A 144,179-nucleotide genomic window follows, 5' to 3' on the forward strand; every position below is an offset into this window, starting at 1 on the left:
ACATGGAATACATAAATTATATATACATTGGTTCGGCCCAGAAAGGCAGAACATCTTGAAGTGGGGGCCTCACGGGTTATAGGTGGATTCAAAGATTTTCTGATTGGCATTTGGTTGAAGGAGTTAAGCTTTGTCTAAAGATTTGAAGTCAGTAGGAAGAAATAGTTAAGATAAGGACGGTTGTGGAAGCCAAGGTTCTTTTATGTAGATGAAGCCTCCAGGCCGCCGACTTCAGACAGAACAGATGATAAATGTCTCTTTTCAGACCTTAAAATGTGTCAGGCTCTTAGTTAATCTCTCCTATATCTGAGAAAGGCCTGGCTGTAATAATGAAGATTTTCTATGGATGCAAACTTCCCCTACAGAAGACACCTTTGCAGGGCCATTTAAAAATATGTCAAAGAAATATATTTTGAGGTAAAATGTTTTTATTTCCCTCATGGTCTGCTGTCATGGGATGCTATACCAGTCAGATTGCAATTTGGTATCGTATTGCCAGAGGCTGTTTTGTCAGTCTTGTGATCTCTAATTTAATGTTAATGCTGGTCAGCTATGTCTGAACTCCAAAAGAGAGGAGGTATAACAAGGTGTGTTTGACTTCCCTTCCTGTCATGGCCTGGAATTTAGTTTTTCAGGAGTTTCTGGGATCCCCTTGGCCAAGCCTAAAAGTCTGTTCAGTCGGTTGGGGGCTTAGAATTTTATTTTTGATTTACAACTTTAAGGAGATATGAGTGGTGTTCAAACTAGGTGTTTTGACTAGAGATATTGTACAAACTCCTACATGCTTGGATGAAGTGGCTTAAGAATCTAGTTAGGGGCCGGGTGCAGTGGCTCATGCCTGTAATTCCAGCACTTAGGGAGGCTGAGGCAGGTGGATCAATTGAGGCCAGGAGTTTGAGACCAACATGGCCAACATGGTGAAATCCTGTCTCTATTAAAAATGCAAAAATTAGCCAGGCGTGGTGGTATGCACCTGTAGCCCCAGCTACTTGGGAGGCTGAGGTGGGAGGATCTCATGAGCCCAGGAGGCGAAGGTTGCATTGAGGCAAGATCACAGCACTGCACTCCACTCTGGGCGACACAGTGAGACCCTGTCTTAAAAAAAAAAAAAAAAAAAAAAAAATCTAGTTAGGCCAGTAGCCCATACCTGTCAGAGGAACTTGAACCAGAGAGACTCCATTTTGAGTGAGGGTTAGGAAAATGAGGCTGAGACTGGCTAGGCCGCATTCTCAGAAAAAACAGGCATTCCTAGCCTCTAGACATTTACAGTTAAGGGAACAAATTAATAATGTTTACTAAAACAGACCCAGACTTGGGAATGTCCCGATATCCTGATGTCTGGAGAACAAAGACATTCCTAATTTTGCTTTAAAGATGATAGTAACGATTCTTGCAAAATATAGTAATTAAGAAAATTAATTCTTTAACACAAACCCTTGTGGCAGAACACATCTCCCCGTATATACAAGCATTGTACCTAGGATGGATGTGTTCCTCCTCTTACTTTCGGGAACCTCCTACTCTATGTATGGAGTAGCTGTCCTTTCACTTTACTTTCTTAACAAACTCCCTTTTGCTTTGCACTGTGGACTTGCCCTGAATTCTTTCTTGGGAGAGATCCAAGAATCCTCTCCTGGAGTCTGGATCGGAACCCTTTTCCTGTAACATACCCATTGGAGTGGCATGCTCCACCCAAGGCTAAAATTCAGTCCTGGTTCTGGTCACTAAGCTATCAGAGGGTTCTGTCCCTTGATTCCTTGTTGTCCATCATATCCGAATTGAGTGACCCCTTCTGCCAAAAGGTAGGGAATTGGAATTTCCCCAAGCATCTAAGTAATCATATGATTGCCTTGTTAATATGAAGTATTTGTATATGTGGCCAAACTCATTGTAACATACTAGTGGGTAGACAGCCTGAGAGGAGAGCTGTAGTGGATGTGAATACACATCCCAGTGTTAGTGATACAGCACTGATGAGTGGAGGAACACCAGGGCTCTTGTCTCACGCGAATTAGATGAAATGACACAGACACACGTGGAGTGGTTTTTAAGGAGTGAAGACTTTAATAAGCAAGAAAGAAGGGAGAAAACAGAGGGAAGAAGCTCCCCCGTATAGAGACAGAGGGAGGGGGACTCCAAAGCCGAGAGAGGAGACCCCAAGTGCGGTGGATACCAGCCAGTTATATGAGGAGGCTGAAGGAGGCAGTGTCTGATTTGCATAGGGCTCAAGGGATTGGTTTGACCAGGCATGTCATTCATGTAGCCCACAAAAACTGGCCCTCCCACCCTAGCCTTTTAATATGCAAATGAAGGGCACCATGATGTTCTACACACATGGGGATATGTGGGGGTGGCCACATTGCCAGGCACATGGGAGCAAGGGCAAGAGAACAACGGTGGGAATCACCATGTTTGGGGGGATCCAGTTTCTAATGGACTGCATTTGCATATCAAAGGTTGGCAGCCCAGCTGTAAGACCTGGGGCTTTCCTACTAGACGAGAAAGGTTTCTGGAGCTACTTAAAAAGAAACAACTTAGCTGCTTTAAAAGAAACAACTTTCGTGGCTGGGGGAGGGATAGCATTAGGAGAAATACCTAATGTAAATGATGAGTTGATGGGTGCAGTTAACCAACATGATACATGTATGCCTATGTAACAAACCTGCACGTTGTGCACATGTACCTTAGAACTTAAAGTATAATAATAAAAAAAGAAACAACTTTCCAAGGACCCCTTTTCCTATCTGCCTGAAATAATTTATTAATAACTCCTACCACATGAGGCTCGGAATATGATACCCCGAAATATGGCCCTTTGACATGCTGAACTAAAGCAGCAGCCTCAAGGTCTTTCTACCTCCCACCTCCACACTGACTCTACCCCAACCCTATTTCTCCTAAAGCACAGGATAAGGTTTTTCTCTGATAGTCCTTTATCTACCTTAAGACTGGACTCACCAGAGGGACTGCCCCCTCTTCCCTCTCTGAAATCTCATTTTCTATCTCAGAAAAGACTGAGGAATGAAACCACACCTGGAAAGACTTTTACACAAGATAATGTTTGTCACACGCGTCCGTGTGAAGAGATCACCAAACAGGCTTTGTGTGAGCAACAAGGTTGTTTCTTTCACCTGGGTGCAGGCGGGCTGAGTCCGAAAAAGGAGTCAGCGAAGGGAGATGGTGGGGGGGCAGTTTTATGGGATTTGGAAAATTACAGTCAAAGGTGTTGAGTCAAAGGGGTTGCTCTCTGGCAGGCAGGAGCAGGGGTCACAAGGTGCTCAGTGGGGGAGCTTCTGAGCCAGAAGGAATTTCACAAGGTAACATCATCAGTTAAGGCAGGAACCAGCCATTTTCACTTCTTTTGTGATTCTTCAGTTGCTTCAGGCCATCTGGATGTATATGTGCAGGTCACAGGGGATATGATGGCTTAGCTTGGTCTCAGAGGCCTGACAATGTTTGCCTCTTGGGCTCATTGAAATTCCAGAGAATCATTTACAAGTTACTGCCTCCAGGTCCATTCACTCCCACTGATAATCATTTACTACTCCTCAAAATTGCCACACCTCCATCTCCCTTTCTTCTATGAAGTAGTACGCATCTGGATCTCACTGGGTTACTGGGAAATTGTTCTCATGTGACTCCCCTGTGCTTAAGCAGGTTAAATAAGTTTCACATGCCTTCTTCTATGATCAGCTTGCTGTCAGTTTATTTTCAGTGAACCTTTTGAAGGCAGAGGGGAAGCTTTCCCTTGGCCCCTACATCTTGGTGCCCAGAAGAGACCCAGTTTATCCCGTTGTCCCCATAATTGTAATTGTTAATAGTGCCCTCTTTCACTCTCAAAATGTCTCTTTTGGGATGAAAACTTATGTGGTCATCCTCTCTATAACTCTCATCTACCTATACCTAGTAGAGACTACATGTATCGGCCCAAAATAACCTAGTAATTGTGAATGGCAAAATAGGCCAACCAACACCAAAAGCTTGTAAGAGTTCATAGTTCTGATCAAAAGCCAAGAAATAATAAAATTGATAGGCAGGCTGGGATTGTCAACCCCAGCCTTATCAAGTGTTTAACCTAACTGAACAAATGCGCTACTAGAAACTCAATTTTCATTTCAATATCCTTGAAGTAGAAAAGTAGTCTTTGAACAAATCACTGTATCTTAGAGGCATGTGTTTAAAATACTGGCCTACCTACCGAGAACTTTTAAAGATTGACATTTCCATGATGTGCCTGACAATTTAATCGACCTTATAAAGTGCTTCTCAGGCTTCCTGGGACAATGTTTCCCAAAGTGTACTATGCAGATCCGTTCTTCAGAACCGGGGCTTGTTAAAATCCCAAGATTTAAAAACCACAAATGAAAACAAAAGGAAATTAACAACAAAAACAAAGTTTCATCCCCAAACCAGACCAACAAAATTGGGTTGAGAAGGTAGAACCTCTGGTATTACATTTTTATTAACTCCCTAATGATTATGCTCCTCCTACATTTTGAGAACCATTGCCCCACTGGGTTCTAAAAGCTGGAAGATTCCATAAGATACCTTAGTTCTTGACCAGCTGCAACGTAGATGTCGGAACATTTCTCATGGTCTACGCCCAGAGGTATGCTGATGAATGTTTATCAAATTATTCTCCAGGGGAAAAAATCTTTTAAACTGCTAAAGTTTGTGTAGCACACACTTTACAAGTAACAATAAAATAGGCGATACTCTTTATTGTAAATTCCAAAAAGCCAATTGATTCTCAGAGAAGTTTTTTTTTTTTTTTTTGAGGCGGAGTCTCGCTCTTTCGCCCAGGCTGGAGTGCAGTGGCGCTATCTCGGCTCACTGCAAGCTCCGCCTCCCGGGTTCACGCCATTCTCCTGCCTCAGCCTCCCGAGTAGCTAGGACTACAGGTGCCCGCCACCGCGTCCGGCTAATTTTTTGCATTTTTAGTAGAGACGGGGTTTCACCGTGTTACCCAGGATGGTCTCGATCTCCTGACCTCGTGATCCACCCGCCTTGGCCTCCCAAAGTGCTGGGATTACAGGTGTGAGCCACCGCGCCCGGCCACTCAAGAGTAGTTTCTTTGATTTTTGCTGAGCTCTTGTATAGAAAACCAACCTATGTTGCAATTGATAAGCGAGAATAATTTTAGTATGAATGCTGGTTGATATTTCTGTTTACATTAACGAGGAAGAGGAAGTGAGAAAACACATGTTGGATCTTCACTAGTTCATCAGTGATACGGGCAACTTCTTTGTTGAACTGGGTAAAACTTTTCAGATACTGCAGGAATATTTTCCTAAACTATTTGTGCTACTCGTTACAGCTACAAATATGCAACACTTTTAATATGCATCACTAACATTTTCTCCATCACTTTCTTAGGTCTAGCGTAGACAACAAAAATAAATAAATAAAGCCCTGGTGTGTAGCATTTGCTGGTTTTCCTGAGGTAAACATTCTACTATCATTGATTTCAAGCTACCAGCAAGTCACTGAATGTAGGGTTGGCAAGAGATGAGCAGAAACACACCATTGTGTAGTATTTCCAGGATACAGATACAATAGACATAAATAATCCTGAGTAATATTCAGGAAGTAATTTTGAGTGCTTTATTACCTTTATTTTTAATATATTCAGTTGTAGGTTTATATAGTTTAATTTTTTTATTAGTGTCTGTTTAACAATCGGTTCAATTTAATATTCAGCTGAGTGGTTTAAATATGAGATACCACTGTGATTATGCCTCCTCATTCTTGTCTTTCCTCCTCAGACTTTTTTATAAGCCCATGGCCCTAAACTCTCAAGAAGGAAATGAGTGTCCTTAGAATGTGACCTTCCTCTCCAACTTGTCCCACACCTGCTAAGACACAGAGTGGAAGGAGCTGAAAAGCCAGAGACCCACTTAAGATCCAGAAGCATAAGCAGCAGTTGCAGAGAGGCACACAGACTAGCTACCCATCTCTCAAGAAGAGTTGTTCCAAGTACAGGTTTGGAATCTTCAGTCTGAAAACGGGGTCTTTTGATCTCTCCTCACTTTGGTGCAGTCTGCTCCGATTAGTGCCGAGATTGAGACTGGAACAAACCATGGTAGCTGTCAATGGCACAAGGACCCCATCTGCTCCAGACTTGACTGACCCTGGCTCTTGTACTCCCTGCCACCCACTCCTACACCCTGTCTTCCCTCCTTCTCCAATGACAAGAGATATTCATTGAAACACCCTTGCTCCCATTTCTCTATCTGCAGCAGGGCTGAATTGAAATTTCTTATGTCCAAATGCCCATTCTCTGAATAAAAAGATATTTTGAAACCAGACTTTCTAATCAACAGATACTAATACGCTATACAGTGAATAGCATGTCTTTATTCTATTTACAGTATATTTGTTATAAATATAATACATTTTTGAAAAGCTTATTTTTAATTAACTTGAGATTTATATTTTAAACAGATCAACTCAATTGTTAACGTTATATAATAAAGAATATGGTAATTTTAATGACAAAAATCGTATTGTGAAATAGCGCACTCTATACTGAGATGAATGAGGGGGAAAAAGTCAAAACTCCTTTCAAAACTATATTCAAAGCATCAGAAAAAATTTTTTTTCTTTTTACAAAGTTATGTATAAGTCATAGGGACCACCAAATACTGAAATATGAAGACTCTATGACCAAAGTTCAAAACTGATTTTAAGGAACTGTGTGAAGCAAGACAGGAAAATTTGTATTTAACACTCTATAGAACTTCACAGTAAAGCTGGAATTTAGAGACTAATGGCTTAACAGGAGTACTGCCAACAAGGCCTTTCCTTTCTCAGAATCATCTCCTAATATTCGTATACCATTGACAAGTTGTAACAGCAGACTTAGACTTTGTGTTTTCTTAAGATGGGGCTTAATAAGGTGCACAGATATGCTGATATCCTGTATTATGAGCATGTAAATTATTCTCAGGGTTTAAAGAAATACAGAAAAAGAATGTTAAGTATTCTCAGTCCAACGTGCTTTGCATCATCAACAAAATGACAAGTCAAAGTATTTTGCAGGGATCAGATATCAATCAACCTCCATAACAAGTTAGGTATATCAAATACTGCTGTAAAACCCATCCAGCAAAAACTGATTATTGTGGATTTCAGTACAAATTTCCAAGTTGTCACACATTATTGATGATGATCAGGGCAGGCATGGAATTCTGCTGACTTGTTTCAAACACTGTAACTTGGTCCGATAACTTGGCAAATACCCTAGGAGTTCCAAGGTTATAAACACCTGTATGAACAAAGCACGCTTTCAGCTGCAGACTGTGAATCTCCTGGCTTTTAAGTTGAAGTTTATACTGTGTTTGTCCAAGCCACGTGAATGATCCATGGATTTCCAGTGCTTCTGGACTAAGGGAGGAGGAAAATGTAAGTTGCAGGATTTTTTTCTTTTTAATTTTTTTCCCAAAGTCACATTAACATATCCCTTTCAGCTGGGTGCGGTGGCTCACGCCTGTAATCCCAGCACTTTGGGAGGCTGAGGCAGGTGGATCACCTGAGATCAGGAGTTCAAGACCAGCCTACCAACATAATGAAGCCCCGTCTCTACTAAAAATACAAAATTAGCCAGGTATGGTGGTGCACGCCTGTAATCCCAGCTACTCAGGAGGCTGAGGCAGGAGAGTCGCTTGAACCTGGGAGGCGGAGGTTGCAGTGAGCTGAGATTGCACCACTGCACTCCAGTCCATGAGAGAGCAAGACTCCATCTCAAGAAGAAAACAAACATCCCTTTCATCTAACAATTCTATTTCTAAAAATTATTTTATGAAGCCAACTGTTTATTAATAATAGCAACATCATTACTATAACAGCTAACATTTATTATTTAATAGTTACTATTTTCTAGGCACAATGCTAAGAGTGGATTATTTCATTTAATGCCCATAAGAGTTAGTATATGTTGGAACTTGATTTCAAACCTAAACTTTTAACTCCTTAGTTAGCCATATATAAGTGTCTGTACATGAATGCTTTTAATATTGAAACTGTTTATAATATTGAAAAATGGAAAACCCAGTACCCAATAAAGTATTAATAAATTTATGATACACAAAATCACATATATAGGTGTGTGTTTGGATTTCAGAGAACTGTCCCAGATCCTGTTTGGGGTGTTATACAAAAATATTAAGTATACGCTTTATAGTATTTTTCCAAAAATTCAAAAATTTCTGAATTCCCAAAAGCATTTGGCTCTAGGAGTATCTGATGTGGGACTGTGGATCTGGATTTTTTTTGTTGTTAAGTACTATTTTATGATCAAGAAAAAAAAATCTTTAATATTTAAAGCCTCTGTAACACATCTGTAAGCCTTCTATATTACCAAGCAAAAAACCAGGACAAGCTTGAGTAACTTTCTTATCCATGTTAGGTAATTATTTGCATAATTTCAAAATATTAAATTGCTCCCAAATCAAATAACCTTGCACTAAACAAATCTTTACCTTGTTGTTTTATGCCGAAGATCAACTATGACATCTACATCAGCCTTAGAACAATTGGAAAGTAAAAGAGTGACTGGTACTAAACAAAGGCTATGGAAGAAAAATAAACAAAAAAGTTATATATTTTTTTCTTCTTAAAAGCAATTTTCCTGAAAATAACACTTAAGACTATGTAACAGAGCATAAGCTCCTTAAAAACAATCAGATTCAAGAAGGAAAAAGCTCAAGTTCCAAAATCACTCAAGACAAATTATATTGTAAATAAAAAATATATTAATACAATGACAATATTAAATATCAGAATATATACATTCACAGAACTATTTTATTTTCATTTATTAATCTTCTAAAAACAACTAAAATGTTTCTAGATATTTCACAAAATGAAAAACAAAATCTCAACTTAGATCAATGAAGAAAAAGTAAACCATGAAAATGCCAACGACTAATACTGTTGTCTTTGTGCTTATTAAAAATTACTTAATTTTGAGAACTTGGCCTAGACTGACATTTGTTTTTCTATCAAATTTGCACAACATCATGTTTTGAAGAATATAAGAATGATTTCTATATAGTTATGAGGAAATCTCTTTCGAGTGGATACATTTTGCTCAGGTAGCCTAGTTTCTGATACCATAATTAATAAATTACTAAAGCATAGGAAAAAAGACAGGCAGTGATAGAAGAGGACATGTGAATAGAGTGGTACAGATTTCAAATCAAGAATGCAAGAAATGAATATAACATGTACAAATGAAGCAGGGTTATATACTATTATCTACCTTTTACTCTATAAACACAAAGATAGTAAAGAAGAAAAAATAGTAACCGTATAAGTTCATACACATTAACTTCTAAATTCTGCTCAGATAATATATTTTATACTTTCAGAAACTTTACATCTTCTTACTGAGAAATACTTTTTAAACAATACCGCAAACGTCACAGGTTTCCCTAAACAAAAACTAAGATGATTTAAAATACATACCAGGTTGTACTGGTGCTATGCCCTAACTTCCCCCACAAACTTCTCATGTGGCAAGAAGGGCAACAAAGACTACTGGGAAGGTGTCCAGTCAGTCTGAAGCATCTCATTAAATTAAGTTCCAATTGCATAATTTGTAGCCCAAAGTAAAAATTCAGGAACTTATGCTATTCTGTTCCCATTTGATCCTCAAATGTCAAATTCTTTGTACCTTATACAAATGCTTCTAGTAGAAGAAGAAATGTGAACATGTGGATATCTCCTGGTCCAAAGTGAAACTCATCATCTTCATTCCAGTGAAGAGCACCCCCATCTACCCCAGCAAACTGTAAGTATCATACTGATTCCTCCTAACAGTCACTAACCTCCACTCCCAATGTTCTTCACAAATTCCTGCCAATTCTCTCACCCACACATCTCTGGAACCTGGTTACTTCACTGTATCTCATTTTCCTTACAAGTTCAAGTCTCATGTCTCATTTTACTGCAAGAGCCTCTTAATTAGCACCACAATGCAATCTATTCTTTAACCATGTTTCTCACACTTGAGTATGCACCAGAAATACCTGGCAAGCTTGTTTTAAAAAACCTGCTGGGCCTACTCTCAGAGATTCTGATTCCATAGGTCTGGACTGTGGCCCAAACATTGCATTCCTAGGCTGGGCACGGTGGCTTGCGCTTGTAATCCCAGCATTTTGGGAGACCGAGGCAGGCGGATCACAAGGGCAGGAGATCAAGATCATCCTGGCTAACATGGTGAAACCCTGTCTTTACTAAAAATACAAAAAGTAGCCGGGCGTGGTGGCAGGTGCCTATAGTCCCAGTTACTCGGGAGGCTGAGGCAGAAGAATGGCACGAACCCAGGAGGTGGAGCTTGCAGTGAGCCGAGATCACACCACTGCACTCGAGCCTGGGTGACAGAGCAAGACTCCGTCTCAAAAAAAAAAAAAAAAAGAAATTACATTTCTAAGTTCCCAGATGATACTAATACTAATGCTCCTGGTCTGGGATCACATTTTGGTTGTTGTTGTTGTTGTTTTTTATTCTTTGAGATGGAGTTTTGCTCTTTTTGCCCAGGCTGGGGTGCAGTGGCACGATCTTGGCTCACTGCACCCTCAGCTTCCCAGGTTCAAGCTATTCTGCCTCAGCCTCCCAAGTAGCTGGGATTACAAGCGCTCGCCACCACACCTGGCTAATTTTTTTTTATTTTTTAGTAGAGATGGGGTTTCACCATGTTGACTAGGCTGGTCTTGAACTCCGGACCTCAGGTGATCCGCCCGCCTTGGCCTCCCAAAGTGCTGGGATTACAGGTGTGTGCCACCAGGTCCAGTCTTGGGACCACATTTTGAAAACTGCTTTACACATTAGTTTTTCTAAAATGCTAATCTAATGAACCACAAACAGGGCTGAGAAATCAAAGTTCTGACAACTATTCTCCCACCACTGCATCCAGTGAAAAAGCTGGGCTCTAGAGTCAGACTGCTACCTGTACCTCAGTTTTCTCAACTGTAAACTGCAAAGAATAATAATTGATTCTACCTCTTGGGTTTGTTGTGATTAGGTAAAACATGTTAAGTGCTGAGAATGGTGACTAGCACATGTTCAAAAGCTCCATAAACATTATTTAATATAACAATTTATGCTCATGGCAGCTAAACATAGTATGATTTTATCTTTGTTATCTCCTGTCACCTGTTCTTTCTTCTATTCTCATACCTCTACTGCTCTGTGTCCCACTACCATGACCAAACCTCCTACTGTCACATTTCCTCACATTTCTACTTGTTTTCTGAAACCCCCATTAAGAATGCTTCCTTATATCCTCCATCTCTTCTCTTTGTGTTTCTACATCTATCTTTAACTGTATTGTCCTCTCAACAATAGATGCTGTATTTCTTCCAACATCTTCCATACCTCGGGGTGGCTGATGTAGTTCTTAATGATTTCTTTCTACTACCTCTCCTGTAAAGATGCCTCCGCTCTTTCATCATAAACTACCTTAAGGTTTGTATTCTTTTTTCTGTTCCCATTCTAACAAACACAGTGACAGTAACTCAGTACAGCGAGAATTCTTTGGGGAAAGGGGAAGAAATGGATATTCTGAAATATTTGAGGTAAAGATGAAGCATGTGTAGTCTGAACATCTGCTTTACCTCCCATTTGTGAATTCATCTGCTGTATCGGTCAAGCAGAGGCATACACCTAGTAAGACACTATTCTCTCGCTACCCTCCTCTGTACTATCTATTGGCATAGTTTTAAAAGTGTCAGGGAAGTTTGTTTTCTTCCTTCAACTCCAAGTCTTGTCATCATTTTGGACAACTTCACTGTCTAGGTATATGACTTATTCAACACCTTCCCAAATCCTGGACCTATCATCTCCATAATCTTCAGTACTATTCAAAACTCAGCCACACAACTTCCATGACGAAACCATGAATTTTTTTCCCATCACATTAGACAACTATCCCTAACATAATACTCGGTCACCCCACTCTGACCACCATCTCCCAACTCTCTAGCTTTCTCAATTATACTCTCTCATCTGTTTTTGAGTTTTACACGGACACCCAGTCACTTGATCCTTCATTTCAATGGTTCTCAACCTTGGTTACTGTGGTAACTGTGAGTACTGCTTAGCAGTTATTCACTCTCACTGTGGGACTGTGAATCATCCTTGTTGATTATGGAAGTGAGGCTATTTGGTCAATGAAATATTAACATCTTTTGATGCAAGCAAAAGTCTTAAATGTGCTTTTGCAATGTGGCTCACTTGTTATACTCCGGAGACATGCCACCAGAACATACTCCAGGTAGCAGCTGCTCCTTTGGACTGGGCCCAAAATATATGTGGCACAGACGGGAACCCAAGTTTCTTCAGGTGCCAAATCCAAACAGCACACAGACCAAAGCACAGCTTCGGCCAAATTATCAACTGGCAGACCCATGAGTATGGAAATAAATGCTTTGTTATAAGCTACTGATTTCTGAAATGGTTTGTTATGAAGCATTATTGTGGCAACAATGACTAATAGAGATGGACATGGGTATGATCTGCAGACATTTTAAAACTAGAGATGCCGGTACCCAGAGAATCTGATTGAATCAGCCCAAGCACTGGAAATTTCAGAAATTCCCAAATGATTCTAACAGGCAGCCAAGGAGAAAACTGCCACATTTTATCCTTGAACCTGCCTTGTTTTCACATACTTCCATGCAGAGTTTTGATTTTGGAATGCTTCATTTAACCCACTCTTCTACTTTAGTTTGATCAAAACTTTCCTGTTTCACATAGATTCCATAGAGTTTTTTAACCCCTAAGTAGAATGATGTAGAGAACTCCTAAACATCCTAGCCTCTCAATGCAGCAAAGGTTTAACCACTAAGGTTAAAAAGAAGCACCAAGGTTATTCAGAAAGTACATGAAGCAGGACAGGTTTAATAAACAGAGCTGAAGTAGAAGATTGGGTTAAAATGAATCACAGAATCAAAATTGTTCATAGAAGTGTGTGAGGTTCAATAAGGATAAAACACAAACATTTTTATTTTCACTTATGGTTGCATATTAGGATCACCTGGAGAACTTAAGAAAATCCAGATGCCAACCCCTACTCTGGGCCAATCAAACTGGAACCTCTGGGGGTAGGACTGAATGAAGCATCTTTCAGTCTTTCTTTCTTTTTTTTTTTTTTTTTTTTTTTTTTTGAGACAGAGTCTCGCTCTGTCGCCCAGGCTGGAGTGCAGTGGCACGATCTCGGCTCACTGCAAGCTCCGCCTCCTGGGTTCATGCCATTCTCCTGCCTCAGCCTCCCAAGTAGCTGGGACTACAGGTGCCCGCCACCACACCCGGCTAATTTTTTTGTATTTTTAGTAGAGATGGGGTTTCACCGTGTTAGCCAGGATGGTCTTGATCTCCTGACCTCGTGATCCGCCCGCCTCGGCCTCCCAAAGTGCTGGGATTACAGGCGTGAGCCACCGCGCCCGGCCCATCCTTCAGTATTTCTTACATTTCCCCAGGTGAACCCTGCATACATCTGTATCAGAGAAAGGAACAAAGAATGAGTACTGGGCAACATTAAGACCATGACAAAGACTTAAGACCACAAGTATTTAAAAAATAACTTAGGATAAAATTTTTTAAAGATCCAACAAGAGTTAAGTGCTGGTGAAGGTATCAAGCAGAAGGAATTCGCATATGCTGCTATTGGAATATGCAAATTAGTAAAACCACTTTGGAGACGTTACTATGTAAAAAAAAAAAAAAGGCAAGCACATATGTACAAGGAAAGGTGTAGAATATTCGCAGCAGAATTCAAAATAGTTCAAATCAGAAACTATTCTATGGCTGAGCGTGGTGGCTCACGCCTGTGATCCCAGCACTTTGGGAGGCCGAGGCAATCTGCCTGAGCCCAGGAATTCGAGACCAGCCTGGCCAACATGGTGAAACCTCATCTCTACTAAAAATACCAAATTTGGCTGAGCTGGTGGTGCACAGTGCATGCCTGTAATCCCAGCTACTCAAAGGCTGAGGCACAACAATCACTTGAACCTGGGAGGCAGAGTTTGCAGTGAGCCAAGATCGTATCACTGCACTCCAGCCTGGATGACAGTGTGTGACTCTGTCTCAGAAAAATTTAAAAAAAGAAAAAGAAGAAGAAGAAAAAAAAATATTTTAAAAGTCCATTAACACTTAAGTAGGTAAACTAATTCTGGTATATCGAAACATACTCACATGCAATGAAAATCAATTCTACAGGTTCCTGCAATGGTTGACTCTTACTAACACAGTATTAAATGAAAGAAGCTAGACATACAAATATACTCTATAATTCTACTTATATAAAGATTATAGAGACAATCATTTAGGTGTTAGCTTTGTTAAAAAAAAAAAAAAATCACTTAAAAAAAAAAAAGAGACAGGGTCTTGCTGTTTTGCCCAGGCTAGAGTGCAATGGTGCAAACATAGCTGACTGTAGCCTCAAACTAATGGGCTCAAGCGATCCTCCTGCCTCAGCCTCCCAAGTAGCTGGAACTACAGGTGTGTACCACCATGCCCAGCTCTAAGTTACTTTTTAAAATATTTTTTCTCTTAAAGTCACTGTCAAGGTCTTAATTTTGCCCAGTACTCCTTCTATGCATCCTCAGCTAGCATCTTCTCAGTAGCTATCCTAAAATTTCACTTTTTTCAAATTCTCTACCCTTTACTCTTATCTCCTAGATTAATTAGCTAACCTTGCTCTTATAACTACCCCCTAAAATGGAGGCACTACATAACGTGTAAGAAGGTCCCTTCTTTAGCGCAAAGCAAATCCTGTCATTCTTCAGTGCATGTATCTTATCTTTCCATCTACTAAGGATTTTGTTAGTTTCCCTGTATCTCATCATTTTCTTCAAGACCACAAACATGCCTATATCTTACCTAGTAAGAACAGATACTCCCTGATCCCTTTTCATAGCCCAGTTTCTTGAAAGGATGGTCAACGCGGTATCTTTACTTTCTTACCTCCTATTTGCTTCTCAACCTATGATGTCATGCTATTCTACCCTCTATACAGTGGCATTCTTCTCAAAAATCATGATCTCCTTATTGTCAGATCCAATGACCTTTTGGCCCATTTACTATTTGACCTTTCTGTAGCATCTTAAACTATTAACCACTTCTCTTGAACTATTCTCACTCAACCTTTGAGATAGTTTCTTTTTATTGGTCTTTTCTTCCTAACTTTTTAATTAGTTCTTTTTCTTCAGTTTTCTTCATAGGCTTCTTTTTCCTTAGCTTCTTTCTCAGATGTTACTGTTCCACAGGTCACCATCCTCTTTCTGTTCTATTCCATCCTATCCCCATCCCCATCCAGGGTGTTTGCACCAAAATTCATACCTTCAATTATTACTTAGATTGTTTCTAATAGGCTTCTCTCCATCTTTTATTTGCAAAACTGGCAAACTTTTGAAGTGTTGCCTGATTCAGGACTTCTTATTTTTAGAATTTTAGAGGTTTATATATTCCAGCTATTTACCAAAATTACAAATATATCACATTTGCCATGAAGTTTACTTAATAAATCTTTAACTGATATTGTCTAAACTTGAACTGTTTAGTTCAAGTATTCTATAGACTCAAAAACATTCTAAATTTCCTCTTCAATATTTGGGTTAATGTCACTGCCAAAATAAAAGAAACAAATACATGTGCCAGTGTGTTGTAGAAAATTTTGGTAACAAAAATAAAGCTCAAACCTTTTTTGATGAAATGGATGATTAAATGATTCTGGGTAGTGAAGACTCGTTTTAATGAGACTAGAAAGCTGCTCTACTGATGGCCTTGAGGAAACTGTAATGTTTTCTGGCCTGAAAAATTTCAATAGTTCCATTTCTGGTGGCTCCTGAAAAAAGAAAGAAAAAACATATGACAATAAAAACACTACCTTGTTTAAAAAAAAAAAAAGCATAGTGTATATATACAAAAGTTAAAATCAGCAGAGATAACGTAATGCATGAACAGTACTTTTCTGCTGTTAAGCTAATACCTGCTATCATTTGCAGTATAATCTAAGATAAAAAAATCAGTAACTGGAATCATTTATTCATTCCTCACTTATGTGTTGGAGTTAGACTTGAATCTCAGTAGCTTTACATATTAGCTCTGTTATCTTGGATAAGTTACTTAATACTTTAATAATTAATTTCTTCATATGTAAAAAGAAGTTCATGACAATAATAACTTCAAAGGTTGTTGTGATTCTCATCTGATAATACTGCACAGGACTTAGGACTGCAGACATTCGATTGCATAGCACCTATTTTAATAGCTGAAAATCTAAAACTGTTTAATACTTCATTCTGAAAATATCCTGCTGCATTGTATAGATTATAGTGCTTCAACTACACTAGCTAAAGGTTAAAATGCATGTAAAAAGTATTAACATAGCTGTTTGTCAGGCACATTATGACTATTTCAATAAATAATCATTATCATCTAATGAAAATAGAGGTCAGGCAGGGTGGCTCACGTCTGTAATCCCAGCACTTTGGGAGGCTGAGGAGGGCAGATCACTTGAGGCCAAGAGTTGGAGGTTAGCCTGGCCAACATGGTGAAACGCCATCTACTAAAACTATACAAATTAGCCAGGCGTGGTGGTACACACCTGTAATCCTAGCTACTCAGGAGGCTGAGGCAGGAGAATCACTTGAACCCAGGAGGCGGAGGTTGTAGTGAGCCGAGATTGCACCACTGCACTCCAACCTGGGCAACAGAATGTGGCTCTGCCTCAAAATAAATAGAGAGAGGGAGGGAGGGAGGGAGGCAGGGAGTGGGGGAGGGTGAGAGAGAGAGAAAGATGAAAGTAGAGAAACATCCCATTTCTACTATTATTTTCTTTCTTGGTTATTTTTTTTTTCTCTATTTTCCCTCACCACCCAGGAGAATATTTGATTTATAACTTTCTGACAGCCGAGTTTGATTTTTATCTATACCAGCAATTGGCAAACCATAGCCCATGGGCTAAATCCAGCCTGCATCCTGTTTTTGTAAAGTTTTATTGAAACGCAGCCACATCCATTTGTTAACATACTGTCTATGGCTGCTTTTTGACTTCAATGACAGAAATGAGTATTATGACATAGTCAATCTGGTGAGCAAAACCTAAAATACTTCCTGGCCTTTTTCAGTGTAAGTTTGCTGACCCCTTATCTACACAGTTGCAAAAGCAAGAGCTAAATTTGCTGGAAATAAAATAAAGGCTGGCACTGGTTCCAGATTCATCCCATTAACAACTAACAAATTAACCATATTATATTCAAGTAACACCCTGGGGCTACTGGTAAAAAAAAAAAAAAAAAAAATTAAAAAAACACAAACAAAAAAAGATTATAGCCTAGTCAGTGGTAATAGACAAGCATATAATCATATGGCCAGAAATTTCATTTCCAGAAATCTATCCCACAAAATATGTAAAAAGCAAAATATTTGAAACTGGTATGATATACAAATGTATGAAAATTGACCAAAAATATCATATAGTCAAATAAAGTTTAACAGCATGTTAAAAATACATATATTCCAATGTTTATATTTGCATAAGCATGGAACATTTCTGGAATAGAAAAGGAACTTGATTATGGGTAACTTCAAAAAGTGGCCCTGAGGAGAGAAAAGAAAACCAGAATTTGCTTTCTCATTTGTATATTTGGTTTTTTTTGTTTTAAATTTTTTATCTTTCCAATTGACAGCTTGTGGATATTTTGCTTTTTTGCAATAAAAATTACTACTTTTATAATAAAAATTTTTAAAAATCAGATAAACCAGAGTATATGAAAGAGAACAGAAATGTGATTAAGGGGAAACCAGAGAAAGAAACTATCTGATACAATGTAATAGCCTTTACCTGTGGGATGTAGGTGGAAGTATTTGCATGTTTAAAAAGAGGAAAATTAATTCAGAAACGTTAAAAAAAACTGAAGATCTTTTTTAAGTGGCAGAGATTATATACAAATACAGTTCTATTTTGAACTACTGTGCTATACTGCTTTGGCAATTAAATTTTCCTTCTGCTAATCATATGACTTAAAATTATAATTTTATATGCCTGCTGTTGCCTAAACAGAGGATTCAGATTATGAGGACTTCTACCTATACCTCACAGGGTTGTAATTTTAAGTACTGATGTGAACCAACACTTGACAAATACCAAATACCTTATGAATGGTATCTATTATTGTTATTTACCTATGTGGATTACTTTATCCCCCAGTATCAGATAACTTTCTCTAGCTGAATGTTTTTAAAATTTATTTAAAAAAATAAACTATCTCAGACTTGTTTTCTTTAAGAGACAGGGTCTTGCTATGTTACCCAAGCTGGTCTTGAACTCCTGGCCTCAAGCAATCCTCCCACCTCAGTCTTCTATGCAGCTGGGACTAAAGGCATGTACCACCACACTCAGCTTCTTTCAGACTTTAAGGAAATTTAGATTGGTCAATTAGAGATTCAAATACAAGACTAGTATACCCTTGGTACACAAGCATCTTGGTGTATGTATGGGCTACTTGCCAGCTTTTCACAGGATTCAAAATATAACACTTATATTGGTGATTTTACCTTTGTCCAAGGTCTGTCATTTGGCCTTATAGACTGGTATTTAATCTCACTATTTTCTCAGAGTTAAGCAATGGTGAGATGTTAATCACTACAACACAGTTAATGTGGATGAATGCCAATGTATAGTGATAAATATAATTTGCTTCCAACTGACCAATGTGCACAGGGTTTCTGTTGGTAGTTTACTTAGGAAGCAAAGTTTCAGAACACTGATTGTGAGACATGAAATCAGACAAGGGATATTAGTGAGGTAACATAAATGTTGACTGGCATCAGGCTGATCACCTGTACAATGAAGATGTAACTACAGAGACACCAAATACTAATGTGGGTAAGCAGAACCTACTTATCCCATGACAATGGTTGGATGAATATTGGCAATGTCTTTTTTTATTCTATAATTTTATAACTGACTGACTCCCCTACTGATGGACAGTTTCTTTCTTTACTTATACAGGATGAGCAGCCCAAATCCAAAGATGCAAAATCTGAAACGCTCTGAAATCAGAAATGCTGCAAAATCCAAAAAATTTTGAGTGTTGACATGACACTCACAGGAAATGCTCTTCAGACCATTTTGGATTTCAGATTTTCAGACTAGGGATGCTCACCTAGCAGGTATATGATGCAAATATTCCAAAATCCAAAACACTTTGGGTACCAGCATTTCAGAGAAGGGATACTCAATCTCTTATTTTCTCTCAGGCTGAATTCAGTTTGTGTATGACTAGGAATGCTCTTTCAAATCTTGCATATTTCTGCTCTGATCCATTACATAGTTTTTTTTTTTATGTGAATGAATCACTTTATGAAAAGAAAAAGATCTAAAGGTGAATATATTTTCAAGGCAAAAAAAATTCATGTACAAAATAGTAAGATAAAAAGAAAGACTTTCCTTTTATAAATTCTTAAGGAAAAATGTTTCTAAAACACTTTAAACTTAAGGGTTGTATATTAATCTGCAATACAATCAATTTAGCAGGCTCTTATATTTAAAAATAATGAGAAATTATAATTCCTTTCTTTTTATAACAACCATTCAATGAAACCTGTAGTTTATGAAACAATATCACCTCTTCTGTCTTTTTTCTTTTTCGGTTAAAATTTTACCATTCATTAAGTGAGCTGAATGAATGTTTACGTGAACTTCATATGTAGTAAATGCATAACATAAGCACACATATAAGTTCTGGAAATAGAATATTTGCTAAAGGAAATAGATTTTGTTGTTACATTGGTAAAATAATTTTGTGCACAGCATTCCCTGTATTTATTCTTTATAAGGCAGAACAAAAATTAAAAGACATGCTGATTATAGAACTGCAATGTTGAAAGTTGCAATCTTAAAGCTTACTGTGTACTATCTATTTGTGTGCAAACTATTAGTATGACTGAGCCACTCATATCTGGTTAAAATATTTTTGGTTTCTTAATGCAGTGGAATGAATTTGGTAACTCAGCATTCTTTATTCATTTACTTAATAATTACCAAGTACTTATTATGTGGTAGCACTATCCCAAGAGGTTGTAGTAAAATAGTAAATAAAGCAAACAAATTCAACCTCAATAAATAAGTCTACCTAGGGGATAGACGGAACAATGTGAAAACTGATAAATTACAAATCCTCAATCAACAGATTTCTATTTTCTCTCAGACAATTTTAAAACTGAAAATTATTATGAAATATAGCTGTACTTATTTCACAGAGTCTCATTTGTAAAATGAGTGTAATTCTACCTGCCTTGCTTACAGAGTATGAGGACCAAAGGAGAATAAAAGCCACTTTGTAACCTGCAAGAAACACAAATTCAATATGCTCTCAATCAGTTTGGGTACATTTCCTTACTTTCTGGCACCATAATATCTTCTGGTTCATCTTGCATTTTCTCTGCCCCAGCCCTAAAATCAACCATTTTTCCAAGGAACCCTGGCTCCTTTTATTGGAGAACAGTCAGTAAGTTTTCAGGTGAAATTTCTGTTGCAAATAAAAAAACTACAAGTATACCAAACAATATGGATACATTTCACAAACACAGAAGTTGAATAAAAGAAGCCGAGGTATATATTGTATGACTATTTACATAAATTCAAAAGCAGTAGTTTTGCTTTTGACTTGTAAGTCAGAAAGAAGTGACTATAAGTTTGGTCTGGAAGAGAAAGATTTCTGATTGGAAAGGAACAAACATAGAACTTCTGGGGTGCTGGTTAGGTTCTAGTTCTTGATCTGGGTCCTGGTTTGGAGTGTTCCTCGGTTTGTGAAAATCAAATAAGCTATTTACTTTTCTGTACTTATGTTACACTTCAGTAAAAAGTTCAAAAATGTATTATTAATATATTCAAGTCACCAAAAAAATACAAGCTATTTATTTGAGACTTCTAAATTATACTGAATACATTTCTATATACCACCTGTCAGGAGGAAAGCACGTGAACAATGGCCTTAGAAGAATACCTGCAACCTTGCAGTGAGCCAAGATTGTGCCACTGCACTCAAGCCTGGTAACAGAGTGAGACTCTGTCTCAAAAAAAAAAAAAAAAAAAGAAAAGAAAAGAAAGAAAGAAACCAGACATTTATACCACCTCAAATTATCTCCGCACAAATTACTTACTATTATGAAAGGAAAAACAGTAACTTGACTGTGAAGAAACATGGCACCACCTTAAATGATCCAACACTGATGAGGCAAATTAACATCATGCACTTTCTTATGCAACACATCACTTAGTATAAACTTAATCTAATCATGAGGAGACATGAGAAAAACCCAAAGAGGTATTATTCTAGAAAATAGGCCGGGCACAGTGGCTCACACCTGTAATCCCAGCACTTTGGGAGGCCGAGGCGGGCAGATCACGAGGTCAGGAGATCGAGACCATCCTGCCTAACACGGTGAAACCCCGTCTCTACTAAAAATACAAAAAAAATTAGCCGGGCGAGGTGGTGGGTGGCCACTGCACTCCAGCCTGGGCGACAACGAGACTCCGTCTCAAAAAATAAATAAATAAATAAATAAATAAATAAAATAAAATAACTGGCCCAAGCTCTTCAAAAATGTCAATGTCATGATCAACAAATAAAGGCTAAGAAACTGTTTCAGATTAAAAGAGACTAAAGAGATATAACAACTGAATGCAAAGCATGATCCTCAACTGGATCCTGGATAGAAAAGAGCAAATAGTTACATGGATGGAATTAAAACCTTTGATAGCATTTGAATATGGATTGTAAAGAAGAGTACTGCATCAATGTTAAACTTCCTGAGTGTGATAATGTTGTAGTTTTTTTTTTTTTAATGTAAGAGATTTGTCTTTCTTCTTAGGAATACTCAATGAAGTATTATATTTAGGGACAGAGTGACAGGATGCCTGCAATTTACTTGGGAGTAATTAAGAACGATTAAGGGAAAAAAACTAATACATATGTAAATAACAACAAAGCAAATAATGCAAAATGTCAACCACTAATAACCTGAATGAAAGTTATAAGGGAGTCTTTTACACTATTCTTGAAAGTTTTCTGTAAGTTTGAAAATTATTTCATAATAAAAAGTTGTCAAAACTAATGGGAGGGGTTGCCTTCAGGTCCACGGTGAAATAAAAAAAATAATAATAATGGAGGTGGGGCCCTGAAAATTAAGATCTGTTATTTAAAAACAAAATACAGGGCCATTGTTTGAATTACTAGACTAAATGTGCTTATATTCTATTCATATTTACTATGAAAGTTTTTCAGTAAGATTAAGTATTATTTTAGGAAAAATAAGAAAGCATACTCAATGCTATCAGCAGCTGCTACACAACTCCAGAGGCCACCTTTTACATATTACAATATACCCTCGGAGCTCTGCAATGATATCCTGTTATAACAAATAAGAAAATATAGAGATATAGTTTCTCTACTCTTAAATCAATTCTTTTCATACCTATGAATTCTGGATTCAATATGGAATGTATGTGAGGAAACCCCAAAAACCATAACTGCATCTTAATACTCTGATAAAGGTGCTAATGAATTTTAAAATCAATTTATGTTCACTTTTAACTTTGATCATTCTTCTGTCACCAACACCCAACCCAAATACCAATATAAAAACCTGAACATGGCAGTGCGTGGTAGCTCACGCCTATAATCTCAGCACTTTGGGAGGCCAAGGCAGGAGGATCGCTTGAGCCCAGGAGTTCAAGACCAGCCTGGGCAACATGGTGAAACTCCATCTCTACAAAAAAACACAAAAATTAGCCAGGTGTGGTGGCACACACCTGTAGTCTCAGCTACTCAAGAGGCTGAGGCCAGAGGATCACCTGAGCCCAGGGAGGTCAAGGCTGCAGTGAGCCATGATTGTGCCATTGCAAACCAGCCTGGGTGGCAGAGTGAGATCCAGTCTCAAAACAACAACAACAACACAACAAAAACCAAAAAACAAAACCTGAACAAACCAGACCCCTTCAAAAACACAAAAGCCAACCGACCAAACAACAACAAAAAAACCCCACAAGTTCACCAGAAAGCTCCAAAGCAAACTATGTTATCACCTGTTTCTGAGGATATGAAAAGGCTTCTTTTCCTATAGTGCGAAGAATAACATGATGTTGACCTTCCAAAATAAGCTGTTTACTGTCTTCCACAACGTATGCCTAAAAAATGCAAAGTACAAAAACGTTACCGTGCTTGACAGTAACCTCTAAAGTAACCAACCCAATACTTGATAGAAAGTGGAAATATTATGGCCAATATCTACCAATTATTGACACTCCTGGCAATGTCACCATTTCTACTTTTAGTTATTCATTCAATCAATAAAGTATCTATCCAAAAAACAAATCTTTTCACCTCAATATAACACAGTTGGCCTGGATATTTGAGAGAGATACATCATGAAATCCTTTCCAACATTCTTTAGAATTCTTAAGAAACTACTTTAAAAGAACTGTGCTATAACACAAGCTGTTTTCTTTATTGAACTACCAATATACAGCTAAAAGGCTTATTCTTACAGCCTAGCTTCTGAAATGTCCTAGGGTTTATCACACAGCTGAGCAAAATCAGTGAGTACAATCATAAATCCTGTAAGTGGAAATGTTATGTTCATAAATATAAATATATATGCTTTAAAAAAGGCTTTTTTCTTCCAATATAGTGAGCTGACTTTATCTATATTAAAATACTTGTTCCAGTTTATAACTCTTCTCTCTCTTGAATTGCTTCTGTGTTGGGGAAAATATAATCTATAAATGGCTCTGATCTACTGTCATTATCACATTATGTGCAAACACAAAGGCTTAATTTTTTTGACAAGCCCGATATTTTTACTGTTAGGTTCAAAAAACATAAAATTACTCAGTCAAAATGCTATCAAAGTTTCTTCTTGTTTACTTTCAATTTCTATACTTATAATGGACTAGTGACAGTTTGCCATCCACAGAACAAACTTTGAGTAGTGCTGCAGTAAGGCATAGGATGGCTCAGGACCTGCTCAGCGTCTATATTTGCAAAACCCAGAAAGGCAGGAGAAGTTAAACACCTGATAGGGTAATGTTTAATCAAGAAGGAATAAGAGCTGACAGATAAGGGTCTGAGACTTGTCAGATGTCTTTTCTGATGATGTTATGGCATTGAGCGACAGTCACCCATAGCCATGGCTAATTCTATAATGCATCCTCCTGCTTGCGCAAAACCTTAGATTTTTAAAACTAACCTTTATTTTGGATTAAAGTTGTTTAGGAGTTGTATTATGTCCCTTTTTCAACTATTTTTTTTCACAAAAATGTTCAAGCTCTTGGTTTTCTCCTGAATCATATTTCATTCAAGAGTCCTATGCTTCCTGTGCATCTTACTCTACAACTTTAATGACTTTTCAAGTTTTCTTTAATCTAATGAATCATTTTTACATTATCCAGAACTCTAACTAAAACAAACAAAAATCTACCAGTCACTTTCTCCACTGAGTAAATTATAAACTTACCAGGGTACTAGCCACTACCAAACTTAATAACCCATTATTTAATGTATTCAAACTTCCATTTCCCAGCCAAGGAGCATCACAATCTTAGATAACTTTCTTCTTTATGTGATTAGTGATACCAGCAGTGGGCTTTAGGTTCAGGGCCATTTCTTAAAAGATAACACTTTTCCCCTCATCAAAGAATACCATGCACTTAACAATGAGTACAGAATACATTACACAAAACCTTGTCTCAGAAATATTATAGATTGCTACATGGCATAAACCTATTGAATGAAGACACAAATGCCAAAGATCGTTATACACTTACATAATATGATTCTAAAGTTCGGAAGAATTTGATTTCGCCAATAACGTATAACTGATCTTTTTAACATAAAATGCCTTCTATAATCAACAAAAGTATCAATTTACTTAGTAGATTTCATTTGAAACATGCAAAGTCAGCTTGGTTTCAAAAAAATGTTTATTTAAAAACATGGTTAAAAAAAAACACTTCATAAAAACTTCTGAGTCAATTTAAAATACATGTATTGATCACCTAGTATGAACATGTCTCTTGCATCAAACGACACAAAATCAAAACCTTGTCACAAAGTTCGGGTGATTATTCTTGGACAAGATCCTTAATTTTACTGCAGAATAATTTTTAAAAATAGGTAGTACATGCATATGATACAAAAGGGTGTAATGTAAGAATTAAGACTCCTTTGCAGTATAGTTCAGTTAACTTTAGGGAATACTAATGTCTAAATAATCTCATTCTGGTCTGCCATGTGTGAACTTTATTTGGATCTGATTTTTTTTTTAACAGGGTAAAATAGTATATTTAAATAATCTGGAAAAAACTGAACACAGACCATCAATTAGATAATTAAGAATTATTAATTTGGTTGGGAAAGATAATACTGTGCAGTTATATTAAACAAAAAAGTCTTCATCTGTTAAAAGTACATATAAAAGCATTTACAGATGAAATATGTCATTTTAAAAATACTACAGCAAAAAACTTAACAATAAAAGAGAAGAGAAGGTAAATGGATTATATGAAATATGAATAACAAAAAATTAATGGTTTTTGGAGCCAAGGTAGTGGATTTCCAGAGGTTCATGGTGCTATTTTTCCCTCTGTAGAATGTCTGGAAATGCCCCGAACAGTTTAATACCACCTGCTTTCAGAGCTTATCATGTCTACAATATTCTCAGTAACACACAGAAATAACAGTAACACAGAAGAATGTTATCTAATTTGAATGAATTCTTTTTTTAGGCCAAAAAAAAATATGTAACTGTTAAAGTTTCAATATTGAAACTAGAAAAGCATAAAAAATATAAATAGTAATATACGTTTGTGCTTCAGCTTAAGACTCGAGTATCTATAAGTGAGGCTTGCTGAAATAATTTAGTAGCACATACCTTCCATAATATGACAATATTCAAATCTACCTCACTGCATTTTTTAATCAATCTCACAGCATCCTCTGTTGACTGTTTTTCTGTATGCACAGGCAAGTGAGCTTGTGGTTTTTTCAATTCAGAAGATAAACTTCGATAAAAGAAGTCTGCACATGGGCTTGCTGAACTTATTATCTGTTAAAAGAAAATCACTTGTGTTCATAAATGCTTTTAATTATGTTGTCAAAATTTATTTTGTATAACTCAGTTTTAATTAAATATATCCTGCCAAAATTTGTATTTCTATAACTTATACATACCCAAAATACTTATTCAATAATTCTTGTCAATGTAGTTGAAAACAGGGAGGCCACTTGAACATTCAAAAGATTTGGTACAAATTACCCTAAATCTTTTTTTTTTTTTTTTGATACAGGGTCTTACTCTGTCATCCAGGCTGGAGTGCAGTGGTGCAATCTCAGCTCACTGCAACCTCTACCTCCTGGGCCCAAGCAATGTTCCCATCTCAGCCTTCCGAGTAGCTAGGTTACAGGTGCGTGCCACCACTCCCGTCTAATTTTTGTAGAGACGGGGTTTTGCCAGTTTTGCCATGTTACCCAGGGTGGTCTTGAACTACTGAGCTCAAGCATTCGCCTGCCTCAGCCTCCCAAAATGCTGGGATTGCAGCAGGTGTGAGACACTGCACCCAGCTGCAAGTTACCCTGAATCTTAAAGCCGTCACCCCAAAATAATTAAACTACGCTCCCATAACATTAGCTTTGACCTTCCAAGTATCTAGGGAGAATGAATGGGTATCACCAAGAAAATAAAAATAAAATGTTGAAAACCTGTATTTTAAAATGACAGAAATATTTCTCATTTAAATCCAAGGCAATATCCAATGAAGCAGAATGCAGATAGAATTATTAGCATTAACTTGGCTTTCATGCTTAAACAATGAAAGTATGAGGTAAGAATTTTAAATGGACTCAATTACAGGATTTCCCTTAACTAATGAATATTATGCCACATAATAACATCTTTATATATATGGTTTCCTGTATTACAGGCTATGTATATATCATGTAGATGTTAAACTTCAAGTTAATTATTAAATAAGTATTAAATATGAATAAATATATACATTTTCTCCTTATGAGCGAACTTCTTGTAAAACACTGTCCCCATAGTTTTCTCATTAATCTGTAGTGCTTGGCAAGTTCTATTTATTCAACCAGGTTCATCAAAATGAAAAATGTGTTTCTTTCTGCCTTCACCAGTGCTCTTACACTAAATTATTTAACAACAAACACAATAAAAATTACAATACAAGAGTCCTGCTGATGTTTCTGGGATTTTAAAAGTTTTTAAAGAAATTAAAAAAAAAATAACTAAAGTCCTGAAAACTAAATTCAACTATTCAGGAAGCACAGTATCTCTGAAAGTAATGCATATTTTGAAATTACTGAGCTTTTGAAACTTGGAGATATTTCTAAATAGCTGTTTCCTCAAATGGTAAAAAGATAATGATGAGTCAGATGAAAGCAAATGATAAAAGAAGTACAAAAATATAAGGATGTTTAGAATTATCAAGGAGACGAGCAGAAAGAAGAAATCATCCCACTAATAGCACACAATTATATGAATTTTTACACCCCAGATTCAGCATTTTTCAAAGCAGGTCACTACTTCAGATTATCTTCAGGGATAGCTTAAAATGCGTACTCCCAAAGTCCACCCAAGATATAATCAACCAGAGCTTTAGAGGTAGGGGAGGTAAAGCCTGTATTTTTACAAAATCTAGGTCCAATTATGGTCTGCAGGCTAACAATGTCAACCTCACCTAGGAGCTTGTAACAATTTAGAACCTCAGGTTCTACCCAAGTCCTGTGGAATCAGAATTTGCATATTAACAAGATTTCTGATAATTTACATGGACACATTTTGAAACTTTGAATACCACTATTCTAGGAGGCTCTTTTTTTTTTTTTTTTCTTTTAAGAGACAGGGTCTTGCCTTGGTCTCTGACACCCAGTCTGGTCTTGAACTCCTGGCCTCAAGCAATCCTCCTGCCTCAGCCTCCCAAAGTGCTGAAATTACAGGCATGAGCCACCACATCTGGCCCTCTACGTAACTCTTATACATAATTAGGATGGAATATCACTGCCCTAGAGAGTAATAGCTTTAAAATCACAGTGGAGTCTTATGTATCTACCTTATTATCTGGGTCTCAGAATATGATATGATATGATACGGTATGCCAAAATTCAGAGGGTTATCATCTATATATTCCATTGTGACCACTTTCCCTAATAGAAAAGCTCCCTCATATAATCTTGCTTTTTAAAAAAAAAAATCCCAAGAACTATACTTACTTCATATGATAGTCTCAAAAGAAAGTTAATTTTAAATAACTACTTAAAATGGTATAGTCCATAAGCATTTTTGGTTTGTTTTGGGGACTGAAGGCAGGTTGCAAAACTCAATAAAGTTCAGATGTTTATTATCCTCCAAAGAGTCTGAGGAGGCTGGGTGCAGTGACTCACACCTGTAATTCTAGCACTTTGGGAGGTCGAGGCAGGCAGATCACTTGACCTCAGGAGCTGGAGACAAGCCTGGGCAACACAGTGAGACCCTGGTCTCTATAAAAAATAAAAAAACTAGCCAGGTGTGATGGCTGACGCCTGTTGTCCCAGCTACTCAGGAGACTGAGGTGGGAGGATCACTTGATCCTGGGAAGTCGAGGCTGCAGTGAGCTGTGATCACGCCACTGTACTCCTGGGCGACAGAGCAAGACCTTGTCTCCCCCCCCCAAAAAAAGCGTTTGGGAATTACTGCGATAAGCCTTGCCAAAAATACGCAGATATGCTATAACTATGACTTAACATCAAACACTACTATGCTTACTTGCATACCTGTTCATTTCCAAAGATGATATCTGCAAAGGTATATTTTTCAGAGGACTGTGCGGCCGCTAAAAAACAGGGGAAAACAAACTAATCATATCATTGGCATAAAATATAAAATGACCATTTAGTAAAGTGTAAAAGTAAAGTGAATTTACCTTCTTTTTTCTCACATCTTATTGCCTTAAAGCAAAACTTTCCCTTCTCCCTACTGGCAAGTTTGGCATCTAGGAAGAAAAAGGGAAATTTCAAAGATGTTTCTCAGTTCATCACATGATAAAAACCAATTCATTATTTAGACTTCCTTGGTCAAAATAGAAAATAATTCGTAATTATAAATAATGTTTAATGAAGAACATCTTTGTTTTTATCTCAATGAAGTGACCTCTTAAAAAGGATAAATTTCAATTTTCTCAAAATACATATCCATGTGTGCACATGTATATATATATATGTATTCATATATGCGACATTTCAGATAAACAGTAAGTTTGAAAGATCAGAACACAGGGACTGGAAAGCCCATAATCCTGCCACTCTACCACTTCTTCATTTCCTTTCAGTATGTTTCATATGCATGATTTATACCAACATTACTATACGAACACACTCTGCTATATGTTTTCCCATAATTGCAGGCACTTTAAAAATGGTACTTTAAGTAATTTCTGGTACACACTCTTTTGTTTGAATGTTATATAAACATGACAATTCACAGAAAAGCCAGTCAGTACGTAGGTATGGCTATTCACAGATAAACTCACCAGTGGTAAAGGAAACAAAGAGAAAATTCCGTATTCTAGTCTATATATTTTTGTACCAGTTAAGTTTTGTTTTGTTTTGTTTTTTGTGACAGAGTCTTACTCTGTTGCCCAGGGTGGAGTGCAGTGGCATGATCTTAGCTCACTGCACCCTCTGCCTCCCGGGTTCAGGCAATTCTCCTGCCTCAGCCTCCCAAGTAGCTGGGATTACAGGCGCCTGCCACCACGCCCAGCTAATTTTTGTAGTTTTAGTAGAGACAGGGTTTTACCATGTTGGCCAGGCTGGTTTCAAACTGCTGACCTCAAGTGATCTGCCCACCTCAGCCTCCCAAAGTGCAGGAATTACAGGCGTGAGCCACCACACCCAGTCCTGGTTGAATTTTTGACAGTAATCATGTACCCAAGCGCTGATTTTACAATAAAAAACAAAAAGAAAATACAAGTATAAAAGATGTGGGAGGGAATTTAAAAAATGGGAAAGACTGGATCAAGATAGGTAATTTGACTTACAGTTAGGTAAACTAATGAAATCACAATTTAATGCTTAAAAAAGTTAATCCTAATAATCTTAAGACATTCTGGTACTATTCTGGAAAACCAAGTAATGAAGTTTCAAAATTTATTATGTAGCAGGAAAAACAAACAAACCTTTGTTTTCAGAAAGATTTACAGATTTCTGTAACTTCCAGTGTTTGCTACTACTTGATACTTGCACTATGTGGAATTCCTTAACGCCTGCTTCACTCTGTCAAAAAAAAAGATAGGAGTCATTCAGGATTTAGAAGCACTAAATCAGAATGTTCCGATGAGAATAAAATTCAGACACTGCTACCAAAGTCAATGTCAATTAACATAAGATGCAATTACAATATACATTTCCAAAAACTTATTTAAATCCCTTTCTAAACACTTTCAGAGACATCAACATTTTGTCCAAGAAGTATTTTTGACTATAATGCATACTCAGTGGTAAATTTTAAAATACTGAAAGCCACTGAGTTATTAAAGCCTATCACAATGAGCTATTGGTAGTATTTAAAAGATAAAAAATTGTCAATTTTTAATCAAAATTATGGCATTTTCTTTTTATTTCTCTACTCTGAGATATCTCATTCTTATTAGGCAAAAAAACAAGCAACAAAAACTCACATAACAGAATCCTAATATATGGTCAGTACACATGAAATTATTTAAGTAGCACGTATTTTTTTAATTCTCCTGAATAAAAGCTAATCTGAAATTATTAAAATATTCTCACTCTTACTATAAAAATATTGATTTTTGGGGGGAGATCACCAAAGTACAGCACATTAGCCCTAAATATCCTAGAAAGCAGACACCTTACAAATTTAGGAAGTTAAAAGTAAAGAACATTACAGAATTAAGTAACATTTCAAATAAGTACCTGAATTGAATCAATCTAATGCTAAGAGTCCTATTTCAAACATGAGAGATCACACTCTCGTCTTTGAGAATATTCATTTTTGGCCGAGCACGGTGGCTCACGCCTGTAATCCCAGCACTTGGGGAGGCCGAGGTGGGCGGATTACGAAGTCAGGAGATCCAGACCATCCTGGCTAACATGGTGAAACCCTGTCTCTACTAAAAATACAAAAAAATTAGCCGGGCGTGATGGGCGCCTGTGGTCCCAGCTACTAGGGAGGCTGAGGCAGGAGAATGGCATGAACCCGGGAGGTGGAGCTTGCAGTGAGCAGAGATCGCGCCACTGCACTCCAGTCTGGGCGACAGAGCAAGACTCCAACTCAAAAAAAAAAAAAAAAAAAAAAAAAGAATATTCATTTTTACAGCCTGGCCAACATGGTGAAACCCTGTCTCTACTAAAAATACAAAAAAATGAGCCAGGCATGGTGGCATGTGCCTGTAATCCCAGCTACTTGGGAGGCTGAGGCATGAGAATCACTTGAACCCAGGAGGTGGAGGTTACAGTGAGCAACCTGGGTGACAGAATGAGAACCTGTCTACAAAGAAAAAAGAAAAAAAAATGTTCATTTTTATATTAGAGTGCATAAACAGGAATGGCAATATTTCAGAAATTTACTATATAAAGGAAATGGCACTGTTAGAAATGTGCAAGTGAAGATTACCAAGTTAATATTGAATGTGATATATTAACAGAACCTCACAATTTAATAACACCAATGGATCTCAATGGTGAGACCTAGAAAGCATTTTATGAAATCTTTTAGAATGAATTAATGGAACTATATAGCATATCAGTGTGTACCATATTAATATCAGAAGATCTTTTTATTTGAAGACAGACTAAGGGATAAAATCACAAATCTAATGAAGAATTAAGATGATTTCGTACTATTCTACATGAACATTCCTAAAATCCCTAGCTTATGCTGTCTTGTAAAGGAAAACAAAAACCACTACTAAACACAAGGGAAACACTTCAAATATAATTAAAAACAAAATTCAGTTTTAAACCAACTTACAGTATTGGTATTTTCCACATCCACAAAGACTAGCATATTGCCTCCTCTGCCTTCTTCATTTTCAAGAGAATTACTTCTGCAGACAGTGGCCCGTACATTTAAAGACCGACTGGTACAAATAATTGCAGTGTGTCTTAATATTCTGTGCCTGAAGTTAAAAAAAAAAAAAAAGCACATTTAATCTCAGAGTCTCTATGTTATAATTATCTAATTCCAAATAAAGATTTTAAAAACTGATCACTCTCAGGACCATTTATACTCTAAAAATCCATAGAATACATTAAGTAAAATTACATAGTTAGCCTAACTTCAGTTCAATTCTTTCTATCCAATTTGGAAGGAAACTACTAGTCTCCCTGTCTAAGTTTTTGCCCTGCTTACCAAATTCATCTGTATAACACATAAAAATAATCTTCATATGGTAATGTTCTGATTGTGCTTCTTTCTCTCTTTTTTTTTTTGAGACAGAGTCTTGCTTTGTCACCCAGGTGGGAGTGCAGTGGGGTGATCTCAGCTCACCACTGCAACCTCTGCCTCCCAGATCAAGCGATTCTCCTGCCTCAGTCTCTGAGTAGCTGGGATTACAAGCATGTACCACTACACCCTATAATTTTTGTATTTTTAGTAGAGATGGGGTTTTGCCATATTCATCATCTTCATCATAAGGTGTCTGCTTTCTAGGATATTTAGGGTTAATGTGCTGTACTTTGGTGATCTCCCCCCAAAAATCAATCATCTTCACCATCTTCATCAGCCATATTGGTCAGGCTGGTCTTGAACTCCTGACCTTAAGTGATCTGCCCACCTCAGCCTCCCAAAGTGCTGGGATTATAGGTGTGAGCCACTGCGCCCAGCCTTGCTTCTAATAGTGGTTCTGAAGCTACTGAATGACTACCAAATAAAGTTCAAACTTTAACCTGGTATTCAAAACTCCTCACCATATATAAGCTTTACATTTCAAAGGTTTCTTCCTCTTTACTTCTTTTACAAAAATTTTACACTGTGGCTGAACTAACTACATTCAGTTTATGTTCTCTAATCTGTAAATCTTTACAAATAAAATATATACAGCCGCTCCCTAGAATAATACCCACTACTCTCTTGCATATCCCTCCCTTGATATTCGAATGCTAAAATCTTTTTCTTTTTTTTTTTTTTTGAGACAGAGCCTTGCTCTGTCACCCAAGCTGGAGGACAACGGTATAATCACGGCTCTCTGTAGCCTTGACTTCCTGGGCTCAAGCGAATCTCCTGCCTCAGCCTCCCAAGTTATTCCTAGTTAATTTTGTAAAAATGACAATGGAGGTATCAAAAGAAAATATTCTGTTGAACAAAATATAGGTCATAGATCCTGGATGAGCCAGTTAGCTTTGATTTCTTCAGTGATCATCTATTGTAACACCATTATAATCTTCTCTTCTGTAAATATGTACTGTTTTTCATACATTCTTGTGGGGCAAGGGGGAACACTAGGGAAAAGGTAAAACAAAACAATTTTCTTAAAAAAGGATGACTGAGACGACCAGGCAGGTTGTCTTCATACATAAATGACGCCCTATTTTAATACATGGTACCTGTTAATTTCATTATTATGTGATAGCTCTGTCTACAGTACTTAATCGTATCAAACAATTGAGAAGTTTACAGACAGAAGCAACTAAAAAAATGTGTGCCGTTAAATTTTATTTTTTCATTTTTGGGTACCTAGAACTTACAGTTCTATTTGAGACAATTTCAGATATAAATACCCTGCATAATCTGGAACGGAGTAATTTCTTAACATGCTAGTAAATATCAAAATGTTTATCTGAATATGTGCATATACATTGAACATAGATGTTAAATTTTATAAGTTTTATAATACTAACCGTATTTTTGGCTGCTTTTTGACACTTTCATAGTAAAACAAAAAGTTAATTTCATGGACACCTTCTTCATCAGGCCCACGTAACCACATTGGCAGCTGCACTGAGGCTCCGGGTAGAAGAACAGTGTCAGGAAGGGGAACAGGAATCACCTCTGGTTGACTTCCTGTGCCAATGCCAAAGTCTACAGAAGAAGCTGATGATATGAGTGCTGTACACACAGAGGTAGCATCTGTCACAACAGTCTTGTAAGCACTACAATTCTCAGAAGCTGAGGGACTTAGTGGTGTTAGAACAGCAGTATTACCACCGAAAGTAAAGAACTCTGGACGTTTAGAAACAACCTTCAATCCAGTAAGTGGACATTTGCTGACATTGACAAATTCTACATATGCTTTTCGGATTTCTCCACAGAGGAGCCCTGTAGGAAAATGTATAAAGAACACCTGCATTGGAGGGAAAAAATATTATTATTTGTCTGTTAAAAATTTTGAACCTCTAATGAATAACACTTTAAGACACTTTTTTTTTTTTTTTAACCAAAGGTTTACAAGTGTTTCATTAATTCTTTGGTATCTCCCTGAATATGTGGCAGTTAATGACTCCATTTTAGAAAATATGATGAGACAGAAGAATGTTACTCTGCCACTCAGTAGTGATTCTAGACTTATGAATTAAAGGTATACTATCAGTACACAAGAGGGCTAACATGTCAAAACTTTCACAACTTGGTAGATTATGGACCAGAAAAGTTGAAAGTAATTTAACACGGCTATATGAAGTAAATATCAGTTTTATAAACCTTATAACTGTCAACTAAAGAAGCAGCTCAACTACTTATGTCTATATCATCAAGATGAAAAGATATGTCAGATTTACTATGGGTTTTAAAGTGAAAGAATGGGCAGATCTATGATTTCATATCCATAATTTTAAAATCCAAAAAACTCCAACCTCAGGCTTTTAGTAACTCATGTGGGGGCAAAACCTGACCTAATAGAGGCTTTTTATATTCTTTCCCATTTAGTGTGATATTAATACAGTTCATGCAAGAAATATTAATGTGTTTGATTACTAGGTGCTGCCACAAAGCAATGGGGTTTACATAACTTCACACGCACACTTCTAAAAAAATTTTTTTAATTGATTTCCAACACACATGTGGCCTCAATATTTCAGATGAGGGATTGTGGACTTGTGCTTAAAGAGACAGAAATTCGGGCTAATGAAATCATACAGTAAGTTATCTGCATTTAAAAGATCTTTAAGTATACTGGCTGGGCACAGTGGCTGATGCCTGTAATCCCAACACTTTGGGAGGCCAGAGTTGGTGGATCCCAGAGTTGGTGGATCCCTTGAGCTCAGGAGTTCAAAACCAGCCTGGGCAACATGGTGAAACCTGTTTCTATCAAAACTACAAAAAATGAGCCGCACGCCTGTGGTTCCAGCTACTGGGGAGGCTGCAGTGGGAGGACTGCTTGAGCCCAGGAAGCAGAGGTTGCAGTGAGCCAAGATTGTGCCACTGCACTCCAGCCTGGGTGACAGAGTGAGACCCCATCTCAAAAAACAAACAAACAAACAAAAAAACAGATATTTAAATGTCACAACTAACATCTAAGCAAGCAGGAAGATAAAGGTAACAATATGAGTGAAATGTCCTAATAAAGTTATAGCTGGCAGTCACTTCATGAAATTCCAGTGAAAATATGTTTTTGAATCTAAATGTGAGTGGGACTTCATTATGGCCATATTCTTAAAAAGAAAAAAATCAGATGAAATTTGGGGACATTAGAAGCTTTAAAAATAAATGAGAAAACAAGGGATTAATGTAGAAATCCCGCACATAGATTTAATAGGATAAAAAAATAAGCTAGACATAGCATTATACTGAAGACACTGACTCTCTGTACTGATCAGTCAGTGTCAAGCTTATAGTCGAGCTAAAACTTGTGGAGGAATTATTAATTTTGTTATTATATCCAACACAGCTGCATTAATAAAAAGTGAAATAGAGTATTCAGTGTGTAAAAACACACTAAAATACATAGAGACACCTAGATACCATCAAGAAGGTTACAGCATTGGTAAAATGGTAACAGTGACAGAACACATAAAAGACCAGTGGTACCAACTATGTATAGGATCACATGTACCTTCAGAACACAGGTTTACTAAATATACTATTTTGACTCTTTAAGAAGAACAAGGCCAGGCACCGTGGCTCACGCCTGTAATCCCAGCACTTTGGGAGGTGGGCAGATCACGAGGTCAGGAGTTTGAGACCAGCCTGACCAACATGGTGAAGCCCCGTCTCCACTAAAAATACAAAAATTAGCCAGGCATGGTGGTGTGCACCTGTAATCCCAGCTACTCAGGAGGCTAAGGCAAGAGAATTGCTTGAACCTGGGAGGCAGAGGTTGCAGTGAGCCGAGATTGCGCCACTGCACTCCAGCCTGGGTGACAGAGCAAGACTCCGTCTCAAAAAAACAAAAAGAACAAGTATATTTAGCCTTTACTTCAAATGCTCAGTTGCTGAAAGTCCTTTTAAATAGTTGATATTTGTGATAGCTTCAAATATAAATGGAAAACAAGACCAAGAACTCACTATCTCACTTCTAATTTATCCTGAAGATATACATGTGTGAGTACAAAATGACATGCTTAGGATTATTCATTGTGGCTTTGCCTGTAACAGAAAATGACTAGACACAAATCAAATGGTCTAGTTGAATGACACATATATATAATAGTGCTTGTGTGTAAGAAATTAAAGGAGTTTGCTCTTTTCTCTGCTTCTCTACATGTTAAAATTATTCCTAACAAAAACAATTGTATTAAAAAAAAGATTTAGGGGGAAAGATTTCTAATCCACATAGCTCATTGTTTGAGTTCAGTATGCTATACACATAGTAGTATGCAAATGACTCTTATTTTTATCTTCTCTCAATGAGCTACAGTAACTTTCATTCTCACCCTTGTTTGATAAATATATATTGCTACAGATTATTTCATCATACAGTATAGATGGGTAACTACTTCTACTATTCCCTTAAACATCTCAAATTCCATAAAATATTTCTGAAATATTAGGCACAGGAATATTCTATGAATTTTTTCACCAGTTTTCATGTCTTCCACTGTCTGTCCAAATATAATAAATGGTCTATTAGCTGACTTCCATCATAATCATACCACCTTGTTGAACTAACCAACTTCCCTATTCTCTTACTAGAAAATACTGAGTGATGTTTATGGAACTGAACATCAGTGGCTTTAGGCTTTCTGTAATGCCCATCATATTCTCCTTTCAAGAGTCACTATCTATTCCCAAACTTGTTCACATAAATTAAGTATTGTGTAAACTGCTTTCATCCGTAGCTGAAAGTATAGCTTTTATCTGTAGATAAAAATCCAGACATACATAGTGTTTAGATTACTTGACAAACTGTCTAGATTCTCACTCTGAAGAAACCAAAACTGGAAACATAAAGTGCAACTTATGGATGTAGTTTAATGCATGAAACAAGATGAAACTCCTATCAGGAAACCCATACCAGCACTCATAGAAAAGGTCTCTGCTCTAAATCCACCCCCCCAGAAATGGTGAATAAATGTACATCAGTATGTTTTAAATTAAGGTAAAATGTTTAGGGTATGGATCTACTGATTTTTTTGTTTTTCACTTTACAAGCTTTGTTTCATCAACCAAACACCATTTTTGTTATGTAGAATAAGAGGCCCTCTGCTCTAAAATACCCTCTTCAAGAACTGCCTCTATAACAAAATTTTTCTAAAATTGTGATATGCAAGAAGCAAAGTTAAATACAGACCTAGCAATATCAAAAACCAGATGAATGTAAATATAAAGACTGTTAAGTTCAACAGAGTTAAAAATCCAAGAAGATATCTGGTTTAAGCTTCCTTCCTTTCTAAGTGAAAAAACTTTCACTTAGAAAATGAAGGCCAGATAATTAGGGATGAGGCTTAAACAATGTAAAAGTAAACCTCTATTCATAGGAATATGTTACTTGAGAAGCATTGCATTTAAAAACCATCTGTACATTTAACAATCTTAATAACTGAAGAATATTTAAATGATATGGCTTATTGAAAATCATAGGTGCTGGGCACGGTTGCTCATGCCTATAACCGCAGCACTTTGGGAAGCAGAGGTGGGTGGACTGCTTGAGCTTAGGAGTTTGAGACCAGCCTGGGCAACGTAGTGAAACCCGTCCCTACAAAAAAGCACAAAAAAATTAGCCAGGTGTGGTGGCATCCACCTGTAGTCCCAGCTATTCAGGAAGAACACTTGAGTCCAGGAAGCCAAGGCTGCAGTGATCAGAGATCATACCATGCACTTCAGCCTGGGTGACACAGCGATCCCGTCTCCAGAAAAAAAAAAGGGGGGGGGGGGGAGAGAAAAAAAATCAAAGCTAGCAGCTAGCACAATCATTAAAAACAGTATATTTTGGTGTCTTACACTGATTTATTTTGACCACATAGATCAGAATCTTCCCATCTGAAAGTAAGCTCTAACAAATTTTTAGAAACGTAATTCCAAACAAAATGTTCATTACTTCAAGACTTTTAAACAATAATGGTGAATAACCCTAAGATAACATTTGACTCCTGACTCATTTCAATTCATCATCAGCTTTTTAACTCCTAGGCTTTACCAATGCAATTCTAATCAAAATTATTATTGTGGGAACTTGCAAAGCCTGGACGAAAATGGCACAAGTATTAAGAAAAATGAAAAAAATTAAAGATTATAAAAGGGACTTGGCTTGCCAGATTAAAAAAAAAAAATGATGAAGCAACAGTATAGTACTGACACAGAAAGAAATAAGGAAATATTATCAAACAGAGTAGACTGCATCTAAAAGAGAACCTGGTATGGATACTTTCAGAATATTAATATAATAGAAAGATGGCATAATGAGTTGCCCACATTCTATTAATGGTACTGGAACTAAAAAACAAAGTTTGAGCCTTATCTCTTGACAACCAGAAACTGGCATTTGGGTCAGTCCATAAGTTTTTTTTATTGCCCTACAAAATTCTTTACATGCATCACAATTAAGCAAGGGTTAAATGCGGACAGAATACGGGTAGTTCAGCAATGCCCACCTCTCAGCACACACCACCCATCACCATTTTCATGAGTATGTTACCTATATCACCACTACATGTATAGGATTACTACCATAAAAATCATCCAGTAAGAAGAAAGGAAATAACATCCAATTAAAAGAGTTCCCAGCACTTTGGGAGGCCGAGGTGGGCGGATCAGGAGGTCAGGAGATTGAGACCATCCTGGCTAACACAGTGAAACCCCATCTCTACTAAAAATACAAAAAATTAGCCGGTGCATGCTGGCACCTGTAGTCCCAGCTACTCAGGAGAATGAGGCAGGAGAATTGCTTGAACCTGGGAGACGGAGGTTGCAGTGAGCCGAGATCCTGCCACTGCACTTCAGCCTGGGTGACAGAGCAAGACTAGGTCTCAAAAAAAAAAAAAAAAAAAAAAAAAAAAAAAAAAAAAGAGTATAAGCAGGCAATCATACGGACACATGGAGGGGAAAAAAATCATACAAACAAAAAACACTGATCAACCCTATCCGTTATCAGAGAAATGTAAATAAAAACATCATTTTTCAATCTGATTTGCAAACATTAAAAAACAAAAACTGATATTATCCAGAATGGCACAGATGTAAGGCAACAGGCACTCTCACTCTGAAGAAAAGTGCAATTTACTATAGTTTTGCTGAAGGTTATTTTGTAGTGTATTGCGAAATTTAAAATTTATGTATCTCTCCACCCAGTAATTCCATTTTTAAAGTTTAGTCAAATCTAGAACATGGACAAAATATATACATGATATTTACTGCAGAATTGTCTGTATTGGTGAAAAACTAGAAGTAAACCCATTAAGAGCATGAAAATATATTACAGGATATCCAAATAAAAGAATACCATATGTAACGGTTAAAAAGAAGACTGAGTTATGCTATTAAGGACAAAAAGCAAGTACAGGATAAAACGTGTAGTATGATTGCATCTATAATTATTAAAACTATATATAAGTGCACAATGCAAGGTCTGAAAAGATAAACAGCAATTTGGTATCACTGGCACTTTTGGAGGTAGGTTGCTATCCTTGTAAACCCCCTACTAGAATAACTTGAGGATGTGGGAGGAAGGGCCTTTTTCACCCTTACATTACATGACCCTACCACCTTTGCCCTGCTCCTCAGGTATAAGCCTGATCCAAAGTGGACCACATCTTTCTTCTAGAAACCTGAAATTTGAAGTGGCTCAAAGACTGAAAATTGCTGGACTAGGGTTATATCAAAAGCAATGCTTTCTAGAGGCTTAAAAACATTTGCTCTTAAATTCCCTGGAGCTTCTGCCACTTCTTGTTCTATAATACTTTATTATGTTATTATAATATGTTCTATAAAATATAAAAAATATATATTTATATATTATATAATATATATATGTTCTATAAAATATTATAATACTTTAGTATTACAGAACAAGATCCTTCAACTAAATAATACATTTCTCTTTCTCTGGCTATACTACCTAGCAACAGTTTCTATCTTTTCCAAATTTTAATTTGTATGGTATAAAAGTAGGATAGGATGGGATAAGAAGGTGAAGATAGGAAGAAGGTGAAATACTGCTTTTTATTCAGATGCTTCTACATTGCTTAAGTTTTTTTATAAGCATTCATTCACAAATTATTTTTTATAACTTATGAAAAAGAGTCACTCATTTTTAAAATCCAGAGTGGATTTTTTAGAAGTACTTTTCCCAATTTCCATTAATATTTTGAGGGTTATATTTTATAGCCTGGCTATGACTTAATGGCAATTTGCATGATTGCCTTACATTGTGAATTAAATATATTTAACACTAGCTTAATAATAATTTAAAAGTATAGTTCAATGTAATATCAAAAACCTCAGAGCCTAAAATTAATTTACTCAGAATATTTGCTCATATAGATAAATTAAGTCCATGAAATTTTAAAAAGTGAAATACCTCCAACAGTGGCATTTCTTCTGTGATTATGGGATCTAAACGTCGATCAGGGCCATATTTAACAGATGTTTTCTCTTCTTTTGTGTTGTTAAGTCGAGGACCTTGAATTTCTAAATCCTGCTTCCCTCGGACTGACATACTCAAGGAATATTTTCCTGAAATAAAAAACAATCAATGCCCTAAAATAATTTGGTATGTTATCTGACATCAATTTAACTTGAATATGTGAATATTGTAAGTTTCAGATTATTTCTAGAAAAATTCTAGACAATTTTGATTAACATGATTAATCAAAGAATTTAGTATATTTTCATTCCATGTTTAACACCAACTAAGGTATGCTACTTAATTTCTCACTTGGTTTTAGATATACTTTGCAAAAAAAGACTACACATTACTCAATAGGAAGCCCTCTGAAATCTGTATTTAACCATGTGCCTATTAACTAACAAAACCTGAGAGAATAACTATCTTAGGTCCAACAATTTAATTTAGGCCATGAGAATGGGTATCTATTCACAAAGAAAAGAAGTGGAAAACAATGAAAAGGTCAACTTTTTACTTTTACTCATATTCAAATATATACACTAATTTGAATTATTTCTGGAATATAAATAACTGAATCTTCTCAAGAGACTGCACAAAGAAAATTAAATACAGTAGAGTTTTCTCAAAATTAAACTTGTTTAATATTCATGTGAAATTTTTCCCAAAAGCTTCCATGTAGTGCATATATGTGTGAAAAAAGCTAGAGTATACAACTATCTTTCTTGCAGGACTACTTAAAGCCTTTAATGTGCTGAAGGTCACTGTAATAATCTCAAGCCAGATATAAAATGTATTGATTCCCACACTTCATGTGACCCAAATCCTTATTAGCATTTTACATAATAATGAGCTACACTAAATCATGAAAACTCTGCTTAGAAGATAGGATTTTAACAGTTAATTCAGTCTCTTCCCATTAATATTATACAATAACATATAAAGTATTTTTTAATGCATATATTTGGTGCCTTAAATAAAATAACTACCTATATTTTACTGACAACCATAAATTTGTATACTAGATTAAGATCCTAGTTACATACAAGTGGGAAAAGAAAGGAGATTCAAAAAGCTGTTAATATCCAGTTATCTTGCTTTAAAAATGCAATAAATTAGCATTTTTAAATTATAAATAAATTATAAATTATATAAATTATAAACAAACTTTGTCTGGTTCTTGTCAACCAAAAAATACAAATACAGTACTAAAATGCAGAATACCTTACTCAATTTTAGTGCAAATTTTTTTCTTTAGTAAAATGTTTTTAGTTTCTATGGATTCATTTCACTTATTTTTCTTAAATGGTGTACTGAATTATCCTAGATACCCAGGCAAGTATATTTAATTGAAAGTTAAAAGAACCAACAAATTTTCCAAGTGTTCCCACTTTCTCAATGTTAATAATCAGCTTTTGTAAATGCTAAATTCATGTTTGTCAAGGACTATTCAACTTAATTTGTTGTAAAATAAGACATATCTATTAAAATGAGCCAGAAGTAGGAAGTTTCATGGTAAACTCCCTCTCCTAGCATCTTTTCAACTTAAACTCAAATAACTACACACAGTAATTACATGGTAATGTTAAATCTTGAAGGGTTCCCTGAGTTTAAAAAACAAAGAAAACTATGTTAAATGCACATATCGTGTAGTTTTACTCTTCAAAAATGTGTAGAACATGCTGTATAGTGCACCAAGAATATCAGATTAACACTAAAGCCCTACTCTTTCAAGACAGAAGATAGAACTTAAGGTATTTAATATCCAGTGATGTGAAAACATAGGTCTTTAATTTGTTCCATGTTTTATAAAAAGGAAATATTCAAAAAAAAAGAACATATTAAGATGGTTTTTATATTGGCAGCAGACAATCAATGGTTAGAATTTATTTGGTTAGAATTTACTAAATTTGGATCAGTAACAGAAAAAAATACAGTCTAAAAATTAACAAAAGAAAATATATCAGAAGGGAATCAAGTTGTTTACTTTTGACGCTAGAGATGATGTTAGAAGTCAAAATAATCTAAATTTGTCATTCTTACATCTGGCTAAATGTCTTTACTTAACGATACATTAAACCTATTTAGAAAACACCTCATTTTTGTCCATTTTATTCTATGGAATGATTTAAGAAAGTTTTCTAATTGTTTACCAATGCTATAGCCTTTACCTGTGTGACATCCGGGAAGAGCACCAATGCCATCTACTGTCATAGAGCCCTGAATAGTGCCAAGATTATAAACAACTCCCAGAATATGCAGCTCCCCTATGTGATGGGGAAAGAGCTTTAGTCTTGCCTGTGGAGATATTTAAGTCAGTCTTATTATGTTTTCATAATATCTTAAATAGCACAATACCTAATTCTATAATGTTGCAAAAACATAAACTCATGACCTAAACTTTTAAAATGCCAATTAATTTATGAAAAGCATCTTCTTCAAAAGAAAACGTCTAAATTTAACAATTATAGGCCTAAACCTTCAATAATAACTTTTCATAAAAAGCATATCAAGAAGAAAGCAACAGGCTTCTCAGGAAACTAACAAATCAAAGACCACTGCAAACCACCAATTTCCTCCTGAGCAATTCCTATGCCCTAATCTTCCAAATTTTAGTTCTTAAGAAAACTAGAATATAAAATAAACTGAATAAAGATTATTTAAAAATTTGTTTTCACCTTACTTTCAGAAAGGCATAAAGCAGAGAAATGATAAAATAATTACCACTTTTGATTCTTCGCCATTAATTAAGAACTCTGAAATAACTTCAGCTCCAATCATTTCAGGTTCACTTGTAACCTAAAAAATAAATTTCATAAATTATACATTCCAATGAACAAAGTATCAGATTATTAACACTCCTATATATCAATACTTCAAAACAATAACACTAATTAAAGTCTGCATTTACTTGGTTTTTACCACATGCTGAGCTCTACACAAAGTGTTTTTATTTCCACAACTAGAGTAGACCCAGGCTGTAGTAGGCACTCAATATATATTTTTTTCATTTTGTTCAGTCCAATTCAACTGAGAAGGATAAGCAATCGATTCAAAGATGCCACTATCCACATGCCTGTAATCCAAGCTACTCAGGAGGCTGAGGCAGGAGAACCGCTTGAACCCGGGAGGTGGAGGTTGCAGTGAGTCAAGATGGCGCCACTGCACTCCAGCCTGGGTGACAGAGCGAGACTCTGTTTCAAAACAGGGGAGCATATCAAAGATGCCGCCACCAAGATAATAAAACCCTGAGAGAAAATACCTAGCTGCTCATAGTCAACAATGGCCAAATGGTCATTTAATTTAATCTTACAATAATAGCAAATTTCTTCTTTTGCTCTGACCAGCCTCTTTTTCAAAATTGGTCAATTACATAGAAAAGATAATGGTGGGCTAAGCATGATAAAGAAAGACAGGTAGACAATAACAGCAGTGGGAGAGAAGGGAAAAAGGCCTGTTTCCCCCAAAGCAATGACATTTCTCTGGTCATGTAGCAAAGCAGAGCTAATTGGCTCATACTGGAGATAAACCTGATCCTCATAAACGCTATTATACTTTCACCATGACATTATTTAGCACAAGAAACAAAAAACTCCCTACATTCCAGTTCAGCATCTTAGTCCATCACCATCTTAGTCCATTTTCTTCATTTCTTAGTCATGAAAAAATCCAAAGAGTTTGAAATTTATAGAAAAATATTATTTTAAGAAACACTTCATCATACAAATGAAAATATTCACTTAACTTTAAACCTCCTTTAAAATCTCCCATATTGAACAGACTAATATACTTAAAAAACTAATAAATCTTTTTAAAAAACGTTTCCAAATTTAACCGCTCATACTGAGTATTCCAGGCACCCAAAAGATTAGAAAAATTGCAGAAGTTGCTAAAATTCAAGTCAGAATACAGCCTGGGAAATCTCATTCAAATTATTAACAATGAATATAAATAATACAAAATATCTTCGACAAATTTAACCAGCAAGACTTATTTATTTATTTATTTATTTTTATTGTTTGTTTACTTGTTTTGTGGTTTTTTTTGAGACAAGATCTTGCTCTGTCTCCCAGGCTGGAGTACAATGGCATGACCTTGGCTCACTGCAGCCTCAGGTTCCAGGACTCAAGCAATCCTCCCACCTCAGCCTCCCAGGTAGCTGGGACTACAGATGTGTACCACCACATCTGGCTAATTTTTAAATTTTTGTAGAGATGGGGGTCTCACTATGTTGCCTAGGCTAGAGCAAGACTTAAAATAAGGCAATCTTGAAAAAATCAAAACATTTGAGCACCAAAATGCTGGGTTATTTCCCAGTTCCAAAATCCTTTTTTTTTTTTTTTTTTTGCCACATTATTAAAGCATTTAGCAAGGTAGTATAAAAAAAGCAAGTTATATAATAGATACTGGTGAATAAACTAATAAATGAGTAAGTAAATATATCTATTTGTCCAAGTTATTTCATTTACAGTCAGGTGGGTATTAATAAAGAAACTATTTGGCCACATCATTTCTGCTTCAAAATTAAGTATCTTAGATACATAAAGGACTTATTAGACACGGAAATGAAAAGAAAAAAATATAAATGAGGTTTTGAATAGGCAATTCACAAAAGAGGAAAAACAAAGAGTTTCAACTTCACCAGCAATCAATGAAATGGAAAATAAAACAGTTAAGATGGCATTTTAAAAATATCAAATCAACAAAGTTTTTAAGTAATACTGCTTACTGTCATAAAGATTAGACACCCAAACCCATATGCTGCTTAGTAAGAAGCTCATTGGTATGAACTTTTATGAAACCAGCAGGGCACTACAATACTTTTCCCTAAAATCTTCACTTCATGCCCTGGAATCTTCCCCACAAAAATAATCTAAAGGTAAAAAGCCACACACAAAAAAGTGCACCACAGTATTACCGTGATAGTCAACAAATGGAAACTTGCCAAAACACTATCAAAGATAGTAAAATAGCTTATGAATCACCCATATGATGGAATATTATGCAAAAATAAAATATTAAGACACTTTGATATCAGAATACGCCTATAAAACAACACAGAATGTAAAAAGCAACATACACAGTATGAAGGAATCCCAAATATGTGGGAAAAACATACAAATGAAAATAACTGGAAGGCCGGGCGCGGTGGCTCATGCCTGTAATCCCAGCACTTCGGGAGGCTGAGGCGGGAGGATCACGAGGTCAGGTCAGGAGTTCGAGATCAGCTTGGACAACATGGTGAAACCCCATCCCTACTAAAAATACAAAAATTAGCTGGGCGTGGTGGGGTAAGCCTGTAATCCCAGCTACTCAGGAGGCTGAGGCAGGAGAATCACTTGAACCTGGGGGGCAGAGGTTGCAGTGAGCCGAGATGGCGCCACTGCACTCCAGCCTGGGCAACAGCGTGAGACTCTGTCTCAAAAAAAAAAATAAAAACAAAATGACTGGAAAGATACACAGCAAAATGTTAAAGTGGTTATTTCTAAATATTATGGAGACAGATGGTTTCACTTCTATTCCTTATGTTTTTCTGTATTTTCAATTTTCAAAAATAAGTACATATCATAATTTTTATAACTAAGGAAAAATAAACCAAAAAGAAGTATAGCTAACTGAACAGAGTACACTGAAATGTTACTACAGCATTTGTTAGGCTGTAACTGAAACATAATTACAAATACCTTTTAATAACTTACTAGTTGTTTAACTTCTTCATTATCCTTTCCACTGAAATCTTTAGGATGAAACTTCCAAAGCAATGACAAATCAGTCAAGAAAAGGAGAACTTTCAAAGGGTTTCTAAAAGCCACTTCCACTGTAATTGGTTCTATTAAAAAAAAGGCCTAAATTAATAACTTTAATAAACATCACACCTCATTCTCAGCTTCGATCTTCTAAATGCATCTTGCTTTCATAGCTCTGCATTTCTGCCTAGACTGTCCTTTATTACCTTATAAATGTCCACGTATTCAGGATTCAGTTGTAATACTACATTACCTCCTTGAAAAGATTTCCCCAATTTCTCTGTACTAAAGGATGCCATTCCCTCTTGTATATTCCAACATCACATTGCAAATAGCTGTAGAAGAGTCCCCCTTGTCTGGTTTTATAAATGCAGCTCAGTAAATTATGAGTTCCTAATTTATTTTTGCATCCCCAGCACCAATTATGTGTGCCAAACAATAAATTATCTTCATCATGCTGTAAGTAAAACAAATAAAAAACAGAAATAAAAATTCAAGTATATCACCTTCTACAACTGCAAGTGGAAATCTTGAATTATCTGAGTAACTGTTCAAACAGTATTGTGTGGGATGAAAATTGGATGGAATTACTCCTTTGTTAACCACAGAAACAACTTGTTCCTCAAGTTCTCGCCACTGCTGAGAGGATTCAGAATCATATTCTTGATCAAGACTTACATGAGTAGCTGCTTGTTTTTCACCTAAAAAAAATTTGTTAACAACACGTTTATGAAGACTTGCCCTCAAATAAAACATATTTTAAATAGACATAAGGTACAGAAATAAAAATATATATATATACATTCACTCTTGCCTATTTCTAATTCTGAGTGAAAAATATCCTCTCATTAATCCTAGCTTATCTGGATTTTGCTTATAATACTGATGTTCTTTTCCTCCTGACTCTGAAAGAATGTATTTTCCCTAGTGTCCACAAGCAATTTTTATATAAAACATTTCAAATATACAGAAAAGGCATGGAGACTAATATAACAAATATTTGTATACTAAAATTTAACAAATGTCAACTTTCACCTATGATCCCAAATATTTTTAATAAAAAAAAATCACAGATAGAGTCGATGTCCTCTCTGCACCACCCCCAATCTTATTACTCTCCTTCGCCCCCACTGGCATCACTTCTTCCCAGAGGTATTCCAAAGTTAAAGTGTATCATTTTCATCCATGATTTTACCACATAAGTATATCTAAAAAATGCACAAAATTAGTTTTTATGTTTGAAACTTATACTGTAATTGACTCTTCACTCAGCATCAAGTTGTGGGAAATGTAGAATTAGCATGAATTCTCATGTACTGCAGCATGAATCCATTATGTGAATATACAAAACCATATCAATTAATCCTCTATTAGGAATTCTATTTCTTTCACTCTTTTGCTATTACAAACAATGCTACTATCAATATGACAATTAAAAAAAATACTAAATCGTATCTCAAGGAGAAACATTGATTAAATTCAAATATAAGAATGTTTAGAATGACAAAGTTTAACAGCCATCGAGAGCTTTAAAATATATGCATTTATATAAAATATATTTGTATAGATTTAGGGGGTACAAGTGATGTTTTGTTATACAGACATATTTTCTTGGTGGCAAAGTCTGGGCTTTTCGTGTAGCCATCACCCAAATAGTATACATTGTACCCATAAGTAATTTCTCATCCTTCATTCCCTACCCTCCCAAGTCTCAATGTCTATGTGTACACATTATTTAGCTCCAACCCCAGTTATCGATGGGAGCATGTAGTATTTGACTTTCTGTTTCTGAGTTATTTAATGTAAGATAATGAAGAGCTTAATATATTTATACTTTTGTTCCATTATTGCCATTCTAGGGCTCAATCCTAAATAAATCATCCTGCATTTAAAAAAAAGTCTTACAAGAACAGCAGAACATTGGTAACTGTTCTTTACTTCTATGTACATTTGAAAATTTCCATAAGACATTTAAAAAACAAATTTTATCTACAAAGATGTCCATCACAATACGATTTTTTTTTTTTGAGACAGTCTTGCTGGAGTGCAGTGGCGAGATCTCGGCTACTGCAACCTCCGCCTCCTGGGTTCAAGCGATTCTCCTGATTCAGCCTCCCGAGTAGCTGGGACTACAGGCACGTGCCACCACGCCCAGCTAGTTTTTTGTATTTTTAGTAGAGACAGGGTTTCACCATGTTGGCCAGGATGGTCTCAATCTCTTGACCTCATGATCTGCCCGTCGCGGCCTCCCAAAGTGCTGGGATTACAGGTGTGAGCCACCACACCCGGCCACAATATAATTTTATATAAGCAAAAGATGGAAACAGTCTATATATATCAAGTGGATGTTAAAATAAAGTACTTTATAAGCACTGAATAGAATATTTTACTAACATTAAAAGTTTATGAAGATTATATAATAACAAAAGCATTCTTTAAGTGAGAAAAGCTGTTGTAATTACAACTGTTTTGTTTTCATTTCATTGTTTTTAGTTTTTAAAGCTGGAAAGAGAAACACCAAAATAGTAGTTATCTTCAGGTGGCAGGACAAAAGAAGTAATAGAGAGCTATTCATTTTCCTTTTTTTTGAGACAAAGTTTCACTCTGTCGCCCAGGCTGGAGTGCAGTGTCGTGATCTCAGCTCACTGCAACCTCCGCCTCCCGGGTTCACGCCATTCTCCTACCTCAGCCTCTTGAGTTGCTGGGACTACAAGCATGTGCCACCACGCCCAGCTAATTTTTTGTATTTTTAGTAGAGACGGGTTTCACCATGTTAGCCAGGATGGTCTCGATCTCCTGACCTCGTGATCTGCCGGCCTCAGCCTCCCAAAGTGCTGGGATTACAGGCATGAGCCAACCGTACCCGGCTGAGCTATTAATTTTCAAATATTCAACTATACATCGTTTTTTAAATGGAGAAAGGAAAAGAAGTTTTTTTTAAATTGTCATTAGGTAATTAGGCTAAATAAAACTTTACTAACCATCCGCTGGTCGTCTGTCATGGCCAAAAAAAACCCGTGTTGCTGAACTGTTAATATACGGTAAAGGAAGCTGTGGCAAAGGACCATCTGGTGACAGCTGACTTACATTCTGAGAGAAATATAAAAGGGGAAAAAAGTAGTTTTTGTGAAAATGGTATTTTTATTTGTTTCCTCGTTTCTTAATACACAAGGCATTAAAAATGTTAAGCAAGAATATTAAGATATGTAATTACTAGTTTTATTTCTCATATCAGTCATAAAATTTTACAACTCAGAAGCACTTCAGATATTTATTCTGCCTCAAAAGAATCTTACTGAGGTTACTCAGCTAATTACCTGGATGTTACATATGCAAAACTTATTTTAGTAAGCATTTTACTTCTTATGACTCATTATAGCATCCTATCTGCCAAAATTCTAACCCATATAATTTCAAATTAATAAAGTCTAGACCCTAAAGGTAGTTATTTTCTGCACGATATAATATGCACTATTCATAGGCCTTGGGAAAAAATTTACAACTTCCCATTTTTTCCATAAAACAATGCTTTATATGTTTATCTGCTTGCCTCAGTGAAACAGTCCTTCTTCCTGTTAATTTTTCTCCATTGCACCATAATAGCCTGTCTACTTTCCACAGATCCATACCCCCTCATCTTTCACAAGGAAAAGAACATAGAACGTCCATCTCCAAAGGATGGTAAAGAGAACCCACTTAAAACCAACTGTAAAATCAGTTGTGAGTCTATAAAAGCATGATGAATAAAGAATCCAGAAAACCTGTGGAATCTTTTTTTTTTTTAAGATTCTAAGAACAGCCACAAATCAAGTGTTCGTTGTAATATTAAAATTCTCTTTTCAAGAACTGTGGAAGGGGCGATGTAACCAAGATCCATAGCCAAAAAGCCTAGCCTGCCACAGCTTTTTTATGACTGATAACTACATATATTCTAATAAAACTATCCTAAGATATGGTAATAAATAAATACTTTCACACTAAAATACAGTTTTAATATCTACTCCTGAATGAAAATAAGCAGTCACCTTGTAAACATAAAGATATTCTCTGAGGAAAGCCCCCTGTTGAGCAGCAGATTGTTTACTTTCATTAATTAGAATATGCCTAAAAGCAGACACAGCATTATCCAGCTGTCTAAGAGTATAGGACTGGCGCCCAATAGTGAAATTAATGTGATCCTCTGCAAGAGACCAGCCTTTTCCTTTGTAAACTTGCATGGCTTGACAATAACAGCGTAAAGCATGCTTTTTCTGTAAGAAAATAAACAAAATAATGTATTATACTCCAAATTTGTTTGAACTAGAAAAAACAAATACAAACACACACATAGAAACAATTAAGTAACTGGTTCTTCCTCTAAGGGGGACTGGGATAATGAAGAAAATAAAACTAACATTTATGATAATCCCTTCACAATTATATACGGAATGATATAGATAAAGTTACCTGAGCCATTGTGTGTGTGCGTTAGAGAGGAGTAGGGTACCTAAAGGAGGAAAAGGGAGGCCAGACTGCTTTGACATTTACCCACTACTTCTCTGAGCCACAATTTCAAAACGTCAACTTCAGAGGAAAGAGCTTACTTCTCAACTTGACTTTATCTACCTTAAATTCTTTCTGGAAAAAGGCAAGGGATATGTAAACAAACTTCAACATCTAAAATGGTCAGATTTCACTAATATTATGATGAAAAAAATGTTCTCATACTTTAACTAGAAGCATGCTATGTCTACAAAGAGTTTCTCCATATTAAGTAAAACAATAAACACATTTATCAAAGTTTTTTCTTGCCTACGATCAGAGACTTACATTGAATGTATGTGGCCACATATGCCAGATTACACATATGCCACAGTTTTCCACAGTACAAATAATATATAATAATATATATAATAGTATATATAATAATATATAAATAAACTTTTTTTTTCTATATTAAAAATTCACATACTGGACCAACCATGCTGATCCCAGCCTGCCTGCCTGCCTGCCTGCCTGCCTGCCTGCCAGAACTCACTGGCCAGTGTTGTGACCATTGAAAGGTTATGCCTCACACGGTTCAAATAAAGCAGTGGGCTAGGACAGCAGCACAGTAAACACTGCCTGGGCAAGACATGACGGGGTTCTCTGCCAGCATCAGGTGCTACCACAGCCTCCTTTTCAAGGTGCTGTTGGCAAGTGTCAGGGCATACTTCCTGGTATTCAGTGCATTTACTGCAGGACTTAAGAAGAGCAAGAGATTAATAATATACCAGAATGATATACAAGATATGTGTTCAAAATGCAAAATTGCAAGGAATGCCAAAATCTTACGAGTATTGCAATAAGAATGCAATATTTGTGGCAATAAACATCATCAATGTAAAAAATCAAAAGAGGTACACAGAAAGACAGATCCTGCATGTTCTCACTCATATGTGGGAGCTAAAACAGTGGATTTCATGAAAATAGAGAGTGGACTGGTGGTTACCAAAGGCCAGGGAGAGTGGGTGATGGAGAATGAAGTTGATTAATGGGTACAAATACATGGTTTGATAGAAGAAATAAGACCTAGCGTTAGACAGATCAGCAGGGTGACTATAGTTTACAACCATCTACTCTACATTTCAAAATAGAGAATTTGAATGGTTCTAAGGTGATGGATATCCCAAGTTCACTGATTTGATCTTTATAAATTATATGAATGTATGAAATTATCACGTATTATACCCCAAACTATGTATGTTTATTATGTATCAATTTTTTTAAAAGGAGAGTATTTTCTTCAAGATCGCTTACAGCCGGGAGGGGTGGCTCATGCCTGTAATCCCAGCACTTTGGAAGGCTGAGGCGGGCAGATCATGAGGTCAGGAGATCGAGACCATCCTGGCTATCATGGTGAAACACTGTCTCTACTAAAAATACAAAAAATTAGCCGGGCATGGTGGCGGGCGCCTGAAGTCCCAGCTACTCAGGAGGCTGAGGCAAGAGAATGGCATAAACCTAGGAGGTGGAGCTTACAGTAAGCCAAGATTGTGCCACTGCACTCCAGCCTGGGCTACAGTGTGAGACTCCATCTCAAAAAAAAAAAAAAAAAAAAAAAAAAAAAAAAAAAAGATCACTTACTAGGAACCTCAGATGCCAGTTCTCCTCAGAAAGATCAAAGTAACTAATTATCCAAACAGAAAACTGAGAAAAGACAGCCAGGATATGATGAAGAACCCATGGAAAGAAACTAGAGTGCAGGAAAGAAAAACAACAAGAGTTTGGCAGGGATCGAGTGCTGAGGAACACAAAACCCCATGGAAAGGGTAAGTGGGAGTACTTCTCTGCTGCCCTCACCCCTCTGACCATCTGTTCACCATCCAACTGATGGGGAGTCCCTCTGCCCTCATGATCCAGGACAACACTAACAGTGGCAGTTTGAGAATGTCCCAGGGACAAGGATGTGGGTGGCCAACTCACACAGGCATGCCCGCCCTCCTTTCAGGCCTGAACTGAGACAGGAGATACCACTGCCCTGCCCAGGAAATCTCTGCTCTTGAGTCACCACCGCACCACCAGATCCCTAACATATTCACAACTGCTGTGACATTAGCAAGTTTAGGAGACCAGTGGGTCCCCAGAGAAGGTGTGAGACCCATGGAGATGTAACCCTTAATTTAGGCTGCCCCTAGGGGAAGGGGGGACAGCAGCCTGCCAAAGCCCCACCTTGAGACAAAGGTAATGCAAGCAAGCAACAATCGCTGAAGTGGGCAGCCCCAGCGGCTGGAAATGAACATGAAGAGGGGATCATTTCCCGCCCACCCCATCCACTGTTGTGAACACAGGAGAGGTTCTCCCTGCTGGGAGCTGGCAGATGTGTTCTTGGGGAAAGCACTTTTCATGCTTTTTATGGTGGCTCCATCGCAGCTAAAAGTGAGCCTGGCCGGGCGCGGTGGCTCACACCTGTAATCCCAGCACTTTGGGAGGCCGAGGCAGGCAGATCACAAGGTCAGGAGATCGAGACCATCCTGGCTAACACGGTGAAACCCCGTCTCTACTAAAAATACAAAACATTACCCAGGTGAGGTGTCGGGTGCCTGTAGTCCCACCTACTTGGGAGGCTGAGGCAAGAGAATGGCATGAACCCCGGGGGGCGGAGCCTGCAGTGAGCCAAGATCGCGCCACTGCACTCCAGCCTGGGCGACAGCGAGACTCCATCTCAAAAAAAAAAAAAAAAAAAGTGAGCCCATGGCCAGGCACGGTGGCTCACGCCTATAATCCCAGGCACTTTGGGAGGCTGAGGCGGGTGGATCACCTGAGGTTGAGAGTTTGAAACCAGCCTGACCAACATGGTGAAACCCCGTCTCTACTAAAAATACAAAATTAGCCAGGCGTGGTGGCGCATGCCTGTAATCCCAGCTACTCGGGAGGCTGAGGCAGGAGAATCGCTTGAATCCAGGAGGCAGAGGTTGCAGTGAGCCGAGATCGCACCATTGCACTCCAGCCTGGGTAACAAGTGCAAAACTCTGTCTCAAAAAAAAGTGACCCCATGCCAACTGGGCTTGCAGGAAGGGCAAGGCCCAATTCCCCCTCCCTACAGAGAAGCATCCGGGCAACAGAAGGTGGACAAGCTGCAAAGCTGTTTACTCTGTACTAGAGGGAGAAGTTCCGCCCTGAGCCCATTTTGGTGGCAGCTGCCCGTTTTGGTGGAAGTGTACTCTGGCCAGAGCCTAATGGACAAAGTCTACATGAACTGATGGTTGTGAGCCCTCTGACAGGGGCGTGATAAGGAAGCTTCTGTCTGCTCAGGATGAGCAACTGGTGCACCCCATCCCAAAAAGGATCAAATAATCTATAAAGTAAATATTATCAGACTAACAACAGACTTCTCAGAAGAAACCTTACCAACAAGAAGAGATTTGGGGCCTGTTTTTACCCTTTTTAATGACAAATAAAAACAAAAACAAAAAAACTGCTAGCCAAGAATTTTACAGCCTGCCAAACTAAGCTTCATAATTGAAGGAAAAAATAGTATTTCCCAGACAAGAAAATGCTAAAGAAATTTGTCACCACCCGACCAGCTCTACAAGAAATGCTCAAAGGAGTTCTAAACACGGAAACAAAAGGATGATACCTGCTACCATAAAGATACACGTAAGTACAAAGTTCAAAGATCCTATAAGGCAGTTATACAATTGGGACTACAAAGCAACTAACAACATTATGACAAGTACAAAACCTCACTTATCAATATTAACTTTGAACAAAAATAGCTTAATTGTTCCACTCAAAAGACAAGATCCAAGCATATGCTATCTACAAGAGACCTATCTTCTGTGTAACGAGATCCACAGGCTCAAAGTCAAGGGGTGGAGAAAGATCAATCACGCAAATGGAAAACAAAAAAGAGCAGGGGTTGTTATTCTTGTTATCAAATAAAATGGACTTTAAACCAACAACATAAAAAAAAAGACAAAGAAGGGAATTATATAATGATAAAGAGTTCAATTCAACAAGAAGATTTAACTAGCCGAAACCTATACACACTCAATACCAGAGCATCCAAATTTATAAAACAAATACTACTAGACTGAACAAAAGACAAGCAGCCATACAGTAATACTGGGGGACTTCAACACCCCACTGACAACACTAGACAGATCATCGAGGAAGAAAACTAACAAAGAAACTCTAGAATTAAATTGGACTTTTGACCGAATGGACCTAATAGACGTCTACAGAAGATTCCAACTGACAACTACAGGATATACATTTTTCTTATCTGTGCATGGAACATTCTCTGAAGTTGACCATATACTGGGTCACAAAGCAAGTCTCAAAAAATTTTAAAAAGTCAAAATCATATCAAGGATCTCTCAGACCACAGTGGAATAAAATTAGAAATCAATACCAGGAGGAACGCTCAAAACCATACGAGTACATGGAAACTAAGTAACTTGGTATTGAATGACTTTAGGGTAAACAATGAAATTAAGGCAGAAATTTAAAAAAATTTTGAAACAAATGAACATAGAGACACAACGTATCAATACCTCTTGGATACAGCAAAAGCAATGTTAAGAGGAAAGTTTACAGCACTAAATGCTTATATCAAAAAGACAGATCTCAAATTAATAATGTCACACCTAGAGGAAACAGAAACAAGAACAAACCAAGCCCAAGCTGGCAAAAGAAAAGAAATAAAGATCAGAGCAGATCTTTATTCTTTAAATGAAATTGAGACCAAAGAAATCATACAAAGAATCAACAAAATAAAGTTATTTGAAAACACAAACAAAACTGATGAGACTACTAGGCAAGATTAAGCAAGAAAAAGAAGAGATGATTTTAATAAGCACAATCAGATATGACAAAGGTGACATCACAACTGATACCACAGAAATACAAAAGGTCCTCAGAGAATACTATGAACCCCTATGCACACAAACTAGAAAACCTAGAGGAAATGGGTTAATTCCCAGAATCATACAATCTCCCAGGACTGAACAAGGAAGAAACTCAAATCTTGAATAGGTCATTAAGTAGTTACAAAATTCCATCAGTAATTAAAAAAAAAAAAATCAACAACCAAATGAAGCCCAAGATAGCTGGATTCAAAGCCAAACTCTACCATATACACAAAGAAGAGCTGGTACCAATTTTACTGAAACTATTGAAAAAAAATATATATATATATATATTTATATATTTATATTTACATAAATATATATATAAATATATATATATATATATATATTTTTTAAGGAAGAAAGATTCCTCCTTAACTAATATCATCCTGATATCAAAATCTGGCAAGGACATACACACAAAAAGAAAACAAGTAAATACCCATGATGAACACAGATGCAAAAACCATCAATAAAATACTAGCAAACCAAATCCAGCTGGACATCAAAAAGTCAAATTAATCACAATCCAGTGGGTTTTATTCCAGAAATACAAGGATGGTTCAATATTTGCAAATCAATAAATGTTACTCACCACACAAAGAGAATTAAAAACCATATGATCATCACAATAGATACAGAAAAAGCATTCAATAAAGTCCAAAATCCCTTCATGATAAAAGCTCTTAACAAACTAAGCACTGTAAGAAACATACCTAAAAATAATAAGACCCATATATGACAAACTCACAGCCAAAATCATATTGAATGGGGAAAAGTTGAAAGCATTCCCCCTAAGAAGTGGAACAAGACAAGGATGTACACTCTGCACTCACACCACTTCTATTCAACATAGTACTAGAAGTCCTAGCCACAGCAATCAGGCAAGAGAAAGAAGAAAAAGTATCCAAATAGGAAAAGAGGAAGTGAAATGATCTTTGTTCAATGATGACAAGATCCTATACCTAGAAAACCTAAAGATTCCTCCTAAAGACAGTAGTCATTAGGATAAATGACTTCAGCAGTTTCATGATACAAATTTAATGAACAAAAATCAGTTGTGTTTCTATACAGTAATAAAACTCAAGATGAGAACCAAGTAAGAACTCAATCCCATTTACAACTGCCACACACACACAAAATAAAATACCTGGAATACATTTAACCAAGGAGGTAAAAGAGAACTACAAAACACTGATAAAAGAAAGTACAGACACAAACAAAAGAACAAAAAAAACCCACGCTCACAGATAAGGAAAAATCAATATAGTTAAAATAACTATATTGCCCAAAGCAATCTACAGATTCAACAATCTATCAAATAAATAATGTCATTTTCCACAGAATTAGAAAAAACTATTCTAAAATTCATATGGAACCAAAAAAGAGCCTGAGTAGCCAACAAAGTCCTAAGCAAAAACAAAGCCCGAGGCATCACATTCCCCAACTTCAAACTACACTACAAGGCTATAGTAACCAAAACAGCATGGTACTGGTACAAAAAATAGACATATGAACAATGGAATAGAATACAGAACTCAGAAATAAAGCAGCATACCTGCAACCAACAGATCTTTAACAAAGTCTACAAAACTAAGCAATGGGGAAAAGAACTCCCTATTCAATAAATGGTGCTGGGATAACTGGGCTAACCATATACAGAAGAATGAAACTAGACCCCTACCTATCACCATATGCAAAAAATTAACTGGAGATGGATTAAAGACTTAAAGATAAGACCTCAAAGTATAAAAAAATCGTAGAAGAAAACCCAGGAAATACCCTTCTGGACATCACCCTTGGCAAAAAATTTATGAGCAAGTCCTCAAAAGCAATGGCAACAAAAACAAAAATTGACAACTGGTACCTAATTAAACCAAAAAGCTTCTGCACAGCAAAAGAAACTATTAGCAGAATAAATAACGTCCAAAATCTGAGAAAATACTTGCAAACTACACATCCGACAAAGGACTAATAACCAGAATCTAAAAGTAACTTAAATCAAGAAAAAAAATCAAATAATCCCATTAAAAAATGGGCAAAGGACGTAAGGTACTTCTCAAAAGATACACAGGTGGCCATGAAAAATATGAAAAAATACTGAACATCACTAATCATTAGAGAAATGTAAATCGAAACAATGAGATACCATCTCATACCAGTTTAGAATGGCTATTTTAAAAGGCTATGGAGAAAACAGAACAGTTATACACTGTTGGTGGGAATGTAAGTTAGTTCAGCCAGTGTGGAAAGGAATTTGGAGGTTTCTCCAACAGATAAAAGAGAACTACCATTCAACCCAGTAATCCCATTACTAGGTATGTACCCAAAGAAAAGTAAATTGTTCTACCAAAAAGACACCTGTATTCTTATGTTCATCACAGCACTATTCACAGTAGTAAAAACATGGAATCAACCTATGGTGCTCATCAATGGTGGACTGTATAAAGAAAATGTGGTACATACACACCATGGAATATGACAAGGCCATAAAAAAGAATGGTATCATATCCTCTGCAGCAACATGGATGGAGCTAGAGGCCATTATCATAAGTGAAATAAATCAGAAATAGAGAATCAAATAGGCATGCTCTCACTTATAAGTGGGAGCTAAACAATGGGCATGCACGGACATAAAGAGGAAATAATAGACACTGGGCACACCAAAAGGGGAGAAAGAGGAAGGGAAGGAAGTGAGGGTTGAAAAACAACCTACTGGATAATATATTCACTATTTGGGTGATGGGTTAGTTCTCTGAAGCCAAATCACAGCATTACACAATATACTCATGCAGCAAACACAGACATGGACCTCCTGAATTTGTAATTATTTTTATTTTTATTTTTTTCGAGACAGAGTCTCGCTCTGTCGCCCAGGTTGGAGTAAAGTGGCACGATCTCGGCCTACTGCAACCTCTGCCTCCTGGGTTCAAGCAATTCTCCTGCCTCAGCCTCCCAAGTAGCTGGGATTACAGACACATGCTATCATGCTGGCTAATTTTTGTATTTTTAATAGAGATGGGATTCCACTATGTTGGCCAGGCTGGTCTCAAACTCCTGAACTCGTGGTCCACCCACCTCAGCCACCCAAAGTGCTGGGATTACACGCATGAGCCACCATGCCTGGCCTCTGTAATTACTGTTTTAAAAGAGGTACAGCCAGGCGCAGTGGCTCACACCTGTAATCCCAGTACTTTGGGAGGCTGAGGTGGGTGGATCAAGAGTTCAGGAGTTCGAGACCAGCCTGGCCAACATGGTGAAACCCCATCTCTATTAAAAATACAAAAATTAGCAAGGCGTGGTAGCGTGCGCCTGTAATCTCAGCTAATTGGGAGGCTGAGGCAGGAGAATCGCTTGAACCCAGGAGGCAGAGGTTGCAGTGAGCCGAGATCGTGCCATTGCACTCCAGCCTCGGTGACAGAGAAAGACTTCGTCTCAGAAAAAAAAAAAAAAAAAGAGAGAGGTACAGACCACCTCTCAGTGCCAGCAGCAGTATGTCTGACAGAAAAGATGACCAAAAAAGAAGGGATGGGAAATTGATGCTGACCAAACACACTATAAAAGTACACCCTGTAGAAAACCAAAAAAGCAGCAAAAACACCAAAGCAGTTATCCAATGTCAGCCACCACAAAAAGAAGATAGACAGTAGAGTGGGTAGCACCCACTGTAACAGCTAGAAGACTTCCCACATCTCTACGTCAAAATAAATTTCCAAAGAAAAAGGTCCAAGTTCCAGTCAATCACAATTCATGGGGATAGCTTTCCTCCAGATCTGGTTCTGAACTCACCAGGTACTAACCATTTGGCCATCACTGCCCAACTAATGAAAGAAGTGAACACTGAAGAAGATGCTACATCAAAAGGATCAAATGTTTTCAAAAAAGAAAAGAGGACTGCAAAGTTGAAGGCTGATTTTTAATAACAGGTATCTCAAATAGAGACAAATTAACGAGACAGAAGAAACCCAAAAGTGGTAACAGTTCTAAAAATCTAAAAGTTTTTAGAGCTGCAGTTTAAAAACCAAGAGGAAGTCCTGAAACAAGCAAGCATCTGCTTTGTTCAAAGGCAAGAAGTATATGAACTCAGTAATAATAATGACTGTGAAAAACCAGTTGGGAGGTCGAGCGTGGTGACTTACACCTGTAATCCTAGCACTTTGGGAGGCTGAGGCAGGTGGATCGCCTGAGGTCAGGAGTTCAAGACCAGCCTGTCCAACATGGTGAAACCCCATCTCTATTAAAAATACAAAAATTAGCTGGGCTTGGTGGCAGACACCTGTAATCCCAGCTACTCGAGAGGCTGAGGCAGGAGAATCGCTTGAACCTGGGAGGCAGAGGTTGCAATGAGCCGAGATGGAGCCACTTCACTGTAGCCTGGGCAAAAGAGCGAAACTGCCAAAAAAACAAAAACAAAACCAGATGGGAGTTTCCAGAGCATTAGCATATGGAGTCATGGATAGAGTTAGAGGCTTTGTTATTATCTTGTAACTAGAAGCTATTTTATGAAATTTAATTTTGATGTGGTCATCCCTCTTTATACCACTGCACTGGCCTGAATGGAAATACCAGCGTGTGCTAAAACTGCATGTGAGCATATAGTGAATGTGTGTGTGAGTATTTATGTGTGTGTATATATTTATGATGTATGCACATTTTTACACAACTGGTTTGTTCTGTAATGATACAGTTTGGTATTCTTTTCTTCTGGCTATTGCTGCACCCTATCACAAGCATAAGCAGCTATTTGAAATTACTTATCACTGCCACTCTCTGAACTCAGACAACCTCCATCCTAAAAAATGGGATTTGGTACCAAGAAAAGGCTTTTTTTTCACTAAACTTTTGTTTCAAAATATACTAGTTTCCACTGTCCTCCACACGTGCCTTACAGTATTGTCAGAATTGTCTTTGAGGGGGTTTTTTAAAGAAATATTTTCTTGGCTGGGTGTTGTAGCTCATGGCTGCAATCCCAGCACTTTGGGGGGCCAAGGTGGGATGATCTCTTGAAGGCAGGAGTTTGGGACCAGCCTGGGCAACACAGTGAGGCTCCATTTCTTAAAAAAATTAAGTTTTTTTTTTTTTTTTTGAGATGGAGCCTCACTGTGTAGCCCAGGCTGGAGTGCAGTGGCGCGATCTCGGCTCACTGCAAGCTCCGCCTCCCAGGTTCACGCCATTCTCCTGCCTCAGCCTCCCGAGTAGCTGGGACTATAGGCACCCGCCACCACGCCCGACTAATTTTTTTTTTGGATTTTTAGTAGAGACGGGGTTTCACCGTGTTAGCCACGATGGTCTCGATCTCCTGACCTCGTGATCCGCCTGCCTCGGCCTCCCAAAGTGCTGGGATTATAGGCTTGAGCCACCGTACCCAGCCAAAATTAAGTTTTTTTAAAAAAGAAATACTTCATTGATTAAGCGATAAATAAAAATAGTCTGCCACTGGACGGCATGAAATGAGAACACAGGATGTCTTCTGTATATTCCTACAAACATACCGAATTTGAATCTCATCATGAAAATAGCAGAAACATGTAACTTGGGACAATCTACAAAAATAATTGGACTGTAACCTTCACGAGTGTTTAAGTCATGAAGTCAAACGATCCTTTGACTAAAAAAGGACAAAACATCCTATACCCTTTGATAAAGGACATGCATGAGATGACTGTCAAAATCTGAATGGGGTCTGAGGATTACACAGTAGCTCTGTATCAATGCCAATTTTTTTTACTTTGATGGTTATGCTATGGTTATGTAAGGGAAAGTTCTTGTTTCTAGAAAATAAGAAATATGGGCCGGGCACGGTGGCTCACTCCTGTAATCCCAGCACTTTGGGAAGCCGAGGTGGGCAGATCATCTGAGGTCAGGAGTTCGAGACCAACCTGACCAACATGGAGAAACCCTGTCTCTACTAAAAATACAAAAAAAAATTAGCCAGGCGTGGTGCATGCCCGTAATCCCAGCTACTCGGGAGGCTGAGGCGGAAGAATTGCTTGAACCTGGGAGGCGGAGGTTGCAGTGAGCCGAGATCGCGCCATTGCACTCCAGCCTGGGCAACAAGAGCAAAACTCCATCTCAAAAAAATGAAAAATAAGAAAATAAGAAATATGTCCTAAGGTATTTGAGGATAATACGGCAAGAGATAAACCACTTAACACTCAAATGGCAAAAAGAAAAATTTCTGAACGGTGCTTGCAACTTTTCTATAAACTTGAGATTGTTTCCAAATTATTATTATTATTATTTTGAGATGGAGTTTTGCTCTTGTTGCCCAGGCTGGAGTGCAATGGTGCAATCTTGAGTCACTGCAACCTCCACCTCCCGGGTTCAAGTAATTCTCCTGCCTCAGTCTCCCGAGTAGCTGGGATTACAGGCATGCGCCACCATGCCTGGCTAATTTTTTTTGTATTTTTAGTAGAGATGGGGTTTCTCCATGTTGGTCAGACTGGTCTCGAACTCCTGACCTCAGGTGATCAGCCCACCTTGGCCTCTCAAAGTGCTGGGATTACAGGTGTGAGCCAATACGCCCAGCCTGTTTCCAAATTAATTTTTAAGTGATGTTTCTTGAGGAAAAAAAAAAAAAAAAAAAAAGCAACCCTATCTTTAGCATTTAGTAAAGGAACACAGTATTAAAAACTGATAGATATAGAAAAAGAGTTGAATGTGTCTTGTGTGTTCAAGTGGATTTTCGAATGTGTTCAAGTGGATTTTTAAAGATTTTTTTGGAAAAGAAATTTAAATGAGGTAAAAAGGTTTGAGTCAGCTTTTTATAGTAAGAACAGAAAGGTTGTCTAATCACATACACTCTTCCCCAGCGTTTTTTGTTTTTTTACTGACTACTTTCATGCCACTTCTTTTTAAAATGCACTTTACTTTCTGATATTCTTAATGAAAAATAATTGAACTATAAACAACTTCCGGGGGTGCCGAGCGCAATGGCTCATGCCTGTAATCTCAGTACTTTGGGAGGCTGAGGCGAGCGGATCACGAGGTCAGGAGTTTGAGACCAGCTTGGCCAACATGGTGAAACCATGTCTCTACTAAAAATACAAAAAGTAGCCAGGAGTGGTGGCACGTACCCGTAGTCCCAGCTACTCAGGAGGCCGAGGCAGGAGAATCACTTGAACCCGGGAGGTGGAGGTTGCAGTGAGCTGAGACTGCACCACTGCACTCCAGCCTGGGTGACACACACACACACACACACACACACACACACACTTCTGAGGCAAGATAAGCAATTCAGCATGAATTCTCAAATAGAGGACTAAGAGAAACGGCATTACTCTATAACTTCTTCTCTCATTCTCACTCATCCCTACCAATACAACCCTGTTTTAAATTCAAATGTCATGAAAAGTTGGTGCTTGTCATCAAAAAGCTTATCCACCACAATCAAGCTGGCGTCATCCCTAGGATGCAAGGCTGGTTCAACATACGCAAATCAATAAAGGTAGTGTATCACATAAACAGAACTAAAGAGAAAAACCACATGATTATCTCAATAGATGCAGAAAACATTTTTGATAAAATTCAACATCTCTTCATGTTAAAAACTCTCAATAAACTGGGTATCAAAGGAACATACCTCAAAATAGTAAGAGCTGGCCGGGCATGGTGACTCACGCCTGTAATCCCAGCACTTGGGAGGCCAAGGCGGACGGATCACCTGAGGTCAGGAGTTCAAGACCAGCCTGGCCAACGTGGTGAAACCCCATCTCTACTAAAAATACAAAAAATTACCCGGCTGTGATGGCAGGTGCCTGTAACCCCAGCTACTTGGAAGGCTGAGGCAGGACAATTGCTTGAACCCAGGAGGCAGAGGTTGCAGTGAGCCGAGATCACGCCATTGCACTCCAGCCTGGGCAACAGGAGCGAAACTCCATCTCAAAAAAAAAAAAAAAAAATAGTAAGAGCCATTTACGACAAACCCACAGCCAATATCATACTGCATGGGCAAAAGGTGGAAGTATTCCCCCTGAAAACCAGCACAAGACAAGGATGCCCTCTCTCATCACTGCTATACCAGCACAAGACAAGGATGCCCTCTCTCACCACTGCTATTCAACATAGTATTAGACGTTCTCGCCAGGGCAATCAAGCAAGAGAAAGAAATAAAGGGTATTCAAATACGAAGAGAGGAAGTCAAATTGTCTTTGTCTGCAAATGACATGATCCTATGTCCAGAAAACCCCACTGTCTCAGCCCAAAACCTTCTTAAGCTGATAAGCAACTTCAGCAAAATCTCAGGATACAAAATCAATGTGCAAAAATCACAAGCATTCCTACACACCAACAACAGACAAGCAGAGAGCCAACCAAAAAGTAGGCAAAGAACATGAACAGACGCTTCTCAAAAGACGACATTTATGTAGCCAAAAAACATATGAAAAAAAAGAAAGCTCAACATCACTGATCATTAGAGAAACGCAAATCAAAACCACAATGAGATACCATTTCATGGCAGTCAGAATGGTGATTATTAAAAAGTCAAAGCTGGGCATGGTGGCTCATGCCTGTAATCCCAGCACTCTGGGAGGCTGAGGAAGGTGGACCACCTGAGGTTGGGAATTCAAGACTAGCCTGACCAACATGGAGAAGCCTCATCTCTACTAAAAATACAGTATTAGCCGGGCATGGTGATGCATGCCTGTAATCCCAGCTACTCGGGAGGCTGAGGCAGGAGAATTCTGTTTTATGGCACACATATGTTCACTGCAGCACTATTCACAATAGCAGAGACATGGAATCAACCCAAATGCCCATCAATGATAGAATGAATAAAGAAAATGTGGTACATACATACACACAATGGAATACTATGCAGCCATAAAAAGGAAAGAGATCATGTCCTTTGCAGGGACATGGAGGAAGCTGGAAGCCATTATCCTCAGCAAACTAACACAGGAAGAGAAAACTGAACACCACATGTTCTCACTTGTAAGTGGGAGCTAAACAATGAGAACACATGGACACAGTCCAACACACACTGGGGCCTGTTGAGGGGTAGGGTGGGGAGAGGGAAAGCATCAGGAAAAAGAGTTAATGAATGCTGGGCTTAATACCTAGGTGATGTGTTGATGGGTGCAGCAAACCACCATGGCACATTACCTATGTAACAAACCTGCACATCCTGCACACGTACACTGGACCTTAAAAATTTTTTTTAAATAATAAAAAATTGGTGCTTCTCAGAAACAACTAGGCCTCAAGTCAGAATTATATGTGTTCTATGAACCCTAACTTCCAAGGAAGAGACTTCTTGATGAACTTCAATTAGATATATATTGTATTGGCTTATCTAGTAGATCTTAATTTATAGTCATATTCTCAGATTTCCACAAACTGTACTGTTTTGTGAAAGAGCTGTCTTGGGTTCAGAGTGTACAGAGTGGTCATGAAATAGCAAACCCAGCTACCCTGAATCATTAACTTCACAGGGTTATATACTACAGTAAGAGGTGATTACGAAGCCAGATAGCAAATGTATCTCAACCTACCACAAAGGTAGCATTTTTAACTTGTTAGGTATTTCCTAGAAGCAATATGCTCTATAATCTGGGAAGGCAGATACAAGCAGCTGTTTCTAGTTCCAATGACATTACCATTCTCACAAATGAAACCATTCACAAAAGTGGACAAAGATGTAGAAAAATGACGACTTATTTTCAATAGGAGACAACAGACCATTCCTAATGGGACATATATTTTCTTTCAAGCAAAGGAAACCTCCTGCTTAATACATTTTGTCATTTTTTGAACAGAAACCTTTTAACCAGAGATACACAGTGGCGTAACATGTTTCAGATGCACTTGCATTTACTATTGAAGAAAAGCCATGAAAAGTAGTAATAGTTATTTAAGTTTTTCCCATGTTAGAGCCTGAGAAATTCTAATTCATGGAGTGTATCAATTATTATAAAGACGTTTAATTTTATATTAAGATTTGAAAGGTTTTTTAATGAACATTAAGCAAGTCCACATATTTTCTAACTTTGCACAGGTTCCAAAAATAGAGGAAGGAACCCAATTTTGAAATGTTGGTTTTTAAAAATTACAATATTTTTACATGAAATTGAGAGTAATTTCTGAACATCTTTACTTCTTTGTACCTTTGAAATAATGTACATTGTGTAAAACACTGGGATGCTTTGGTTAGCACAGACTTAGAAAAATTAAGGATGTTCATAGTTACATTTCATACTTAGTAAATTCATATTAACTAAATTTTTAAAAGATCCTCATATGCCCCTAATAGATCAAAAGCTCCTTAAGACGTAAGACCATGTTGACTTTATGGGTGAATGTTCAGCTCCTAGTATAGTCTCTGAAATATAGAGATGGTTGTTTAATCCAAGTTTCCATTTATATTTGTAGTAAATCATCATCTCCCTACTGCCACTCTCAGCCTCCAAGAAAGCTAGCTCTCTCCGACTAATGGTTCTAGGACAACTGGGGCCGGATAAATCTCTCTAAATCAGTAAAGATCCCAGCAACTCAGCTGCTTCAAGAGACAACAAACAGAAGATGTCTATACATTAAGTATTTAGTCAATAGCATTATAAAGCACTCTGAAACAGAAAGAGCAGGATTTTTTTAAAAAGTACTTTGAAAGAGAACAGAAGATCACAGCTGAAATAGGGAGAATGCATTCCTGCTTGAATGCATACAATCTATCTGGCCTTTCACAAATGTGATTTAGTTTAACCTAACCAAAATTTGGATAAAATTACAAATTTTATAAATAAAAAAACCCCGAGGCTCAGAGAAGTAGCTTGACCAAAGTTGTGAGTAGAAGATCAAAATTTATAGCCAGATTTGTCTAAATCCAAAACTCACGCCCTTACCAATATATTACCTCAGAACAAAATTTAGTTTTTAAGATCCTTTTTAAATAATAAAAATGGACAAATGACACACATTTATAAAATAAATAGCAACTTTTCATTGTAAAGCAAATGCACTCACCTGCCCTGCTTTACTAAATCGATGGCCTGCCAATATCATATGAAATGCATATTTTCTAACCATGGGACTTTTCATGTTTATAAAGCAATGTGCTGCCTGTTCCAAAAGAAGTGCACTTCGAAGATCAGAATCCTAGTGAATGTTTAAAAGAGAAAAAGGTTAGTTTTACCAAGTTAAAAGTAAATAGATAACTAGTGAAAAAAACATTTAATTTCTTAATATATAGCATATCCAATGTTTAACTTAAGAGTATATGAGGGCAAAGATCAAAGGGCAAACCAATCTTGATTTTTCCAATAAACACAAAATTCTTTTAAGCTTTGAAAACATCTTCTACCATGAAATACTTAGCTTTTCATAAAAGCCACATGTCTGGTTATGATATGTGCCATGTACCAAATCTGTGAATAATTGCAATCCTTTCTCAAATGGCAAAAAAGTATGTAAACTACAAATTTAATACAGGTATACCAATAAAAAATAAACCAGAAAACATTTACACCAATCGAATTTCCTCTGAAAATTGACTTGTTGGCATATTTTCATCCACCCAAGAAAACATGTACATAGATTATGAAATATTCTAATCTACTACTTCATTCTCTGTAAAATTTTACTGTATTTAAAGGAATCCTCAACTTTTGCTATAATTCTAGAGGGCCAAATCGACTGCATTTCATTAAAAAGTTCAGAATGCTTCTGCTTCAAAGATTTTCTTTTCACCTGTTATTATTACATTAATAAAGAATACAACTCAAGTAAGTTTCCACTTCAACTGAATCTTACAGTACAGCATCTACAAAACCACATACTACACTACGTCACTGCCCTTAAGACAAATCTTTTGACTGAAAGAGTCATCACTTTACACATAACTGAGAAAGTACTGAAGGTTGTTGATTAAATATCAACAACATTTTCACCAAAACTTTCTCCAGGTTTTTAGCTGTTCTCAAGCTGAACTTACCATGCCCTTCCATGTGTTCTGCTGCCATTATTTTCCCCAGGGAAAGTTGAAAACAGAAAACATTGACTTTAAATGCGATAATCTCAACAAATTATAGTTACATCAAAAGTGTTCACAGACCATTGATTAGCATAAACTGTCTCTGCGTCAATCATAGAATTATACTAGAGCTGAAACAGACTCGAGGAAATCATCTAGAAAGCATTCAGTAAATGGCAGCTATTATCTATTTCATCCTCCTCCTGACAAAAACTAAATGATTAGATGATTGCTCTAGTAATTAAGATCCAAAAGCTAGTAAGTAAAAAAGTCAGAAATATGTAATTAATGAGTGGTTCTTAAAAGCGGGTTTGTGTCAGAAATACTTAGGGGAGCTTGGGAGCCTGTTTTATTTTTTAGAAAAATGTTTTCTTTTTAGAAATTATTAATACAAACTAATTTTTTTAAAAAGAATACATGTTTGAAGAAAAAAGTGAACATCTTTCCTAGCCCATGCTTCATGTCATTTGCCAGAGTAACTATTCTTTACAGCTTAATAGTGTTGTGTCATGTCACCCCTCCTATATATGTATGTGCATGTGTTTACATGCCTAACACATACGGATTTTAAAAAATGCACATATATTTTGATACATAAGTGGTATTTATATGGAGTACCTTGCTTTTTTCACTTATGTAATGGACATCTTTCTAAGACATCTACATCTGTCTCATTTATTTTAAAGCTACACTGTATTCCATTATATAAATGTAGCCTAAATTACCAATTGATTGTTTCATATTTTGTTACTACATAAAATGATTTGATAACTATCTTTATAGAAACATTTGAATAATTATTCAAATATTTTTAATAGAGAAATTTCTGGAAGTAGAACTGTGGAGTTAATGAAAGCTGTGCATATACTACTTCAGATTCTAATCAATATAGCCAAACTGCTACAAAAAAAGTAGCACCAATACATACTCTCATCAACAAAGAATAAGAGTATATGTGTTCCACTCTACTCAGCCAAAAATCTTTAAAATTTTTAGCTAATAAAATAAAAATGACACCCGGGAGCTCACACCTGTAATTCCAGAACTTTGGGAGGAGAAGGTGGGGGATCGTTTTGAGCCAAAGCGTTCAAGACCAGCCTGGGCAACAAAAAGAGACCCCTGTCTCTACAAAAATTAGCTGGGCATGATGATGAGTGTCTGTGGTCCTAGCTACTTGGGAGGCTGAGGCAGGAGAATCACCTGAGCCTGGGAGGCTGCGGCTGCAGTGAGCCATGAATGCACCACTGCACTCCAGCCTTGGTGAACGAATGACGCCTTGTCTCAAAAAAGGGAAAAAAAAAAAAAACAACATCTTGTTCCTTAACATACATTTCATAGTAGGACTGTTAATCTTTTCATATGTTTAGGGGATTTTGTAATTTTCCTATGAATTGCCTGTTTATGCTCTTTTGTGAATGGTTTGTTGCGATTTTCTGCTTTGTAAGAGCCCTTGTATGCTCTTAATATTGGTCCTTTGTGATATATTTTGCAAATAGTATTTTCCAGTTTTGACATGAAAGAGTTTATTCTTTTGCAGGGAAGCACACTCTCTTTGCCTTTATAGTGTCAAGATATTACATCAAACTAAGAAAGGATGTTATCATTCCAGGACTTTAAAAAGTGCTCTCCTAGTATTTGCTTCTAGGTGTGTGTGTGTGTGTGTGTGCGCGCGCGTGTGCCTGTGTGTGTGTTACTCTGGTTTCATTTTTTATTATAGCTTAATCAAGCCATAATATATTAAAACACAATGAATAAGCTAAGATTCCAACCCAAACAGCTGGTTAGATATCACAATACCATTTTGTGAGTAAGTTAGCTTTCTCCACTGATTTTAAATGATACCTTAATCATATGCAGTATTTAAATTCTCATTCCAGCCCATTAATATGTCTATTCTTATCACTGTATAGAGTTTTACTTTCTGTAGCCTTATATTTTAATAGCCATATATTTTAATATCTAAAATAGGTAATTCTCCCTAATTATTGTTTCTACTTCAGAATTTCACTTAGGCCTCAACAGAGTTGTTTTTTAAGTGCTGTAATTTCTTAAGTCTATTCTTAGCACACTGCACATATGCATGCATACATACACACACACGAAAAAATAAAATAAAATAATATACACACACACACTTTTTTACTGCCTATGAAGCTTCACTAAACTGCAAAACCTGGATGGGCAGCAATCCTGGACATTCTCATAAGCTAAGAATATCCCCTGAGAATATTTAATGGTTTGCAAATGATTCTAACGCACAATCCAGTTAAAAACCAAAATGAGAAACCCTTAGCATTCCCAAATTTAACACTCAAGAACTGACCAACTGAAGGCAGATGTGGAAGTCCATGGCCTTCCATGGTATTAATTTGGCTGAAACAAAATTTTGACTCTTGCATGTGGAGAATCAGTTTCTAGACTGACTGAGAATCAGTTTCTAGAGCTGAATACCATGTTTTCATATCTTAGTCCAGCTTTATTCTTCATTGGACCCTGACTCTTACTGTGACACCCAAAGTGGTAAAAACATTGTTTTGAGAGGAGGAAAATTGCCCTGAAAAGAATGACAACTGGTATCAGTGTTGATGGAAGAGAAATAAAAGGTTTTTTACAAAGTGATGGTTTTATCCAGAAAGCAAAGGCTTTAAATGAACTGAAAGATAAAATTTTAATACAGTGGTGTATTTCATACTATCGAATAACAAGTTTTGTTTATGTTCTATAAGAAACTAAGAAAAAAAAATCTGTTGATAGCACTTCAACAAGAACTCTGGCCTATGAAAATTCTCCACAACCAAGAGATAATTTTAACAAAAGATAAAAAGATAACAATAACTTAAAATATGAGAGTATGTACAGGAAAAAAAAAAATCACCTGAGGTAGAGGCCTCAATTAACACTTCAATAAAAACACAGTTGATAAAGCCACCAGTTGCAGCTAATTAACTGAATGAAACATCAAACAAAAGATGGCTCTAAGCTTTTAAGATTTCATCTCTGCATACTTGTGAAGTTAACAGGAAAGGTGCTATCAGCTGATAAATTTCCCATAAGACCAGTTACTCCTAAGCTGAAGAAACTTACAAAAAACTGGTATTAGCATCCCTAGAAACTGATTTTTCATATTTAAAATAGTAACAGAAAAAATGGGTTATAAGACCAGAATAAGTGTTCCACACAGAAACAGACACAAGTAGGTATGTCTTAAGCACCAAATTCATATACATCCTATGCGGTGATAAAGGTAGCATGTTTCACCATTAAACTGGGTTTGCTCTGCCATTCTGAGAATCCCAGGGCATAAAACAAAAAATATGATTCACTTGACCAAAAATTTGCAGTACACAAAGTCAAAGCACAGCTCCTCCTTTTGCCTAGGCCTCATTAACTATCTTTTGCTATGACGGTATTAGCAAAAATCTAGGGAACACAGCTCAGGAATGTCAAGAGTATGTAACTCAATTCTCCAGCTTCAAAACCAGTGTACATCTCTTGATATTATACAGCCTTTCTAGTTAACAAAATACATACAGTAAATGTAAATTGTTGGTAAAGATTTAACATAATTTATAAACATGCCTAATAATCATTAGTTTCAAGTTATCTCAAAGAAATTTATGAAAGGTATAGCAGAAAAGGCCATTAAGAATCACAATTTCTGGGTACGTGCACCACCACCTGCCCCCTCTCCCCACCACATGGCAGCAAATAACAATGATACATTTTCTAGACTTTCATGATAAAACAAATCATCCAGATTTGAGAAAGAAAAGTGGAAACAAAGAGTTGGAAGGAAGAGAAAAATGACAAAAAATAACACGGTTATAATGCAGACAGGAGAACTTGCTCTGAAGAAATTTTATTCACACATGTGGATAGAATGGCATATTGAAATCATTTAAGCAAGGAAGAAAAAAAGGAATTTCATTGAAGCTCCTGAACCATAAATTCTTTTTACATTCACTGATAATCCTTAGGTTGAAGAACACAGCAACACATTCAAATCCAAGTTAAGATTATTTATTATAATAGAGAATATCAAAATACTCAAAAGCCTATATTCAGCTCTACAAATAGTTTGTCTGTTATCTGTTCATATTTATTAGTCAGTGTCCATGCAATAACAATTATTAAACATTTTAAATATCACTTCTGAACCTAACTAGTTAGACCTTACAGAAACTTTTGTAGAAGAATTAATGGTTCAGTTACAACAAACACTTGTAGAGCATCTAATCCATGTGCCAAGGCCAGTGTTAGGCAACAAGAATAAAAACAGAAGGCAACACGGTTCCCTGCCCTCAAGAAGCTAACAGCTTAAGAAGCTTAAACATAATTTCCAATATAATATAATATGACAAGTCAGGTTTTACAGCATTGTATGAGAGAGCAGAACAGAGACACTTAGGACAAACAGGTGTATTAGGAAAGACTATCTGAAGTACACAACTGATATCATGACTAGTAAATTAGGCAAAGCAAAAGGAAAAAGGCCGCAGTCCCAAAGAGAAAATATTAAGAATGAGAACTAGAACAGTAGAAGTTTAAGAAAAACCAACAACAAAAGAAAGAGAGAGAAGTAAACTATTTGGAGATACAAAAAGAAAATATATTTTTAAAGGTTAAAATTTTTTTAATTAAATAAATAATGTTTAAGAGCTTGAAAACAAAAATTACTCCCATCCCCACCCCCACCTCCATTCTGCACTGGATTACAGACAGGATATGAGAATACAGGAATATCTCAAGCCATTTCTGCCTTGAGCAAATAGAGGGCTAGTTAGTGATAACATAATTTAAGATCATGATATATTAGGTAAAAAATTTTATGGGTTTATTTATATGTTAATTTAAGATGCCTTGGAAACACGCAAGTAGATAAATCTTTGTTGTTGTTGTTGAGACAAATGAGTCTCGCTCTGTCGCCCAGGCTGGAGTGCAGTGGTGCGATCTCAGCTCACTGCAACCTCCACCTTGTGTTCAAGCAATTCTCCTGCCTCAGCCTCCTGAGTAGCTGAGATTACACGTGTGTACCACCATGCCTGGCTAATTTTTGTATTTTTAGTAGAGACAGGATTACACTATGTTGGCCAGGCTGGTCTCAAACTCCTGACCTCAGGTGATCTGCCCACCTCGGCCTCCCAGAGTGCTAGGATTACAGGCATGAGCCAACATGCCTGGCCACAAGTAGATAAATCTTAAAGACAGTTGGCCATACAAATCTAAAGCTCAAGGAAAGGTCAGGGTTGAAGACAGATTTGAAAGTGAAAAGCATGGCTGTGAACAAGATCATCCCCAAAACGTAAAGAGTTAAAAAGTGCATTGGTCCAAGGATCAAAATCCTAGGATAATTTAACATTTAAGGAGCAAACAAAGGAGGTATTTGATTTTGTTCCTTCGTTCTTCAGTATTCATCTAAAAAATGTGTTATTAACAGTACTTATAAAGGAATTACTACCATTCTTTACAAGCCTGCAGTCAATGTAACTCAATAATATTTGTTGTAAAATCTTCAACAACTATAAATGAATTACTTTTTTCTCTTTTAAAATATTCACAATATAGGTTTTTTAAATGTTTAAGATGATTTTCTTAAAAAGTTCATGCTAGTTGAAAGTAAAACTAAAAATTCCTCAGTGATTAATCTTTTAAAATTAGCTTTATCTCCCTAGCAAGCAGACTCAGATAACAAAATATGAATAATAAAAAATAAAATATCATTTTATATTAGGAACAATGCACATGCATATTGTTTTCAATATTCTTATTCAAAGGACAAAACGTAATAAGTCACAGAGTATGCTCAATACATGTCTGTAGTTAATAATGAAATGTAGGCTTAAAATATGTAAATAAATTTAATTTATAAAAAATTACATTTAAAATTAACTCAACAAAAAACTAAAATAGCCATGTTGTAAATTCCCAAAGACAGATTTCCCTGGCTAATTTTATGTTTTGTAAAGCCTTTCAAGAAAAAAGATACATCTTTTTAAAAAAAAAGAACAATGCTAATTAAAGCAAATACTACACAGTTTCAGTACCTCACTGGTCAACCGTATTAGGAGAGCTGCAGCCTCTGAATATTTGCTTTGGCTTTTTAAAAGTTCAGCACTAAGCAACACACATCTTTCAGCCAACACCATATTCCTATAGAAAAAAGGACAAGAAGATAAAATCAGCACAATAATACCTTAGCACATCAAAGTAAATGTGTTCAGCAAAAGATTCCAATTACAGTTTTAGAGGATAGTTGCAGGGAGATGGTTCCAGGACCCTCCAGGATACTAAAATCCAAGGTCTGTCAAGTTCCTTATATAAAATTGCATAGCATTTGCCTATTAACCCATACACATCCTCTTATATAATTTAAATAATCTCTATATTACTTATAATACCTACTACAATGTAAATACTATGTACATCATTGTTATACTTTATTTGTTATTTGTATTTTAAATTTTTGTATTGTTATTATTGTTGGTTTTTTCCCAAATACTTTTAATCTGCAATTAGTTGAATCTGCAGATGCAGAACCTGCAGATACATAGGGCTGACTGTAAAAAGAAGAAAAGAAGTCTATGTCCTTGTTTTGCACCTACCAAAAAGGTTTTCTAAAAAAATCTTCAAAGACTTCTTATAACTCATCAAAACTTTTCATTATCATGTAATTTGGCAGTAAGAATACAATGCAAAGTCATATCTCCTGCATGCAAAAAAGATAGAACTGGTTCCAGAACCTATTCAACAAAGTCTGCTTTGAACAGAAAAATATAAACATGTCACACATTATTTCTTTCTCCTTCCCTATGCAAATTCTGACTGTGTTTCATTTTGCTGGCTACTTTGAGAAATATTTAGGTATTTTCCCCCTGGTAGTACCATTAGGATATTTCTGCTGGAGATGGCTTACAGCCAGTGTTGTCTGATTGATTCCTGATCCAATTTTAGTTTTTTTTGTAAAAACACAATCAGTTGATTTTGTGGACTACTACATCAGTAATCTAGAATTAGATTATCCATTTTAGAAAAGAATAAAAACAAATGAAAACATTCTTACTATGAAATTACAAGATGGAATCCTATTGCTGGCAAACAGCAGCAAAAGTTTTTCTTTTTACTTTCTAATCCTTATAGAATCAAAAATATCACTTGGCTTTAAAATTATTAATATAACTGAAGCTTGCTAACTTGAACTTACTTTGGAAACCCATTCTAAACGATGAATAGTATTTATTTTTGAAACACAATTTACTCCTTTCAAAAATTCAAAAATTACTATACTGACTTGTCATAAACTTTCTACAAATCACACCTTTTCTTGGAGGTTAGATATTTATGAATACCTAAGACTGTTTTGATGAACACAAAAGACTAACTCCTATATACTAGCAACTACTTATATAATAGGTTCAGTTCTTAAAGATTTGTCTTCAGTAAATTTTATAAACTCCCTTAAATCTTAACACTTATTTTACTTATTTATGTTTGATTCCTAAACCATTTATCCCATATGGTCAATTACTTCAGTTTCCTCATCTGTAAAATGAGGATAACAATAGCATGCACGATTTCAGAGGTTTGTTATTAAGACTAAATGAGCATATAGATTTCTTCGGCACGGTGGCGAATGCTGAACACTCAAAAAATGTTTATTATTATCTTATTAATGATGTTGTTCTGTTCTAACCATGTTACCATTACGATGACTACTTTTACTTCAACATTATAGGGGTCTTATAGGGGTCAAAATTGCCTCTATATCTGCCTTCCAGTGCATCTATTCTGAAACAACAGATAAGTCGGATTAATCTTTCCGAAAACTAACTTTTATTACGTCAACTCTCTACTCAAATATTCGGTAATTTTCCATTTACTACTACGTAAGTCTTCACTGAAGCTTAATAAAAATAATACATGGGCCTGGCGCGGTGGCTCGCACCTGTAATCCCAGGATTTTGGGAGGCCAAGGTGGGTGGATCATGAGGTCAAAAGTTTGAGACCAGCCTGGCCAAAACAGTGAAACATCTTCTCTACTAAAAATACAAAAAATTAGCTGGGCATGGTGGCAGATGCCTGTAATCCCACCTACTTGGGAGGCCGAGACAGGAGAGTCACTTGAACCTAGGAGGTGGAGGTAGCAATGAGCTGAGATCACACCATTGCATTCCAGCTGGGTGACAATGCGAGACTGTCTCAAAAAAAAAAAAAAAAAACAAACATGGGCTGGGCATGGTGGCTCATGCCTGTAATACCAGCACTTTGGGAGGCCAAGGTGGGTGGATCTCTTGAGGTCAAGCATTCGAGACCAGCCCGGCAAACATGGTGAAACCGTCTCTACTAAAAATACAAAATAGCCAGGCATGGTGGCGCGCACCTGTAATCCCAGCTACTCCAAAGGCTGAGACAGGAGAATCACTCAAACCCAGGAAGAAGAGGTTACAGTGAGCCAAGATTGCGCCACTGCACTCCCGCCTGGATGACAGAGCAAGACTCCTCCTCAAAAAAAACCAGAAACAAAAATAAAAATAATACATGACAGTAAAGGTTCCTCACACAGATTTATCTCAAACCTCCTTTCCAAATTTATCATCCAGTACTTTCCCTATACAGAAACCTTCCAACCTAGCCAGGGCTTTCATCTCTTTAGCCAATAATGCACATCTAAAACATTATGCCTGCCAATCACAATTCCTGATACGTCTTCATGGTTATCAAGTCCTAACCACCTTTCTTTCAAGGTCTATCCATCAAATATCCCATGAAATCTCCCCTGACCACTGGGGACCAGCTCATAGTCTCCTTATAGGTGGTGAGTTCTCACTTTTATAGGGTTCCAACAGAAAGCACTATGAATACAATATTGTTTAACTATTTGTGTTTTGCCTATTTAACAAAGAAAATGCAAAATGACTAATTCCTAACTTGATAGCAGTTTAAAGTTAGAAATGCCCCCACAATACAAATTACCTTCAATGTAACATATAATCTCAACATTACATAACACATTCCTAACCACCAATCCAAACAAAATAGAAAAGAAAAAGGTATAATAAAACACTAACTTTTTAAAAATCACCTCAACTTGTCTCCGACTATATTAACTTGATTTGGGAGTTTAGGAATGGGAAAAAAAAAAAAAAGAACAAACTGACCTTTAACTGGATACAATATAAATCTTATATAGTCACCTACTTGCAGATATCTCTGTATGTCTGAATTGCTGTATCCATGTAATGAGCAGGATATGGCCTAGGTGCTCCTGGTTGAAGAAAAGCAGACACTGCTGCCATTTCCTAAAATAAAAGACATAGTTTACATATTTCAAAAGAAGAAACAGTCTTACAGTTTAGATGGGAAACTAAAAGTTGGAATGAAATTTGCTTTTTTTTTTAACTGGATACACATGTATAAACTTCATAGCCTAATGCAGACTTGAAAAACACATTTGTAGCCCAGTCACTCTTCAGAGAAGATGGGTGATCTGACTCTGGAAGGACTGAAGTCAGAGAGGTCAAAAGAGCACCTAGAATTCAAGTAAGTAATGAGTAAGAGTCTTATAGAAACCTCCAAGTAGCACTGTCTTACTTGGCTCTTGTGAGCAAAGACTGCAGTACCTTCAATTAAGGCCTTTAAAACATATCCTTAAAGACTAGTGGATCCTTGGCCAACTGGTCTCAGAGAAATCATGAGAGTAACAGGCATTTCTTTATTGTATTTATATTATTCTCTTTCTACTTTCCAATTTCTGAACACCCTCTAATGACCACTGTTTTGGGATGTGTTTTTCCTGAAAGAACATGGGGAATACAGAGATCAAAAGGGAGATGCTTCCATTACAGGTAAAGTTAGATCAGATAAGATTTAGCAATTAAACTCCAGGAAAATGAAGAATGAATTCTGGTGTCCAGACAATTACAAAAGGCTCAGGCAAATATAAGGGCACCACTGGCTACATGGGGAGCAAAGACTGCCTCCTAAGATTTGTTTAGACCCCAGGGAGGTCTTCACTTTTGCCTAAACTCAGATTTGCCATGGAAATTCCAGAGCAGACATTTGGATTTGTCTTCCTTTGGGCGTCTACGTGAATGTTGTGTGGCAGTGTGAGTGGGTGCACGTATATACAATGTGCTTATGGGTGAATGTTTGGTCAGGCCTAGTGGTTAGGTGTGTTGTCCATCACTTTTATTTTGTCCAGATTTTTTAATCTTCTGTTTTCTAGAGCTACTCATGTTTCCCCTTCCTCTTTGTCACTGTAGTATTTGACAGTTATCTTTTCCCATCAAAAATATGCTGAACTGGCTGGGTGTGGTGACGCATGCCTGTAATCCCAGCACTTTGGGAGGCTGAGGCAGACGGATCACTTGACATCAGGAGTTGGAGACCAGCCTTGTGAACATGGTGAAACACTGTCTCTAATAATAATACAAAAATTCCTGAACACCCTCAACAGCCGGAAGTGGTGGCAGGTGCCTGTAATCCTAGCTACTCAGGAGGCTGAAGCAGGAGAATCGCTAGAACCCGGGAAGCGGGGGTTGCATTGAGCCAAGATAGTGCCACTGCACTCTGGCCTGGGTGACAGAGTGAGATTCGGTCTCAAAAAACAAACAAACAGTAACAACAACAAAATATGCTGACCCTACACTGGTCCGAGCAACCTCTTGGTCACAGCAAAAGGTTATTTCTGTTAAGCAGCATCTTACCCCCAGTGTTCTCCCAGATATTCTGCCTAACAGCTTTAAGTGGGAGGTTGAATAGTCAGTTTATCTAAGCCATCTATTTTTCCAAACTAGCTTGAAAGGTATTTCCATTTATGTTTACTCCATGGGCCTCTGATATGCTGAGATGTAACAGTTTTGGTTGTGGTATCATCTGTTATAGAGACAAAGGGAAAAAAGGTTGGCCAGGCCCAACATAACCAGCATGTTAGGTTGCCACTGGAGATGGGGGAGTCAGTCTCCACTTTGCACAGCTGGGGCTTTTCTCCTCTAACCCATTTGCCGGGTTTTCTGTTTGAAAATAGCCCCTACTGGCCAGGCGCGGTGGCTCACGCCTGTAATCCAGCACTTTGGGAGGCCGAGGCAGGCGGATCACGATGTCAGGATATCGAGACCATCCTGGCTAACACAGTGAAACCCCATCTCTACTAAAAATACAAAAAATTAGCTGGGCGAGGTGGCGGGCGCCTGTAGTCCCAGCTACTCGGGAGGCTGAGGCAGGAGAATGGCGTGAACCCCGGGGAGCGGAGCCTGCAGTGAGCCGAGATCGTGCCACTGCACTCCAGCCTGGGTGACAGCGAGACTCATCTCAAAAAAAAAAAAAAAGAAAATAGCCCCTACTCCTCTCCAGTGTCCTGCTTTTTGATTGCGCGCATGTGTGTGTGTGTGTGTGTGTGTGTGTGTGTGTGTGTGTTTTCCCTGTGACACTGGAAGTGGCAACAATTTTCCACCCAGAGAGAAGCTTTGGCCCACAATGCTCCAAGAAGGAATTTCCAAGTATTTGCTGGTGGAAAAAGAGCAGAGGCTACGACAAGAATGATTTAGTGTTGTACTTTCAGAAGAATTATCTACGACAGTAATATAAGTAATACATTTATATAAGCTTTCAATCTTAAAATTCTCTAGTTAATATCTGAAGTCTCCCATTCAATATATAAATGAGATTTTCACAAAAACCTAGTAAACACTTTGGGTTATGGTGTATATATACTACCAGATTAGCCTAGCTTAAGATTTCTACTATCACCCTCCTCCCTGTTCTTCCCTAACCTTCAATAAGTAGAGAACAGACCAATGATGGATCACAAAGAGAAGAAATAAAGTACATCTCTTTCCAATTTATTGGCAACAATATAAAATCAGAGCTCACAACGGCTTGCCTTATCAATATATTCTGCCAATTACAAACTCTAGTTTATATCCACTATCTTATAGACAGTGCAAAGACCATTTTTCTTAAGCCTATTATTACTGTCAATTTCCTAGATCATATTTCATTTTAAAACCTCATTCTGGATGGGCACAGTGGCTCACACCTGTAATCCCAGCACTTTGGGAGGCTGAGGCAGGAGGAGTGCTTGAGCCCAGGAATTCAAGACCAGCCTGGGCAACATACTGAGATCTGTATCAAAAAAAAAAAAAAAAAAAACTCTTTCTACTGGCAATAACTAGGACTTTAGTTAATAATTCAAATAATATACAATGGTGGTTAAAGGATTTAGAAATGAAGATTAAGCACAGTGCCACATGCCTGTAACCCCAGCACTTTGGGAGGCCAAGGCAGGGAGAATGCTTGAGCTCAGGAGTTCAAGACAATCCTGGACAACATGGCAAAATGCCATCTCTACAAAAAATATAAAAATTAGCCACACGTGGTGGCGCATGCCTGTAGTCCCAGCTACTGTGGGGGGCTGAGGTAGGAGGATCAGTTGAGCCCAGGAGGTGGAGGCTGCATAAACTGTCATCGCACTACTGCACTCCAGCCTCGGCAACAGAGCAAGACCTTGCCTCCAAAAAAAAAAAGAAAAGAAAAAAGAACCTAAGTTTTAATGGAAATGGCTCACACCTGTAATCCCAACACTTTGAGAGACCGAGGTGGGAGGATCACCTGAAGTCTGGAGTTCGAGACCAGCCTGACCAACATGGAGAAACCCTGTCTCTATTAAAAATACAAAATTAGCCAGGTGTGGTGGTACATGCCTGTAATGTCAGCTACTCGGGAGGCTGAGAGGGGAGAATAGCAGGATGGGAAAGCCATAATTCACTTTTAAGACAAACAAATGTACTTCTCTGCAACATTTTTTAAAATAGAAGAAAAAACAAATAATGATTTGAGAACTGAAATATGATTAAAGCCTTTAACCTGATAGTTCCATGAATGACAATATGAACGATATCTATTTTAGAATGCCTCTGTATCCTCAGCACTCAGCAGTATCTGCTCTAAAATTCATTGAAGAAGCTAAATAAAATACATAATATCCATGTGACAAAATATCGTACAGCTCTAAAACATGTTTTCTTGGCCAGGCCCAGTGGATCACGCCTGTAATTCTAGCACTTTGGGAGGCTGAGGCAGGCAGATCCCTTGAGGTCAGGAGCTCGAGATCAGCCTGGCCAACTTGGTGAAACCCCATCTCTACTAAAAATTCAAAAATCAGCTGGCAGTGGTGGCACATGCTTGTAATCCCAGCTACTTGGGAGGCTGAGGCAGGAGGATCACTTGAACCCAGGAGGTGGAGGATGCAGTGAGCTGAGATCAAGCCACTGCACTCCAGCCTGGGCAACAGAGTGAGATTCCATCTCAAAAAAAAAAAAAGTCTGCAAGCATTCCTATTACTGGTTTTGCTGTGATATTTATTTTGCCTTTGTAGTTACTATGACTAAATATCTTCTATAATTTTCATCTAAAAAGGCATACAATCTAGTCTATTCTACTACAACACATTTTTATCTTATCAATTAGTTAACATGTGAATGGTAAGGGAAGTGATATCAGTTCAAATTAAATTTTTATTTATTCATACATAATTTTTCTTAGGCAAGGGAATCAAAAATAGCAGTATTATAAACTTATATCCTTCAGTAGGAAAGGAAAAAGCCTTGAGCTCAGCTGCTGCACAGAAAGGCGCTCTTTCAGCTGCTAAAAACTGAATGCCTACACTTTGGTGCATATGGACTGTGTCTCCAGAGAAGTACACCACCAGCCTTGCACAGCTCTGGGCTCAGGGCAGGCTGTACTTTCTTCTATGATCAGCTCCACCGGTTGGGAACTCTTCTTGCTCATCCCCATCTCTATAAAAAAATTATTTTTTATATTCCCTGAGGTATCCTCAGCCATGCTAAGCTGCCTATCTAGATTATTTAGGTAATCTTCCAAGGTACCATTTAATGTTTTTGTTTGTGCTCTGGTTACAAAGATGAATAGGTTTCAGGAAGACTATCCCAGTCTAACTTTTCTCAGAAGCCCATTATTTTTAGGGTAGCTTTTAAAGGCTAAGTGATTTTCAGGTGCACATATATCATCTAAGAGTAAATATGCCTTTATTTTCCAGTGCTATATTATTTTCTCTCAAATAGCTACTAATACTTCCAGTTGAATGGCTTAAATGTAGTTTTTATCAAACATTCTACTTGCAGGTACATTAAATAAAAATTTCTCATTACAAATGCATACCTAGGTTATAAGGTATTAATAATAACATGAAGTATTTGTGATTTCATATTAGCTTAAATTGGATGACTATAATGAGCAATCAGAGAATATTTCGCCAAGGAAAATTCACTTATATTTTCAAACACTTCTCATGAACATAGCATATTTTCCATTTCTATGAAAGGTTTTTAAAAACTTGGTTGGCCGGGCACAGTACATTGCCTGAGGTCAGGAATTCGAGACCAGCCTGGGCAACACAGCGAAACCCCGTCTATACTAAAAATACGAAAAAAAAAAAAAAATTAGATGGGTATGGTCGGGCATGCCTGTAATCCCAGCTACTCAGGAGACTTAAGCACAAGAATCTTGAACCCGGGAGGTGGAGGTTGCCGTGAGCTGAAACTCTGTCTCCAGGGAAAAAAAAAAAAAAAAAAAGTGGGCTGACTTTTTTCATTAAAAAATTAGAGAACCAGAAAGCAATAGTAATATAATTTTGCTATTCTGGCTTCCATTTTTAAGTTACATATTTTATATATGCACAGTATTAAAATAAATGCAAAACAAATGCCAGTTATTAAACAAGTATCTGTCAGCCTGTGAATATTTTCTAGCTAAAAAAAAGTATCTACACAATTACCAATGAATTATTCTTACAAACTTTTTTCTTCACTTTTGTTTATAAGCTTACATGTCTCTTAAAAGATTAAATAAAAAGTAACAGTGCTAATTTTACTCTTTTCTGAACACATAAAGCAGATTACACATATATTTGTGGTAACTTTTCAAAAACATTAAAAGGTTTTAGGCAACAAGTATAGCAAATTCTTTGGAAATACCTGGCTTTGTAATCAATTACAAAACTAACACAACGGATATTACTGACAGCTTATTATATATAAGGCATTATGCTAAGTGCATGCCTTATACTTTATCTGATCCTATACCATTAGGATTCACATATTTTACAGGTCAGAAAACTGTAGCTTAGAGATATTCAATAACTTGCCTAAGATGAGAGAGTGTCTCACACCAAAGTACATGTTGTTCTTGATGTATGAAGTCATACATCAAGCAACTTAAGAATGTTTGTCAAGGTTTAAAAAAACTTCTAAAAAAATTTTTGTATTTTAAATATATTAGAAAATGAAATACAATTCTGAAAGCTGATGCAAAAGTTGGAAAGTACTAATAAAGAAAGAAACCCTAATACATGACCATTTTTTAATTACCTAGTTTTTTGGGTTTTGTTTTTAAGAAATAAGTTTTTTCAATTTATTTTTAAAGATGCAATCTTACTATGTTGCTCAGGCTGGTCTCAAACGCTTGGGCTCAAGCAATTCTACTGCCTCAGCCTCCCAAGCAGCTGGAACTACAGGCATGTGCCACCATACCCAGCTAATCAACTAGTCTGAGGGAAATCCATCAACTCAGCATTAAGGAATTAACAATCTATAAAGTACTATATGCTCTTTGAGTACAACTTTATCCCTAAGGATTCTGTTTGCCACCAAGAGAAATTTCTAAATAATTTATGGTAGCAGAATTAAGGAATTATAATACCATAGAATACCAACCAAGGCACCAGCTGCATAAAGCATTGCTTGATCATTAAGAAAATCTTTCTTTGCAGTATGATAGCAGCTGTAAGCCAAATCATAATGCTGCACCAAAAAACATAAGTCAGCCATTTTCCTGATTTGAAGTTCTGGTGCTTCCGGCGGATACCTGTAAATACAAAAGAAAATAATTTATAATTTATTACCCCCCAAACCATTAAAATTATAAAATACATTAACAAGCTGCCATGTTCTTCTAGAACATGAAGAAAACTAATGCTGTTTTAAAGAAATTCTACCTCCAACAAGAGTGTCAGTTCTCAAAAATACCTGGAAACAGAAAGTTCCTTGTTTTATTATTTATAGCCCTGAGAATGTCTCAATGGCAGGCAAACATTTTCTCCATGGTCAAATAATGAAGTAAATGGTTAATTCCAAGTGACTCACATTTATATACAACCAGGAGAAAGATTAAAATCCAAAATGGATTAATTATATTTTTTCCTTAAAATGGTTTTTTGTGTAAAGCAAAATTTATTAAATGTGTCCCTTGTCTTAGAATCATCAGGCCATTACATTTTAGATATAGAATGGTTACTAATGAATACCTAGTCTAACTTCATTGTTTTGCAAATAAGGAAACAGACCAAAAGTGACTTTCCCATTTGTTTTTAGATGTCCAATTACTTAGTTTTTAAAAAATTAATACGATTTACTTGAGTCACTCTTCTTATCCACCTGAATTTTCACCAATAAGAAACTAAGAAATTAAAGAGATAGTTATCTTCTGCAGGATATACAATCAAACACTAGTCAGAGAGTTAAACAGAGGAAAAACAAAAATGATAACACTTTACTCACAGCAAGCCAGATGTATTTTTCAGGTCATTAATGCTCTTTTCTGGAACTTTACTGCCACTAAACCATTTTTTAGTTGCAGAAAATAGAGATCGACTCAAACCTTTTCTTGATATTAGCTTTAAAAAAGAGATTAAATATGTTGACAAACATAAAGAATTTAGTATTTTTCCTTTACATAAAAAAATTTTAACTAAAAAGCTTTAATAGCAAATGTTCATTTTAATAAAACTGATTTAAAGAAAACTGTCCAATATGCTGGCAAAATCCTAGTGAAAATGAATAAGCCTCTTCTGGAGTTGAACAGAATTTCATCATTGATAGTAATTTTGGGAAGTCTTAATATTGGCCTATCTTAAAACGAAAATAAAACAAAACTTCAAATACGTTTAATAATTCTTAAATTTACTATTTACTTAAATTTTTAAAATACTAATCCAAAAAATCAAACCTTACCTGATCGTTTAATTGCCTAATTGTTTTCTCTATATGTGGCAAAAGGCCCCGAAATGTGAACTCTTGTATAAACTGTCGAATTCTATCATGATCAGTAAGTGTTAAACATGCACCATGAATTATTCCGGTATTTCCTTTCTTTGTTTCATGTAACGATGAAGCAGATCTTAGATGATCTGGGCCATCAATACTGTTAGAAGGGTCACTGGATTGCTCCAACTGAAGTGGGTGAGCTCTAAAGTTATTTGGTAAGCCATCTACTGAAAAAGAGATGATTTCTTTTACTCTCAGAATGCAACAGAAAACAGTGCTAATACTACCATACTGCTAAAGAAAAAAAAAAAAGCAGAATGTTAAAATCCTTTATCTTTCAGTATAGGTAAATGTCTAAGATAAAACAGCAGTAACATCCCCCAGCCCCAAAATTAATGAGCTTGAGTTAATATTTGTTTTGGTACCTGTATTAGTAATTTGAAAATTGGTATAAACCAGGAAATGGAGAAAAATACTTTATTTTAAATAATATAAAGAATGACTTTTAAATAGTACAACTAAGCCATAAGAAAAAATATAACAAAAAAATTTGTTATCATTACAAAAATCATAATTTAAAGTCAGAAATAAAGCTCTCAAAATCATGTAAATTTTTAAATAATTAATGCTGTGCATCACATCTTCCCTTGCTTTCTACAAAATATTTTAAAAGAAATCTATACACTACTCATATAAAACAAATTTTTAAGTGTCAAAAACAACCAAACTCAAGTAGCTCAGTAAAATCTTCAGAAGAAAAACTAACCTGCCCAATATCTTTCTGTATTATGAAAAATTTCCCCCATCTTTTATCTATAAAGGTTAGCATGATCTGACAACAGTGCATATTTTCAATCAAAAGAGAAACTTAAGAGAAAATATATCAAGACCTTTGACTTCGTTATCTAATCCATCCAATGAAAGCAAGTTATTATCAGAATTCTTATTTGAAGTTATAGTACAAGGGCCATCTTCATATGATTCCTATCAAAATAAAATTTAAAAAGCATTAGCAGTTATACTCAATCATACTTAATATACTATCAAATCCATCAACAACTATGGTTACTCTGCTAACTGTTGGCCTCATTTATTTGCTACAGTGAGCATTTTCTCGTCCTCCAAATTCATAACTTCTTCCATGGATCTTATTCTATCACTCCAACTCACACCTACTATATTCTTAAATCCCCTTTCACACTCAAGCTACTATCCTAATTCTTCTTAATTCAAATTATCTCTCAGGATATCTACTTATATATGATATGTATATACACGAGTGTTCATATAAGCACATACATATGCTTATGCATCTTAAGTAAGGAATAATGGCAAGAGAGATGGACTACTAGAGTCAGACAGGGAAAGAAGAGAGGCACAGATATGAAATTCTTTGGGTCACAGTGTAAGCAGGTTGGAGTGAATTCTGAATATACTGAAGTGTTTTAGAAAAATATCTAACGCAACGTTTATTTGTGCAAAGGAACTGGTTTCTCAGTTAACAAAAAAACACTTAAACTAAAAATACCCAGACTACTCTACAAGACCAGTAAAGATGATGTATTATTCTGAGTGTCACACTTTGAGGGAATTTACATAAACTAGAACTCAAGAAGAAAGTGACCAGGACAAGAAAGTCTGAAGCCACTCCTTGAGAAAGAGTTGCAGAAACTAGGCATATTTAGACTGGAAAAATATAAAAGAGGACATGAGAATTATCCTTCTATATTTTGAAAGTTGTCTTAATGGAAAACTAACATAGTCACTCCCAAAGGATCAAGCGTACAAGCAAAGGTCAAGAATTTTTTATTGATCCTTAAGCAAAATGAGAGAATTTTTGGGTGATCAGACATGCAATAGGTCACTTAATAAGAATACAGTGAGTACTGTCAATAGACACAGTCATTCGTAAGTTTAAAGAAATTAAAGCATTAGATCAAGCACTGGATGTAAAACCTCTAAACTATTCTCCAACTTTGAGCTTCTAGGATGCTAAGGCATAGATTTCTGATATTTCTGCCTTCTGCTAAAAGTTCTCATACTGCACAATCTTCTTTATGTTCCCCTTCACAACCTTAGGTGACTGAACTCTAAAGTGTATTTTTTTCAGTACTGTTCTTATTCTTAGAATGGCCCCTAAAAGACCATTTTTTAAAATAAAGTTCCTTCACATCCAACTGGTACTTCTTTGCTTTTCCCCAGCATTATCTTAAAGAACGTCAGTAATCACCTCAATACTAAAGTCAGTAAAATACCATGATAGCACTACATCTAGATTTAAAGATTCCATTTATGAGACAGAAAAATAAAGCAAATAAACAGATTAAACAATACTTATATCAGAAGATCAAAAATTACATAAGCTTTGTAATTGATTTTTTAAATGTCACACAAAGACTGCATAATATAGTTTAATTGAACAATATAAATATATTTTCCATTTACTTAAGAATTTCTAGGCCAGGCGCTGTGGCTTACGCCTGTAATATCAACACTCTGGGAGGCTGAGGCGTGTGGATCACTTGAGGTCAGGAGTTCAAGACCAGCCTAGCCAACAGGGTGAAACCCTGTCTCGACTAAAAATGAATCGCTTGAACCCAGGAGGTGGAGGTTGCAGTGAGCCGAGATCTTGCCACTTCACTCCAGCCTGGGCAACAGAGTGAGACTCTGTCTCAAAAAAAAAAAAAAATTTCTGGCCGGGTGTGGTGGCTCATGCCTGTAGCCCCAGCACTTTGGGAGGCTGAGGCAGGGGGATAACTTGAGGTCAGGAGTTCGAGACCAGTCTGGACAACATGGTGAAACCCCATCTCTACTAAAAATACAAAAATTAGCCAGGCGTGGTGGTGGGCGCCTGTAATCCCAGCTACTCGGGAAGCTGAGGCATGAGAATAATTTGAATCCAGGAGGCAGATGTTGCAGTGAGCCGAGATCATGCCACTGCACTCCGGCCTGGGCGATAGAGTAAGACTCCGTCTCAAAAAAAAAAAAAAAAAAAAAGAATTTCTTCTAGGCCGGCATGATGGCTCACACCCGTAATCCCAGCACTTTGGGAGACCAAGGCCTGGGCGACAGAGCGAGACCCTGTCTCAAAAAAAAAAAAAAAAAAATTTCTTCTAAACAAAAAACAGTGACTCTTGATTATCTGAACTAAGCATAGGAACTTGGCATTTGACTACTACCAAGCGGCATACTATTGTACCTTAGAAGTCTGACAAAACATCAAACGCCCATCAACTTAAGCCAATAGGACAATCAATCTTATTCTAGAACTCGAGGTTAAGAAAGGAGTAATTAAAAAACAGTAACTCCTGAGAGTACATAAAGAAGGGAAATCAACGGAAAGTTGGAGGGAAATGCCCACCCACCTAAAAAGTATGAGTTCCTGAAGGTGGCTATAAAAGCATGTTAAAAAGGTACGAAAGAGGCTGGGCATGATGGCTCATGCCTATAATCCTAGCACTTTTGGAGTCTGAGGCGGACAGATCACCTGAGGTCAAGAGTTCGAGACCAACCTGACCAATATGGTGAAACCCTCTCTCTACTAAAAATACAAAAATTAGCTGGGCGTGGTGGTGTGCGCCTGTAGTCCCACCTACTTGGGAGGCTGAGAGAGGAGAACTGCTTGAACATGGGAAGTGGAGGGTTGCAGTGAGCCAAGATCGCGCCATTGCACCCCAGCCTGGGCAACAGAGCGAGACTCTGTCTCCAAAAAAAAAAATTAGCCGGGCGTGGTGGTAGGTGGTGGACGCCTGTAATCCCAGTTACTCAGGAGGCTGAGACAGGAGAATTGCTTGAACCCAGGAGGTGGAGGCTGCAGTGAGCTGAGATTGTGCCACTGCACTCCAGCCTTGGCGACAGAGCAAGACTCTGTTTCAAAAAAAAAGAAAAGAAAAAGAAAAATGTAGGGAGCAACTCCAGAGCATGTAGATAATAAAGAATTGACTGTAGGCATTCATAATGAATTAAACAGACAAGTCAGAAATTCCATTCTGCACGTCTAGCCTATCTAATTCAATTCTTAACGTGTAATTCACTTTTAATCTTTTAAGAAAGAGATCAGTCCAGGCACGGTGGCTCACACCTGTAACCCTAACACTTTGGGAAGTTAAGGTGGGCAGATCACTTGAGGTCAGGAGTTCAAGACTAGCCTGGCCAATATGGTGAAACCTCACCTCTACTAAAAATACAAAAATTTGCCTGGCATGGTGGCATGTGCCTGTAATCCCATGTACTTGGGAGGCTGAGGCAGGGGAATCACTTAAACCTGAGAGGCGGAGGTTGCAGTGAGCTGAGATCACACCACTGCACTCCAGCCTGGGCGACAGAGCAAGACTCTGTCTCAAAAAAAAAAAAAAGAAAATGATTAATTCACACTGATAGTACACACCTGAAAAGAGTGCACATAAGGGATTACTGTAGTTAGTTAAAAACAGCTTTTAAACCACTGACCTAAGAGCTCACCTCTGACAGATCAAAACTGACCAGATTCCACACAATTAATATGAATAATTATACTAGTTAAACCAAAACGTAAAAACTGAAGTATAGTTTTTGTGGTTTGCTTCATTTATTTTTTACATATACCTGGTTTTGAATACTATTTTTCTGGAGATACTGACTCCAAGGATCTGGTATCTGTTCATCTGATGCTCGATTAGATGTTCGAGAATTAATTTTAAGTAAATAGCAACCCTGAGTTCCATATTTCTGTTTCATTTCTTCATAAATTGATTCAGCTCTAAAACAGAAAATGGAAAAAAATCTGAAGTAAAAGAGGAGCAGGCCTTAGGCAATAATAGAGACTAAAGTAGTACAAAAATAACATTAAAATAATCCCCCAAAAAGGCATATTTAGACTGGAAAAATATAAAAGAGGACATAAGAATTATCCTTCTAGAAAATTAGGACAGAATAACCTAAAAGCGAAAACAAAAATCATGATGGCAATTGAAATTTAGCTAGCTTAGATACCACCTTAAAGCAGTTACCAAAGTGTGTTCCGTGGAATAAAATTCTGCAAGATACTCCTCTACGTTATTCAAAGAGAGAGCTCTGGTGGTCAAACTAGATTGGGGGGGAACTACAGGAAACAAAACAAGTGTTTTGACTCAGCGTGGTGGCCATAATCCCAGCACTTTGGAAGGCCAAGGTGGGAAGATCACTTCAAGTCAGGAGTTAGAGACCATCCTAGGCAACATAGGGAAACCCTATCTCTATCAAAATTAAAATTAACCAAAAATGGTGGCACACACCTGTGGTCCCAGCTGCCCAGGAGGCTGAGGTGGGAAGACTGCTCGAGCCCAGGCACTGCACTCTAGCCTAGGCAACAGAGTGAGACCCCCATCTCAAAAAAAAAAAAAAAGGAGGAAAAACAAGAAAAAAAAAAAACCAACCTGGAAAACTAACCACATTCAAATGTAAATACTAATACTATGTAAGCAACAAGCCTAGCAAACAACAAAATAATATTATGCACTAAAAAATTATGGCTGCATAAGTAAAATAGTTATAGAAAATTTGTATAAATGCAGATGCATGTGTGTGTACACACACTGAAGGACAATAAAGCAAACTCCTGCTCACGTTACTAATGATACTGCAAAACCTAAGAACCATTCATCTGATACTTGAATTACTACCTTAAATATCCTAGTTACAACCATTCAATACGGAAGACACACTCCAAATTGAACTGACAGAAACTAATTCTAATAGTCATTTCAAATTTTTTCTATTAATATAGTAGTACACCTTATCCAACGGGCTACAGACATTTCAAAATATCCTAAAGATTAGTAATCTTCAGAGTAATTAACTGGATCTGCAGAGGAAAATTTAATAAAAAGATGGTGGTCCATGCTCAGGACAAGGCGGGTAATGATTATTAAACTACATTTCCTCAGTGGCACTAAGGCATCAGAATAGTTTCAAACAAAACATTAATCTGCTCCACACCTTGCACCAAAAGCCAAAATAAGCTCCAAAGCCATGCAAGTAAAATTACTGTGTTTATCCTATTTTTCAAGAATTTATTTTTAAAGACAATCTATTCACATATCCCGAATACAAAAGGACTACTGCAAACAACAAATCATGAATATTAAAGGGAACATTAAAAAATGTTTGAATATTTCTAAGGCTATGAAAAATATCAAGGCTATAAATATGAAGTCACAAGAGAGTGGACAGTGGAAAAAGTGCCTGTAAGCAAGCCAGGCCATGAAAAGTGAGAGGAAAACTGGGAAGCAGAAAAGAACAAAGAAAGAGAAATAATTTTATATAAAACCAGAAATAACAGCTATGATCTACAGTTGTGAAATGACAAGTGTTTTTGTACAGACTGTATAACAATTATACATTAAAAAGAAAGTTTGGGTAAGCATATGAAATCTAACATAAGGCCAGGAGAGGTGGCTCACGCCTGTAATCCTACCACTTTGGGAGGCCAAGGCGGGCAGATCACCTGAGTTCCAGAGCAGCCTGGCCTACGTGGTGAAACCCTATCTCTACTAAAAATACAAAAATTAGCCGGGCGTGGTGTCATGTGCCTGTAATCCCAGCTACCCGGGAGGCTGAGGCAGGAGAATCGCTGGAACTCAGGAAGCACAGAGGCTGCAGTGAGCCAAGATCGTGCCACTGCACTACAGCCTGGGTGACAAAGTGAAACCCCATCAAAAAAAAGGGGGGGGGGCCAGGCGCAGTGGCTCCCGCCTGTCATCCCAGCACCTTGGGAGGCCGAGGCGGGCAGATTACTGAGGTCAAGAGTTCAAGACCAGCCTGGACAATATGGTGAAACCCTATCTCTACTAAAAATACAAAAATTAAGCCGGGCGTGGTGGCTCACACCTGTAATCCCAGCACTTTGAGAGGCCCAGGCAGGTGGATCACGAGGTCAGGAGATCGAGACCATGGTGAAACCCTGTCTCTACTAAAAAAAATACAAAAAATTAGCCAGGTGCGGTGGCGGGCGCCTGTAGTCCCAGCTACTTAGGAGGCTGAGGCAGGAGAATGGCGTGAACCCAGGAAGCGGAGCTTGCAGTAAGCTGAGATCATGCCACTGCACTCCAGCCTGGGCGACAGAGTGAGACTCCGTCTCAGAAAAAAAAAAAAAAAAAAAAATTAGCTGGGCATGGTGGCGGGCACCTGTAATTCCAGCTACTCAGGAGGCTGAGGCAGGAGAATTGCTTGAACCCAGGAGGCGGAGGTTGCAGTGAGCCAAGATCGTGCCACTGCACTCCAGCCTGGGTGACAGGGCAAGACCTCGTCTCAAAAAAAAAAAAAAAAAAAGAAATCTAACATAAAATAACTTGACTGTTGAATATAACGCCAGGATAAAACATAAAGTTAAATGCTTTATTAATAAAATTCACATTAAACTTTTACATTCTTGTATCAAAAATAAATCCAAAACGTAAACAAGCTATCTCCAAATTAATGTTAAATCATTTAACTGGAAAAAATTTAAAATTAAAATAAAAACTTACCTCTGTTCATCTCCTGCACTTACATCATGTAAAAGTACATAGTATTTAAGTGTATTTGGTATAAACCACTTGGGGTAGGAATAATCACTGTTGTGCTGAATTCGATGCTGTTCTTGTGACAACTTTGAAAACTGTTCCACAGGTTCAGCTTCACTAGATGACGCTACCAACATACCTTGTAAACCATATTATTAAGGTAATTATCGCTTATTACTCAATGATAAATATTGTCCTACTGAGATAAACAGGAGGTTTTTTTTTTTTTGTTTGTTTGTTTCTGAGACAAAGTCTCACTCTGTAGCCCAGGCTGGAGAGCAGTGGTGTGATCTCGACTCAACGCAACCTCCGCCTCCCAGGTTCAAGTGATTCTCCTGCCTCAGCCTCCAGAGTAGCTGGGATTATAGGCGCAAGCCACTGTACCCAGCTAATTTTTTATATTTTTTGTAAAGACGGGGTTTCACCATGTTGGCCAGGCTGGTCTTGAACTCCTGACCTCAGGTAACCCGCCCGCCTCAGCCTCCCAAAGTGCTAGGATTATAGGCATGAGCCACCGTGCCCAGCGGTATTTTCACAGCAAAAAAAAAAAAAAAATCCAATTTCATTGGTTTTAATTGCAAGCACAAAATAATTTCTCCAACACTCCAAATAATTCAATACTCCAGATAATTCTAACAGATTTTTTTTGTTGACAGTTTTTTGGGCCATTAATATATATATAACAAGGAAACTCATAAAAATAAAAATGGACAACTGTACAACTTCAACAGAAATGAATTCTGCTGCATCTTGCTTCTCTCCATTCTATCTCACTGCAGTTACAAATTTCATCCTACCTCTTAACTTTCGTCAGTAACCGCATTAAGAAAACTAAGCCACAATCATAAAAAAAACCCATTAAAAAATTACTAAAAATATCCAAAATTATTTTTCATGAGTCTTAGGATAAGCAGTCAATTCTGAGGCAATCAGCAAAAGCAGTTAACATTGTTTACATTTTCTTTCTAAAATGGCTAAAAAAGTTATTAAGCATGAAATATTCAAGCTAGGGGGCTAAAGAAAAATAAGCAAGCCCTCTGTAGTCTTATTTTATAATCAAAAACTAAATTGATTAAAAAATTGTTATAGCAGTCCTGTATCTAGAAGGCCATTTAACAAAATAACAAGACTCCGTGTATTGTCAATCTATAAAAAATAATTTATCTATTCTCTGTATCTTCAACAATTTTGCCTTCATTAACTATTTCTGAGATTAATAACTTCCATAATATTTGATTTCAGGAGAACATAAATGTCAAAGGATACATGCTAAATAGTGGTTCAGAAATTCATGATCGGATGCTGGCATCGACTGAAGAAAGGTTTCTCTGTAAGACTCAAACCATGGAGTAGTGGCTAAAATTAACAATATACAAAACAGTTAAAATTATTCAATAGAATCAGTTTACAACAGACAAAATTTCAAGTCCATATTCCTAAAAGGTATAAAAAAAATTTCTAACAGTAAACAAGCATTTTTCACCTGTGCTTTCAGATGTACATGTGTGTATATATAAAATGTGTATAGGGCCTGGCACGGTGGCTCAGGCCTGTAATCCCAGCACTTTGGGAGGCCAAGGTGGGTGGATCACGTGAGGTCAGGAGTTCGAGACCAGCCTGGTCAACATGGCGAAACCTCGTGTCTCTACTAAAAATACAAAAATTAGCCGGGCATGGTGGCACGTGACTGTAATCCCAGCTACTCAGGAGGCTGAGGCAGCAGAATTGCTTGAACCCGGGAGGTGGGGGTTGAAGTGAGCTGAAATCACACCACTACACTCCAGCCTGGGTGACAGAATGAGACTCCGTCTCAAAATAATAATAATAATAATAAACTGAATATATATGTACACACACCTTTTAAGCCATTCACAAGAATATATTCCCACAAGAATATATTCATATATTCATGAGTATATATATTTGCAAAAATAAAATTGAATTATTCCCAAACCTAGTGTTCCCACAACCTACTTACCTATTAATGCTCTAAATATTACCTACATGAGTAAAAAGATTATTTCTTTAGAACTCAAGTTCTGTGACCCTGCCACTAGTCACACTGCCATAAGTAGATCTTTTTCAAAAATAACACTTAGCATAGAGGTTCTCAACTGAGCATGATTTTGACCCCCAGGAAACATCTGGCAACGTCTCAAGATATTTTTCGTTATCAGTTCTGGGGTAGGTGGCTTATGCTACTGGCATCAAAGAGGTCAGGAATAATGCAAAACATCTCACAAGACAAGACAGCCCCCACAATAAAGAATTATCTAGTTCAAAATGTAAATGGTGGTATGGTTGATAAATCTTACTTTGTAATTTGATTACTTGAATATGACAGTAACAAAGCCTCTTAAATGAAATTTCGAAGTACATTTACCTTATAATCAAATACAAAGAAGTGTATTTTCATTGTTTGTATAAATGTATATAATGTGATTCTTAAAAGTCAACTCTCTGTTGTTCCACATCAAGTATTTTGTATCACAATTATTCTTTTTATTTGAACTTACGTAAAACTTAGTGGTTTCACTAGGTTTTAAGCAGATTATCTATATCACAGTTTTACTAAAAGGACTCCATTCTAATGCTGATTTATGCTGATATATCAAATCTTATATTCCTTTTGCTTTCATCTTAACCACTGAAAACAGCAAATATATTCTTTCTGCTTATATTATAATACTATATTAAACAACTGTTAGGGCTGAGGACAAAGCCATTCATCTTAACCAAATAGCATTCTAACCTGGTGCCAAATATACAGATATTTTAACTCCAGCAAATGCCTCATGAGAATGACCCACATATTACATATAGTCTGATTAGGAGAGCAACTACTATCACGATTTCATGTTCATCGTTATAAAAGAGGAAATGGGCAGAGCATGGTGTTTCACACCTATAATCCTAACACTTTGGAGGCTGGGTGCGGTGGCTCACGCCTGTAGTCCCAGCACTTTGGGAGGTCAAGGCAGGCGGATCACTTAAGGTCAGGAGTTCGAGACCAGCCTAGCCAACATGGTGAAACCCCATCTCTACTAAAAATACAAAAATTAGCCAGGCATGGTGGCGCCCTCGTGCAATCCCAGCTATTCGGGGGGCTGAGGCAGGAGAATCACTTGAACCCAGGAGGTGGAGGTTGCTGTGAGCTGAGATGGCGTCACTGTACTCCAGCCTGGGCAATAGAGTGAGACTCAGTCTCAAAATAAATAAATAAATAAATAAAATAATAATAATAATCCTAACACTTTGGGAGGCTGAGGTGAGTGGACTGCTTGAGCCCAGGAGTTTGAGACCAGCCTGGGATACATGGCGAAACCCCATCTCTACTAAAAGAAATACAAAAAATTAGCCAGGTATTGTGATGCATGCCTGTAGTCCCAGCTATTCGAGAGGCTGAGGTGGGAGGATCACCTGAGCCCAGGAAGTCAAGGCTGCAGTTAGATGAGAACGTGCCACTGCACTCCAGCCTGGGCGACAGGAGTGAGACCCTGTCTCAAAAAATATAAAATAAAATAAAAATAAAAGAGGAAAACATTCCCAGAAAACATTACAATCTACATTAAAAAAAAAGGCAAAAATTGGAGAACGAAACACACAAATAGGAAACTAATCTTGTCACCCACCACGAACACCTACCCTTCTCCCCAACTCAGTCAAAGTAAGTCTACCTGGAAATTTAATGCATATGTAGTACCAATGATAAGAAAATAAGAAATACATAATGAAAATTATCGTTAAATAGAAAGGGATCTCCACATATACAAGGAAATTACTATCTCCACCTTTTAAAATTATTTTTTCTATTTACTTTGTTGCTTCAATGTTTCCTGAATTAAACAAATGACAGATAAATTATAGTCATATGAAATTGGGTTTGTTTCATGGTGGAGGTGGAAAGTTCTGAACAAAGCAGATCTTCCAAAATAGCTCTTCTTAGCAACACTATCTGTAATGACACTGAAAGACTAGAAAACACACGCGCTCATCAGGAGAAAACTGATGAACAACAGTTCATGATGGACAACAGATGTCTCATGAGAATGACCCATATATCCACATAGTCTAATTAGAAGAGTTACTACTGTAACAATTTCATGTTCATGCAATACCAGCTGCTTCATGTTCATTCTTATAAAAGAGGAACTAGGACTGAAGCAGTGGCTCATGCCTGTAATCCTAGCACTTTGGGAGGCTGAGGCAGGCAGATCGATTGAGCTCAGGAATTTGAGACTAGCTAGGCAACATGGTGAAACCCCATCTCTACTAAAAAAAAAATACAAAAAAATGGCCAGGCACAGTGGCTCACACCTGTAATCCCAACACTTTGGGAGGCCGAGGCAGGCGGATCACGTGACGTCAGGAGTTCGAAATCAGCCTCGACCAACATGGTAGAACCCTGTCTCTACTAAAAATGCAAAAATTAGCTGGGCATCGTGGCATCCACCTGTAATCCCAGCTACTAGGGAGACTGAGGCAGGACAATCGCTTGAACCCAGGAGACAGAGGTTGCAGTGAGCCGAGATCACGCCACTGCACTCCAGCCTGGGCAACATGTTAGAGCGACACTCCGTCTCAAAAAAAAAAAAAAAAAAAATTAACTGGGCATGGTGGTGCACGTCTTTAGTCCCAGCATTCTCTTGAGGTGTAGTTAAACAAATTATGGCCTAACCGTTAAAAAGATACATTAGCAGCTGTAAAAGAAAGGGGAAAAATCTCTACATATTACAATGAAGTGCTCTTCCAGATATATTAAGTGAAAAAAGCGACAGCAGAAAAGTATGCATTTTTGTGCAAGAAAAGGAAAATATGAAGAGCCATACCTATATTTGCTTATAGTTTCAAAGAGAAGTAATAGAATAAATCTACTACATTTAATTATCTATACAAGAGAGAAGAGAAAGAAGGGAGATAAGAAAGGAGAGGGATCGACCAAGTGCTGTGAATAAAGAGATCTTTAGGTCAGGCACAATGGCTCACGCCTGTAATCCCAACACTTTGGGAGGCCGAGGCAGGCGGATTACCTGAGGTGGGGAGTTCCAGACCAGCCTGACCAACATGGAGAAACCCTGTCTCTACTAAAAATACAAAATTATCTGGGTGGGCGGGGTGACGCATGCCTGTAATCCCAGCTACTCGGAGGCTGAGGCAAGAGAATCACTTGAACTCGAGAGGTGGAGGTTGCAGTGAGCTGAGATCGCATCACTGTACTACTCCAGCCTGGATGACAGAGCAAGACTCCGTCTCAAAAAAAAAAAAAAAAAAAAAAGTTATCTTTGAGATTTGATTTGGTCAGAAAAGCCTCTAATCCACATTGTCAGCCTCAGAGCTTTCTGCAATGTATAATGTAGCTTTCTCATCTCACCTTCTGGAAAATGGAATGTGATTACATATTTCATTTATTACGCTTCGATTTTCTTGTATCTGGGTTCTACTCTTAGGATGAGGTTATCCAATTATATATATATTTAGAGGAAGAAATGAAGGGGAAATTCAATATGTTTATGTCACTTTCTTATTGCCTGAAAATTGAATAAAATCAAATTTATCAGTTGTTCCCCCTAATTATGCAAAAGATCTTTTGAAAACTATATTACATGAGTGCTTCTGCCTCTTTAAGACAAAAGAATAATGTAACCCAAAACTGTCATTTTTTCTTAAAGTTCATCATAAAAGTACTAAAAGAGTAACTGTAATTAGATTTTTATCGTGTTTTAAGTAAAGTAAGGTCTATGTGTTTGAGGGGAAAAAAAAGAAGGGACATAATAGAGGACAAGCCTTCTCTGTATCTTGCTTTATATAGTTTTGAGTTTGAAACTATGTGAATGTATACATAATTAAAAATAAATTAAAAAGCAAAATACATACACATACAGACATACACAGACATACTCTTAAATTGCAATAACTTTCTAAATACTAGTAGTAACTGGTAGCTTGTGGCTGGGCGTGGTGGCTCATGCCTGTAATCCCAGCACTTTGGGAGGCTGAGGTGGAGGGATCACTTGAGCCCAGGAGTTGGAGACCAGCCTGGGAAACATAGCAAACCCTGTCTCTACAAAAAGTACAAAAATTAGTCGGGAGTGGGACATGAGGCTGTAGCGCTGGCTACTCGAGAGGCTGAGGTGGGAAGATCGCTTGAACCCAGGAGGTCAAAGCTGCAGTGAGCCAAGATGGTGCCACTGCCCTCCAGCCTGGGCAGCGACAGAGCAAGACCCTGTCTCAAAACGAACAAACAAAAAACAAAAAATTTTCTTGGACTTATCTTGGGATAAAAATCACTATTTTCCTCATATCCCTTTCCATCTCTACATGTTCTTTCTTTGGAATTGAAATAGCAACCATGTTTTCCTACTAAAGTTTTCTGGCCACGTTCAGTGGCTCACGCCTGTAATCCCAGCAATTTGGGAAGCCGAGGCAGGCTGATCACTTGAGCCCAGGAGTTCGAGACCAGCCTGGGCAACATGAGAAAACCTCATCTCTACAAAAAATGCAAAATTAACCGGGCATGGTAGCCCACACCTGTAGTCCCCGCTACTCGGGAGGCTGAGGTAGGAGGATCGCTTGAGCCCAGGAGGCAGAGGTTGCAGTAAGCCAAGACAGAGCCACTGAACTCCAGCGTGGGTGACATAATGAGACCCTGCCTCAAAACAAAACAAAAAAAAAACATGCAGAATGTACTGTTTTGGTAAGGAAGGGTAATATGGTCTTCCTTCCTTTTAAAATAAGATGCATCCCAAAATATACCATTCAAAGACTATGCTTGGATTTAACAGATAATGCTGTTAAGAGTAAACAGGATAATGGATGATAAAATAGATAACAAAAGTTGAAAAAAATAGATACATTAGACCTTCCTCATTTTAGAAAAATTAGACATGTCAATTGGGACAAATACAAAACAGTACCTAAGTGGGAAAAAAAGACAATAGAAACGAAGTAGGTGAGAAAAATCTAGAAAACTGAAACCATCACAAGAAATCCCTGTATATAACAAAGACTTTCAACTCCATCAATGTGTCTTTCCAATTACTGTACCAAGGAATAGCAGCTTTAAATGACCGATCTGAAGAAAACACGGCACTGTTAAGCTTATGAGGTAAATATCTAACATCTATTTCTTTAACAGAATGAATGAAAAGTATGCTGACTCACATTAATGGTGAAAATTAGAAGCATACATCTGAATATATAAGAATTAATACCTTATTAAAATGGATAAAATCACTTTTCTATGATCTCCAAAGAGTATTATTCTGTTATAATGAAATTTTACTAAAATTAACGTAGTACTTCATCATATCTCATTCTCAGTCTTCATGGCCAACATAAAAATAAAACTGAAAGGAGGTGCCTTTCAGTAAAAGGGAAAGAAGCTAAAAAAAAAAAAACTGTTTTCTTCTGGTGTGTAGTTTAATCCTACTTAAGCCCATGAGTTCGAGACCACTCTGGGCAACTTAGTGAGACCCTATCTCTAGTTCTAAAAATAATAAGGCCGGGTGTGGTGGCTCATGCCTGTAATCCCAGCACTTTGGGAGGCCAAGGCAGGAGGATCACCTGAGGTCAGGAGTTCAAGACAAGCCTGGCCAACATGGCAAAACTCTGCCTCTACTAAAAAAATACAAAAATTAGCCAGGCGTGGTGGTTCATGCCTATAATCCCAGCACTTTAGGAGGCTGAGATGGGTGGATCACCTGATGTCAGCAGTTTGAGACCAGCCTGGCCAACGTGGTGAAACCTCATCTCTACTAAAAATACAAAAAATCAGCCAGGCGTGGTGGCGGGTGCCTGTAATCCCAGCTACTTGGGAGGCTGAGGCAGGAGAATTGCTTGAACTTGGGAAGCAGAGGTTGCAGTGAGCCGAGGTCGCGCCATTGCACTCCAGCCTGGGCAACAAGAGCAAGAATCCGTCTCAAAAAAAAAAATACAGAAATTAGTTGGGTGTCGTGGTGGGCGCCTGTAATCCCAGCTACTTGGGAGGCTGAGGTAGGGAGAACTGCTTGAACTAGGAGGCAGAGGTTGCAGTGAGCCAAGATCGCGCCAGTGCACTCCAGCCTGGGCGAAAGAGCAAGACTCCATCCCTCCCCACCGAAAAAAAAAAAAAATGGCCAGGAGTGGTGGCTCACACCTGTAATCCCAGCACTTTGGGAGGCCAAGGCAGGTGGATCACTTGAGTCCAGGAGTTCAAGACCAGCCTGGCCAACATCATGAAACTCTGTCTCTACTAAATATACAACTAATAATACTAATTCTTTTAAATCTGCCTGAAGCAGGAGAATCGCTTGAACCCGGGACGTGGAGGTTGCAGTGAGCCAAGATCGCACCACTGCACTCCAGCCTGGGCAACAAGAGCGAAACTCCGTCTCAAAAAAAAAAAAAAAAAAAAAAAAAATCCGCCTGAAGAGTTAAGCTATAGTAATTGCCTCCACCTGCTTTTAAATGCAAATAGCAATCAATCCTCCCATATGAGGAGATGTTGGCAGGGATCTGAGAATGCAAGTAATATAATTAGATAAAACAATTTCCCACAACCAAATCATAACTATGTTGTTCCTATAAATGATATGCCAAACCACATTAATAGAAAAAAAAGGCCCAGGACACAGCCAGAGAGCAGATTTCAGAATCCTTCTCTGGATAAACTAAATGGCCTCAAAGAAAAAAACTATAAGTAATAAAAATTGGGCAACCCTTAAACCTATTCTTAGCCTTACCACCCAATAAAGAAGTCTACTAACTGATAAGCTTTCTTATACTCAGTCAGGGTTTTAATGCCTCAATTTGAAATAGAAAATAATGCCTGGTCTAACCAAACATTTGAGGTAAGTGTCCAACATGAAAAAAATCAAAACAAATAAAAATAATACGAATGAAAAAAAAGGGCACAGGATAGAAGAAAACTTAAAAAAACAAACAGCCAACAACAATTTATTACTCTCTTCAGAGTTAAGACACTATAACATAAAACCTTAATAGCATGTCACAATAAAGGAAAATCTAGAGAAGAAAATAGCTCCAAAAAAACCCCAAAAAGACACCAAACATTAAAACTTCAATAGAAGGATCAGAAGATAAAGTCAAGGATATTCATACCCAGAAAAATAAAAAGACAGAGATAGACAATTTTAGAAAAAAAGAACATTAGAGGATCAACTCAGGAAGTTCTACATCCAACTAACAGTAGTTTCAGAAAGAACAGAGAGAACAATAAGGGAGAAATTAACAAAGAAAGAATACAAGACAGTTTCTCAGGGCTAAAAAGTGTATAACCAGACTGTCAAAAGAAGCTACTCAGTAAAATAAGTGAAAAAGGAGTTATAAACCCCAACGTGAAATTTCAAAATAGCAGGGATGAAGACCTTCAAAAACTTCTAACAGCTGGAGGGCTGGGGGTAATACATATAATGGCCTCTAGCTTTTTTAAGAGCAATGCTTGAAGCTAAAAGAAAGTGGATCAATTCTGAGGAAATGATTTATAACTAACAATGTACACAGTCAAACCATCAATCAAGTATATAAAATAAGAACATTTTCCAACATTCATTCCTCAAAAATTTTATTTTCCATGCACCCTTTCTCAGGAAGCTACTAGAGATGTCCTTCACCATACTAAGGAAATACACACAAAATATATATAAATGAAATACTACAGAGAAGTGAAGGGAAGGAAATCCTCAGGATGACAGCTGTGGAGTGGGCCTCGGACAGCAACCAGTCCGACATAAAATTGAACACCATTTCCCAGCTTTTATTTCATTATATTCTCTGTGTTTTACAGCTTTTTTCTAATCAATCCTTTCCCCCGATTAAAGTATTTTTTAAAATAACACCACAATTGTATTGTGTATCTATTTATGCATGGAGACCCTTTGGAGAGCCACAGACCACTGTAATAGCTAAGATTTTTTTGTCCCCCAAGGACCAATTTTTACCACATAGGAATATCATCCTTAATGAGAATATATGCAGTAACAATAGAGATTTCTTGAAGGAGCTATTGATAAATGGGTTATTTGACAAATTAATCTCTCGAGTAGAAAATACAGTTGAAGAAGTCTGAGAAACTAGCAATAGACACAAAGAACTGAGCAAGATGTTTTGTTTTGGTTTTTTTTTTTTGAGACAGAGTTTCGCTCTTGTTGTCCAAGCTGGAGTGCAATGGTGGGATCTCGGCTTACTGCAACCTCCGCCTCCCAGGTTCAAGCAGCTGGGATTACAGGAGTGTGCCACCACGCCCAGCTGATTTTCTGTATTTTTAGTAGAAACAGGGTTTCACCATTTTAGTCAGGCTGGTCTTGAACTCCTGACCTCAGGTGATTCAGCCTCCCAAAGTGCTGGGATTACAGGCGTGAGCCACCACAAGATGTTTTTAAAAAGACAATTACTAACTCCTGAAAACACAAAATACTGTATCAGAAAGCCCAATAATTGGCTAAGCAGTGAAGAAGTGAATGACATTTAGTCATATTATAAGCAGTGAATATTAACCAAAAACTATGAGATGGAGTGGAAAGGATGGAGAGTAATTAAGCCAAATCCTTATCAATGATAATGAGAAGTCAATAAATAAAATTTATTTAAATTTAAAACTTATTACGCCATAGACAGCCATATAAAAATATTACTTAGAAGCACATAATCAATACCCGAGGAAAAGACTACAGAAATTGGTGGGGCAAGGTACAGATCACTGTTGTTTTTTCCTTTAAGTCTTTTTATCATTTTGTCTATGTACACATATCATTTTGATAAATTTATTTTTCTTTTGAGGCAGGGTCTTGCTCTGTCACCTAGGTTGGAGTGCAGTTGCGCAATCACAGCTTTTTGCACCCTTGACGTCGCAGGCTCAAGCAGTCTTCTCACCTCAGCCTCCTGATTAGCTGGGACTACAGGTATACACCACCACACCCAACTAATTTTTTTTTTTTTGAGACTCACTCTGTTGCCCAGGCTGGAGTGCAGTGGCGTGATCTCGGCTGACTGCAACCTCTGCCTCCCAGGTTCAAGCGATTCTCCTGCCACAGCCTTCCAAGTAGCTGGGACTACAGGTGCCCGCTGCCGGCTAATTTTTGAATTTTTAGTAGAGACAGGGTTTCACTGTGTTGGCCAGGCTGGTCTGGAACTCCTGACCTCAAGTGATCCACCCGTCTCAGCCTCCCAAAGTGCTGGGATTACAGGCGTGAGCCACCATGCCCAGCCACCAGCTAATTTTTTTTTTTTAATTTTCTTCAGATGGGGTCTCAATATGTTACCCAGGCTGGTCTTGAACTCCTGGCCTCAAGTGATCCTCCCACCTTAGCTTCCCAAAGCGCTGGGATTAGAGGCCTGAGCGACTATGCCTGGCCTTAATAAATTAAAAGTAACAGGTATATGGGCTTTGGAGGTTAGCAAAATATTTGCAGTATGAAAAAGATACTTTTGGTCAGCATTTGAACTCATTCCTGTCATCTCAGCACTTTGAGAGGTGGCTGCTTGAGGCCGGGGGTTTGAGACCAGCCTAGGCAACACAGCAAATGAGTGGACCTGGTCACTCATGCTTGTAATCCCAGCACTCTGGGAGGCCAAAGCAGGCAGATCACTTGAGGTCAGGAGTTTTAGACAAACGTGGCCAACATGGTGAAACCCCGTCTCTTATTAAAAATACAAAAATTAGCCGGGTGTGGTGGTGCACACCTGCAGTCCCAGAAACTCAGGAGGCTGAGGCAGAAGAATCGTGTGAACCCAGGAGGAAGAGGTTGCAGTGAGCCAAGATCGTGCCACTACACTCCAGCCTGGGCAAAAGAGTGAGACTCTGACTCAAAAAAATAAAATTAAATTAAATTAAATTAAATTAAATTAAAACTAAATAAAATAAAAAATACATAGGCCAGGCACAGTGGCTCACAACTGTAATCCCAGCACTTTGGGAGGCCAAGGTAGGAGGATCGCTTGAGGCCAGAAGTTCAAGACCAGCCTGCTAATAAACACGCGAGACCTTATCTCTACACACACACACACACACACACAAATTTTAATTAACCAAGCATAGTACACACCTATAGTCCCACCTACTCAGGAGGCTGAGATGGGATGACCCCTTGAGCTCAAGAGTTCAAGGTTACAGTGGGCTATGATCATACCACTGCACACCAGCCTTAGATAGGGTGATAGAATAAGACCCTGTCTCTTAAAAATAAGAAAAAAAATAAAAGAAATAAATATAAGACAAAAAGATATTTTTGTTTTTTAAATATGATAGGTAATCCCTCTCTGTGCCCCTTTAGCACTTTTGGCATACCAGATATGCCACAGCTCTATTACAATGTATTGTGATATTAACATATTATAAATTAGACCTTACTATGATTACTGATTAACACGTTTGTCTCCCTACCAGATTATAAACTTTAAAGCATGTGTTGTTCATCTCTGTATCTCAATACAAAGCACACAGCAGAAATCAATAAATATTTGTTGCATGGCTAACAAACTTGTTAAGATCCTGCAAAACAGAATCACATATAAAGGTCTACGAGAGGCCTTAAGAAAGAATCCAGCCAGGCCAGGAGTGGTGGCTCACGCCTGTAATCCCAGCACTTTGGGAGGCTGAGGCAGGTGGATCAGTTGAGGTCAGGAGTTCGAAACCAGCCTGGCCAACATGATGAAACTCCATCACCTCTAAAAATACAAAAAATTAGCTGGGCGTGGTGGTGGGCACCTGTAATCCCAGATACTCGGGAGGCTGAGGCAGGAGAATCTCTCGAACCCGGGAGGTGGAGGTTTCAGTGAGCCGAGATCATGCCACCACACTCCAGCCTGGGTGACAAGAGTGAGACTCCGTCTCAAAAAAAGTGGAAAAAAAAAAAAAAGAAAAAAAAGAGAAGAATCCAGCCAAACTCCTGTTTTCAGAGGTGGAAACAGAGTCTCAGAAACACTAAGTGACTTGGCTGGGCATGGTGGCTCATGCCTGTAATCTCAACACTTTGAGAGGCCAGGGTGAGAGGATCACTTGAACATAGTGAGACCCTGTCTCTACAAAAAAATTTAAAAATTAGCCAAGCATGGTGGTGTGCAGCTATAGTCCTAATTACTTGGGAGGCTGAGGTGAGAAGATCGCATAAGTCCAGGAGTTCAAGGCTGCAATGAGCAATGATTACACCACTACACTCCAGCCTGTGTGACAGAGAGAGACCTTGTCTCTTTTAAAAAAACATATTAGCCTGGCATAGTTGGTAGGCTGAGGTGAGAGGATCACCTGAGCCCAGGGAGGTTGAGGCTACAGTGAACTGTGATAGCACCACTGCACTCCAGCCTGGTTGACAGAGTGAGACCCTGTCACAAAAAATACTATAAATAAAAATAAAAAGAAACACTAAGTGACTTATTCAGGTTATCTAATTAACTAATGACTATGGTAGTATAAAAACTTGGACACTCTGGCATTTGATTCATTGCCCTTCACACTACAACACTGATGAGAGAAAAATAACAGTTCAAATTCTATTCCTTTCTCCAAGAAATACCCAAATTTTTGCTTCACATTGAAAAGATGCTAGGAACTGTTAAGAAATTCAGATTTTTTTGACTGGTAAAGATAACCATAATATTCTCAACTTAAAATTATCAAGTTGACTCATCTTGCTGGAATTAAAACTAAAGGCAAAGAAAAAAGAAAAAAATACAGAACACTTAAACGAAATAATTCTACAAATATTTTTAACTATACAAGAGCAAACAACTAACTTGGTGACCTAACATATGCCTGTTTCAAATTCTCTGCATATGTTAAGGAAAAACTTTTTTTTTTTTTTTTTAAACAGAGTCTCGCTCTGTTGCTCAGGCTGGAGTGCCATGGTGCCATCTTGGCTCACTGCAACCTCTGCCTCCCGGGTTCAAGCGATTCTTCTGCCTTGGCCTCCCAAGTAGCTGGGATTACAGGCACCTGCCACCACACCCAGCTAATTTTTGTATTTTTAGTAGAGACGGGGTTTCACTATGTTGGTCAGGCTGGTCTCGAACTCCTGACCTCAAGTGATCCGCCTGCCTCGGCCTCCCAAAGTGCTGGGATTACAGGGGTAAGCCACCACGCCTGGCTGCTTAGGAAAATCTTTAAATATGAAATTAGGAAGTATTAAAGTATTAGATTATAAACTATCCTGGCCTAAAAAGATTACTTTATTAGACTGCTGAAATATGTTAATGTGATGATGTACTTTGAATATTTTCCCTCTAAAATATCTACCCCATGTCAATTAAGACTTTTTAATATTGGAAAACAGTTAGACCAAATACTTCTAATTCACTTTACATATTAATATATAATTTCAGGCTGGGAACACTGGCTCACACCTGTAATCCCAGCACTTGGGAAGCTAAGCAGGAGGATCACTTGAGGTCAGGAGTTTAACACTAGCCTGGGGAACATAATGAGACTCCCTATCTCTATAAAAATTTAATTTAAAAAATAAAACACAGGAGGATCACTTGAGGTCAGGAGTTTAAGACCAGCCTGGGGAACATAATGAGACCCCCTATCTCTATAAAAATTTAATTTAAAAAATAAAATACATATGTACATATATGATTTTACCTACCAATCTTGTTATGAAAACATTTACCATTCAAGTTAAAGACGTACTCACAACAGATTACATATTTACGCATTTTATAAACATTTCCTCCACTTAACACCAAGCAAGATAAAAATACAATAAACTTAATGCTTATTTAATTATAATATTACTTATGTCACAAAAGAATTTTTTTAATTTACTGTTAGTTCTTTCATTCAACAAATATTTATTATGCATATGTTCTAGATACTACTTTAGGTCCTAAAATAATAAATAGGCAAAGTTCCTAGGACTGTTTTCAACATTGTATTCTCAGGCCCTAGCACTTAGTAAGCTCTTAAATACATGTTGATCATCTCCCAAGTCATAGAATCGCTTTTTCTAACAAAACGAAATTTCACTCAAAAAATAACAATAAACCTTGTTACATACCACTGATGTTAAGGTCATAATCTCCTGCTGTAATCACATTAGCTACTAATCCTTCTGCAGGCTGACTGCCAGAAACAACATCATTCAAAAGCTTCCGGATGGCTCCAGGCTGAGGTGGCTGGGTGACAATGTTGCTTACTGCTATCTTCAAATTTTTAATTACGTGAAGTTGATTATTAGGATCTCTCATGTGAACTTTAAAGAAAAAAAGAAAAAAACTTGAAATTAATTCTATACAATGCATAATAACCCAAAATTGGGCTGATGGTTTACAAACAAAAAGGATGTACAAAGCAGAAGCCAGCAATTCCAAGTGGAACGTTCTTCCAGAAATATAAATGGTTGACAACATTCCCTCATATACCAAAAGGGCTAGACAGTTTATTAACCGCAGGATTCCTTCCCCTCTCACTACTGCTCAGCTTACTGTAGGTCCTCTCCTTTCCTATGTTTGAAGTTGCCAGAAACCAACTACTATCCATACCACTTCCCTAATTCTCACCTCACACTAAAGCTGGTCCAAGGCAGCGTAAGGTCTGTGGTATTAACACTAGAAACAGTAAAAGGAAAAAGAAAGGGGAGTTAAAATGTTGCACTTGAGCTTCCCTCTTCTTTCCCTAGTCGGCCTGCATTCTTAGCCTCTTTTTCACTCTCATAAAAATCAATGCCCACACCAGTGCACGATGCTGTGGTGGAGGCTGTGCATGTGCAGGGCCAAGAGGTATGTAGAAACTCTCTGTACTTTCTGCTCAAATTTGCCATTAATCTAAAACTGGTCTTAAAAATAGAGTCTACTTAAAAAAAAAACTCTGGCCAGGTGCGGTGGCTCACGCCTATAATCACAGCACTTTGGGAGGCCGAGACAGACAGCTTGAAGTCAAGAGTTGGAGACAAGCCTGGCCAACATGGCAAAACCTTGTCTCTAGTAAAAATACAAAAAATTAGCTGGGTATGGTGGCGGGCGCCTGTAATCCCAGCTACTCAGGAGGCTGAGGCAGGAGAATTGCTTGAATCCGGGAGGCGGAGGTTGCAGTGAGCCGAGATTGCACTGCTGCACTCTAGCTTGGGTGACAGAGTGAGACTTGGTCTCAAAAAAAAAAACAACAACAACAACAACAAAAAAACAATGTCCAGATCCCTTTTACCACCCTAATACTTCCTGCCTCCACCGTCCTATAGTCCTTGTTTCAGCCTATACAATTGATAACCAGTAAGTAGTTCAGAGCTTCAGGACAGGGAATAGGTTCTGAGGCAATTATAGCAAGAAGACAGTGTCCACAGTCCACAGAACAAAATGTGAGCATATTTTTTCACATAATCAGACAAAATGTTCCACAGTAGCATTAAAAGCAGTCCATTACAGGGCTGGGCACAGTGGCTCACGCCTGTAATCCCAGCACTTTGGTAGGTCGAGGTGGGTGGATCACCTGAGGTCAGGAGTTCGAGACCAGCCTGGCCAACATAGTGAAACCTCGTCTCTACTAAAAATACAAAAAGTAGCCAGGCATGGTGGCGGGCGCCTGTAATCCCAGCTACTGGGGACGCTGAGGCAGGAGAATCACTTGAATGCGGAGGCTGCAGTGAGCCAAGGCAGAGGGTTGCAGTGAGCCAAGATTGCGCCACTGCATTCCAGCCTGGGCGACAGAGTGAGACTCCGTCTCAAAAAAAAAAAAAAAAAAAAAAACGCCGGGCGCAGTGGCTCACACCTGTAATCCCAGCACTTTGGGAGGCCAAGGCGGGCAGATCACGAGGTCAGGAGACCGAGACCATCCTGGCTAACACGGTGAAACCCTGTCTCTACTAAAAACATAATAAATTAGCCGGGCGTGGTGGTGAGCACCTATAGTCCCAGCTACTTGGGAGGCTGAAGCAGGAGAATGGTGTGAACCCGGCAGGCGGAGCTTACAGTGAGCTGAGATCGCGCCACTGCACTCCAGCCTGGGCAACAGAGCGAGACTCCGTCTCAAAAAAAAAAAAAAAAAAAGGAGTCCATTATAATGATTGAGGACCCAGCTTTTGGAGTTGGACCTTAATTTAAATCCCAACCCATTACTTATCAACTGGGTTACCCTGAACAACTTAACCCTTCTGTGCTTCAAATTCTTCATCTGCACATGTGATTACTATCTATTTCACGGGATCATTTTAGGGATTTAGGTGAACTATTGTTAGACAGTAATTGCAAAGCACTGAGCACCATGCTCAACAATACATAATGAAGGCGGTATAGCAGCAGCAGCAGATACAACATCACCTACTTCAACCGCACCATGGGTTATTATCACATACAAATAAGAGGCAACTTTGGGAAAGTGGTCTGGGTACCTACAAATAAAGAATGACACATTCTTCTCAATGGAAAATGCCTTATACCAAAATCAAGGCCTGCCTATATTTTAAATAAAGTTATATGCATACAAACTTTTCTACATTTCCTATGTGTTCTATTGATTTCTAATATTTTTTACTAAAAAAAAAGACTCAAAAACATTTTTAAAATACTGTATGTGGTACAAATGTGTATTTATATTGTAAATATAAATATAGATACACAAAAAGTATACATGCAGCCGGGCATGGTGTCTCACTTTTGTAATCCCAGCACTTTTGGGAGGCTGAAGCGGGCGAACACTTGAGGTCAGGAGTTCGAGACCAGCCTGGCCAACAAGGTGAAACCCCCATCTCTACTAAAATACAAAAATTAGCCAGACGTGGTGGCAAGCGCCTGTATTCCCAGCTATTTGGAAGGCTGAGGCTAGAGAATCACTTGAAACCAGGAGGCAGAAGTTGCAGTGAGCCAAGATTGCGCCACTGCACTCCAGCCTGGGCGACAGAGACTCCCTTTCAAAAAAAAAAAAAAAAAAGGGTACATGCAAATTCTATGATAGTGGTTGCCTATAAAAGGAAGGAAAGAAAAGAGACTAAGATAAGGTAGAAAGAAAACTTCAACCTGGGAAGTCTGTCCTATAATGTTTGATTTTTTTTTTTTTAAAGAAAAGATAAAAAGCAAATATGATGGAGGGTTAATATTTGTTAGTTCTGGGTAGTGGGGAGGTGGATGTTTCTTGTATTATCTGCATTCTTCTATAACTGTTATGTTTTCTAACTTAAATAAACATACCAGCCTCTCTCCCTAAACTTTCCAGTCAGTCTAATTATGCAGCAGAGAAACCAAAAAAAAAACAAACAAACAAACAAAAAAACTATGGTGCATTTCTGATATCCTTAGGAACATATTGGACAAGTATTTTCCTTAAAGTTGCTTCATAGCTGGGCGCAGTGGCTCACACCTGTAACCCCAGCACTTTGGTAGGTCGAGGCGGGCGGATCACCAGAGGTCAGGAGTTCAAGACCAGCCTGGCCAACGTGGTGAAACCCCGTCTCTACTAAAAATACAAAATTAGCCGGGCATGGTGGCGCGTGCCTGTAATCTCAGCTACTCTGGAGGCTGAGGCAGGAGAATCGCTTGAACCCGGGAGGCAGAGATTGCACTGAGCCGAGACCACACCATTGTACTCCAGCCTGGGCAACGAGAGCTGAGATCACACTACTGCACTCCAGCCTGCTGGGCAACAGAGAGAGGCTCCGTCTCATAAATAAATAAATAAATAAATAAATAAAATGTATTTTGAAAATGACATCTTTTATGCTTTTACCCAGCATATAAAACTGTACAAAGAAAACAGGCTAGGCCAGGCGCGATGGCTCATGCCTGTAATCCCAACACTTTGAGAGGCCTTGGCGGGCGGATCACCTGAGGTTGGGAGTTCAAAACCAGCCTGACCAACATAGAGAAACCCCGTCTCTACTAAAAATACAAAATTAGCCAGGCGTGGTGGCGCATGCCTGTAATCCCAGCTACCAGGGAGGCTGAGGCAGAATTGCTTGAACCTTGGAAGCGGAGGTTGCAGTGAGCCGAGATTGCGCCACTGCACTCCAGTCTGGGCAACAAGAGCGAAACTCCATCTCAAAATAAATAAATAAATAAAAAACAAAAAAATAAAAAACGTAGGGCATTTTGTTGCTCTTAAGTCCAACACTGAAGGAACTGAGACTGATGGCTACGATACAGGCTAAAGAAAATCCAAAAGTTTCCAAACTTTGTTTTTTTGGACAGCTCCCTCTCTCCGCTAAAAACAAAAGCTAATTTATAATGGAACTATTCTCCCAAAAAACATGGTAGCGCAAAAATGGTACAGCACTGATTTTTTTTGTGGATAAGTCATATTAAGCTAACAAACATCACAGTCGTTTGCCTGACACAGGTTTATTATGAAACCCTTCAGTTCTTACCGACCTTAACAAAAAAAACTTTATTTGGACTTCGTTGTTTGCAAGATATTGGCTAAAACATGCTTGAAGCTTTACCACATTATTTTCTCCTAATAAAAAAATCCAAAACTGGAGAAAACGGGTAGCTTCTTAACAAGACATTCATTAACAACAGAAGACATTTCCATCCCTATAACTATAGATAACTCCAAATATCCAGGTTAAATTAACCACAACTTGGGCTTGCTTCCTCTTCCTTAGGGCAAAAAGCTGCTTCAAGTTTTATTCTTCTTATAATACTTTTAATTTTCTTGAGAGGTTAAGCAAAATACCGTATAGCTAAGAATATATTAGTAAAACAGCTACACGGTAGTTCAGACAGAGATGACCCTCAACGCTACAAGAATGTAATAACATCCACAACTACTTTGAAAGTCCAGTTTAACATCCAAGGGAGGATGACAGGTCTTCCTTACTCAGACCCTGTCGGTCTAAGAGGCAGCATTTTCCTACCTTAGCTGCTTTGCGAGTGCCTAATTCCTTCGCTATGGCCGTGGAGAACAGTCTCAATGCCGTTCTCGAAGACTCACGTTTATCTTTGCACCAATTACTTAACGACCTAGGTTGTCCGAGGAAGAAAGGAAGTGCCCAGAGAAACTGGAGCTTAGGACTGCGCTGTCTTGACAACCTCACGGTCCCTCCTCCAGCCGCCCCCGGAGCACCGCGGGGCCACAGCCCCAGACGCCACGGTACCGGCTCCAGGACGTAAACACTGCCCTTCTCTTCCCTGCCCGCCCGCAACTTCCTTCTCCCGACCACGGCTTTGCGGGAGCCCACTGGAAAAGGGAGGATACCACATACCCTCGGAAGTGAGGCGGGAGAAGGGCTTAAGCAGCTCCGCGAAGCTGAGGTGATTGAGACGAGTGAGCCGCTCGGCTTCGTCGCTGCACAGCGCAGCGACACAGGGGACGAAGGAGTCCGGGATTAGCTCCTGCACTGATTGTACACACTGGGCCATCGCCGCGGCACAGGCGGCGGCGGCGCCCGCCCTCCGGCCCACCCTGCGAGGTTATCCTGCGGCTGCAGCAACTACCGCCGCCGCCCGCCGGCCTGGCCCGGCCGGGCGGGGCCCCGAACGCACTGGAGCCTAGAAACAAGTAGAAGGAACAGACGCCGCCGCTTCGGTTTCTGGGGCACAATCCACTGACCCCCCCTTCCCGTCACCGCCGCTTCTCAGCGCTCGTCCCCGCGTGCTCGCATTCCACCCCGATAGGTGGAGACGCCGACAGTCACCACTTAGTCCTTCGGACGGCAAAACCTTGGTCACTGCCCGGCCGGAACCGCCATGTTGAGGCCGAACCCTGACCAACCGGCAGTACTACTCCCAGCTGCCCCCGCGCGCGTCCCTCACGTGACTGTGTTAAAGGAGACGGTAGGGGCAAGGGAAGAGGGCTGAGGAGAGGGAAGTGAAAAGCGACGGAGGCCGGTTGGGAGGCTGGAGCCGGAAGTGTTGTGACGGAAGCTCCCTGGGCGGGGCGGGGCGGGGCTACAAGTGCGGTGGGCGGGGGCGGGGGCGGGGGCGGGGGCAGGTGCGCAACTGTAGGCCAGGTTCTCAAGCTCGCCCTTAGCAGAGCAGAGCTGAGAGCGACCTACTAGCGGCAGGTGGATCCTCGAGACGAGTGCTGTCGTGGTGATGGAGGCGCACGCTCGCTTCCCACGCAGTTTGGCCTTTTTGACGTCCCTAAGGCTCTCTCCCTGGCTGTTGTGGGCAACCGATTTGGTTGGTCGCGCTGCTTCCTACGCTCGCCGGCGGAGCAGCTAGTGGCACCTGCTCGGGGAGAGGGAGTGGATCTCTCGGAAGTGCTTGGGGTTTCGCTGAAGCGGACCTGAACAGACCATGTGTCCTTTAAATACAGCCATGCTTTTAGAAACGGACTGTCACTTTATGTGGACTCAACCATTGAACAGAATGTGTGCTGTTGTGAGTGCTGCAATTCCCTCGAGTGTAATTGCGCTACTGCAGTTGTTGGTCGCAGGGAAAGGGTGTGCCTGCAAATGTCCGCGTGGTTCGTCCTCAGCCTCTTCCTTTTTACACTGTGCTAGGATGTTTACTTGCTGGTGGTGGAGGTAGGGGAAGCCAGTGTTTGTGTACTGTGTACTGTCCTGAACCGGCTTTCATTCCTAACTTTTCAAAGATTGCTTTAAAGGGCGGGGGGGGGGGCGCGGGTCAAAGATTGTTTTAAAGGGGGGTGACGGGGTGAGGTCAATGGTGTGTGCCTTGTAAGTAGAAATGAATGAAAAGAATTTTACTAATGTGTCACTCAATTGTTGGAGCTCCTTCTGTTTTGCATGCCAAAAATATAAGGCAAGGAAAAATGTATCATTCTATCATGATTTTATGGTGCTTTAATTAAAGGAGTCTTCCCCAACGTCAATGTCTCAAATTTTTCGACTTCTTGACACCCTCAGGTTTTCACTATGGTAATAATTTATGACAAGTAAGATGTGTGCTTCTCATGTAAGTTGATAAATGGGAGGTAGGAAGGCACAGTAGGACATATTGATGACATGCCTTGGCTACAGATTAATTTATAAGAGAGTCCATCACTTTAGGAGATTTATTTGCCAAAGTTAAGGACGAGCCCAGGAAACAGGTCTATGTCGAAGATGATTTTGAGTGCTCCAAATTTAAAGGGGAAAGGGCGGGATATTGAGAAGCACACTGTTTTCATGTAAGGGGGCGGTAGGAGAAAATAGTAATTCTTGCCTTTGTCTGGCTCAGTGAATCTGCATTTTTTACATAAGATGACATAAAATGGGCAGAGGAAGAATGTGGGTGTCTGCATTTTTCATAAGATAACAGACAAAATGGGGTAGGGGAACAATCAGATAGGCATTTGTGTCTGGCGGGCTGGGGTGGCCACCCGTAAAGATAAGCTATCAATTTGCATTGCCATGAAGTTTTAACAGCACACTAAGAATTTCCTTGTGGGCAAAATATGGGGGAGAGATGTAGCTTTTCATCTTGCAGCAATCTTATTTAGGAACCAAAAGGGGGAGGCAGATTTGCGTGACCAGGCTAAATCAGTTTGGGGTCTCAAAATTTAATTTCCTTTTGCAAGAGATAACATGTGCAAGTTAAGGGTCTGGAAATTCATTTCCTTAAAACTATGTCTGGAAATTATTATTAAATCCCTAGGGATACACACAATCCCTTTTCAATGCTTCTGATTCACTTCCTTACCCTTTATAATGTGAGAATCTCACATAATTTAGTGTGACTCAAGTTATAAGATACATTTTTTATAACAAGACTCCTAAATGCAAACATACTATTTATCTAGTACTCTAAAAAGTTTCAAAGGCCATTTATTTTTATGCTGAAAGTAAAAACAGCTGAATTAGACTCTTTGAAAAGGACTTTCAATGGTAATTTAGCCAAAATAGATTTTTCTGAGATATAATTCACATGCCATAATATTTACCACTTCAAATAAGTGTCCAATTCAGTGGTTTTCAGTTTATTCCAAAAGTTGTGCAACCATTACTACTATCTAATTCCAGAACATGTTCATCCCAAAAAGAAGCCTTGTACAGGCTTTTATCATTCTGCACCCTGCCACGCCCTCCAACTCCTGGCAATCACTAATCTACTTTCTGTCTGTGTAGATTTACCTATTCTGGACATTTCATATAAGTGAAATTATACAATATGTGGCCTTTGTACACATATTACTTCACTCATCAATATATTTTAAAGGTTCATCCATGTTGTAACATGAATCATTACTTCATTCCTTTTTATGGCTGAGCCTAAATGGATTTTTGTCTTATGCATTGACTTTACAGTTGGTTTTTTTTTTTTTTAATATATAGAGATGAGGGCTCACTGTATTGCCCAGGCTGGCCTCAAACTCTGGGCTCTGGTGATCCTTCTGCCTCAGCCTCCCAAAATGCTGGGATTGCAGGTGTGAGCCACCACACCCAGCCTGACTTCACAATCTAATACCACACCCATACACAGTGTTTCCAGTGAGTAACTTCACTGTGTAAATCTACTTCTTTCATAGTCTATCCTGGTCTCTTCTTTCTTTTGACAAGGTACTGTTTGAACTGTGGAAACACCTTAAAGGAGATGATACTGAGGACTTAACTCTGACGTTTTTCCCCTCTTCCCCGAATTCCTATCTAAGGGGCCTGTGGAGTCACACCCTACAAAACATAAAATGTTATCAAATGGGCCAGGCGCGGTGGCTCACGCCTGTAATCCCAGCACTTCGGGAGGCTGAGGTGGGTGGATCACGAGGTCAGGAGTTCAAGACCAGTCTGGCCAACATAGTGAAACCCCGTCTACCAAAAATACACAAAAAATCAGCTGGGCGTGGTGGTGTGTGCCTGTAATCCCAGCTCCTCAGGAGGCTGAGGCAGGAGAATCACAAGAACCCAGGAGGTGGAGGTTGCAGTGAGCCAATATCATGCCACTGCACTCCAGCCTGGGCAACAGAACGAGACTCCGTCTCAAAAAAAAAAAAAAGTTATCAGATGGGTTTTATGTAAACTTATATAATATGGCTTACTTTCCAACTTGACTCTGGCATAACATCACATGACAGATAAAGGAAATCAAAGTATTTTACCTCAAAATATATTTCTTTGCCGTATTTTGAAATGTCCCTGCAAAGCTATTTTGTGGGGAGAGAGGTAATTGCATCTGTTAAGAATCTCTATTGGCTGGGAGCAGTGGCTCACACCTGCAATCCCAGCACTTTGGGAGGCCGAGGCATGTGGATCACCTGAGGTCAGCCCGGCCAACATGGCGAAGCCCCGTCTCTACTAAAAATTTAGCGGGCCGTAGTGGTGGGCTCCTGTAATCCCAGCTACTCTGGAGAGTGAGGCGGGAGAATCGCCTGAACCCAGGAGGCAGAGATTGCAGTGAGCCAAGATTGCGCCATTGCACTCCAGCCTGGGCAAGAAGAGCAAAAAACTCCATCTCAAAAAAAAAAAAAAAAAAAAAAGAATCTCTATCAACATAATTAGATGTTTCCCCCTTCCAGGCCCTCCCAATTCTGAAGAGATTAGCTGAGAGTCTAGCCCCTTTTACAGGTCAGAATAGGAAACATTTGCCATCTATTGTCTCTAAGGATGGCCACCTAGGAGACTTCATCTACATAATAAGAACCTTAGTGTCCACCACCCCTTATCTTAATCCAGGCATTCCTTTCTGTTTATTCCAGGTCTTTAAATAGTAACTTCACTCTTTCAACCAATTGCCAATCAGGAAATCTTTTAATCCACCTATGACCTATAAGCCCTCCCCCAAACCCTCTTCAAGTTGTCCTACCTTCCCCGAACAAACCAATGTATACCCCAAATGTATTGATTGGTGTGTTATGTCTCCCTAAGTTGTATTAAAACCAAGCTGTAACCCAACAGTCTTGGAAACATATTCTCAGTACCTCTTGGGACTATGCCTCAGGCCTTGGTCACTCGTATTTTGTTTAGAATAAACCTCTTCAGGGCCGGACACGGTGGCTCACACCTGTAATCCCAGCCCTTTGGGAGGCCAAGGTGGGCGGATCACAAGGTCAGGAGTTCAAGACCAGCCTAGCCAACATAGTGAAACCCAGTCTGTACTAAAAATACCAAAATTTTAGCCAGGCATGGTGGCGCGTGCCTGTAGTCCCCTACTCAGGAGGCTGAGGTGGGAGAATCACTTGAACCCGGAAGGTGGGGGTTGCAGTGAGCCAAGATCACGCCATTGCACTCCAGTTTGGGCAACAGAGTGAGAGTTTGTCTCAAAAAAAAAAAAAAAAAAAAAAAGAATAAACCTCTTTAAATGTTTTAAAGAGTTTGATACTTTTTGTTGACAATATTTACTGTGACCATAGTAGCAGACCTTTTAGTCAGGATTCTTTCAATGTCAAAACAAAGCAAATTAGGCCAGGCACACGGTGGCTCATGCCTGTAATCCCAGCACTTTTGGAGGCCGAGGCAGGCAAATCATCTGAGGTCAGGAGTTCGAGACCAGCCTGGCCAACATGGTGAAACCCGTCCCTACCAAAAATACAAAAATTGGCCAGGCATAGTGGCATGTACCTGTAGTCTAAGCTACTTGGGAGGCTGAGAATCGCTTGAACCTGGGAGGTGGAGGTTGCAGTGAGCCAAGATCACTCCAGCCTGGGCAATACAGCAAGACTCCATCTCAAAAACAAAAAAGGCAAATTAAATTTATACTAACTTCAGCAAACTAGAGAATTTAATGGCTCATGTAACTACAGGTAGAGGTGGGATAAAGGTCACAGGAAAGAAGGAAGAGCTGCAAAAATAATGGCTTCAAGGACCGAAGGCCAGGATTTGTTACCAGCAAGTTCCTCTATCTCTAATTTCTAATTCTGTTAGGCTTCGTTTTTCAGGAAGCCTCTGTCTACATGATAGGGTTTGCCCACATCCCCAGATCATATTGTTGAGGCTCAGAATGTCGACAAAAAGAGTCGAATTCTGTAAAATATTTGAAGATATTTATTCTGAGCCAAATATGAGTGACAATGAGGTCCTGAGAACATGTGCCCAAGGTGGTCAGGCACAGCTTGGTTTTATACATTTTAAGGAGGCTTGAGACATTAATCAAATACATTTAAGAAATACACTGGTTTTAAGGGAGGAGACCACCCCTCATATTGTCTTATGCCCAATTTCTGCCTCCAAAGAAAGAAGAAGTAAAAACTAAAAGGCAGAAATGAAATCCACCGGCACACAGCCTGGTGCCGGACCTGGTTAAAGATCGACCCCGACCTAACTGGTTATGTTATCTATAGATTCCAGACATTGTATGGAAAAGCATTTTGAAAATCCCTGTCCTGTTCTGTTCCGTTCTGATTACCAGTGCATTCAGCCCCCAATCAGGTACCCCTTGCTTGCTCAGTTGATCACAACCCTCTCACGCGGACCCCCTTAGAGTTGTAAACCCCTAAAAGGGGCAGGAATTGCTCACTCTGGGAGCTCAGTTTTTGGCGATGTGAGTCTTGCTGAAGCTCCAGGCCGAAAAAAGCCCTTCCTTCTTTAACTAGGTGTCTGAGGGGTTTTGTCCGCGGCTTGTCCTGCTACAGTTTGATCTGGAAAGATGGGACAACTCAAAGTGGGGCAGGGGGTTGGGTTACCAAACACCTTCTGGTTGATAATTGGTTGAGTTTGTCTAACTGGGATTCATCCGCTTAGATCGCACCACTGCACTCCACCCTGGGCGACAAAGCAAGACTCCATCTCAAAACACAAAAAACAGAAAGGGAATGTTCAGTTTAAGATAAAAATTGTGGCTGGACGCAGTGGCGCACGCCTGTAATCCCAGCACTTTGGGAGGCTGAGGTGGGCGGATCACCAGGTCAGGAGTTCGAGACCAGCCTGGCCAGCATGTTGAAACCCCATCTCTACTAAAAATACAAAAATCAGCCAGCCGGGCATGGTGGTGTATGCCTGTAATCCCAGCTACTCAGGAAGCTGAAGCAGGATATTCGCTTGAACCCAGGAGGCGGAGGTTGCAGTGAGCCGAGATCGTGCCACTGCATTCCAGCCTGGGCGACAGAGCAAGACCCCGTCTCAAAAGAAAAAGAAAAAGAAAAAAAAGATAAAGATTGTGGAGGTCAAAGTTCTTTTTAAGTCTTATAGTGGCTGCCCTTAGAGGCAGTAAACAACAAATATTTCCTATTCAGATCTTAATTAATCTCTCTAGGATTGGGACAGTCTGGAAGAGAAAGAACTAGCTATGTTAATAGAGATTTTTTTTTTTTTTTTTGGACAGAATCTCACTCTGTCACCCAGGCTGGAGTGCAGTGGTGCGATCTTGATTCACTGCAACCTCTGCCTCCTGGGTTCAAGTGATTCTCCTGCCTTAGCCTTCCAAGTAGCTGGGACTACGGGCATGTGCCACCATGCCCGGCTAATTTTATTTATTTTTATTTATTTTTTTTTGAGATGGAGTTTCACTCTGTCGCCCAGGCTGGAGTGCAGTGGCGAAATCGTGGCTCATTGCAACCTCCGCCTCCCAGGTTCAAGCAATTCTCCTACCTCAGCCTCCCGAGTAGCTGGGACTACAGGCGCATGCCACAATGCCCGGTTAATTTCTTTTGTATTTTAGTAGAGACAGGGTTTCACCGTGTTGCCCAGGCTGGTCTCGAACTCCTGAGCTCGGGCAATCTGCCTGCCTCGGCCTCCCAAAGTGCTAGGATTACAGGCGTGAGCCACCACACTCAGCCATTTTTTTAATTTTTAGTAGAGACGAGGTTTCACCATGTTGGCCAGGATGGTCTCGATTTCCTGACCTTGTGATCAGCCCTCCTCGGCCTCCCAAAGTGCTGGGATTACAGGCATTAGCCACCGGGCCAGGCCAGAGATTCTTTATAGATGCAAATTTTCCCCCACAACTAACAGCTTTGCAGGGCCATTTCAAAGTATGGCAAAGAAACATGTTTTGGGGTAAAACATTTTGATTTTCTTCTTTGTCTTGTAATGTTATGCCAGAGTAAAGCTGGAAAGTAAGTTGCAATATATAAGGTTAAATAAAACCCATCTGTTGAGAATTTATGATTTGTAGAGCATGACTCCCCAGACCCCTATGATAGGAATTTGGGCAAAATAAAAAAAATCTGAGTTTAGTCCTTAGAAACCAGTATCTCAAAATAAGGTGTTTTGACCTGCTGAACTGAAGAAGCTGCAAGATCTGTTTGACCCACCCTCCTCCATTGAAGTTGAAGTTCTTTATTTACCTAAGATCCAGACCTACCAAGGAAAACTATTATTTTTTTCTCCCCCTCCCTGTAATCTCATCTATTGCAGAAAATAAGACCAAGATGTACCCACAGCTGAACAGACTCTTTCACAAGTATAATGACTGTCTCCAAGGATCATTTGCATTTCAAAAAGAACTCTTTACACATTAATTTCTGTTTCCTGATCCAGTCCTTCTCCCCAGTAATCATTTATTGCCCCTCAACAGAATTCTTGTCCTCACTCCCATAACCTGTTTTGCAAGGATCTAATGCTCCCATTCTTTCTGTAGCCTCAAGATGGTATATAATTAGCCGGTGTGGTGATTCTTGCCTGTTGTCCTAGCTACTCAGGAGGCTTGGGCAAGAGAAACACTTGAGCTCAGGAGTTCAAGGCTACAGTGAGGTGTGAGCCTGCTACTGTACTCCAGCCTGAGCAACAGAGCCAGACCCCATCTCTATTAAAAAAAAAAAAAAAAAGAGATGGTATATAAGTTTCTGTAACTGAGGGGTTGAGTGGTCATTCTGAAGGCTCCCACGTATGCATGTTAAATACATTTGTATGTTGGCCAGGCAGTGACTCATGGCTGTAGTCCCAGCGTTTTGGGAGGCTGAGGCAAGGGCTTCACATGAGCCCAAGAGTTCAAGACCAGCCTGGACAACATAGCGAGATGCTGTCTCTACCAAAAAAAAAAAAAAATTACCTGGGTGTGGTTGTGCACACCTATAGTCCCAGCAACTTGGGAGGCTGAGGTGGGAGAATCGCTTGAGCCCAGGAGGTTGAGGTTGCAGTGAGCCATATTCGCACCACTTCACTCCAATCTGGGCAACAGAGCGAGACCTTGTCTCAAATGAATAAATAAATATATAAATAATAAACGTGTATGCCTTTTCTCCTGTTACTCAACCTGCCTCATGTCAGTGATTTTCAGTGAACCTCCAGGGGTCCTGGAAAGGATCAATATATCAATCCCAGGGAATGCATCTGATTTTCCCTGCTTGTATCACATGCCTTTCCCTTGAGGACTAACCTCTGATTTTTTTTTTTATCTTGTCTAAATTCCTAAGGAGTCTGGGAGTCATGCCCTACAAATCCTAAATTATCATCAGATGGGTTTTATTTAACCCTATATATCATAATTTACTTTCCAACCTGACTGTGACATAACATTACGAGACAAAGAAGAAAATCAAAATATTTTACCCCAAAACATTTTTCTTTGCCATACTTTGAAATGGCTCTGCAAAGCTCTTCTTTGTGGGGGAAAACTTGCATCTGTAAAGAATCTCTATTAACTCCTGGCCAACATGGTGAAACCCCATCTCTACTAAAAATACAAAAATTAGCTGGGCATGGTGGCGCATGCCTGTAGTCCCAGCTACTCGGGAGGCTGAGGCAGGAGAATCACTTGAACCCAAGAGGCAGAGGTTACAGTGAGCCAATATCCCGCCACTGAACTCCAGCCTGGCGACAGAGTGAGACCCCGTCTGGGGGAGGGGGGGAAGAATCTCTATTAACATGGCTAGATCTTTTTCTTCCAGACCCTCCCAATCTTGAAGAGATTAACTAGAATCTAAATAGGAAACATTTGTCACCTATTGTCTCTAAGGGCAGCCACTATAAGACTTCAAAAGAACTTTGGTCTCCACAATCTTTATCATAACCTAAACATTGCCTTTCTAGCTATCCCAGATCTTTAGACAAACTCAACCAATTGTCAGCCAGAAAATGTTTAAATTCACCTATAGCCTGGAAGCCCCCTGCTTTGAGTTGTTCTGCCTTTCTGGACCAAATCAATGTATTTCTTAAATGTATTTGATTGATGTCTCATGCTTGTCTAAAATGTATAAAACCAAGCTGTGTCTGACCACTTTGGGCACATGCTCTCAGGACTTCCTGAGGGCTGTGTCATGGGCCATGGTCACTCATATTTGACTCATAATAAATCTCTTCAAATATCTTACACAGTTTGACTCTTTTTGTTGACACCCTGAACCAATCGATTTCCAGGTAAATGGGCGATATTACTAGCCAGGCATAGGTCATATTTCCATTCCTGTAGGCAGGGAGATAGAAACTATGATGAGTAAAATGGGAATGGGAAAGTTTACTGGCTAAACAAAAACAATACCCATCATATACCACAAACTACCCATTGGCTTCTCAGCATTCACACATACCCTTCTTCTCATATATATGATTCCAAGAATGCTGCTAACTAGTAATTATCCCCTTTAAAACTGAAAATAGGCTTATCCTGCATCCAAAGGAAAACAAGCAAAAAATCACATCCAGCCAGGCTCAGTGGCTCATGCCTGTAATCCCAGCACTTTGGGAGGCCGAGGCAGGCAGATCACAAGGTCAGGAATTTGAGACCAGACTGACCAACATGGTGAAACCCCATCCCTACTAAAAATACATCTACATCTCTACTAAAAATACAAAAATTAGGCCGGGCTCGGTGGCTCATGCCTGTAATCCCAGCACTTTGGGAAGCCGAGGCAGGTGGATCATGAGGTCAGGAGTTGGAGACCAGCCTGACCAACATGGCAAAACCCTGTCTCTACTAAAAATACAAAAATTAGCTGGATGTGGTGGTGTGCACCTGTAATCCCAGCTACTTAGGAGGCTGAGGCAGGAGAATCACTTGAACCCGGAAGGCAGAGGTTGCAGTGAGCCCAGATCACACCATTGCACTCCAGCATGGGCGACAGAGCGAGACTGTCTCAAAAAAAAAAAAAAAAAAAAAAGTCACCACGCACAGTTCCAAAGCAAGGGATCTCTTGAGGATGTGTGCTTTTCTTGGTCAGGTCTTCATGGTCCTATCTCAAATGACTACATTTTAAATAAAAACAACCCCATTTCATCTCAATCCAGACCTTAAAAATAAAAAAAATTAAAACAACCCCAGTCAACAATGGAAGAATACAGGACAATCTTTTAATACCATATTTTAAAGGAAAGACAATTTACAATGGCCACTGGACAAGGACAGCAAAAATTCATTCTCCAGTCAGTGGAATGAATCTTGTGGTCAAACTGATCTACTTCCAGTCCTGCTTGCTAGGAAGATATCCCTTAGTCAATATCCTCCAAGGCCATTCCTAAGAGAGATGAAAAAGGCAGAGATAGAATATTCTCTTGATTCTGCACCTACTTCTTGTTTGCAAAACTGTAAGGACTTGGGAATGATCATAAAGTATTTTCTAGAGGAGTTGGAGACAAAAATCAATAAGGAACAAATGTTTCTAGCTTATTGGTCTACCATCGTCTAAGATGTTATCCGCTTCTACAGGATTAAAGCTGAGTCACTGCCCCATCTGCTTTCTGGCCTGCAGGAATAGGGAAAAGAGAATGAAAAAGTACATGTCTAATGGTTTAAAGTCAAATCATAGCTGGGCATGGTAGCTGACACCTGTAATCCTAGCACTTTGGGAGGCCGAGGCAGGCAGACTGCCTGAGCTCAGGAGTTCAAAACCAGCCTGGGCAACACAGTGAAACCCCACCTCTACTAAAAAATACAAAAAAATTAGCCAGGCTTGGTGGCGGGTGCCGGTAGTCCCAGCTACTTGGGAGGCTGAGGCAGGAGAATTGCTTGAACCCGGGAGGTGGAGGTTGCAGTGAGCCGAGATTGTGCTACTGTACTCCAGCCTGGGCGACAGAGTGAGACTCCGTCTCCAAAAAAAAAAAAAATAAATAAATAAGTAAATTTAAAAAGTCAAATCATAGAAATGCCATTCAATAACTTCAGTCAATCCCACTGGCCCCAGTGAGTCTCATGGACACACCTATCTCAAAAATAGGCTGGAAAACATAGGCGCAAGGATTCTGTTGCTGAAGGAAGAGGAGTAGAATGAATGTGGGATAATAGTGATCTCCACCACACTTTATCAGGAATGAGGTACCCAGCAAGAGGTATTTCCCTGGGGTCTAGGATATCACATTACTTGTCTGTGTCTCTGAATCATCTGGCATTGGGCCCTGCTTGCATCACATGCCCTTTGGACAATTTATCACGTCCAGTAAAAGTGAGAACCTATGATTACCCAGGCTTGGTCATGTGCCAGCCTTCAAGGCCAAGAGGACAGGGTCTGTCACTAAAAGAGAGGAAGCTTGCTGGACAAATTAATAACAAAAGCACAAGCAATTAAGGACGTCTTTTCCCAGTACTGAAGATGAAACTCGTCAGGCCTCTGAGCCCAAGCCAAGCCATCGCATCCCCTGTGACTTGCACGAATGCATCCAGATGGCCTCAAGTAACTGAAGATCTACAAAAGAAGTAAAAATAGCCTTAACTGATGACATTCCACCATTGTGATTTGTTTCTGCCCCACCCTAACTGATCAATGTACTTTGTAATCTCCCCCACCCTTAAGAGGGTTCTTTGTAATTCTCCCCACCCTTGAGAATGTACGTTGTGAGATCCACCCCTGCCCGCAAAGCATTGCTCTTAACTTCACCGCCTATCCCAAAACCTGTAAGAACTAATGATGATCCACCACCCTTTGCTGACTCTCTTTTCGGACTCAGCCCACCTGCACCCAGGTGAAATAAACAGCTTTATTGCTCACACAAAGCCTGTTTGGTGGTCTCTTCACACTGACGTGAGTGAAAAAACTGTTCATTTCTCTCCTCAAATGGAAGAATCCTGTCAACTGTATGCTACACCAGTATATAGTTTAATATACTTTTTTTTTTTTTTTGAGATGGAGTTTTGCTCTTGTCGCCCAGGCTGGAGTACAATGGTGCGAACTCGGCTCACTGCAACCTTCACCTCCTGGATTCAAGCGATTCTCCTGCCTCAGCCTCCCCAGTAGCTGGGATTATAGGCACATGCCCCGCCGGCTAATTGTTGTATTTTTAGTAGAGACAGGTTTCACCATGTTGGTCAGGCTGGTCTCAACCTCCTGAGCTCAGGCAATCTGCCTGCCTCAGCCACCCAAAGTGCTAGGATTACAGGTGTGAGCCACTGCTCCTGGCCTGCGTCTAGCATTCTTTATCTTTAAGCTTAGAAAGTTGGGACTAGATTTCTTGTATTCATTTACATGTGAAGCTCTGAGTCTGTCATTCTTTTCTTCAAAAAAAAAAAATTATCTTCTTCCTAGAGATCAACACCAACCAGATATTATTCCTGCTATTTTTTTTTTTTTTTTTTTTTTGAGACAGAGTTTCGCTCTTGTTGCCCAGGCTGGAGTTCAATAGTGCGATTTTGGCTCACTGCAACCTCCGCCTCCCAGGTTCAAGCGATTCTCCTGCCTTAGCCTCCCGAGTAGCTGGGATTACAGGCATGCGCCACCACACCCAGCTAATTTTGTATTTTTAGTAGAGGCGGAGTTTCTCCATGTTGGTCAGGCTGGTCTTGAACTCCCGACCTCAAGTGATCCGTCCACCTCAGCCTCCCAAAGTGCTGGGATTACAGGTGTGAGCCACTGTGCCCAGCCCGGCTTTTTGTATTTTTATTACAGATGGGGGTTTCTCCATGTTGGGCAGGCTGGTCTCGAACTCCTGACCTCAGGTGATCTGCCAGCCTCTGCCTCCCAAAGTGCTGGGATTACAGGCATGAGCCACCGCACCGGCCAATAACTGTACATTTTAAACTAAAGAGTGTAGCCTGGGCACGGTGGCTCATGCCTGTAATCCTAGCACTTTGGGAGGCTTACATGGGTGGATCACCTGAGGTCAGGAGTTCGAGACCAGCCTGGCCAACATGGTGAAACCCTGTCTTTACCAAAAATATAAAAAATTAGCCAGATGTGGTGGCAAGTGCTTGTAATCCCAGCTACTTGGGAGCCTGAGGCAGGAGAATGCGCTTGAACCCGGGGGGCTGAGGTTGCAGTGAGCCGAGATGGTGCCACTTCATTGCAGCCTAGGTGACAGAGCGAGACTTCGTCTCCAAATAAATAAATAAAATAGTATAATTGGTTTGTTTGAGGGAATAGATACCCCATTCTTCATGATGTGCTTATTTCACATTGCATGTCAGTATCAAAACATTTCATGTACCCCATAAATATATACACTTATGTACCCACAAAAATAAAAACTAATCAATAGAAAAAAGAATGCAGGATGAAGTCAAGGGACAAAGAAATGAAGATGTATTCTTATGCTGATCACATTTCTCTGTGGGGGTCTTCAAACTACTTGCTGGAAGTCAGGGTGTGAAAAACATCTGAAGTTATTTATTTATTTTGTAGACGGAGTTTCACTCGGTCACTCAGGCTGGAGTTCAGTGGCACAATCTTGGCTCACTGCAACCTTCACCTCCTGGATTCAAGGGATTCTGGTGCCTCAGCCTGCCGAGTAGCTGTGATTACAGGCATGTGCCACCACGCCTGGCTAATTTTTGTATTTTTAGTAGAGACCAGGATTTCACCATATTGGCTAGGCTGGTCTTGAACTCCTGACCTCAGGTGATCTGCCCCGCCTGGGCCTCCCAAAGTGCTGGGCTTATGGGAGTGAGCCATTGCTTAAGGTGTTAAGTGATTCTTTTTTTAGATGGAGTTTTGCTCTTGTTGCCCAGGCTGTAGTGCAATGGCGCCATCTAGGCTCACTGAAACCTCAGCCTCCCAATTAGTCGGGATTACAGGCACCTGCCACCATGCCCGGCTAATTTTTTATTTTTAGTAGGGGGGGGGGGGTTTCGTCATGTTGGTCAGGCTGGTCTCGAACTCCTGACCTCAGGTGATCCACCCGCCTCGGCCTCCCAAAGTGCTGGGATGACAGGCGTGAGCCGCTGCGCCTAGCAAGTGACTTGTTGTTGTTGTTTTTGAGATGGAGTTTCACTCTTGTTGCCCAGACTGAAGTACAGTGGCACAATCTCGGTTCACTACAACTTCTGCCTCCTGGGTTCAAGTGATTCTCCTGCCTCAGCCTCCCAAGTAGCTGGGATTACACAGGCATGTGCCACCACACCTTGCTAAATGTTCATATTTAGTAGAGATGGGGTTTCACCGTGTTGGTCAGGGTGGTCTCAATCTCCTGACCTCGTGATCCGCTTGCCTCAGCTTCTCAAAGTGCTGGAATTACAGGCATGAGCCACTGTGCCTAGCCTACAAGTGATTCTTAAACAAAAGTCTTATGATTCCAATGTCAGAGAACCTGCCTATAGGAACAAAGGGGATGCAAATCGATTCTTTTATTTATTTCTTTTTTTCTTTGAATTTCCTTCCTCAGGTTAAAGCAAATCAATTCTTAAACAGTCTTACAACCCTAACTTCAGAAATCCTATCTATGGGAATAATGAGAATGCAAATGGTCAGTACCTGGTGCAACCTGACTTTTAGCAACAAGGAAGTGGGCCAAAGTACAGCCTGATTAATACTTAGTTACGACTACATATCTGTCCAGAACCCTACATGCAATTCTTGTCAATCCTGTGGGGGTGGTTTCATATATATATGTGTGTGTGTATATATATATTTATATATATAATCCTTTAATATGCTGTTGGATTAAATTTACTAATATTTTGTAAATAATTTTTGAGTATGAGGGATATTAGCATATTATATAATTTATGAGGGATATTGGCATATGATTTTATTTATTTAATTTTGTAATATATTTGTCTAGTTTGTGGTTATTATGGCCACATAAAACAAATTGAGTAGCCAGGTGCAGTGGCTCACGTGTGTAATCCTAGCCCTTTGGAAGACCGAGGTGAGCCCAGGAGTTTTAGACTCCTGCTTGAGCCCAGGAGTTTTAGACCAGCCTGGGCAACACAGCAAGACCTAGTCTCCACAAAAAAATTTAAAAAATTAGCCAGGCCTGGTGGTGCACGTCTGTGGTCCCAGCTTCTCAGGAGGTTGAGGCAGGATGATGGCTTGAGCCCAGGAGGTCAAGGCTCCAGTGAGCTGTGTTCACACTACTGCACCCTACCTTGGGCAAGATAATGAGATTCTGTTTCAAGAAAAGAAAAAACAGCTGGGTGCGGTGGCTCATGCCTGTAATCCCAGCACTTTGGAAGGCCGAGGCAGGTGGATCACCTGAGGTCAGGAGTTCAAGACCAGCCTGGCCAACATGGTGAAACCCCGTTTCTACTAAAAATACAAAAAAATTAGCCGGGCGTGGTGGCAGGCACCTGTAATCCCAGCTACTTGGGAGGCTGAGTCAGGAGAATCGCTTGAACCCGGGAGGCAGAGGTTGCGGTGAGCCTAGATTGCGCCATTGCACTCCAGCCTGGGCAACAAGAGCAAAACTCCATCTAAAAAAACAAAAACAAAAAAGAAAGAAAGAACAAAAAACAAATTGGGGTTGAGCTCAGTGGCTCACTCTTGTAATCCCAGCACTTTGGGAGGTCAAGACAGGAGGATCACTTGAGCTTAGGAGTTTGAGACCAGTCTGGGCAACAGACGGAGACCCCCTCTCTAAAAATGAGGAGTTGTTCTTTTCTCCTCTTTTTTTGAAAGAGTTTATATATGATTGATGTTATTTATTTCCTGAATATTTAAAAATTTTCAGCACTGAAACTGGGGTTTCTTCATGGAAATATTTTTTTCTTTTTTGAGACAGGGTTTTGTTTTGTTTTGTTTGTTTTGAGACAGAGTTTCACTCTTGTCACTCAGGCTGGAGGGCAATGGCACAATCTCAGCTCACTACAACCTCTACCTCCCAGGCTCAATCTATTCTACTGCCTTAGTCCCCCAAGTAGCTAAGTACCAAGGACCACAGGTACCCACTGCCATGGCCAGTTAATTTTTGTATTTTCTGTAGAGATGGGGTGTCACCATGTTGCCCAGGCTGGTCTTGAACCCCTGGGCTCAAGCCATTGACCCACCTTGGCCTCCCAAAGTCCTGGGATTACAGGCGTGAGCCTCCGTGCCTGGCCTCTTTATTTATTTTTAATAATGTCAATACTCTTAAAATATAAAAGCTGAATTTAGATAGAAGTTATGCTATCACATGAAATGACAGGAGCTAGGGTTCTTTTTTTTTTTTTTTTTTTGAAACAGGGTCTCGCTCTGCCACCCAGCCTGGAGTGCAGTGGCACAATCACAGCTTATTGCAGCCTAAACTTCCCAGGCTCAAGTGATCCTCCCACCTTATCCACCTTACCCTCCCAAGTAGCTGGAACTACACAGGCACCACCATACCCAGCTAATTTTTCTTCTTTCTTTCTTTTTTTTCTTTTCTTTTCTTTTTTTTTTTTTTTTGAGACACAGGGTCTCCTTATGTTGTGTGGCCTGGTCTCAAACCTCTGGGTTCAAGCACTCCTCCCACCTCAGCCTCCCATCGTGCTGGAATTACAGGCATGAGTCATCACACTCGGCCTAGGGTTCTTATTTTTGGGTAAAATGCCTTCACAGCACTTCCTATTATCAGTTTTAAAGATCAGACTCTTCCTCCATGCCTCGCCGCTCTTCGGTTCTACTCTGTCCACTGCCATGGCCCAAGCTGACATCGTGCTGATCGGATTGGCAGTCATGGGCCAGAACTTAATTCTGACCATGAAAGACCATGGCTTTGTGGTCTGTGCTTTTAATAGGACTGTCTCCAAAGTGGATGATTTCTTGACCAATGAGGCAAAGGGAACCAAAGTGGTGGGTGCCCAGTCCCTGAAAGAGATGGTCTCCAAGCTGAAGAAGCCCCAGCGGATCATCCTCCTGGTGAAGGCTGGGCAAGCTGTGGATTATTTCATCAAAAAACTGATACCATTGTTGGACATTGGTGACATCATCATTGATGGAGGAAATTCTGAATATAGGGACACCACAAGACGGTGCCAAGACCTCAAGGCCAAGGGAATTTTATTTGTGGGGAGCGGAGTCAGTGGTGGAGAGGAAGGGGCCTGGTATGGCTCATTGCTCATGCCAGGAGGGAACAAAGAAGCATGGCCCCACATCAAGACCATCTTCCAAGGCATTGCTGCAAAAGTAGGAACCCTGCTGTGACTGGGTGGGAGATGAGGGAGCAGGCCACTTTGTGAAGATGGCGCACAACAGGATAGAGTATGGGGACATGCAGCTGATCTGTGAGGCATACCACCTGATGAAAGACGTGCTGGGCATGGCACAGGACAAGATGGCCCAGGCCTTTGAGGATTGGAATAAGACAGAGCTAGACTCATTCCTGATTGAAATCACAGCCAATATTCTCAAGTTCCAAGGTGCTGATGGCAAACACTTGCTGCCAAAGATCAGGGACAGTGCAGGGCAGAAGGGCATGGGGAAGTGGACCACCATCTCTGCCCTGGAGTACGGCATACCCGTCACCCTCATTGGAGAAGCCGTCTTTGCTCGGTGCCTGTCATCTCTGAAGGATGGGAGAATTCAAGCTAGCAAAAAGCTGAAGGGTCCCCAAAAGTTCCAGTTTGATGGTGATAAGAAATCATTCCTGGAGGATATTCAGAATGTCCCTCTACGCTTCCAAGATCATCTCTTATGCTCAAGGCTTTATGCTGCTAAGGCAGGGAGCCACCGAGTTTGGCTAGACCCTCAATTACGGTGACATCGCCCTGATGTGGAGAGGGGGCTGCATTATTAGAAGTGTATTCCTAGGAAAGATAAAGGATGCGTTTGATCGAAACCCAGAACCTCAGAACCTCCTGCTGGACGACTTCTTAAGTCAGCTGTTGAGAACCGCTAGGACTCTTGGTGGTGGGCAGTCAGCACTGGGGTCCAGGCTGGCATTCCCATGCCCTGTTTTGTCACTGCCCTCTCCTTCTATGACAAGTACAGACACGAGATGCTTCCAGCCAACCTCATCCAGGCTCAGCGGGATTCCTTTGGGGCTCACACCTATGAACTCTTGGCCAAACCAGGGCAGTTTATCCACACCAACTGGACAGGCCACGATGGCAGTGTATCATCCTCGTCATACAATGCCTGATGATGATGATGCTGCTCCTGTCACCCTCCACGATTCCACAGACCAGGACATTCCATGAGCCTCATGGCACTGCCAGCTGGCCCTTTTTTTTTTTGAGACGGAGTCTCACTCTGTCGCCCAGGCTGGAGTACAGTGGCGCGATCTTGGCTCACTGCAAGCTCCGCCTCCCGGGTTCATGCCATTCTCCTGCCTCAGCCTCCCGAGTAGCTGGGACTACAGGCGCCCGCCACCACACCCAGCTAATTTTTTGTATTTTTAGTAGAGACGGGGTTTCACCATGTTAGCCAGGATGGTCTCGATCTCCTGACATCATGATCCTCCCGCCTCGGTCTCCCAAAGTTCTGGGATTACAGGCATGAGCCACCCCTGGCCCAGATCTTTTTAAAAAGTGTTGTAAGAGACTCCTGAGGAAGGCACACAGTTTATTTGTAAAGTAGCTCTGTAAGAGCCGCTGTGCCCTCTGCCCTTGCCTCTTGGGACTGACCAGGAGCTGTTCATGTGTGTGAGAGTGGGAACCACCTCCTTGCAGCAGTGGCTTCCGCATGCCCCATGTGCTGGTGTGGTTCCCATCATGCAGACGGGAAGGGTCTTTGTGCACTCTGATCAATTGGAACCTCTGTATCATGCGGCTGAATTCCCTTTTTCCTTTACTCAATAAAAGCTACATCAGACTGATGATAAAGAAAGAAAGAAAGATCAACACTGATTCTCCCTGGGTAGCCAATTGAGGTAGTTTGGATAATTTAGTTCTTTCTTTATCCACTTTTATTGCTGATCCTCTAGTTTCAAAAATAAGTAAATTTAAAAATAAAACAAAAAAGGCCAGGTGTGGTGGCTCACGCCTGTAATCCCAGCACTTTGGGAGACCAAGGTGGGCGGATCACTTGAGGTCAGGAGTTTCAGACCAGCCTGGCCAACATGGTGAAACCCTGTCTCTACTAAAAAACACAAAAATTAGCCTGGACGTGGTGGCTCACGCCTGTAATCCCGGCACTTTGGGAGGCCAACATGGACAGATCACAAGGTCAGGATGTCGAGACCAGCCTGGCCAATATGGTGAAACCCCATGTCTACTAAAAATACAAAAATTAGCTGGATGTGTGGCGGGCACCTGTAGTCCCAGCTACTTGGGAGGCTGAGGCAGGAGAATCGCTTGAACCTGGGATGCGGAGGTTGCAAGTGAGCCGAGATTGTACCACTGCACTCCAGGCTGGGCAACAGATTGAGTCTCCGTCTCAAAAAAATAAGGCCAGGCGTGGTGGTTCACACGTGTAATCCCAGCACTTTAGGAGGCCAAGGCAGGGGGATCACCCGAGATTGGGAGTTTGAGACCAGCCTGACCAACATGGAGAAACCCCATCTACTGAAAATACAAAATTAGCCAGGAGTGGTGGCACATGCCTGTAATCCCAGCTACTTGGGAGGCTGAGGCAGGAGAATTGCTTGAACCCAGGAGGCAGAGGTTGCAGTGAGCTGAGATTGCACCATTGCACTCCAGCCTGGGCAACAAGAGGAAAACTCTGTCTCAAAAAAAAAAAAAAAAAAATTAACCAGGCATGGTGGCACATGCCTGTAATCCCAGCTTACTCTCAGGAGGCTGAGGCAGGAGAATTGCTTGAACCCAGGAGGCAGAGGTTGCAGTGAGCTGAGATGGCACCACTGCACTGCAGCCTGGGGGACAGCGAGACTTCCACTCAAAAACAAACAAACAAAAACCCAATTTAGTCATAGTTATTGGATAGTTCAGGCCAAAACAGGTCATTTGGCTTGAATTACATGGTTTCCTTTTCCCAGTTTAATTATTCTACCTTGCCTGGGTGTGGATCCTATCTTAAAGTTGCTGGCACGGAAAGGCAAATGAAAGGTAAAATGACTCAATTCACTAAGATAAATTCACCTTGGACTTTAACTCACTGTATTAGTCCGTTCTCATGCTGCTAATAAAGACATACCCTAGACTGGGTAATCTATAAAGGAAAGAAGTTTAATTGACTCACAGTTCCACAGGGCTGGGGAGGCCTCAGGAAACTTAAAATCATGGTGGAAGGGGAAGCAAACATTTCCTTCTGTACATGGCAGCAGAAAGGAGAAGAAGAAGAAGGAAGCCACTTATAAAACCATCAGATCTCATGAGAACTGACTATCATGAGAACAGGATGGGGGAAACCATCCCCATGGGTCATTTATCTCCACCTGGTCCCTCCCACACATGTGGCAATGATGCAAACTCTAATTCAAGATGATATTTGGGTTGGAACACATCCAAACCATATCAATCACTTTCCATTTAAAACTATGTTTATAAAGACACCAAAGGGAACAAAAGTATTAATAATATATGTAACCCAAAATAAGCTCTGGGTATTTATTTACTTTTGCTTGAAGATTATGGTTTACCTGTGTAAGCAATGCTCTAGAGATAATCAGACTATCAGAAGACAGAATCCCTATGCCAGTCTTCCTCATTCATTCCCTGGGCAAGTCCCTTAATCTACATATATCTAAATTCTCTATTTTTTTAAAAAAAGATGATACATATCTAAATATTATATTTACTTTTGTCCATTAATTAAAATTCTGAAAACAGAGACAGACGTGGCGGCCGCGGCTCCGTGGGCTCTGGTAGCTCCCACCTCCCCAGCGCTGGCGGCACACCCACGCCAGCCCGGAGGAGCAGAGGATATTGCAAAGGATACAGATGAAGAGATGCATAGACCAGGTATGGGAGGAGTGCAGAGCTTCCATGCCATACCTAGGTGCCACCCTTCAAGAACCTTCATGTGTTCAGCCATCCAGAAGCTTCCTGAACCTGTCCTTTTATGTTTGTCTGGAGGATTCATTATGGAGACACGATTGACTAAATGATTGGCCATTGGTGATAAACTTAACCTTCAGTCCCCTCCCGGGACTGATCCTGCCTTTGCCTTTCTGGTGACCAACCCCATCCTGAAGTTGCCTAGGGGCTGCCAGCCCTCAGTCAATCATTCACAGGCAAAAAGACATCACTGTGGAGATTCCAAGGATTTTAGTCTTCATTTCTGTGTCAGGCACAGTGCTAAGTGCTAGGTGTTCAATGGTGATGAAGCAGATGGAGGTTATCAAACTTGTGGACCAGAGCCTCATGTAACAAACGTGGACCTCACTGTAGCCTAGTCATGGCTTCCAGCTTTTTGGATCTGAGCCTCCAAAGGAGGAAATGACCGTTCAGGGTTCTTGCTCCAGCTTGATTATGGAAACTGAACCTTCACTGGGTGTGCACTTACCAAGGACAGGAAAGTTTCTCTCTTTGAAGGGCTTTAAATATGTAACAAAGAAAAATGACGACTTTATCTATCAGATAGCAGATGAAAAACATTGTGAAAAATTACTTAGAGGCAGAAATCAAAGTCCGGGAGGCCACCTCCAATGACCCATGGGGCCCATCCAGCTCTCTGATGACCGAGATTGCGGACCTGACCTACAACATGGTGGCCTTCTCGGAGATCATGAGCATGATGTGGAAGCGGCTCAATGACCATAGCAAGAACTGGCAGCATGTGTACAAGGAGCTGCTGCTGCTGGACTACCTCATCAAGACAGGCTCCGAGTGCATGGCCCAGCAGTGCCGTGAGATCATCTTTGCCATCCAGACCCTGAAGGACTTCCAGTACATTGACCAAGATGGCAAGGACCAGGGCATCAACGTGCATGAGAAGTCAAAGCAACTGGTGGCCCTCCTCAAAGATGAGGAATGACTGAAAGCTGAGGGGGCCCAGGCTCTCAAAACCAAAGAGCACATGGCCGAGGTTGCCACTGGCATGGGCAGCAACCAGATCACCTTGGGTGAGGCTCCAGCCAGCCCAACCTCTCCACCAGCCACTCGGAGCAGGAGTATGGTAAGGCCAGGTGTCCCCGGGCTCCTATCATGGCTGTGAGTAATGGAAGTGCTTCTCACCCTTTGCCAGAGCAGCAGCAATGGGTGACAGGTGGGATGGGTGTCCCCAGGCTTAGGGAGTGGTGGCCCCCGCAGAGCTTGAATCTATCCTCGGTACTGAGCCTTTGGCAGCCCAGGCAAATTGTCCTTGGTCTGGATTGAGTTTGGTTATAAAGGGACTTTTAGCCCCTTGGCTGCTCTGGTTCAGGGGTCTCTAAGGCCCTTTGCTGCTCTGTGGGTCTCATTCTGTACATCTGGGCAGAAGGTGGGCAGAGGCAGGTCTTGTCTGCTTCCTCCTCAGAGCGGGTCTGGCAGCAAAGGGTTGTCCTGCTGCATATCCAATGGGGAGTTGACTCTGGTAGCCAGGAGGAAACTAATGCTTTTTCTTGATAATCTTGTTTCTTTTTTTTCTGAGACAGAGTCTCACCCTGTTGCCCAGGCTGGAGTGCAATGGCACAATCTCGGCTCACTGCAAACTCTCCCTCCTGGGTTTAAATGATTCTCCTGCCTCAGCCATCCGAGTAGCTGGGATTACAGGCACCCACCACCACGCCCAGCTATTCTTCGTATTTTTAGTAAAGACAGGGTTTCACCATGTTGGCTAGGGTGGTCTGGAACTCCTGACCTCGTGATCCACCTGCCTTGGCCTCCCAAAGTGCTGGGATTATAGATGTGAGCCACTGCACCTGGCTGATAATCTTGTTTGTTTAATCTCATATTAAATGTCTTTCCACTGACTGAAAAAAGTAATACATAAAAATAAAATAAAATACTGAAAACAGTAAGAAGCATACTTTCTATAAAGGTCTAAGGTTCTAAAATTCTTTTCCTGTTCTTCAAACTCTGTGGTAAGTTAAGAAAACTGGTGAGGTGTGGTGGCTTACACCTGTAATCCTAGCACTTTGGGAGGCCGAGGCAGGTGGATCACCTGAGGTCTGGAGTTCGAGACCAGCCTGGCCAACGTGGTGAAACCTCGTTTCTACTAAAAATACAAAAATTAGCTGGGTGTGGTGGCATGCGCCTATAATCCCAGCTACTTGGGAGGCTGAGGCAGGAGAATTGCTTAACCCAGGAAGCAGAGGGTGCAATGGAGATTGCACCATTGCACTCCAGCCTGGGCAACAGGGCAAAAACTCTGTCTCAAAAAAAAAAAGAAGACTTCTGCTTAACTCTTAGAACTCCAAGTAGACATCCTTGAATAATGATAGCTACCATTTACAGAGTGTTTACCTAAATCCAAGCAATATCAAAGTGTTCTACATGTATTGATTCATTGAAACTTCACAACAATTCTCAGAGGTAGGTCTTATTATTCACAACCAAGGAAACAAAGGCACAAAATTCATTGACTTCCCTCAGAAATCCCCTGTAGTAAGTGGCAGACTTAGAATTTAAACAGTATGGCTTGACTCCCTACTGTTACTTTTTTTTTTTTTTTAGATAGGGTCTCACCCTGTCTCCCAGGCTGGAGTACCATGGCATAATTTCAGCTCACTGCAGCCTCGACATTCTGGGCTCACACGATGCTCCCACCTCAGCCTTCCAGGTAGCTGGGAATACAGGCACACACCACCACACCCAGCTATTGTATTTTTTAGTAGAGACAGGGTTTCGCCATGTTGCCCAGGCTGGTCTCAAACTCAGGGACTCAAGCAACCTGCCCACCTCAGCCTTTCAGAGTATTGGGATTACAAGTGTGAGCCACAGCACCTGGCCAACTCCATACTCTTATCCATTATATACTATATCCTTTCTGTTGCCACAATGCTTCATAATGTCATAACTGGTATTTTGGCTATATCCTTAATAAATACTTGTTAAGTGGGTCTGAATATAATTCTTAATATGTATTTGAGAAATAATAGAGTTGGGATTTTCAGAGAAAGACCTTAAGTTGTAAGACTGTTAATTTGTGGCCATTAGTATATATTCATTGTGATATATAATGAGAATGCTGTTTCTTTGGATATAGTTGAAGAGAGCTGGCCAGCTTTTGCATGCCCTGATAATCTGACCTTCTCTTGTCCAAAAATACACACCTTCTTCAGCACATTCCTTTATGTATGATTTTAAACTCCCCTCCATTTTCCCACTCTTCTATATGAATATTTTTGGGCCGGGTGCAGAGGCTCACGCCTGTAATCCCAGCACTTTGGGAAGCCGAGGTGGGTGGATCACAAGGTCAGGAGTTTGAGACAAGCCTGACCAACATGGTGGAACCCCGTCTCTACTAAAAATACAAAAATTAGCTGGGCCTGGTGGCGGGCGCCTGTAGTCCCAGCTACTCGGGAGGCTGAGGCAGGGGAATCGCTTGAACCTGGGAGGTGGAGATTGCAGTGAGCCAAGACTGTGCCATTGCACTCCAGCCTGGGTGACAAGAGCAAAACTCCATCTGAGACGGAGTCTCACTCTGTCGCCCAGGCTGGAGTGCAATGGTGCCATCTTGCCATCTGGGATTACAGGCATGAGCCACTGCACCCGGCCAAAGGCTTTTAGTTATTAATTTCAAAAATAATACTCAACATTTCTGCTTTAGTTTGAGGAATCACTGGCACAAGACCTAAAACTACATTAACATAAAGTTTATTAGAATAAACCAGAATAAATATATAAAATGCATCCTAGACCCTTCATGCTTTTAAGCATTTGAGTGAGTGTCCTGACCAAACTCTCTTTGGACAATATTCTGCACCACAGAATTACAAACTCTAACTTTCCAAACTACACAGTAGGCTAGAATGTGAGGTTGGGAACATGATCTTTGTATTAGTTATTGCAGGAGTAAAATGCAGACAACATCACGGACACCCACTGAATTCACTGACCTTTAATGACATTTGATACTCTGAATTTGGCAGTCAGCAAGCAGGTTTGGGGCTTCAAAAAATTCAAGAAAACATTAACATTTCTACAATGTTATGTTTGGTCCCATAAAAAATGTGAAAGAATTTTGAAAAATATAAGATAGCATTGAGACAAAAAGTAGTATTATTACCATCATCAGAATCTGTTAAGTGTCTCCATTTTCAACATCAATAGATTGAAATCTGATTATACAATTCTCCTTTCATCCATCTAAGTGTCCTTCAGGAAAGGGAAAGACACTTGCTTTTTCCACAGTCTCCTTGCATGCATCTTTGCACAATCTCAGCTGCTCTGCTAAAGGTTCTAACCACCACTTTCTGTGACACCTGCCAGTCCTCCCCCTCTCCTGCTGATCTGCATCCTCCTACTTCTCTCCTCCCTGCCCCACCCCCACGTATGCATTGCCTGGATCCTATGACCCTCACACTCATCCCTCACTCAGAGCAGTGCATCCGTGAGTAATACTTTCTAGAGGCACTCTGCCCATCCACTGGATGCGATATACATAGGATATGATTTCCATCCTCCTTCTGAAAGTCAGAGAGCACTTCCCAGGATGATTCTCTGAAAACCGATAGCAGGTTTTCTTCCAGAAAATTGCAGGACAGGTTGAACTCAATCTATTTTAAAAAAAAATACACTTGAAGTTTCAATTTTTAAAAAGCTGAAAAGCTATATTTCTGGCTCTGTAAGTAATCCATATCTCTGAACTGTGTCCTTAAGGTCATGAGATATTTTATAGTATTTATCCTTGGAAATATACATCAGAAATACGAATGAGATCAGGCACAACTTGCAATTAGTTAAGAGCAGTGAGTAACAGGGTTTCAAAGAAAATACCTAGGTTTATGTCAACTTATATAAGCTAAAGCTTTTCAAATGTATTGTAGAATTACAAATTGTGGCCTAAGTTTTCATCAGATTCTGAGTTTCACATTGACTAAAGATCAAGAAGGAACATAAAATCTAATATTCAAAATAGAATTAAAAGCTACATGCCAGGCCCGGTGGCTCAGCCCTGTAATCCCAGCACTTTGGGAGGCTGAGGTGGGTGGATTACTTGAGGTCAGGAGTTCGAGACCAGCCTGGCCAATATGGTGAAACCCTGTCTCTACTAAAATTACAAAAATTAGCCAGTGTGGTGGTGGGCACCTGTAGTCCCAGCTACTTGAGAGGCTGAGGTGGGAGAATCACTCGAACCCAGGAGGCAAAGGTTGCAGTGAGCTGAGATTGTGCTACTGCATTCCAGCCTAGGCGACAGAGTGAGACTCTGTCTCAAAAAAAGTTACAATATTCCAGCAATGTGGTAGTCTAGTCTAAGCCTGTTTACTGCTGATAATCCAGAATTCATTGAATACCAAAGCAAAGACCTAATCTAGGTCTTAGATTGAGTTGAAACATGACTCCTCATGACTTCTAGCCTTTTTCTGGGTTTTACTTTCCATTGCGACATATAAAGAGAATGCTGTCTCTTTGGACATAGTTGAAGAGAGCTAGCTAGCTTTTGTGTGCCCTGACCATCTACCTTTCTCTTACACACCTTTTTTTTGGCGGGGGGGGGGGGGGGGCGGTGGAGGGCGGGGACGGAGTCTCGTTCTGTTGCCCAGGCTGGAATGCAGTGGTGCGATCTCGGCTCACTGAAAGCTCTTCCTCCCAGGTTCAAGCAATTCTCTGCCTCAGCCTCCTGAGTAGCTGGGATTACAGGTGCCTGCCACTACGCCCAGCTAATTTTTGTATTTCTAGTAGAGATGAGGTTTCACTATCTTAGCCAGGCTGGTCTTGAACTCCTGACCTCGTGGTCCACCCGCCTTGGCCTCCCAAAGTGCTGGGATTGCAGGGATGAGCCACCGTGCCCGGCCCAAAATAAACACCTTCTTTAGCATGTTCGTTTATGTATGATTTTAAACTCCCTCTCCATTTTCCCCCTCTCTTCTATAAGAATGTTTTTATTTGCCTGTATTGCCCTAAAAATGCAATGCTTAGAATTGAACACGCAGTTCCGGATGAGATCTGACCAGTGTGAAGTACAATGCAATGTTCTCTTCTACCATCTTGACAGTGTACTTCTTATAATGTCATTTAACAAATAGAAAGTTAAAGAAAAAAGTTTTACAGGTATTGGAATGTATGTAGCTGGCAATCCAAAAGTATTTCTGAATGTTGTTAAACGAAAAGCCAGGCTGGGAATGGTGGCTCATGCCTGTAATCCCAGCACTTTAGGAGGCCAGTGTGGGAGAATCACATGAGCCCAGGAATCAAGACCAGCCTGAGCAACATAGCAAGACCCCCTTCTCTACAAAAAAATTAAAAATTAGTCAGGGATGGTGGCATGCACCTGTAGTTCCAGCTACTCAGGAGGCTGAGGTGGGAGGAGTGCTTGAGCCCAGGAAGTCGAGGCTGCAGTGAGGTATAATCATGCCACTGCACTCTAGCCTGGCCAACAGAGTGAGACCAAAAGAAAGAATAAAGAAAAGAGACCGGGCACGGTGTCTCATGCCTGTAACACCAGCACTTTGGGAGTCCGAGGCAAATCACGAAGTCAAGAAGTCTAGACCATCCTGGCCAACATGGTGAAACCCCATCTCCACTAAAAATACAAAAAAATGAGCTGGGCATGGTGGCACACGCCTGTAGTCCCACCTACTCTGGAGGCTGAGACAGGAGAATCCCTTGAACCCAGGAGGTGGAGGTTGCAGTGAGCTGAGATTGTGCTACTACACTCCAGCCTGGCAACAGAATGAGAATCCATCTCAAAAAAAAAAAAAAAAAAGTAAATAAAATAAAAAAACCAAAAATCTAACCAAACAAAGCATGCCAGCTTTTCTATATTATTTATTTTTTGAGATGGAATCTCGTTCTGTCGCCCAGGCTAGAGTGCGGTGGCACAATCTTGGCTCACTGCAACCTCTGCCTCCCAGATTCAAGGTATTCTTCTGCCTCAGTCTCCCAAGTGGTTGGGACTACAGGCAGCTGCCACCACATGCAGCTGATGTTTGTATTTTTAGTAGAGACAGGGTTTCACCATATTGGCCAGGCTGGTCTCGAACTCCTAACATTGTGATGCACCAGCCTCAGCCTCCCAAAGTGCTGGGATTACAGGCATGAGCCACTGCACCCGGCCTATTTTTGTTTTTAAGAAAACTTGTAGAACAAGGCCAGGCACTGTGGCTCAAACCTGGAACCCCAGTGCTTTGGAAAGCTGAGACAAGAGGATCACTTGAGGCCCAAAGTCCACCGCCAGGATGGGCAACATAGTGAGACCCTGTCTCTGCCAAAAAAAAAAAAAAATTTAAATTAACCAGTTGTGATGGCTTGCACCCATAGTCCTAGCTACTCATGAGACTGAGATGGGAAGTTTCTTGGGCCCAGGAGTTTGAGGCTGCAATGAGCTATAATGTGCCACTGTACCACAGCCTGAGTGATAGAGTAAGACACTGTCTCTTAAACAAACAGGCTGGGCTTGGTGGCTTATGCCTGTAATCCCAGCACTTTGGGAGGCCAAGGTGGGGAGATCGCTTGAGGTCAGGAGTTCAAGACCAGCCTTGCCATGATTGTGAAACCCCATCTCTACTAAAAATACAAAAATTCACTGGACATGGTGGCACATGCCAGTAATCCCAGCTACTCAGTGTTGGAAATAAGAGCTCAGAGTTGTAAAGAAAATGAGCATTCAAATAAAGGATTTCTCAGCAAGGCAAATTTGCTTCTGCAGAAGGGTGCTGCTCATTCTTGTCACTGCAAGAGCACACTGAACAAAGAAGGGAATGGGTTTTTATCCCTAACACAGTCAGTCCCTACTACTGTGTCCAGTCCCCATTGGCTGGGGTCAGACTGCACAACCTAAGCTGATTCTGATTGGCTACATCAAAATGGAGCAGGGGTGGGAGCTACAGCGGTGGGAAGAGCAGTTTCGGAACTAAGGGTGCCAAATAATGCACAGATGTGGATTGTTACAGATTGGGAACGGATGTGGGTTACAGATTGGGAATGGATGTGGATTACAGATTGGGAATGGCTGGAAATTTTTTACCATAACTAGGGGCAAGGAGGCAAGGAAGATAGGCTTTGAAAATAGAGGACAATGGATCTTTGAAGAGGAACTCAATGTTTCCTACTACTTCCCCCTCTTGATTTTCATAATTCTTCCTCTTCAAACTCTTTAACATGTCTTGACTCTGCTGTTCTGCTTGGTTTTCTAAAAGTAGGAGTTTATCTGAGTAAGGTGGGGGAGAATTAAAGGTTTTGGTGAGAGCTGTTTCTATAAGTCTCTGCACCAATCCATGAATACAGGGTATGATGCAGCATCCTACAAGAATAAGTACACCTATAACAATTGCAAGAGGTAAGGCCTTGTAATGCCTTTGTAATTGTTCCACTGGGGGCTGTGTTATTAGGGATGGAATAAGGACAGGACAGACTGGTTGGTAAGCTCTTGGAAGGGCTTAAGCTCACTGCATCCCCTTACGTCTCCAAGGAATGCTAAGTTTTCCTCCTGTCATGAGAGACAGGAGGTAAAATTGGCATCAGGAGACAGAGGCTGGATGGCCCTCGGAGGCTGACCCACAGGGTGTCAGACTTTAGGGAGTAGCAGAGAAAGAGATCAGCAGAATTCATTACCCCAGGCTGTGGGGTCTTGGAAGAGAGCTACCATAAAGCTCATGCCCTGTCGAATGGAAGACCATCCAAGTGGTCACTGGGTATGGAAGGGATAAAGGAGGTATAGGAGGGTTAAATTGTTATTAGCTTTAGTTTGGTAGGACTCTCCTCCGGAACAATGGCTCATGACTCTGGAAGTGGTGACACCTTCTTGACTCGGGTATGATGAGTCCATCCTCTTTCTGCTGTTTGGACTGCAGTCTCAGTGGTTACAAGCACTAGGTAGGGTGCTTCCCAAGCTGGTTCTAGTTTTCCTTCTTTCCAACTTTTGATGAGGACATAACCCCCAGGCTGATGCTGGTGTGCTGGGAACTCTAAGGGTGGCACCTGTGCTAAAAGACCTTTAGTTCTGAGAGAAGAGAAAGTGGAAGATAGACCAAGTATATAATTTCTGAGAAACTGATCTTTTGTTTCAAACATAGGAATGTCAGCAGTGGAGTGTAAATAGGGCAGCCCATATAGCATCTCATAAGGAGATAAACCAACATCTTTCTGAGGGGCAGTTCAGATTCTTAACAAGGCAATGAGTAGGCATCTAGTCCATGGCAACCGAATCTTTTAAGACTAATTTGGTTAAGTGACTCTTTATTTTCTCCACTCTTCCCCAATGAAGGTGGGTGCCAGGGAGTATGGTATTCCCATGTTATGTCTAGTGCTTGGGTTAATTTCTTAATGACATGCACAGTGAAATAAGTCCCATTATCTGAATCAATATTTTCTGTTAGTCCATACCTGGGTATAATATTTTCAATCAATGCTTTGACTACATTATTAAGTTGCACTTGAAAAGGGAATAGCTTCCACCCAGTGAGTAAGGTGATCTACTATCACTAATAAGTACTTTAGGCGAATGATTGAGGGCATTTCAGTGTAATCAACTTGGACACTTTGGAATGGTCTTAATCCTGGACTTCTTCACCAAGGGGTGGTTTTCTAAGGGTCTACTTATTAGTCTTTTTGCATATTAGGCAACTATCTGTAACTTGTCTTGCCAGAGTATAAATTCTTATACATCCATAAACCCTGAGAACTGCATCACACATAGCTTGAGGTCCCGTTTTGATGCAAGTGAGATAAGACTTCTCTCATGAAGGGTTTGGATAACATTTATCTTTGGTCTGGTAGCACCCATTTCCCTTCTGAATTTTCTTTGGCACCTATTTTCATTGATTTCTCCCTTTCAGTGGAAGAGAAGATGGGGACTGGTCAGGGGAGG

At 39.4% G+C, this 144,179-nt stretch overlaps 1 protein-coding gene and 2 pseudogenes across 6 annotated transcripts; 2 read left to right on the forward strand and 1 right to left on the reverse strand.

Moving 5' to 3' along the window:
- Positions 1-6,337: 6,337 nt before the first annotated feature.
- Positions 6,338-113,464, reverse strand: TRAPPC8 (trafficking protein particle complex subunit 8). 6 transcript variants are annotated; one of them, XM_001159900.7, is made up of 29 exons: positions 112,801-113,464; positions 107,668-107,862; positions 93,944-94,033; positions 92,642-92,816; positions 89,742-89,895; positions 86,048-86,141; positions 85,125-85,381; positions 84,672-84,787; positions 83,829-83,979; positions 77,296-77,396; positions 74,145-74,250; positions 67,095-67,226; positions 50,787-51,011; positions 49,743-49,851; positions 47,268-47,462; positions 46,714-46,844; positions 43,739-43,813; positions 43,186-43,312; positions 40,970-41,124; positions 33,918-34,360; positions 32,050-32,197; positions 30,236-30,332; positions 28,985-29,053; positions 28,836-28,894; positions 25,942-26,115; positions 23,096-23,197; positions 15,702-15,847; positions 8,481-8,570; positions 6,338-7,386 (listed from the first exon to the last, which is right to left on the reverse strand). In XM_001159900.7, the coding sequence occupies exons 1-29, from the start codon at positions 112,955-112,957 to the stop codon at positions 7,152-7,154; spliced, it is 4,308 nt and encodes a 1,435-aa protein (XP_001159900.4). In that variant the 5' UTR covers positions 112,958-113,464; the 3' UTR covers positions 6,338-7,151. The 6 variants fall into 6 exon arrangements, with proteins under 6 accessions (XP_001159900.4, XP_009432113.4, XP_063651641.1 ...); XM_009433838.5 differs by having other exon boundaries at positions 85,125-85,384; positions 112,801-113,361; XM_063795571.1 differs by lacking the exon at positions 8,481-8,570 and having other exon boundaries at positions 112,801-113,379.
- A 16,286-nt stretch (positions 113,465-129,750) lies between these two features.
- On the forward strand, positions 129,751-131,767 carry LOC455358 (6-phosphogluconate dehydrogenase, decarboxylating-like; annotated as a pseudogene).
- A 2,393-nt stretch (positions 131,768-134,160) lies between these two features.
- Positions 134,161-135,749, forward strand: LOC107969398 (epsin-2-like; annotated as a pseudogene).
- Positions 135,750-144,179: the final 8,430 nt, after the last annotated feature.

This window comes from Pan troglodytes, chromosome 17 (genome assembly GCF_028858775.2).
Source record: "Pan troglodytes isolate AG18354 chromosome 17, NHGRI_mPanTro3-v2.0_pri, whole genome shotgun sequence".
In the NCBI taxonomy this organism is placed as follows: Eukaryota; Metazoa; Chordata; class Mammalia; order Primates; family Hominidae; genus Pan; species Pan troglodytes.

Bases quoted from the DNA above. Each gene is read 5' to 3' on its own strand.
- TRAPPC8 (XM_009433838.5), bottom strand. From the start codon at position 112,957: ATGGCCCAGTGTGTACAATCAGTGCAGGAGCTAATCCCGGACTCCTTC. The intron at 86,142-89,741 runs GTATATGTAAAA...TTATTTTGATAG, and splicing joins AAAATAGTATTCAAAACCAG to GAATCATATGAAGATGGCCC. The intron at 74,251-77,295 runs GTAGGTGACTAT...TTTTTTCTATAG, and splicing joins ACATACAGAGATATCTGCAA to GAATATGGTGTTGGCTGAAA.